Source organism: Plectropomus leopardus, chromosome 1, assembly GCF_026936395.1.
Source record: "Plectropomus leopardus strain MGB_pleo_1.0 chromosome 1, ASM2693639v1, whole genome shotgun sequence".
NCBI lineage: Eukaryota > Metazoa > Chordata > Actinopteri > Perciformes > Serranidae > Plectropomus > Plectropomus leopardus.
The window spans coordinates 12,421,875-12,526,277 of NC_142176.1; the positions used below are offsets into that span (position 1 = coordinate 12,421,875).

The 104,403-nt window shown below is 39.7% G+C and overlaps 1 long non-coding RNA gene across 1 annotated transcript; it reads right to left on the reverse strand.

Moving 5' to 3' along the window:
* Window positions 1-2,452: 2,452 nt before the first annotated feature.
* Window positions 2,453-76,589, reverse strand: LOC148190373 (uncharacterized). Its single transcript, XR_015777425.1, has 3 exons — window positions 76,516-76,589; window positions 29,702-29,810; window positions 2,453-3,178 (listed from the first exon to the last, which is right to left on the reverse strand). It is a non-coding gene; the product is annotated as an uncharacterized LOC148190373 (long non-coding RNA).
* Window positions 76,590-104,403: the final 27,814 nt, after the last annotated feature.

A 104,403-nucleotide genomic window follows, 5' to 3' on the forward strand; every position in this document is an offset into this window, starting at 1 on the left:
TAAAATAGTGTGCTGAGACACGCCATAGCATGAAAATGTGCAAAAACTGCCAAAAATACAATAATACAGCATGTCGAAAAAACGACCGGAAGAGCAAGGCTATAGTATGGCAAAATTGTCAAAATTTGACACGTCCTGAAAACAGTCAAAACACATCAAAACAGCATAAAATAGCGTGCTGAGACACGCCATGGCATTAAAACATGCAAATATGGCCAAAAATGACCAAAAAAGCAAGGCTATAGTTTGGCAAAATTGTCAAAAATTTCACACGTCCAAAAAACAGCTGAAAACATCTCAAAACAGCATTAAATAGCGTGCTGAGACATGCACTAGCATTAAAATGTGTGAAAACTCACAGAAACACCATAATATAGCATGTCGAAGAATTGACCGGAAGATGGCAAAAATATCACAATTTGACATGTCCCAAAAACAGCTGAAAATACCTAAGCCAGGATTAAATAGGGTGCTGAGACTCTTCATATTATTAAAACATGCAAAAATGGCCAAAAACACCATAATATAGCATGTCGAGAAAATGTCCGAAAGATCAAGGCTATAGTATGGCAAAATTGTCAAAATTTGACATGTCCCAAAAACAGCTGAAAGACCTCAAAACAGCATAAAATAGCATGCTGAGACACGCCATTGCATTAAAATGTGCAAAATAGGTCAAAAACACCATAATATAGCATTTCGAAAAATGACGTAAAGAGCAAGTCTGTAGCATGGCAAAAATGTTAAAATTTGACATGTCCCAAAAAAAGCTGAAAACACCTCAAAACAGAATTAAATACAGTGCTGAGCCATCGCATTGAAAAGTGCAAATACTGCTAAAAATACCATAATATAGCATGTTGCAAAAATGACCGAAAGAGCAAAGCTATAGTATGGCAAAATTGTCAAAATTTTACACGTCGCAAAAACAGTTAAAAACACCTCAAAACAGCATTAAATAGCGTGCTGAGACACGCCATTGCATTAAAACCTGCAAAAATTGCCAAAAACACCATAATATAGCACGTTGCAAAAATGGCCGAAAGAGCAAGGCTATAGTATGGCAAAATTGTCAAAATTTGACACATCCCAAAAACAGTTAAAAACCTCTAAACAGCATTAAATAGCGTGCTGAGACACGCCATAGCATTAAAACTTGCAAATATGGCCAAAAACACCATGATATAGCATGTCGAAAAAATGACCGAAAGAGCAAGGCTATAGTATGGCAAAATTGTCAAAATTTGACACGTCGCAAAAACAGTTAAAAACACCTCAAAAGAGCATTAAATAGCGTGCTGAGACACGCCATAGCATTTAAACTTGCAAATATGGCCAAAAACACCATAATATGGCATGTCGAAAAAATGACCGAAAGAGCAAGGCTATAGTATGGCAAAATTGTCAAAATTTGACACGTCCCGAAAACAGTTAAAAACACCTCAAAACAGCGTGAAATAGCGTGCTGAGACACGCCATAGCATTAAAACTTGCAAATATGGCCAAAAACACCATAATATGGCATGTCGAAAAAATGACCGAAAGAGCAAGGCTATAGTATGGCAAAATTGTCAACATTTGACACGTCGCAAAAACAGTTAAAAACACCTCAAAACAGCATTAAATAGTGTGCTGAGACACGCCATAGCATTAAAACCTGCAAAAACTGCCAAAAACACCATAATATAGCATGTCGCAAAAATGACCGAAAGAGCAAGGCTATAGTATGGCAAAACTGTCAAAATTTGAGACGTCCTGAAAATAGTTGAAAACACCTCAAAACAGCATTAAATAGCGTGCTGAGACACGCCATAGGATAGTATTTTGTAAAATTGGCTATAAACAACATAATAATGCATATTTAAAAAATGACCAAAAAGGCAAGGCTATAGTATTGATAAAAATGGCAAAATATGACATGTCCTGAAAACACCTTAAAACAGCATAAAATGGTGTGCCAAGACACACAATAGTATAGTATGTTGTAAACACCATAATAATTGATGTTAAAAAATGACCAAAAAAGCAGGGCTTTTGTATGGCTAAAAATGTCAAGACATGACATGTCCCAAAAACACCTGAAAACACCTGAAAACAGTGTGAAAAAGCATGCCAAGACACCCCATAGCATAGAATGTTGCAAAAATGGCCCAAAACACCATGATGTAGCACGAAAAGGGAAGGGTACAGTATGGCTAAACATGACTGAAAACACCTCAAAACAGCATAAGAAAGCATGACGAGACACTCCATAGCATAGTATGTTGCAAAAACGGCCAAAAGCACCATAACAATGCATGCTGAAAAAATGACCCTAAATGCCATATGTTGAATAATGTCAAAATATGACATGTCCCACAAAAAAAGTTGTAAACCGCCCACAATAGCGTGCCAAGACATTCCACTGCAAAGAATGTTGCAAAATGGGCCAAAACCACCAGAATATAGCATGTTGAAAAACGACTGAATGTGCCATATTTAAGTATGGCCAAACGTGTCAAAATATCACATTTCCAAAAAACAGCTGAAAACCACATAAAAGAGCATGTTGAGACAAGTCATAACATGGAATGTTGAAAAAACAATCAAATACGTCATTAGACAGTATGCTGAAAAATGTCAAAATATGACTGTCAAGGAGCTGCGGCTCTCCTCATGAAGAGCCTGCGTCTTCCCCCTTTCTCTGACACTCCAAATAATCAAATGCCACCTCAGTCACCTCAAGTGTAAATCAAAAACCCCGGTTACTTCACTACTTTTTACAGGAGCGATATATACTATCTAACACAAGATTTAAGCAAGTACAGAAAGTCCCGAAGATTTCCACAAAATGGTCTGCTTTTCCTCTTTATCTGGAGGTCCGTTGCATCATCACTCTCTCCACTGTCCGTCTCTCCTCATTGGCTGGCATTCGGGTTGTTCGAGAAGAAGCTTCCTCCTGTTGCTTGGGGTGTCATGATTTGATAAAAGCTTCCTCACATTTTGTTTCTTGTCACTGTTTGCTTGGACGGCCGCTGCTGCTTGTTCATAAACATGCTAAACATGCTCATAAGCCATGGCCGTTTGCCTATTCATGAAGGGGTTCATTTCCCTCGGGGGGAATGAACAGCTTGGGTTCGGATCTGGGTTGGAGTTTCCATCCATGGCCGGTCTCCCAACAATGACGTACAAAAAACAGCTGAAAAACACATAAAGTAGCATGTCAAGACATGTCATATTATAGAAAGTCGAAAAACGGCCAAAACATTGTAATATGGCATTTTGAAAAAACGACAGCAAACGCTATACTATAGTTTGCCGAAAAATGTCAAAATATGGCATGTCCAAAAAACAGCTGAAAACCATATAAAACAGCATATCAAGATACGTCATAGTATAGAATGTCGAAAAAACGTAAAAAAAACCCAACATCATAATATAGCAAGTCGAATAAACGACTGAAAACACCACAGTACAGTATGACGGAAAAAGTCAAAATATGACGTCCAAAAAACAGCTGAAAACCACATAAAATAGCATTTGGATAAACTTATTAGTGTAGAATGTCGAAAAAACTTCCAAAAACATCATAATATTGCATGTCGAACAAACGACCAAAAACGGCATACTATAGTATGGTGAAAAATGTGATAATATGACATGTCCAACAAACTGCTGAAAACCACATTAAATAGCATTTTGAGACATGTCACAGTATAGAATGTCCAAAAATGTTAAAAAACATCATAATATAGCAATTAAAAAACACGACAGAAAATACCACAGTATAGTATGGAGGAAAAATGTTAAAATACGACATGTCCAAAAAACAGCTGAAAACCACATAAAACAGCATTTTAAGACAAGTCATAGTATAGAATGCTGAAAAAAATATTCCAGAACATCATAATATAGCATGTCGAAAAAACAAACAAAAACCCCAAACAGTAGTATGGTGAAAAATGTCAAAATATGACATGGCCAAAAAAGAACTGAAAACCACACAAGTCAAGTCAAGTTGATGTTATTGATGATATCGATGTTAAGGAAAATCTCTCACAAAAAAAACCTACAAACGGGGGGGCGTCACAGACCTCAGACCTGCAATAGATGTCGTAAATAACAATTACATTAAAGTGAAAGAGAAAGAGAGGGGGGGAGATGAACAGCAATAATGGTAACAACAACATATCATATAGCAATAGTGATAGACATAAAAATAATAAATGCAATTTATGATAGCATGCAATGTTTCATGCAAATGTTGTATGTGTTGATAACAGTCCCATCTGTATAATTATATTGGAGGCATGACTAATAATAATTGCAGTAGAAGGTAGAGTCGAGCATGATCACAGCATCGGTGCAACCAATGCCCACAACACAGGCGCAGCCACAGACACAACCATAGCAACAGCACAACCAAGACCATGTTCCAGGCTGAGCTGGAGATACAGCATCAGTGCAGCCACAGCACAAGCAATGCCAAACGCAGGATCACCGCATCCGCGCAGCCATCACCACGATCCAGGCGCAGCCAAGATTGCAGCCAAGATCAGGGAAATTTACGAAACGGGAGCATAATGCTCTGAAGAAGAAGCTGATTTAGTGTAATACAGTAAAAAGACATGAACATTTGAAGATGGAGGGCGCAAGAGAAGGAAAAATGAGCTTAGTGTATCATAGAAAGTCCCCCAGCAGACTAAACATGTCAGCCTAACTAGGAGCTGGTCCAGGCAACCCAAGCCAGCCCTAATTTTAAGCTTTATCAAAGAGGAAAGTCTGAAGTCTATCCTTAAAGAGGAGACGGTGTCTGCTTTCCTGACTGAAACTGTAAGATGGTTCTATAAAAGAGGAGCATGGTAACTGAAGGCTCTGGCTCCCATACCACTTTTGGAGACTTCAGGGACCACAAGTAACCCTGTGTCTTCAGAGCACAGTGCTTTTGAGGGCTGACAGGGAACTATGAGCTGTGAAAGATAAGACAGAGCCTGAACATTCAGTGCTTTGTAGGTAAAGAGAAGGATTTTAAATTCAGTTTGGGATTTTACAGGGAGCCAGTGCAAAGAAGCTAAAACAGAAGAAGTATTCCTTGGTTCTGTTAGTATATCTGCAGCAGCATTCTGGACCACTTGGAGAAACTTCAGAGACTTGTTAGGGCAACCCGAAAATAGGGAATTGCAGTAATCCAGCCTGGAAGTAACATATACATGCACAAATTTTTCTGCGTCTGTTTTAGACAGGATATGCCTAACATTTGCAATGTAATGCAAGTGAACGAAAGCAGTCCTTGAAGTTTGTTTCATATGGGAGGTAAAAGATAAATCTTGATTGGATATACCTCAGAGGTTTCTTACAGTTTTGCTAGAGGCCAAGGTAATGCCATCTAAAGAAATGACATTCATAGAACAGGAGTTTCTGAGGTGTTTGGGGCCAAGTACAATAACTTCAGTTTTGTCTGAATTTAACATCAGGAAATTACAACTCATCCAGGCTTTTATGTTACATGCTTGTAATCTAGATAACTGATCGGTTTCATCTGGCTTTGTAGATAGATACAGTTGCATATCATCCACATAACAATGGAAATTTACAGTGATTTCTAATAATGTTGCCTAGGGGAAGCATATATAAAGTGAAAAGGATTTGTCTACGTAAAGAACCTTTTGGTTCTCCAAAGCAGACCTTAGTTTGCATGGTGGATTGATCATTAATATGAACAAACTGAGAACGATCTGATAAGTAGAATTTAAACCAGTTTAATGCAGTTCCTTTAAGGCTAATTAAGTGTTCCAGTCTGTGGAGTATGATTGGATGGTCAATGGTGTCAAATGCGGCACTGAGATCTAATAGGATTAATACAGAGACCAGTCCTCGAATGAACTATTATCTTGGAGAAAGTCACAAAGCTGATTAGCAACTACTTTCTTAAGAAATTTAGAAATAAAGGGGAGATTAGATATCTGTCTATAGTTTGCTAAAACATCTGTATCAAGAGTGGGCTTCTTTAAAAGAGGTTAGCTGACAGCTACTTTAAAGGACTGTGGAATATAGCCTGTTAATTAAAGCTGCAAGCAGCTCTGAAAGGGCCCTCACACCCCCATGTATGTCGGGGTACTGGTGAACTCTAGCTAAAGTGATCATTCATTTCTGTGAAAGTCAGATAATGAATGCAGAGAGTTTGGATCCTGGAGTGAGATATTTCACATGATGTAGTATTTCCAGCGCTCACTAGTTGGCAGTGGGGGGCACATAAATTCCACATCATCTCAGTGTCTATCATTTGTAGACCAAATCAATGCAACTTCATGTATATTAATTAATTAATCAATTATTATTAAGTTAAGTTTTACAGGCTGCTTTCCAGAGAAGAGTCTGAAGAGCAACTTTAAACAGCTGAAATGTCTGAAAGTTTAGCTCAGTAGGTTAGAGGGCTTACATGCAAATTATGAAATCATTGGTTCTAACCTTACCCAGGACAGGTGAATTCAGTTATCCAAAACAAAGAGCTATTTTCAAGGTAAGACACAGGTGAAGTGTCAGATGCATTGGCTTGGTCTGTTTAAACACCAACTCAAATACCATGAGATTGCTAGTTCAACAGAGCATCGAAAACATGCAAAGTGTCTGGAGGTTTGGCTCAGTGGGTAAATCAAGCAGTTCCTGTGCCTGAGGTTGGTGGTTTAAGTCTTATCTGGAATAAGTGACATTTGACTTTTATGGCATAAATACAATAAAATATCTGCTAATATATATGTCTAGTCTTCTGTTATAAGTCATCAATGATGTACCTTGCAACGAACACTTAAAACAGTTGTCCTCTTGTCTCCTGAATTTTCATATACTGAATACTGACTTTCCCTGCCAAGGACTTAGTTGATAATCGGTCTGACTCACATATCGATGGAGTTTTCGACAGATGTCACTGCCGATACTGAGCTAAAACAAACGCCAAAAGCATGCAAGATGTCTGAAGGTTTGGCCAAGTGGGTAAGACAGGTGGTTAGTGTACCAAAGGTTGCTGGTTAAAGTCTTGCCTGGAACATTTAACTTTTAAGGCATAAATATAATATAATACAGGGTGATATATGAGTCTTCGATGACAGGTATAAGTCACTGATGGCGTATCTTGCACAAACACTTAAAACCGTTAAAAAAACCCACACACAACTGTCTCCTGAATTTCATGTACTGAATACTGATGTTTGCTGCCAAAGACTTAGATGATTATCAGCTTGACTCACATTTCAGTGGCATTTTCAACAGATGTTACTGCCTACACTGACCTAAAGGGAATGCTGAAAGCATGGAAATTGTCTGGAGGTTTGGCTCAGTGGGTAAGTCAGGTGGTTAGTGTGCCAGAAGTTGCTGGTTCAAGTCTTACCTGGGACAGGTGATGGTTGATTATTGGCCTGACTCATTAGTGGAGTTTTGACGTCTGTTGAAAACTCAACTAATATATGAGTCAGGCCGATATTCCTTGATTTTCGACAGGCGCATCTGCAAATACTTGTTTTACCTGTTTCAGGACCACTTCACCTGATTAATCAGCCAAAATGTTATATCACTCAACTTTTTCTGCTTTAATTTGTTCTGCAGTATCACAAATATGGGCTAAACTGTATGAATCTCCAGCCAAATGTTATTTTATGGCATAAATAAAATAAAATAAAATATCTGCTGATATATCTGTCTGTTCTTTTGATATAAGGGTCATACAGGGTTGAAACGCAAAATTCAGCATCAGCAGTGACGTCTGTCGAAAACTCGACTGATATGTGAATCAGGCCGATATTCCTTTATTTCGACAGACGTCACTGCCGATACTGGTTTTACCTGTTTGGGGACCACTTCACCTGATTTAACTGCCAAAATGTTGTATCACTCAACTTTATGTGCCAAATCGTCTGCAATATCACAATTAGTGTCTAAACTGTATGAATGTACAGCCAAATGTTATTTTATGACATAAATAAAATAAAATAAAATAAAATAAAATAACAGCTGATATATCTGTCTGTTCTTTTACTATAAGGGTCATGTTGGGTTGAAATGCAAAATTCAGTATCAGCAGTGACGTCTGTCGAAAACTCGACTGATATGTGAATCAGGCCGATATTCCTTTATTTCGACAGACGTCACTGCCGATACTGGTTTTACCTGTTTGGGGACCACTTCACCTGATTTAACTGCCAAAATGTTATATCACTCAACTTTACGTGCCTTATTTGTTCTGCAATATCACAATCAGTGTCTAAACTGTATGAATGTACTACCAAATGTTATTTTCTGACATAAATAAAATAAAATAAAATAACAGCTGATATATCTGTCTGTTCTTTTACTATAAGGGTCATGTTGGGTTGAAATGCAAAATTCCGTATCAGTAGTGACGTCTGTTGAAAACTTGACTGATATATCAATCAGGCTGAAATTCCATGATTTCAACAGACGTCACTGCTGATACTGGTTTTACCTGTTTGGGGACCACTTCACCCGATTTATCGGCAAAAAAGTTATATCACTCAACTTTACGTGCCTTAATTTGTTTTGCAATATCACAATCAGTATCTAAACTGTAGGAATCTACAGCCAAATGTTATTTTATGGAATAAATAAAATAAAATATCCGCCAATATATCTGTCTGCTCTGTTGATAAAAGGGTCATTTGGTGTTGGAATGGAAAATTCAGTATCAGCGGTGACGTCAATAAAGAACTCGACTGACACAGGCTGATAATCAAATGTCACCCAGGTCAGACTTGAACCAGGAACCTCTGGCACTCTAACCACCTGATTTACTCACTGAGCCAAACCTCCACACATGTTGCATGCTTTCGGCGTTCCCTTTAGCTCAGTATCTGCAGTGACATCTGTCGAAAACTCCACTGATATTTGAGTCAAGCGAATAATTAACTAAGTCCTTGGCAGGGAAAATCAGGATTCAGTGCATGAAAATTCAGGAGACAACTGTGTATTTCTTTTAACTGTTCTAAGTATTCGTTGCAAGGTACACCATCGATGACTTATATCAGAAGAGCAGACATATATTGGCTGATATTTTATTGTATATGCCATAAAAGTCAAATTTCCAAGCAAGACTTGAACCAACAACCTCTGGCACACTAACCACCTGACTTACCCACTGAGCTAAACCTCTAGACACTGCAAGCTTTAGAGGTGCTCAGTGTCGGCAGTGACATATGTCAAAAACGCCACTGATATGTGAGTCAGAACGATAATCTACTAGGTCCTTGGCAGGGATGTCAGTATTCAGTGCATCAAAATCCAGGATACAAGGAGACAGTTGTGTGTATTTTTTAAATGTTTTAAGTGTTTGTTGCAAAGTACGCCATCAATGACTTATACCTGCAGAGCAGACACATATATCAGCCTGTATTATATCATATTTATGCCTTAAAAGTTAAATGTTCCAGGTAAGACTTGAACCAGCAACCTCTAGTACACCCACCACCTAACTTACCCACTTGGCCAAACCTTCAGACATTTTACTTGTTTTTGGCGTTCTGGGTCTTTGATGGCCTTTTTAGCCTTTTAAAAAACACTAGGATATCAAGTTTTTAACAACAGCTTCCTCCCAACACTGTCCCGTGGTGTGGGGCATTTTGTCAAGTCAAGTCAAGTCAAGTCAAGTCAAGTCAAGTCAAGTCAAGTCAAGTCAAGTCAAGTCAAGTCAAGTCAATTTTATTTGTAGAGCCCATTATCACAAAACATGGTTTGCCTCAGAGGTCTTTACAGTGCACGACATCCCTCTGCCCTTAGACCCTCACATCACCTAAGGAAAAACTCCTGAAAAAGTAACGGGGGAAAAAAAAGGAAGAAACCTCAGGAAGAGCGGCAGAGGATGATGAGGGATCCGTCATCCTCATAGCAGAATCCTCAGTCTCAATAGCTGGATCCAGTCTGCATGTAGAGCTTCTGACACAGGTTTTATGGACTATTTCGATTTGTTTTGGAACCGCTCCCCCCTTTTTAGGCCCATCGGGGTCCATCCCAACTAGCTAGGTAGCCAAATGCTAACGGCAAACAATACGTGCTGTTCAGGTTGCCTCACGTGTGCAACTGTTTACATCCCCCAACCCCTGCTCAGACTCTTCTTCCCCGCTCATGATGGCAGCTTACAGCACTGCAATAGCCCTCACCAGCTCCCCCTACAGGCATCCTTTGCCAAAGTCTGTTTACCATTATGAATTGACTATTGAGACTGTCATCTCCAACAGAGAGACCAGAGCAAGGAGGTTTTTATGAGAGAGTCTCATTTGGTTAATGTCTCTTTTAAATGTTATGAATCTGTAGAAAGGCCTAGCCATGATAAGAATTTAAATCTGGCTCTGTTAAATATCAGAGCACTTACAAGAAAATGCCTTTTCTGTAAATGATCTTATCTGTAAAGGAAAGCTAGATTTTATTTTCTTAGCAGAAACTTGCAATCATGAATTTTGGCAACACTGTCATTATAATCCCTTGTCAGGGACTGAGCCTGGGTTTACACCAGGATTACAGCTCAGGACCAATTATTACCTGAGAGACTGAAGGAGAAGCGCAATGTCAGACCTCGGATCAGCAACCCAAACGTGATGTGACAAGCATGCAGTAACTCAAGCCATAGCAGGTCAGCATATGGTCAAAATGATGGTGAGCTAGCAGTGTGTCAGGTAGTGTTAGCTGAGACTTGCTGCTTTAATAGTCAGCTCCATCACACCTGTCAACGGCTCAGACACCTGCCAATCATAATCAAGCCGTAATCCTCCCACGTTTTTATCTGTGTGTGTTTGCGCATAACGTGCACACAACAGGTGACCTTTGTGTCCCTGCTGACAGTATTATTCCTGTGTTGTGTTTGGCTTTGACACCTCATGAAACATAAATTGGATTGTAAGAAATTTCATAGAGCCACGGCTGGTGGAGAATGCAAGTAGATGTCAGTAGGAGGGAGCCTCTTTTAAATTCCAGTGTTCTGGCTGCCTCGACTCAAGGGTAATGTATGCAGAATCATGGCCAGCCTGGACACATGCAGCGAGAGGGGTCATCTCTACAGCAGCATATCCAGCAGCACATTAGGCTGTTCTTTGTCAGACAGAGACAGTATTATTCTCTAAGTGTATTCACCCTTTGTTCCCAGTGTCTCATCCTAGCAATCAGCTAATCACCACTAATCAAGTAATCAAGACTTTGCCCGTATTAATGAGGCAATTACATATCATAAAATCCAAAGAAAGCCACACAAAAACACAATTCTCAGTGTAATCTTTTCACCCACTCTGCTTTCATTTGTGAACAAGCAAAAGGTTCTCCCACTGAAAACAAAAATAAATGAATTCAAGAGTGCCAGGACTAATCTGTGCAGATCAACACACTTTCTGAAGCTGTGTCATTGACAATAAATGGCCAGGGGGATTATGTAGGGATTTCTAGTTTATACCTATTAGCCTTGAAATAAAATGACAACTGTAGTTATAGGAAAAAAATCCACAAAACCCACAGATATCACACTGTACTTGGCCTAGATTCACCTCATGTTCTAAATAACATTTAGACCTCTGAGGTCACAAATTTTTTATTCGTTTTTTTATTGTATAATAATTTGTTTAAACTGAAATCTAGATACGCTGGGCTTGACTGCACACCCTGCAGCTCACAAGAGCACCTACGATTGATGCTCAGCAATTGAGTCACTATCCTTTGGGGAAAGTGGACACACACAAAGACATTAGTTTTATTGTTTACTGGTGCTATAGATTGTTGGCAATAAGGCTTTACTAATTGCTGCTGTGTGTCGAGATGGAGTCAGGTTGTCCAGCTCTTGCGATGAGTCCTGCTTAGCTGCAAGGGCCAGAGGCAGAGACAGTGATGATTATGGAATTAGCATGGCAGAGATTGTGATGGCTATCCTAATGATTTCATGTTACTGTAATTAGCATTATGAGGAGGATTGGTGGAGTGGGGGCGAGTAGATTGGAAACTGCAGGAGGAGAGAGAGGCAGACGCAAGCAAGAGAGCCAGAGAAACAGACAAAGACAGCAGGGAAGGAGAGACAGTGAATTAGTCAGAGAGGGAGAAGGAAAGTGGAGAAGAAGAGAAATGGAAAAAGTGAGAGGTGGAGGGGGCAAGACAAAAGAGATGGAAAGTGTAGGAGGATGTTCATTAACTAAATGAGGATGAATTGTTGGCAAGTCTATGCTGGTGAGGTTCCTTAGCTTCAATTTCAGAAATGCTCGTCTCACACAGAGAAGGAAGTCAACCCCCTCTCAGGCTGTCAGCTCCATATCCAGTAGATGAACATCAGCTCATCAACATTTTTCACTCTTTAGCAACCATGGTAGTCATAAATGTTAAATAAGCCCCGTTTTGACCAAGCAGTTTGGTGAAGTTAAGTAGCATGTTTTGTGTTACCGTTATGAAAAAGTTGTGGATGCAACCGTTTCTGTTTTCCCCATTTTTTGTCACTCCTTTTGGTGTACGTATCATACTGATCTGGTACTAAAAGGTGGCGCTGTGGGCAACTGATTGGGCTGTTTGGGATGTTGGGATGTTTTGCAGCCTCTAGCAGCAGTTGTAGACTGAGAAAAAATTATTGAATTCACTGGGCTGACTGACATCAACTTTCAAGGTGGAACATTTACTTGTATTGTATGAGTTGATGATGTGAATGCATCAACACACCTTAAATTTCAATACATCAATTTTGACCAATCCATTTGTTTTTATTGTCTTTCTTAGACAATGTGCACTTTTATTTGTGATTGGACCTTCAAGCATTCTTAAATATAAATTTCAACTAGATTATGTGAACTGCATATATTATAATCCTAACTGTAGTTCCATGCTCAGGCAACACTAAACCACTGCTGTTGCATGAGATGGACCAAAAAGTGCTATTTTAAATATCATTGAGAGAAAGAGAGAGAAAGACTCACTACGGCCTGTTCTTTTTTGTACTGAAAATGTTGCTGTGCAACAGTTTTGTGGATGATAAATGAGGTACAGACTTCACTCTTTATTACCAGTGATGAGGAAGTACAGCAAAAGCTGGACAGAACACTGAAAAACAACACTTACATTTAAGAGCACTGTCGGTGCTGGAAACACTGGACAGATCTAGGTTCTAGGTACATGTTCATAGGAGTTACTTTTGGTTTCAGAGATACTACACTGTAATTTTTTGGTGGAAACACCGTGATAATGACCAAATGTACCAATAAAACAACTGGTTGATATATGAATAACTGATGATTAATAAGCATCAAAGCAGAATGTCAATCTAAAAAACAATATTTTGGCAATTTTGTGGTTTTGTTTTTATTGCTATGTACAGTTCAGTAGATTTCCAGTTTTGCAAATCTGGTCTCGTGCACAAGCTTCAACAGGTTTATTTCATGCAGACTGGTTTAACCCACATTTTTCATTAGGACATGTTCCACCAAAGTAAAAAGTAGCCTACATTAGCAGTAGAGGGGAAAAAGCAGTGTATGCTGTGTTTGCTTACGTAAAAGTTAAGTGTTTTTTGAGGTGACAAGAAGAGACTCAGTGGAATTAGTGTCAAGAAAACTAAAACCAATGACTAACTAATTAAACTAAAACCCAGTTTGGCAACATTTTGGATTTAAAGCTGATGACAGAGGTGCTGTGACTGGCTGCGAGCTGAACTTTTGTTGAACCCCTATTTCTTTTTATTCCTGTCGCTTGCTTGAAAAGCACCGCAACGGATGAAGAATTCTTGAGGGTGAAATGAAGAATAATCTACACAATACCTCCTTATTTTACACAAAAGCCTCAATAAGGTGGCGGCTTGTTGGAGGGAGACTGCCATGGAGCTAAAAGTGTCTGGCAAGGTAAATGAACATTGTGTAATAACCTAGCTTGCTTGCTCTTGACTATATTGTGTCATTTCCAGTAACTGTCACAATATAAAACGTGTGTTTTCTATTTTAAAAACTACAAACATAGGAATACAGAATGGACTAACTCATCTTTTAAGTTGTTACGTCTCCAGTCTGATCTCGAATACACAGCTGATAACTCTGTGGTTTAGTGACATGACGTAACAGAGTTGCATATTTAATGGATTCAGTATGTACAGAGAACTGATGTTGATTGATTGTAGTCCAAAATAAATCAAATTGCAGGTACGTCTCACTGAAACTGTTGGCCTGCATGTCCAATGGCTAACGCTCATGTTCATACCTGTTGCTTTCAGTCAACTGACAAAAATCCACTCTGCAAGTCAAAACATGAAAACACTCTAGATGTACACCAGAGAAACTGAGTGGAAATGGATACACCAAAAAAGTAAACAACACCTCCCTTTATATTATAACCCTCAGAATAAATCATTATATTGTAGATGGAAGATTTACAACAGTGTCAAAATATCTCAGTGTTTTCATTTATTATTCTTTAATGAGCTGTGGGCAGAAATTTGAAAGCGATGAGTTATCATTCAGTGTACTGTCGCACAGGTGCTTGTGTGTGTGTGTTTGTATCCATGATTACATGCACACACACTTTTGTCTTCCTGTTGTGTTCTAATTAGCACCTCATTGTGTGCTGCCAAAGCTGTGATAATACGAGATAATTCTTCCTCTTTTTTTCCGCTTGCTTCTGGGATAATTTCCATTGTGAAACATTCAAAGATGTGGATAAGTCATTAATTTAAGGTGGACGTACATATACAGTGAACAAGGCTGGAAAAGTTTGTATTTTTGACCTGCTACCCTTGTAAGTACAAGGAAAAGCTGGTAAAAACGCAAAATTGGTCAGTAATCAGTAAACAGAAAATATAATCAAGGTACCAACATTTCTTTTGTCTTTTTCAGCTTTTAGAGCTTAATTTTTAAAAACAGAAAGTGGGGGTATAATTAATCTCTTGGAACATACAGTATATATGTACTGGTCGTTTTGTGTAACTTAGTTTTGGATGCACCTCTTCTATCTTCTTAATGAAATCCTACCTCTCTTGATTATAAAACATAGCTGACTCCTTCACCACTTAACCACAAAGACAAAGCACCTAACATCCAAACATCAGAGCAGAGAGTTGGATTTTTAGTTCCACAAACATCTACTGTATGTGTATGTAAACATTTCTATTAGTGCATCACTCAATGTGACGTGATCTTTTTCTTAATATTCAGATTGTGACATTGATGCAGGAGATCAGCAGTTAGGTTTAGACAACAAAAATACTAGGTTGGGGTCAACACATTCTTATCTCAACTCGTTAAATATTGACGCTTGGTCAGTGGCCCTAAGCACAGGACTTTGACCCAGGAGACTGTTGTTCATACCTTGCGAAAAACTTATTTTCAATGTTGAGTTATTTTCTCACATCAGTCCTTAGTCATGTTAGTCATTAGTCAGTTATTAGTCATGTGAGTCAACCACAATATTTTCTGAACCTTAGCAATACGGTCCCACTCCCAACTCATCAAATACTGACGCGTGTTCAGTGCATCAGACACTGATTCACAGAGGCACCCTTAGTGGCGGTATAAGACGCACTGGATGGCGGCAGTTTTAGACATTCCAGGCAACTGTTGTAGTATAAAGAGCGGTAAAGAAAGGCACGCGGGATTGGTCAATCACTCTGCAGACTTTCACCCAGGAGCCCACTGTCTGTGTCAAGAGAGTTATTTTGATAACACCATAGTGTGCTAGTATGTGTCTAATGACACACATCATGTGACATTACATTACTTACTGCTATTATTATTATTTGTAACAACAGTACTTAATTTAAGACAAACTATTATGTTTTATTCTAAACCTAATCACGTAATTAGGGTGACTAACCCTCAGTAAACCAAAAGTGATTTTTCTTCTTTTGTTTATACTAGTGTTGTAAGCTTAGTTTGGAAAAGACTGTATGAATTTAATGAGCAAAAACTGTCCATTTCCTATAAAAACTGAAGGTTTCTTTTTGGACACAATGCAGATGCAATATGGTAAATTAACATGCCACCCCTGGAGATCTAGAACTGATGCAGGAGGGGTACCCAGTGTATCAAATGTTGTTGAACCAATCCATCTCATCTCCCACCCACTCCATGTAGATTTTCTCGCTCTCTATACTATATCTGTTGCTCTGAGCGTTTTGTAGCAAAATAGATGGCTTTATGTTGGAGTTGGTTAAAAGCCAGATGATAAAGAGTGCCTTGTACATCCATATCTGACACAATGGACCACTGCCCAAAATGGCATTTTTTGATGCCTCAGAAGTGAGACCAGGCTGCTCAGCCCATACTTTGGGTTTCCTCTAACTCAGTTTTTCTCTGTGGGCCACAGCAACTATTAGAAATATTTAACACCCTAATTCCTGTTGAGTCACATAAAGCATTTGTCAGATCCTCTCGCCATGTTTAGGATTAACCTAATCCCACCGTTATGAATATTAAAGTTTGAATCTTCCTGTGTCGCCCCTGAAACAAGTTTCTGCCTCTTCATTGTCATGTCAGACTGCCCTCGAAAAAAAAAAAAAAACTAGAGCCACGGCTTTTCTCTCTCCATACCAGTGAGTGAAGGGATGGTTTATTCACTTATTGAAAGAGAGAGGATATTTGCGTGAGGAAGAGAGTTGAGGCAGCCAGTTAATCCTCCTCTGTCTGTGTAAATACTGCTCTAGAGACCTCTATATGTCAGTTAGCATTATACTGTAAATACCTTCTCATAAGGCAGAGAGCTGAGCTGCGGACACTTGTGAAAATTCAGCAGCTATAATAATGACCTGCATTAATGTTGTGCTAATTTGCTGCTTATCTTTGTCTCCGCCCTGGATGAGGTTGTTAATCCACGAATTTATGAGCGACACTCAAGACAAGTAAGCCAAAAGATGCACAGTTTCTATGCCTCTTGTAGAGGATTTTTTGAAACATCGCACACTAATTACTAGCTGACATCTCGAGAGTCAGCTGCAGGTGTTGGTTGAACTCACTCATTACAGGATGTTCTTTCTCTCAGCCCTCAATATTAACAGTCACTTAGCCTCCAATGTTCCCTAACATGTTGTTACATTCACTTTTTTGCATGAAGCTCCATCTCTTTCCATAAGTAATTGGTGCACCTGGCAATTTAAACCTGTTTTTTGTCACTACATTCAATTGTAACTTCAAAGTAGGGCTGCATCTGATGATTATTTTCATTGTCGTTTATTTTTTGGATTATTTGTTCAGTTGTCAGAAAATTGTGAAAAATGTCAATCAGTGTTTCCCAAACCCCGAGATGACATCTGCAAAAGTCTTGTTTTGTCCACAACTCAAAACTAATCAGGAAAATAGGAAATATTCACATCGAAGAAGCTGGAATCTTTGTTCAATCTGCTCATTTCTTAAAGGATCACTTAAACTATGTATATATATATAGCCAACACGTACAGAGCAAAACGGGCACAAGAGGCCCATTTCAGCCACACCACATAAGCATCGGCAGCTGCATGAATGTGTAATGGGGACGAGTGTGAAGCTTGTCGGCTTAAATAGATCGTCTCATCATCTCCAACTTGCACTTGAACCCATCGCTTGAGTCTTTTATGTACACATTAGGGATCAGATGATAGCCACTGTGGTGGCATGACTGAGTGCCCTGCCTTTATTTAATGTGTGTTATTCTGATGGACCAGGACAGTCCTGTCACTTTAATGCATGGGGAGCAGATTTTTGTGAATATAAGACGCCTCATTTCTGATCTGCACATCAAAGACCTTGGCTCTACATTATTATGGTAGGCCAAGTGCCATCAGCACTGAAGCAGAATGTACACAACATCATCAGAAAAAAAATCTCCTCGCTCATAGTGACCTTTGCAGTTCAAATTCAGCTTTGATATCTTCATAAAATCAGAGGTTTATTTTCTTATTTTTCTGACGTTTGGATACAGTGAATTATGTCAACAAATATTGATTAAATGTCCTATAACAAAATAATCCAGTCCCTCCATGATTTCATGGGATTTGGGGGGATTGTTTTGGCCTAAAATGATTTCACGGCAGCTTTTCAAAAAAGATTTGCAATGCATGTTGCAATGTTTTAAGGGTATTTTTGAAATGAAATTGCAGAAGCAAGTGAAAATTTCAAGAATAGTTTCATTTTTTGTGCGTAGTTCATTAAATTTAGCAAACAACTTCTACACATTGTTCTGAGTTTGTGATTTACACTGCAATGCCGTTATCACTAACCTACATATTTAATCTAGCTTACTTTGATTCTTTCAGCACATGCAATTGATCTGGATATAACAGCCTCTGTCATGGACACACATTCTCACTTCCAAGTCCAAATACCAACACTTGTTCAATGGCCCTACAGATCAAACTCTGGTGCTCTAAAGTGCACCTCAATTTACACTTAGTACATGCATACAGTCTCTTTTCAAAATAAACTGAGAACATAAGTGAAAAAAAGAAAAGAAAAATGTTTTTAGGTTTACTTCCCAGAATAAGTATGTGGCTTTAAAAAAATACATTTGTTACTAATAATGTAATGTATTGTGTATGTATTGTAATGTAACGCATGTCACTTACATCACATGACATACATCACTCGCATATTATGCTAAACATATTTGTGCACTATCTTGCTCTTAAAATAACTCAGACATTTTTGGTTTCACACATAACACAAACACCCTATGCAGACTTTTTATTGTATGGCAGATCCTCAGAGCATCAAAAATGCCAGTAAAGGGAGCCTTGCTGCATCTGTATCTGACGCCTTGAGCACACTTGCCAAGCGTTGGTATTTGATGAGTTTTGGAGTGACACCGGGTTGGTCATGATAATTTGTCTTGTCTGTTGTCAATGCGTTTCAGTCAGTCTTCGGGCAGTTTACTCTGTGCAAAACTCTGCACCCTCACCTTGGTGCAGAACAGCAGGGAATTGCCTTGCAGTCTTTGGCAGTAACTTTTGGTGGTTAGTGTGAGACTTCTATGACAAACACATCTGCCAAAAAAAGGGACGTTAGCTTGATCATGTTATGCGGGAGACTGCCTTGAATGGCGAAACTCACAGGAAACTACAACAAATTCTCATCCCAAGTTGTCACATATTGCAGCTTTGTCCAGCTGTGTTCTCAAGTGACACTGTCTGTACAGGTATTGGGCTGACGTGTCAAGTGCCATCTGGCCGTTCACCTGCGTATAGTAACACCACACCCAGTTCAGTCGGGCTGCGTTCTAACTTAATGCTGGCCAGCAGCGTGTCTAGGGCATGTGAAAGGTGCTATTTGGCACTGTGCTCTTATGTCCAAAGCATTGACAAAGCAGCACTATTTTATGAGTTCGGATTGAGAACGGGCCAGAAACCACAACGGTTGGTCAATTTGCAGACACAAGTGACATCTATTGCACATCAATCCAAGGTCCCACCTTAGTGGCTCTCCCTGAGGTTTCTTCCATTTCCTTCAGGAGTTTTGTTCTTATCTGCTGTGAGAGTGCAAGGACAAAGGTTGTATGTTGTCCTCTGAAGCAAATTTGGATCTGTGATTTAAGACTGTATAAATAAAATTGAATTGAAAATTGAAATGATGCATAAGCAGCATTTCCTCTTTGCTGATCTTTTTCTTTTTTTAACAGGTATCTTTAGGTGTTTGTTCATGTCCGTTAAAACCTTTCAGACCAGATTGAAAAAACTGATGAGTCTGACATTTCTATTCTTTTCCCTTTATCGTTCTGCAGGATTTAAGACTCATTGTAAAGCAATAGACTCATTGCAAAGCAAGACCAACTCACACACATGCCTCAGACCAACTTTACGCTGAAAGAATTTAAAACTTTCCTTAGAGAAAAGAGGTGAGACATGGAGCAGGAATGTGATTCTCTTGCCTTTAGAAGAACAAAGTCTGACTGTGAATCCTGATAGACTAGTCAGAGGGAGATGGGTAACATTTAGTCTGCTGTGTAAATCTTTAAAAATTGAGTTTAAGATCTTTAATATTTCAGACATATGTCAAAGAAATAATCCCATTCTACAAAATCAAGTCATAGCAGATTGCTCTGGATTAATCTGTGTTGTGAGATCTAATCCACAGTCATTCCTTTACTGGTAGAGAGCTGTGATAATCCCATATCAGACCAGAGCTGTTAATCTTGTTCTAACACACGGCCATTTTCCACTGTGTGATCTCACACAATACAAACACCTAAACCCTACTTCAAGGTGACTCAATGTCATGATGCAAAAATGGATTATCTGAGGCAGGTTAAAAAACAACGGAGGTTTTATGTTCCATTCGGGATGATTTCCTTTGAGCTGTAATTTGTACAGATGTTTCAAAGAATGATAAATGGTTCTGCTAGAATTAAGTAATCCGCATTCAACAAGCATTCAACACGAGCTAACATAGAATCACCCCCACTGCTCAGCTGCACTCCTCTGGTATTTCACCACGCTCAGTATTCAAAGCATGAAAAGCTTTAAATTACCACTCTTTCTGCATGCGTGTGTGTGTGGGTGGGACCGTGGGTGTGTGTAACTGCCCTTTTCATCGGCCCTTATTGGTAATCAAGCGACATGGAGATCTTTCTGCCTGCAGAAGAGGAAAATGGCCGACTTTGCTGGGCCTCGACCCAGCCTAAGTTTCACACTGTGATTTATGTGACCTATTAGCGGGCCCCTACTGGCAGGGCCCATCATCTGAATTATAACTAAGGATTAGGCCCCAGGCTAATGACAGGACTGGGAGGGAAAATTGACCATGTGTTTGGCTGTGGCGTGCTTCCTGTAAACCAGATTACAGAGTGCATGCAGAGCCGCACAAATATGAGAGACAAGCACACATAAAAATCACGTCTATAAGCGTATGAAGATTAGACACACACACACACCAGTGTAAAACCAGCCTATAAGAGTGTGGGGGTTTCAGCTGTGCTTAGATTATGAATCTCTATTAACCTTGCCAACCCATCAACTCACTCTTAATGAGGCCAAAGATAACACTCATACACACACATGCACACAGATACACGCAGTGAACTCTCACGATTTAAATTAGTTTGCCAAAAAAATTTGTATTTATTAACCTTGGTTTATCTGATATTCAAAATGCCACACTTGGCCTACATATGCAAGGAGAACACATTTATGCAAATACGCACACAGTTTTTAAAGAGACCGTCACACTCATACACATGTATGAAAAGTCTGCGTGTCATATATGAAGTTAGGGTCAGTAGTTGAGTAGACATGGCTTTAGGCTGTTTTTCTAAATCTAACTTAAGAAACTTTACTTGCATAAATCTAACTTGCATTACTTTACATCAAGTACGTAACTCTCAGCATGTCTCATTCTGAAGTTGTCAAATATTGCAGCTTTTGCGGTGCTTTCAGTATAAGTTATGTTGCCAGACAACTGGATGGCACCTGCCATGGCAGCATGATACACTGAGAGCTGATGTCACTTGCGAACATGGCCAGACGGAACCTGTCCCGTCAGCATGATACAACGCTGGACAGCATGAGGCTGAAACGCTGCCAGTGATGTCATAATATAAGGAGCATGACGGTCCCTATAGGGTGGGCAATAGGGGCAGTGGATTTGTCCAACAAACCCTGGACTTTCATGCAGAAGTCTGGCGTTCACTTCTCGTCTGATTGCGATGTTTTTGTCTACACCTTACAATGTGCCTCTTTTGCCTAAGTCTAACCATCTGTGCCAGCATTTGCATTTGTTGATGTCCTGTTGTTGGTTGTTATGTGCTTTTGTTGCCTAAAAATAACATGTGCAGCGTGATCCCACCATAGTTTTGTTGACATCACATTATGACATCCCAGAATGTCAACAGCAAACACAGAGGGACACTCAAAGCATATGTGGACACAGAGATCCATTGCAAAGCGGCAAAATATGACAACTTGAGAGCGATGAGGACGTGTTGTAACTTTGTTATGTATTAAACGTCACAAATGCCATTTCTGTTGTGTTTATTCATTTGATATCAAACAAACTGTGCATGATGAAATGTTGCATGGCTCTGTGACAATAATAGTGTAATCCCAAAATATCAAGATGCCGATTCGCACAGTACGACTATTGTCATGCCTGCGTTTGGCAAAATGAGGCCAAAGATTACACTAACATACACACATGCACACAGTGAACAATTTAAATTAGTTTGCCAAAAAATGTATATTTATAATTCTTGATTTAGGTGAAATTCAAAATGCCACACTTGGCCTACATATGCAAGGAAAACACACAAATGCAAATATGCGCACAGTATTTAAAGAGGCCGACATGTATGAAAAGCCTGAGTGTCGCACATGAAATTAATGTTTGGGTCAGTAGTTGGGTAGAAGTGGCTCGGGGCGGTTTTCATACACTGTGCTGCTCATTTCCAGTGTTGCGGAGTAATGGCACAGTTTGATGTGGCCCCCGGCATTAAGATAACCCAATATCAGCCCACAACCTGACTGCTATTGTTTCATTTATATGAAAACATTGCGCTCTCATATCACTTCACATCTGCTCCCTCCTAGGAATTACTTTCATTCAGCTTGTGTTTGTAACTATGTGTGTATGTGTTTGTGTCTGTATGAACTAAATATTTCACACCGGAAAGAAAATAGATCACATGATTCTCTCCCTGCAGCTCACAACCCCTGACACCCAATCAGAAGAATCAATACATCTCTGGCCTGTTATGGACAATATCAGTGGATCCCCTTTTAAAGAAAAAGAATATTATAGAGGCAATTCCATGAAGCCATTACCAGTTCAAGGGCAGGTGTACTCAGATCGATAACAGTCGAGTACACGGTGTTTTGAAGATTTTGTGTCGCCTCTGTCTGTTGTGATTGTCACATAGTGGCAGAATTTGAAACTCAATCTGGATTGATTTTTTTGTCCCTCTGCAAATATGCAACAGCCACAGGGTTCTGATGCAATTCCTCTATGATATTTTCTACTATTATGTGTAAAGGATTTATTGGACTGAAAGCGGTTCTTTGATAACCAACAGGACAATTTCTTCTCTGGCTCATGTGAATACCCGCTGAACTGAGCAGCAACGTCAAATCTCCACGCATGGATCAAAGCAGTCAGACCCTCCTCCTCCTCCACCTTCTCCTCCTCCCATTCCCTCCCACTCTTGCAGTAGTCTAATGCTGCTTTGCCCTGCAATATTAACACTGCTGTAATTGGACTTGTTGTTTGTTTGTAGCTTCTCTGTTTGTTTAGATTGTGTTTGAAGCCTCGCTTAATTAAATCGCGTCCTTGGTGTCAGAGTCTCAAAGCATGTGAAAAGCACACAGCTTAATAAAATGTTGCTGGCTCGATTTTGGAAAGCATTCCTTGTAAGGGAGGGGTGGTGAGGGAAGTGCAAAAATAATGCTGAAATAGGTTAACTTGTGGGCCTTTGACTGAAAAATCATTTGTGCTTATTAAGCAGATCACATTTGTGCAGTTTGAAACCAAAAAAATCAAGTAATCTAATGTAATCTTAAGAGCTATTCACACAGGACTAGTATTACCAAGATAACCACATTTGATATAGCAAATTTTAGTTTTAGGGACATGGCAGATGAAGGATTAAAATTGCAGATGACTAATCATTGCTAGAGGTACCCAACAAACTACACCACTCTTGTGCAAAAAAGCCACAAAACTTTAAATATCTAAACTGAAAAATTAAGTGACGTAATCAAGCTCCAGCCAAAAAATTGCAGACGTTTACCACCTGATTAATTTAAATTTACTTTGGATGAACAGAAACCTCCAAAACCCATCCGGTCAGTTCAGGGTTTACCAACTTATTTCCATCCGATTGAGCAAATTGAACTATAATTGTCCACGTTTCAATTCCACCAACTATTGTGGGAGTCTGAAGTGTGTTTATGATTGAGTCTGGGGAACACAAAGGACGTTACCAGACCATGGAGACTAAATATAACCTTTAAAGGCTGCCTTTTCCTGGTAAGTGTCCCTACACTTACACTTTGCCTCTCTGAGGGGTGTAATGGCTTCCCTATGCAGTTTGTATATGCAGGCAGGAAATCTGTTGACAGGCGGGAGTGCAGCAGAGCCAAGCGTGTCCTGTGAGACAGAGGAAAGTCTGATGACTCGTTTAGAAATCTCCCAAATGGCTCCCAGAACTAATCACTGGTCTTGTTTAATGGCCATTGATGTTATTATTGTGGATGTCTATTTGATCTTGCTGTGCCACTAGAGAGAAATTAGGGAAGAGTAATTCACCAACAAACAGCGTAGGCGTGGCAACCCATCTTAAACACAGACCCCATCATCCCTTTGCTGTAACAGACACAGCCTTAGATTATTGTCGTCATGAGGTAACAATTTGGATTCTTTATTCTGTTTGCATGAATGCACACTGCAGAGCTTTGATCTCACCACTGCACACATCAGTAAGGCAAACCAGGCCACATCTTTGCTCCATGCCAGCAACTGCCGTCCCTTTCCCGCTGCCCCTCATCCTGGCCAGGCACTAACTAATGTAGATAGTCTGGCTATGATAGATTACATACTGTCAGTCAGGATGCTGCCAAACACGCAACCTAGAGCTGGAGTGTGATTTCTAGCCTGAGCTTCCTGACTGAAGCAGTCCTGCAAGATGTGATGTTTTGTGGTGCTTTATCACTGTTCTGTAGCATTATTTTTTTGCAAGACATCATGCTGAAACGTGTACGAAAAACAGTGCCAAGTGTAAGAGCCAAATATATCTCTTAGCCACACCTTATCCTAATTGGTTAAGACAGTTGACTGGCTGTTTAAGGCCAGCTGTCGAGGAAATTGTTTTGGCATGTATTTTTCCATTGCTGTGCCCTCCCTCTGTCCTGCAGCCCAATCAATAAGAGCTTCCACAAGGCCATCTGTGGGTCTGTGTGTGTGTGTGTGTGTGTGTGTGTGTGTGTGTGTGTGTGTGTGTGTGTGTGTGTGTATGTGTATGTGAGAGAGAGAAAGGGAGCGAAAGAGGGTGTGTGCATGTCTGCGAGTATGCATATGTGATGTATACATGAGTGTACATTCTGTGTGTCTGTCTATCACTGCTCTCAAATGAAAAAAAAGGAAATCTGTTTGGGTTTTTGTGGCTTCTGTAGAGGACATCTGGCCTCTTTTCTTTGAGGCTAAAATCAGGGTCACATGCCTAAAGAGATCAAAGACAGAAACAGAGGCTTCTAGGAATGGAAACTGATAAGATTTTATTGATGCCAATGCTTCTATTGATTCTTCTTATCTGCCTGATTCTTTATAGATTGCATAATGATTGCTGATCAATTTTCAGTCAGGAAAAAAGTACTTATAAACAGGTTTTCAACATCAATGTGACTGTTTCATTGTCTCAGAGACTAAATACAATGTAGAAAAACAAAACAAACTTTAAATACTAATTTTGTGACTGCACAGCGACCCTCGTTCAGCCTTTTTTGGGCATTGGTCCTAACGAGTGTGAAAGGTGAAGCTAATGGGCGAGTTAAGCTAGCTGTAACAACAACGTGTCATCATATAAAATAGATAAATATTTGTATAGCATTTGTTGTAATTTAGATGTTCTCAGTCGAAGTAAAAGTCTGCTAACCCTGTCAGTGTGGCGCTATTATAACATAAGATATTTACTCTCTGTAACAGATGTGCTGCTCAGTGAGGAAACAGCGGCACTCTTGCGTGTCAGATACATGTAATTCCTGGAATTTAAGTTGAAAAATATTTCAGCATTAATTTATGTGATCATCTTTAAGAGATTACAATAACACTGTTGTCATCTCCTTTTTTCTCCCTTTCTGCCATGACTTCTTATTGCAACTTTACAGCAGCACTGACGCAGGAGTTTGACATTAGTGCAATGCACATGGTTTTAAAAAAATGCCAAAATGGATAAAGGGAATTGATAAGCTCAGAGACAAACGATTCCAATAGATCAGACAATTTGAAACCAGTTCTGAAGTGGAACTTATCTTCTATTCCCATCCCTATTCTCACTGAATACTGTATTGATTGCCCACTACAATTTTAAATTTCAGGTTAATGAGGCAGATTATGCTTTTGGAATATCTTAAATATATTCTAATATGACCAATGTGTCATGTTTTATTATTCCAGTTGAATACTCATATTTTTTTTTAGGGTTTTTCAGAGATTTAAGACTGTGGATCCATTCTAAGGCACTCTATCATGAGCGTACCTACAATAAGAAGATCACTTTATATCTAACAGTTTGCTCTTCCTTTATCTTTGTAAGTTATTTTCTTTGTCTTAGGAGGTGACATTGGTAAGGTACATTTAAAACTTCAATTCGTTTTATTTTTGGACTGTGTTTAAGAATTGTGCTGCTGTGGTTTATGTTAGTTGGCTCCTTTCCTCAGTAAGCTAAAAAGCTAAAGAAGCCGATCTCAACTGGTCTCAGATAGTAGCAGTCTCTCTGAACAAATAAAAAGCCAGGTCCACAAAATAGGCAGATTATACAATGCTCTATGCAATGCAATGGGATCACAAGGTTTATCTATATATATAAATTAAAACAAAAATGTGAATATAACAATATAGTTCAATCTCTCGCTAGGCTACTCTTTTTAACAGAAATACTTTTTTCAGTATTTAATTAACTGATTATTATCTCAAACTTGCCTCAATTTAAAGCTGCTCTTGAAACTCAACATTTTCAGCAAAGTTTCACAATAAAAGCCTCCCAGAGAAAGGGACACATTATGCCCTGTGCAATACTCTAAGGACTCTGATGTGAATAAAATGGTTATGTGTTGTCTTTGGTCTGAACATATATATATATATATATAAAAGACCAATATGAATGTCATGTCTGCATTTCATAGGAATTGGCCCACACAACAGACAGATCATTATCGTATTTATCTGAGCTAAACATGCTACAGATGTGCATATTGTTGTCGCTAATCACTTTATGGGTGCATAGTTTGTATCAATGTGACACAGTAAATATCACAGTTGAGGATAGCCTCAAAAGCACTTTGGCATTTAAAGCAAAATGTCCTCCAAATTAAATAATGTGCTGTTTGTCCATGCTTTCTAGAAGAACGCAAAGAAGTGTTTTATGACATGACAACACTTTGGTTAGGGTTTGGGTGGCTAAGGCAAAAAAAAAATAAAACACTTTGGTTTAGGAAAGACCATGGTTTGGGTTAAAATGAGCATTAAGTTTAAGTTAAGGTTGAAGGACCATCACCATTGTCATGCTTAGAATAATAAACACACAATTAAGGATTGGGAACAATTGTGGTCATACTTTGACTAAAAAAATGTTTACTGTCAGTTTGAAAATCCCTCTGTGGATTTTGTTGCTTTATAGTAACATCAACAGCTCTCTTTCCTTGTTCCCATCATAATTTCTATGACTGTCAGAAGGTTTTGTTACTTTAGTGCTGTGTTACTGTACTACAATTCTAACTTTGATAGCATAACTTTACATATATCGATATTCCATACCATTGTTGATACCACCCGGAAAAACTAACACTGACTGCATACAACTTTAAATTTAAATTAAAAGATAAATTTAACACGACTGTAACAACAATGCCTTTCCTTTTTCAGCAAACAGCAGAAGGACAGAAGTAAAAATATTTTTTTTTTCAGTACTGCACATGTTCAAAAGTCTTTTGAGATATGTCAAAAATTCAAAATGCAACAAAAAAACAAAACCATTCCACAAAAGCAAATATGCATCTGGAGCAAATTGACTGACTGCGTCTGATGCATTGGATGGCCTGGTTGAATTTAATCACAGTTGTTGAATTGTAAATAAATGATGGTTACACCCATCTCTCTTAATGCAGATGGATGCTGGTGCAGGCTGGATGTTGCCACAGTTTGTGCCATATTAAACAACCATTTCCTGTGCATAGTTGTGGTACTGTAAAAAGGGTTTCCAGATCTTTGGATACAAGTATGAGAAAAGCAGGTTGTTGTGGCATCAGTCCTTTATATAAAGCAGCATAATTTTAGCACTGGCTGCTTTTGAGGTATTTTGCGCTTCTGCATCAATGAATCTCAATGCATGTTGTTGAACTGTTGCTCCTCTCCCCACTTTACGCAACCAAACACTCCACTAATTGTAGGTTGGATCTAAGAGAGATGTGGGATTGAAATTCCCTGTATTGTTGAGTATGCAAACAGCTCCTCCTTTGCAGAAATTTCAATCCCAGTGTGGTTTTGAAGAGGATGTAAAGAAATCCAGTCATCTCAACAGGAAGAGAGGGCCCCTTAAAAGCTCAGACTGTAGTCTAAAAGAGGTGAGGACATGAAACCATCAAAATACTTGAACCTAAAATAAGACTGATAGTTCTTTCATCTTGCACGTAACTGGATAGTAAATGTAGACACAACCGAAGTGTGTCTTAAAGGAATAATTTCGATCTTTTGAAGTGCAGTTGTCTAAGGTACTTAGAGTCAGTGTATTACAAACAGTAGATGAGAGTCAGTTTGGAGAAGCAGGCTGGAGTACCAACATGGTAGCGCTGTAGACAGGGGCAGCGACAAAAAATGTTTACATTATAGTGTTGAAAATACTCAATAAAGCATAAGCTTAAACTGATGTAGAATTTTTTTAGGTAGGACTTTTTTAAGGTGGCTTAATATCTTTTGCTAAGCCTACATTGCTTAACCTCTATGGTGGTACTCTACTCTGCTTCTTCAAACTGGGGGCACTCTGACTGACACATTGACTATGGATAAGTACCTTATACAACCCCACTTTAAACAGTCCAAAGTATCCCTTTAATAACCCTCCAACACTATACTACATGTAAGATCAGATGAGCTGTTACATAGATGGACAGCTTAGTGATGTTTGTTGTTGTTTCTGGACCTTATTTGCAGTTTACAGCAGATCCTCCTGACACATCCAGATATCAAGTGAGGAGAGGTCTGGAATTTTGTTATCAAAAGATAACTGCATCATTTGGCACTCAGCATCCCAGTTCAGCCCATTTTATTTCATTGACCTTGCAGTGACATCTTACTGGCGAGAGAAGTGATCACAAATGCCACTTGCGGTATTGAAGCAACAAGGTCAAATAGATAGCAAAAATAAGATTATGTTTTCACGCTGTGGTATGGCCCAGTAAACTCACATAAATAATTATTCTGTCATAACAAATACTGAAAACTTGCCTGTCACAGTCTCAGCTAGACATCATGAAAACCACAACAGCATTGTGGAAATGATTTTAGCTGCATTCAACTTGAGCAGGTGTTTAAAAATCAGTTAAAATTATCTGAGGCACCTGCTCTTTTCATTTCACTGTTAACTGCACTATGATAAGAAATTAGTGCCTGATTTCAACAGATTTCCTCTCATTAAAGACTTCAATTTTTTGGCACTGCAACCTAAAATTGAAATGAAACTTGTAAAATGTTGGCACTGCGTCCTTTTCTTTGAGGCAGATAGAAAAAAAAAAGAAAAATTCTACTATCAATCACTGTGACATTGGTTAAATTACTGAGTTGGACCCTTAGTTACAATTCTATCAAACAGGACGTATTTTCTGAAACTAATTTCAGCTGGTACTTTACCAGGCAATTTTATGAGCTTGATAAAATACATAGGTGTGTTCAAATAAGACTAAACCACTACATGTCAAGAGACAGCTTTTGGCATTACTTGACTGGTAATCAAAAATGCAGCTGCTCATTATAAAGTCAATACAGCATACAGGATTTATACAGTGACAGTACAACCCTTAAGCCTTTACATCAAATTTCATTTTTCATCTGTGTGCTCTCACCTCTTTCCTGAGTCAAGGTCATCTCATTGTTCTACATCCTCAAGGTCGTCTGACCACTTTACTCCCGAAGGCTTTTCTCACCGTCTGACCCGGGCAGAAATCGAAAGTCCTGTTCAGCAAGAACAAAAAAATGTCAATTTCTCTACTGATTCAATTAGGGAAAAGGAGTGTTTGAGATAAAGCTAGTGTTATTTATCATGGCTAAGGTAACACTCAATATCGAACTATGTTAATTAGAGCTCTGTAGCTAAAACCAATGACTGTGGGAAGCAGCGCTTCCACAAATAGTTTCTACCTACCAAGATCAATTGATCTGAAAGAAGCTGCACTTGGGCTTTAATAGGGGAGCGTTGTTAGATGGAGAGAATCTTCAACAAGGTAACAGCTTCATGAGTATCAGTAGTAAAATAATGACTTTTTTTCAGAGCAGGAAAGACTGGTGATCTCAACTTTAAACTTTAAAAGAATCACACATATTCTCGAGACAGCTGAACACGCATACCCTCAATTACCAGCATCTTCTCCCTGAATATAATATATATATATATATATATATACATACATACATAATGCATTCATACATACACAAACACACACACACACACAAAAATAAATAAGAAAAAGCAAAGAAAGCAAACATGCTTGCACATACAGACATAAACCAATGCATGCAAACAGGAGACAGACAATACAAGCACATGAGAATAAGTTTCACATGCCAAAAAAAAGCAGGCATGATGTCCAGTTCAAATGCAACACACATACACACACACACACACACACACACACACTCTCAAATGACTTCAGCGAAAATTTGAGTAACAGTCACATTGACCAAGAGTGATATTTTCTCAGTCCTTTATAAATGACTTAAACTCCCCCTTAGTAATCACATCAGACAATTTCAGGTCCCTCTGTAAGTTATTCCAAAAAAAAGGGGGTTGCATATTCAAATGGGGTTTTTTTTGTGTTTTTTTTTTTTTTGACAAGTTCTGTTCAAACTTTGGGTATCAGCATACAGGGAATAATATAGGAGCCCAGGCCATATTGGTTTTAACTTTATACATGTATGTACATAGATAAAAAGAAAGCAGTATTACATGTATACCATTCACTATTGCAACAGTATTAGATGTACATAGTGAGAAACATTTAAAGCATGGAGAGGAGATGTGGTGATGTATATAAATCAACCAAACATGTTGCCAATTAAAACTACCAAACAAAGCAATATGCACCAATGACTGGAAACTGTAAGATACTTTGTATCAATAGGTCATCTTACTGTGGCTCTATATAAGTGAAAAGAATGAGCTGATATGAGTGCATTGCTTTATATGCTTAAAGCATAGCTTTCTCTCTCCAATCCATGTTTTTTGTCTTTTTCTCCAGCCTGAAGGAACTGACCTTGAACCTGTGTACAGTATGCTGGGAGTTGTTGGGAATGTGTGGGAGCTAGGGATAGCAGTAAAGATGAGATTGGTTCCAGACAGGCTAACGTACTGGTGTAGAATATTGTGCATATTACAGTCCCTGAGAAAACGCAAATTGCTTATTATACCAAAAGATTATACCGGGCATATTTAAACAGACTGACCACTATGAACAATATGCATATTGCATTTTGACCTTTTCCCATGAAAAATCTTGTTTGGGGATTCAAAACACTGGCTTTCTATGTGGAAAATGCATAAAAAGACTTGGTTTGTGGCAATACATCAGTGCTCCTAAATGCAGATGTAAACAGAGATACAAGGTGAAAGGCGATTTACTTAATCCAAAGACTAAAGATAGAGCTGGAGCTCACAGGCAGGCAATCATATTGAGTAAACAAATCTAAAGAGGATGAGGCAGGATGGTGGTAGGATGTTAGCAACAAGTGATAAGACAGGAAACAGATACAGGCAAACAGGTAGCAGAGATGGCTGGAACGCTACAGAAGCTTAATTGGTAACATACACCATCTGGCTGAAAAATGACATCCATGTACCAACTGGGGCTGATGAGGAGCAGCTGGGGAGACAGGTGACTGTGTCAGGTGATCTCTGGAGGCGGAAAGTCACTGGGGGCGAACAGAGGGCGAGTAAAGCGGGACAGGGTGTGGAAAGTTCCAGAAGTGACACATTGGAAGTGGAAAAAGAAAGATGGAGCGTATGGAAAACTCAAGGACACTGACAAGATGGTCTGACCAATGAGGCTAAATGGATGTTAAGAACTTAAGGACAAACTAAGACAGGCTGGACCCTGGAGACATGATTCCTGGGATGAGTTTGCATGAACCAAGGCAGACACAGGAGACAACAAGTCTGTAAGAGCTACAGAAATGTGGGTTTCAGCCTGTGGGAGTCGGTCTCAAGAGGTGGGCTGTGGGTAAACAACCAATACTGATGCCAAAGGATGTAAGAGCCTTCTGAGGAGCAGTGTCTTTAATTGTGTGACCGTTCTTGGCACTAGAGGAGCTGATATGGTGCTCTTGAGGACATCATGGGTAACCTGGAGAGGTAAATGTGAGATGGGCAGAGCGGGACTGTTTGCAAGAGCTGTCCCAGCTGAGAATTCAGGCTTTGGGTGGATGACTTCAAGACTTCAAACATTTTCAATCCCAATTTGTCAATTACTGATGCTTGGTCAGTGGCCCTGAGGTAGTAGGTACCCCTCTAGGGTCAGTTTTTGCTTTTCTTGTCTTTATTATGTTGCATTCAGAAAGTGACAGGAAAGGGGGAGATAGTATGGGGACGACACGCCGCAAAGGGCCACAAGCTGGATTTGAACCTGGACCGCTGCTAAGGACTCAGCCTACATGGGGTGGATGCTCTACTCACTGAGCTAGAGGCCGCCCCCCCCCTCTAGTGTCAGTTTTCACACTCAGGGATTGCATATCTGTCTCCTCTTGCTACATGCATAGTATCTTTTCAAAATAAACTTCTGTGCTCATAGGACATGTAATGTCTGTTTGTGGTGCTGTAGGTTGGGGGATTTTATTTTCTGGAGGAGTGGGAGCTGTAGTATAGTTTTAGTGAAATAATAGCAAAACAGTATTGATGGAGTACCTAGAAACCTAATAAATACACATGGGATTGCAGAGTAATTGATTTGCTCAGCAACAATAAAAGCATTTCTGCCAATCTCCTGGTTGCATATTTCTACCTAATATCAGCCGATCAGCTGATTGACCATGGCATCTCTTATAACTAACATACAATAAAGTATATCTTATTGTCTTGCACCACATTAAGTAGTTGTAACTTATTATATGTCAAGTTTTAACTTGACATTGACATTTGGTTTCACATGAGACACAAATGCTGGTCTCCTGTGTGAAAGTTCTGTGTTTGTTTGACCTATGAACCACCCCTCCTTCTCACTTTACATGAACCTTCTTTATAATAGATCTGTTGCATGGAGCACCTAATAATGTGCGTCTCATACATACATCAAGGCTGCGCTGGTATCAGATGCCAAGGGCCACTGATCAAGCATCAGTATTCGATGAGTTGGGTGTAAGATCAGGTTAACAAGGCATAAGCAACAGACGAATCACCCCAGAAGGGTAAGCTGCAGCAACAGTTAACACAGAATCAAAACAATGTTGTTGGAGGAGTGGACTTAAAGGAGGGAAAACTCCAGGGCAATGACTTGTTTGGAGAACAGCGGGAGACAAACTGAGCTCAGCAAAGGCATGCTCAACATAAGCTTTGAGTCTCTGATAGAGACACAGAGCCTATATGTTCAAACTGTGACTGTTAGAGAATGCTTTGGGCTCTGACACAGAGACAATGTACTCCGAGGATCTGGCTGCTGAAGACCAAAGGAAGCTTTTGAGCTTTTTGGCATTATAAAGACCTAAATAAATCTAAAAATAAATATTTTATGGAGTACTTGTTTGCATGAGCCCAACACAGATTTTGTTTTCAGGGCAAAACTGCATGTTTTAAACGTGCAATACAAATTTAATGCCTCTGTAAAATGTATCAGGTGTGATTCCATGTTTATATAAACTGGGAATTACTCATTCTACCTTCTAAATGACCTGCCAGGCATCTTCACTGAGGCAGCTTTATAAATGTTGACTACTGCGGGCTCATCTCTGTGATGACTGCCCCTCTCTCTCCCCCTTTCTCATTATACCATGTGTTGCATTGGCTTACTCTGGACCCTTTGGGCTCCGCTGTACTTTAATATTTATCAAAACAATTTCAAGTGACATGTTCCCTCTATTTTAACCAAGACTGGATGGCCTCAGGTACATCCAGACAGATGCATCCAAATATGTTCAAAACAAGCTTACGTCAACTGGAAAGCTGCCCGTGTGGGTGCTGTCTGACTGATAAAAGAAATCTGCAGTGAAGGATACTTAAGTAACACTTTCAGGCTGATATTCTTGCAAAAAATAAATAACTGTATACTTTTGCAATATCCTACCTTCAGCACTTGATTGAATTGTTCCTCTGTGCATTAATAATTTACACTATGTATGCTGACATGTTGCAAATATCAATAACAAATTACTGTAATTATAAAGCCCGAGCCTTGGTTGTCCATTTTGCGTAGGAACCCTGACATGGATCACATGCATGTAATGGTTTTTGTGAATAATTAATCTGGTGGGCTGCGCTGTCTCCAGAATACTAAATATTAACAATCATCTAAAGTGCTATTAGGAACCAGTGGTATCTGCTGCACAGCCAAATGAATACATAATTACTCAACATTTCAAACGTTGTCCACAGAATCATCCAGGCGTACACATATTCCCCATCTGCACGTTCGGTATGAATCCATCAACAATGACACACACATATACGTGCGCAGTAGTTAACGCTGGGCGGCTGAGTGATCTGTCTTGTGTTTGTGTTGTGAGTAAATGGAGTTCTGTGCTATTCAGGCAGGCATGCTCACTCAGAACTGCCCCCGCGTCTCCCTAGGCTCTGTTTCTAACCACTGCCACAGCAACGCATCAATCATCTCTCATGGCCAGACACTTGGATGGACATTGAATATTGATATGGCTTTTAAGATGTGGGGCATGAATATGATCTCTGACACCTATCAGCCTTGCTTTGCAGCTGCTCTACATATAGCCAGTGAAGTATCAGTAGAACTGCATGCAGAGTATTTATTTAAAGGCAACTTATAGCTAGTGCACTGAAATACTAGAAGGGTAGTTTCAAGTTGGGAGAAGTATTTAAGGCAGGGGGAGCGTCTGAAGTAAAAGTTTTCACGCAGAGTGCAAATAACTCAAATGTTCGAGATATTTGCCAATTGACCGAATATTTGCTTTTGACATAATTCCTTCTTATTCTTGTCTCCCTGATAATGAAGCAAGATTCTAGATGAAGTGTTTGGTGCGTCGTTGTATATGGCTGCCATGTGTGTATTTTCATACAAATATGTGTAACTGTTCCACAATTAACTGAAGAGTGGAAACTTCTCCCAAGCAGACATCTCCTCATTACCTGCCGTGTGTACGCCGAGCTCACCCACCGTCTCCTCAACTGGAAAAAGAAGTGTCATCGTCACCATGTTATTTATGGTCCATAAATAACATCGTCTCCCCCTCCCGCCCTCATCTATTTTCACCTGGCAGTCCTAGCGTGCTTTCCGCAGCTCTCCATGCATGAAGATTTACTGCTTTATATATCATTTAAGAATCCATTTAAATAAACTCCCCTCATGTTCAGCCAGAAGAAAGATGGTTCGACAGATATATCTCTCAGTGTGTGTGTGTAGCAGGACAGAGATGTTATCATATAAATAAAATCGGACTTCTATGCACATGGATGAATATTTGTCAGGTGGCCTTTTGTTAAGGACAATCCACAAGTCTGTATGTCTAGTTGAAGTGAAAAAACAAATATGTCTTCATGCACCTTAATGTGTTAAAAATAGGATGTACAGAAAGATCACCTTTTTGCTGTTGAAGGACAAAATCCAAGGTATTGGACTTTGTCAGTGTGCCTGTCTCCATTTTATAAAGTCATATTTTAGAACACTACAAAAATATTGTACGCACACAATCCTGCAAACACACACACACACACACACACACACACACACACACACACATACATGCGAACATGAATAATAGGGGACTATCTAAGTGTACTATCCAAGAGGGAACCTTTATTAGCAGTCATTTTAAAAATACAAAACTAGAATTGAAAATTTGCACGAGGTCTTCTTTCACAATATTACTGCAAATGTGATTTTTACAATTTTTAAGAAATTGCCAAGAGGGACCTGAAGCCTTGGCGGCGATCTGCCTATCAAAGGGGGGACATCCATATACTGCAGTCAAACTGGTTTATCCTGGTTCTCTCACCTATAGAGTGCTTCTTTTTCACTAAAACTTCATTTGTATCTTTAAAAATGGGTATGTAAACTTTATTGCTTGCAATATATCAACATTTTTTGTGATAATAAATATTACAGAAATAATACTTGCCAAAGCAAAGTATATCTTTTAAAGAAGGCTCCCATAATCCTGTGAATTCAGTTTTATCTTACTATTTACTGTTAATAACTTTATTGTTGTCTTGTTTTATATGTATATATATATATATATATATATATATATATATATATATATATGTATATTTAGACCAGACCAATTGTAACTACCAATGTATCACCAAAATTCAGAAAATAAATCTATAAACGGTAACATTATACATAAAATGATCAGCAATATAATTACTTATTTTAATAAATAATATATTTATTTTAATTAATTAATCACTATAAATGATTTAACTGACAAGTCTGTGACTAGACCTTAAAAGCTGTTTGCTTCCAAAGAAAAATCAAACTGTGACATGACAGTTGAGCTCAGGTCCAGAGAAGTCAGTGGCGTTTCTGGATTTTGTTGAATCTGGCTTTCACCTAGCATAGTAGAGTCTTAAATTGCATTTATAGATGCAGTGATGAACTGTGTTCACTGTCAGTGGTTTTCAGTGTCCCCAGGCTCATTTTGTGATATCATGTTGGTATTTAATGCAGTGCAGCTTTATGGGTCAAAGGTCATGGCCATTCATTTCTCAAGGTTCTCTAAATCTTTTCATGCTATTATGGCAGATAGTTAATGGATTTGAACAGCAAATATCTTGTTTTGTAATGTATTCCTTTATTGTTCACAATAGTTTTTCAGTGATGGATGAAACACCTGTGTTTGTTAGTGTATTTTAGCATTATCTAATCTAGCCCATTCAAAGATGTTTGTTTTTAATGACTACAGTCTGTACACATACTACACACACTGGCATGCAGCATTGTCACAGTGCACAGAGAGTGTGCGTGAAGTGAAAGGCACATAATAAATGTTACGATAAGTTCTAATGACACTCAGCTTTACAGGACTTTACATTCCAGTATTGTAAACTGAAACTTTTCTTTAGCACTTAAAGTTTAACTGGTATGTTAGTGTTTTTGATGGGCATTGAAATGGTGAAGAGCCACCAACAACTCATCTCAAAACCATCACAACAGGATACACACATCTATGAATGGGCCTTCATAAGTCGACTTCTGTTTGTACTCTTTGAACTTTGCACTCTAAAAAGAAAAAAAATGTCCACACTCCATTTCCTTTTGTAAGAAAACTAAAAAAGGAGTTTTAAATTAAAATTATGTAACATCAAACTTTGACTTGACCTTTAAAATTGTTCAATTTCCAAAATACTTACCTGACCAGTTTTCACAAGTAGTGAATGTCAATCAAGTTTCAATATACTTGTGTTCTCAGTCTGTACTTAAAGAAATGCAACTTGTTTGTTGGTGCACATTACAGAAGAAGGTCCACCCTTGAGTAGGATATAATGACATGAGTCCACTGTTGGCTGGTACATAATGTCACAAGTTCCTTCTTAGATAGCAGATGGCGTTCACACTCAACCATGTAAAAGCTACAAACATATTTAATAATACTTGTGAAAAAAAATCTCATCTGAATAATGTTACATTTCTTCTTCAAATATGATTTGTTAGTATGTTTGTGTAACAGAATATAAAGGCTCAACTTTAGTGGCTGGCTTAACCTTTTATGGCTTGATACTGTATTAATGGGAAATTATGCCCATTTCTAAAATACATACATATTATTTCTATGATCTAAGGCAGTCTAAAGCATTAGTAAACATGGGCAACTCGCTCCCATATCCAAAAACTGGAGTGCTTGTGATGTCATGTGATATAAAGTGTAGAGTTGCTCCATTGATATGAAATTGTGAAGATTTTCTAGATGACACTGAGAACAGCCAGAACAATGTTATAAGTATATGAGAACATTTTTCTGTTACAGAACTGACAACACCAATATAATAAAGTTCATTTGGGTTTAAGGGATAACAAACATTCTGTTGGTCCCCAAATTAGGCTCTCGATGAGCAGAAGGAGCAGCTCCAGACTTTATACTTCATGACATTACAAGTCTGAGACTTCTTTCTCTAGTGTCTAGATCAGAGATATCACACATACTGGCTGATCCCTTGGCCATGGAAAAACATACTGGAATTCCTACTTTAGATGTTCACCTTTACAATGAAGGGTTTCCCAGAAAAGGACCAAAAGCGATATAAAGGTCAGCAACAGTATTTGCTGATTAATCATAAAATAGATTTATTATCAGACTTTTACTGGAAATTCCCATTAAGAGTTATTACAAGCACAGGATCTCTTTTACAATGTATGTCGTGCTTTCAATGTATATGCATAAGAATGCATTTTCTTTGTTGATCAACATTACAGAAAAGGGCCACACATATATAGAATAAGCGACGGTGGTCCCAAGTTGGCTGGTACATAATGACACAAGTTCCCTTTTGGATAGGACAGAGTGATATTCACACTCCACCATAGATTAATGAAAAGAAATAGAAAGGTGCATTTTGTAAGAGAAAAATATCTAATACAAAAAATGTATCTATTCAGTAAAGCTTTCTCATTGTTTAGTAAATTGGCACCAAGAAATGTTGCCATTGTAGCTATTAAAATAAAGGCTATAATGTGAACACAATTATAACTTGTCTTAGTATTCACTGTGACGTGACAGATGAGCTCAGGTCCGGGGAAGTTGGCAGTGTTTCTGGATTTTGTTGATATCTGGCTTTCACTTTTGCATAGTTAAGTCTTAATTTGCATTTATAGATACAGTGATAAACTGTGTCCACTGTCAGTGGTTTTTAGTGTCCCCGACTCATTTTGTGATATCCTTCAGTCATGTTGGTATTTAATGCAGTGCAGCTTTATGGGTCCAAAGGTCATGGCCATTCATTTTTGGTTTTAGCCTTGTCTCTTTATGTATTTCTCAGGTTCTCTGAATCTTTTCATGCTATTATGGTAGGGAATGGATTTGAATACCAAATATCTTGTTTTATAATGTATTCAATTGTGCTCACAATGAATAGTTTTTTAGTGATGGATGAAACACCTGTGTTTGTAAGTGTATATTTAGCATTATCTAATCTAGACCCCATTCAAAGATGTTTGTTTTTAATGACTACAGTCTATAACATATACTACACACTGGCATGCAGCATTGTCACAGTGCACAAAAGTGTACATGAAGTGAAAAGGCACATAATAAATAATATAATAATGTCTGATAAGTTCACAATGTCACTCAGCTTTACAGGACTTTAAATTCCAGTATTGTGAACTAAAACCTTTCTTTAGCACTTAAAAGTTTAACTGGTATGTTAGTGTTTTTTGATGGGCATTGAAATGGTGATGAGCCACCAACACCTCATCTCAAAACCATCACAGCAGGATACACATCTATGAATGGGCCTTCACTAGTTATCTTCTGTTGACCCCCATTCAAAGGGTTTGTGCAACAGAACTAAGTTTTTATTATTGTTATATCTATTTTTTGGTTGTTTTGATAACTATAGCTGGTAACACATAGAGTTGTAAATTAGTTGGCAAATACAGGGCTGGTATACAAGCATTGTCACTGCTGACAGAGAGTGTGCATGAAGGCATGTGAGATTGCTAAAATAAGTTTACATTGACACTCAGCTTTTGCAGGTCTTTACATTCAGTGTTGTCAACTGGAAACAACTCTTTAGCACTTAAAGTTTAACTAATGTTAATGTGTTTCTGATGGCCATTAGATTAAAATTCAGACAAACAGAGCCACTGAGAGCCAAGATGCCCTACTGCTTTAGAGGGCCACTTAATAAATAATTACCTTTCAATTATTTCAGTGATATTACATACATGTGGTTATTATGTCACTTCCCAGCAGATGTTTCTTCATGTGAAAAACATGTTTAACTCCTTTTTTTGAATAGCTTGTAGTCAATTGTGCAATTGACGACAAATGTGGAATTCTGCTTGTATTTCTACTCTTTACAGTTTAACATTATCTTACCCAACATCCACTTGTTTAACACAGGAAAGAGGAAAAAGCCATGTTTCAGTCAGATACAACATCTAGGATATGAAAGTAAGCAACCCTGAAGCCCAATGTGTAATGTCCTCACGACCCTGCGACCATCGTCAAGCTAGAAGAAACCATCCCCGCACTGCAGGGAATCAAGGCCTGACAGATTTTCACAGGCTGACTTGCAGAGAATCAAACCCCTCACCCACTGCAGGTCACTCACTTCTCAGTGGCAGCAGTCTCACTGTTCAACACTCAAAAGTTGGGATCTGAGAATCATATGGGTGCTGGTCACTCCACCTCTTCAGTGTAGAAGAAATTACATATTTTGGTCCACTTCATCAACTGAAGGCCAAGTAAATATAAAAATATATCTATAAAACTGTGTGTGAATGCATTAAGACAGATTGCTTTCTAAGAATGCACAAAAGCCACTGAATCAAATGTACATAGATCATACAGAGATGAATAACATTTTTCACACATATGAATACTCGGCCTCTTTTAGGGATGCATCTTACTCCATAAATGTGGTAATTTTACATGTCGGTATCATCTTTCTGAAGCTGGCAATACTGTATTATAGGCATCATTAATAACCTTGTTAACTGACTGTTAATTATACTTTGTCAATACTCCTTGATAACCAATGAAGAAATGATAACTAATTAACTTTACCCATTATAAGTAATGTTATAGATTGTTATTTTATTAGTCAAATACCAAGACTTATACAGTCTTGTATAAATACATAAACTAAGTATTAATGGTTTCCAACTAATTTGTAAACCTTTGTAAACAAAAAAAAGTAAATTATACAATATAAATATCTCTTGGATAGATAGACCAAATATTTATAACACTTTGTTAACTATTAATAGTTGGTTTGAAACTGTTTATAAACATTGTTTGGATGGTTTCTATAAAAGTTGCAACTGCTAATGGTAATAAACTGTTAAACTGTTAACAAATACCATGTAGCAGATCTTGAAATACTATTTGGAAGACCATTATAAAGTTGCAGTTGCTATTTAAATCTTTTGAGTCACTTAATAAATAATGTCTTTCTAAGCACTTTGTAAAGTATACATACACGTTTGCCCTTCATTAAATTTTAATAGGTTTCAAAAGTTGCAAAACAACAATAACCCACTACATTTATCTTTGGCTCAAAATTTGCATGTCAACATTGACTTTCTGTTCATATATGTGTTTAAAATGATAATCACACAATCAGGACACAAATATGTACTCTTTATGTAGCTCACCTATAAAACATTTAAAAGGGCCAAATTAGTTTTACTCCATACAATCAACAACCATTGACAACATTTTAACTAACTAAATAATGTTTGTAGATGCTTTACAGAGTATCTAATTCTGTAGTATTGTTTTTACCTCTTTAGTTAAAACAGAACCTTTTATTATAATTAGAATAATGAAATGTAAACTTGAGGCAATAACCTGTGCAACATCAAAATGGTATGTCATGAAATAACAGATGTAATCATTAGGTAACTGAATATGTTCAACTACATAAATATCCATAATAGTACAAGTTTTGAAAAAAAAAAAACAGTATTTAAAATGGGAATTAAAGTGGAGAATTGTATGCCTACTCCATACAATTTCAGGGTGTTCTTCCCAATAATCCAGGGATGTTGTACTAACCAAGATAAGCAGTGTGTGCTACTTATTAAACCAGGATGGGGGAATAAGCCACGTTCAGTCAGTCTAAATCAGATACAGCATCTTGGATATGAGAAGTTAGCAACCCCTTAGCTCAATGTGTCATGTGCTAACGACCATCGTCAGCTAGAAGAAACCATCCCCCCACTGCAGGGAATCAAGGCCTGACAGATTTTCACAGACTCACTTGCACAGGGTCAAACCCTCACTCACTGCAGGTCACTCACTTCTCAGTGGCAGCAGTCTCCACTGTTCAACATTCAAAGTTAGGATCTGAGAATCATATGGGTGCTGGTCACTCCACCTCTTCAGTGTAGAGGAAATTACATATTTTGTCAGCTTCATCAACTGAAGGCTCATAAATCTAACAATATATCTATAACACCATGTGATTGCTTACTTAATAATGCAGAGCACCACTGAATCAAATGTTTAACATCTTAGAGATGAACAACAATTTTCACAAACAAATGAATATTTAACCTCCTTTAGGGATGCATTTCGCTCCATAAATGTGCTGGTAATTTTACATGTCAGTGTCATCTTTCCTAAGCTGGCTGTTAACAGACTGTTAATTTCACTTTTGTCAATACTACTTGATAACTAATAAATAAGTATTGCAACTACTGATGGTATGCGCTGATACACTGATACACTACTGATGGTATATTGTTAAACTGTTAAAAAAAATACCATGTAGTGGATCTTGACATATTATTTGGGAGGCCATTTTAAAGTTGCATTTGCTGTTTTAAATCTTACAGTCACTTAAAAATGCTTTGTTTCTCAGCGCTGTGTTAAGCATGCATACGTTTGCCCCCATTAAATGTTTTATAGGTTAGAAAACTATTTATTTTCATATATAAGTTCAAACTGATTTATGACCAAACCTTTTAAATTTATATCACTGCAGCTCAAATGAAAAGGGTTCAGGAGGTGAAAAATGGACTACATAAATTCAACATTACAGATCAATAACAAAACCTATGTTACAAAACTACAATAATCCACCATGTTTTTCTTTGGCTCAATGTTGCATTCTGACATTTTATTTCTGTTTCCTGAATATGTTTAACATGATGATCAGCGATCACTCTTACTCTTTAGTTTTGTTTTACTCCTATAGTTGAAACCAAACCTTTTATTATGATTAGAACAATTAAATGTTAACTTGGCACAATAAACTATGTAACATCACAATGGTTTGCCATGAAATTCATGTAATTATTAGGTGATTAAATATGTTCAAATATTTAACTATCCAGTAAAAAGTACTACTTTGTATCAGTATTCAAGCTAGTGGGAATTTGGTGGAGAATTATATGCCCAATCTGTAAACTTTTTTGGATGTTCTTCCCAATAATCCAGAGATGTTGTACCAGCTAAAATAAGCACTGTGTGCCACTTGCTTAACCCAGGACAGGGACAGACCCATGTCTCCAGGCAGTCAGAGTTGGATGTAACATTCTAGCTAATATAAATTAGCATCTCTGAAGCTTAATGTGGAATGGCCTATTGACCATCGTCAACAACAAAGAAACCAACCCCCACACTGCAGAGAATCAAGGCCTGGCACAGAGCTGCTACGCTGACCCCTCACCCTCTCCATGTCACTCATTTCTCAGAGGCAACCTTAAAAGGCACATGGGTGCTGGACACTCCACTCAGTCAATGTGGAGGATTGTTTAATGCTTACATCATAAACTAAAAACCCTTTAGAATTTGAAATTCTTCATATAAACCAAAACTGTGTTGAATAATAATAAGTCCCTCTGGTCACTGCAGCATGCACACAGAGATGGCAAATCATTTAATCCAATACAAAATGAGTAGTCAGCCTCTGTTAAGGCCTAATCCATAAATGTGCTGGTAATTTTGCATGCCAGTACACCCATTTAAAACTCTCAGTTCCCTCTCCTACAACAGAAGACTTTAAAGGTCGTACACAGCAGACAATCCAATCCAAATCTCTCAGCGTTATTTTTATTTTACTTGAAAGTGAATCCTATTTTGATCCTAGTTCTGCAGTTTTGTATTGTTGGCTGTTTTATATTTCTTTAGTTGTTTTAGTAGTTGTAGTTGTTTGGTTTTCTTGAGATCTAGTAATGTGTATATACAATTTTATCTGTCTAATGCAGATTTAAGATTAATTTAAAACATTGGAGAAAATATAAAACAAAACAAAACAAAAACAAAACAAGAAGTGTCATTTGTACAGGCCAAGAGGGACAAAGTGTGGACTGACTTTCCTTTTTAGAATTTAAAGTTAAAAGTACAGCCAAGTACAGCCAAAAACCTATAGAATTTGAAATAGTTCATCTCAGCAGTTGAACAGAGGGTTTCAGAGGTTAATCATTCCTCTAACTGACTTATCCCTGTAACTGAGACAAACTGATTGCTCACAAAACCTCCCATATTATAAATACCATTAAAGATTGCTCTAGTCATTTATATCATGATGGGTTGTCAATATGTTTTCAACACAAAGGTAAAAAGGAGCACACTCTTAAAGCAAGCAACTCAAAAACTTATTCAGGTACCTGATTCAAAAAAGCAATATGCGAAAAACTAAAATGATATTTCTATCTCCAATTCCCTAAAAATAAATAATTTTATTATTACATTTTGTAAGATTATTTTCTTTGAACAATAATGCATCTAACTTCTTTTTTCCTATTCTTTGTCATTTATCCATGTTGAAATGGGAATGTCACTCTATACTATATATCTAAGATGGAACTTGTGTCATTATATACCAGCCAACAGTGGACTCATGTCACTTTATACAACTCAAGTGTGGACCTCTTTTCTGTAATGTGGGCGACAAATAAAATGGATTCTATAGATGGGCACACATACATTGGATTTCAACCATAACAATAAATGCCAAATTCAGCTGATTCCTGTGAATTCTGGGAGACCCTGCAATTTTGTCAAATCATTGCAACTATACAGAATTCTTAACTATTTAAACCGGTTAAAATCTGATTTTCACTGTATGTCTGCCCACAACTAATCCACTCAGTTCCTCAGTTGCCCTCTAAGTATTTCTGAGTGGCTCTGATGTTTTACAAAAGAAGACTTTGGACCAGCAAAGCTATTTTAAATTATTTGCTTCATTTTTATGCAAATATTGGCTCTGAAAGGCATCATTCAATGATGATGAAACTTTATTCCTTTTTTAAAAAAAATAACATTTTGTTTAATATTCTTTTCCCAATAGAAAAAAACTTTTAAATCCTCAAAATAAAACCTAAAACTTGCATGGCATTTTTTTTGCTTGTAAAACTGTTAAATGGAAGTTTTTGAGTAAATCCATCCATATTCTCAAGTGATGCTAGCCACGCAAGATGTATGCAGATGTGCCTCGTGCTGTCTGGCTGTCTACTGACGTATAATAACAATGCCGCTGGCTCTGTCCGGCTATGTTCTCATCTCACATCATCCTGCCATGATCCAGATTGATGCAGGTATGCCAAAAGCACTGACAGAGAATGTATTTGAAAAGTTAACAATGAGAATGGACTGGGGTAGCCCCCTTTTTAAACACAGTGTCAAGCTATAAAATGGTAAAGACATCCACAACGGCTGAGCCTTTATATTCAGTTACAAAAATACATACTTACAGATCCTTTTAGAAGCAAAAAAAATTACATGATTTAGTTTAGATATATTTACAAGTAACTTGTGTCATTATGTACCAGCCAACTGTGGACCCCTGTTGCTTTATACTACACAAGTGTGGACCTCTTTTGCCTGTAGGTAGATCAGCAAATAAAATGCATTCCTGTGATTATAGAAACAAAACATATGTACATTGTAAGATTGACAGAAATCTAGTGCTTCTAGTGCATCTAAAAACTCAAAGGGAGTTTTGGAGGATTGAGCTAATCTCAAGGTTAAGTTAAATTCTGATAATAAACTGATTTAAGCAATTCATTAAAATTAGTAAAGATCTTGCTGGTATTTTCTCTCCACATTTTCTTCCTACCATTATTATTATTATTATTATTATTATTATTATTGTTGTTGTTATTGTTATTTCTCCTTTCTTTAGATTTTAAAATATTTCCTTGCCCTCTGGGAAGCCGTATTAATAAAACAGTGTCAAGCTAGATGGTTAAGCCATCCACTAAAACTGAGCCTTTATAGTTTGTTATAAAATATTAGTAATAATTATAATAATCACAGTCATTGTAATCATAGTTGAGGAATAATTTTTGAATTATTTAGGTGAATTCTTTTTATTGTAAGTCTTATCTATCTCATTTTATTTATTCTTTACATGGTGGAGTGTGAGCGTCCTCCATGCTATCCAGAGGAACTAATTGTCATTATGTACCAGCCAACAGTGGACTCATGTTGCATTATCCTATGTTTGGACATGTTTTCTATAATGTGCACCCACAAACAAATTACATTTCTATGAGTACAGACTGAGAGTGTATATTGAAGTATATTGAAAAACGATTGACATTCAGTGCTCGTGAAAACTGGTCAGGTCAATGTATCGTCAGGGACTGAACAACTTTAAAGGTCTAGTCAAGGTCTGATGTTACATCATTTTACATAATTAAACCTAAAAAGAAAAAATCTTACTGCTGATCATTTTATGTAAAGGTTTATTCTGCTTGGATTATAGTTTTCTTGCTTTTTTTAAGGCTCTAAAATACTGATTTCTCTCCTGCCTTCTGGGGAGCCCTTTATTTTAATACAGTATAGAGCTTAAAACTTATGAAATCACCTAAAGCCAAGCCTTGAATTTTAATGCAAAGACTAATAACAAATCACGTTTCAGGAGACTGGTGTCTTTATTAACCCTATCATGCTATTTGTATCATATTTGATACATTACATTCTGTGGCCTTCATGTCACCCACATTAACATTACTAAAGCCTGTTTAACGGCCCATCTGCAGTCTGAAAGGCTGCTGGGGAGAGGAGTGTTAAAAGCGACGTGTGTGAATGGGTCGTTCAAATACCAGCTCCAACCAGGAGGGAGAGCTCTGAATATGGATATAAACACTCACACACACTTTGGTCCCCTCTTGGCAAAATCTGAAAAATTTCACCAGAGGCCATAACACATGATTTTATGATGATTTAGAGCATGTCCAAGTGGGGACTTAAAAATGTCCTATTAGTTTTTCCGTTCCCTGTTGGTGACTGTGTAACGATGAGTATGTTCCCTGTTATATATATGCGCGAGTGCACACACACACACACACACACACACACACAGTCAGGAGTGCTGAGCTCTTGGATTGGTACTGCCTCCCTCACAATGCCTTCACAATGATGAGTGTGGAACATGTCCTCTTTTGCCTGACAGCCAAAATGGATTCAGTCCAAAATGTGGTATCTTCCACCACCCTGAGCAGTGAAAAATGGAGAGTTTGCAAAGTTCAAACAATGCGCTCCGGGTGAGAGCACAGCAGTTAAACAGGCAAAAAAGTGATAGATTTTGGACACAGAGAAATCCATCATATTTCTCAGGAGGACGAGCAGGCTTTTGTCTTTTTTAGGCAATAGAACTACATCGTCTAGACTGTCTTAAGGTTCAGCTATTTTTGTAAAACACACATGTTAATGTTCCTCAGACATGTCTGGTTGTCTGTAAAGTACATAACTTACTTTGTGAGTTGTTTTAACTCCTTGGCATCAAGATGCTGCAGTGGCTGGCTGCTTTTGTGTGTTGGTGCACATTGGTGCGTTTGTGTTGCAAATTTACTTTCCTCCTGTGGTACCTGGGAGTCTTTTATCAAAGATGAGCTCATAAACATCAGGAAAATAACTCCAGGGACTTTATTTACCACTTTTCCTTCACTATCTGTGGAATTATTGAACATTCTGGTCAAAGGTGCCCCCAACTTTTAGTTAAGATTGGCCAGTTAATCTGCTATCAACTTTTTCACTTTTCCAGCTATTGTCATCCTATCAGCCTTTACTAACTCGTATCGCCAACTCGTCAAAAACAGTACATATGCTTGGTTAGCAGTCCTAAGCATTGAACTTTGATGCTCTAGGTACTCCTCCAGCTTTAGTTTTGGATGTGTCAGGGATGGCATGTCAGTTTCAGCTTGTTACATGCGTAGCGTCTTTTTAAAATAAACTTCTATGTTGACAGTAAATGTACAGTTTCCAATGTAGGTTCACTTTAAGTAGTTTTTAGGTTTACTCTATTAGGTTTACACAACAAAAATACTTTACTTACTTACTTTAAAACAACCCTAAAACCCAATGCCATGCATCGTAAGACCAACTCCAGATACTTTGCTATCTTTGATGCAGTTTGATTTCAAACTTCCCTTCAAATGGGTTTCTCTAAAATTTCAATTTGCTGTTATCTGTTGATTTTAAGGGGGGAACACTTAGTGATGTGATGTTTGTGGCATTATCTCCTTGTTGCATCAATTGTCTGCATTCATTTTGTTCATTTCAGTCAGGATGATTATTGTCAATCTAAGGAGGAAATATTTTAATTAAAGTTTTTAATTTACATGTGACGTGTTTACTATGTGTCATGTAGTGCTTAGACTTTGAGTATTTACTGCGACCATGCTGTGTAGAAAGTATAGGTTTTTCTGTTGAGCCAAGAACAGTAAATAGGGAAATGTTTCTGCTGTCGGACAGTCATGGCTGACAGAGTGAGACCATCTGTGTCCTCGCTCGCTCTGAAAAGGGGGATGATGTTGAGGAAGGAGAGATGAAAGGATGGAGACAGTAAAGGCCTGCACAACTGTTGGTGGTCACAGCTCAGTGCACACATCCCCCTGGCTGCCTTCAGGCTTGACCTGTGTATGAGCTCTGTCTATCCCTCACAGTCTGAGCACCTCTGGACAAACACACACACACACACACACACACACACACACACACACACACACACACACACACACACACACACACACAAAATGCATGCAGTCACAAGTGCACACAAACAGATCTGCCTGTCCTGCAAATGCAGACAGGTGTGCAGACTCAGTCGACAAGACTGTAACCCAGCGCTTTCATGCACACAGGCACACACCTACACACATATATATACGGTACACATGCTTGGCTGCCACCTGGGAAGCAAATCTGACAGACACATTCGGTGGGTCGCTTGTGACGCAGGTGCGTCCTGCTGCTGAAGCTGTAAAAATCCTCATCTGTTCCTACATAATCTCCTCCTATTTTTTTTCTGACAGAGTGATTCTGTGTCCAGACTACCTGTCAAACTGTTGTGTTCATATTTGTTTAGTTTTTACCACATCAATGCAGGGTTTCATTGTATCCTACTTGTGTCATTATATAAGCACAGTACCTCCCCTTCCAAAGGGCCCCATGGGACCTTAGTATGGAAAAAATGTGTATGGTAGTGAACGATAGGAGAATTTTTTGTTCCAGTTTTTATCATGCTATGAATTATATATACAATTTTTGAATTAAAAAAAGTTAAATTTGCAAGAAAAGAGAGTTTAAGTTTGGCGCAAAATTTAGTGAATTGAAGTGTAAGATTGGATAAATATAGGATTAAAAAGACTACAGAAGTCGCATAATTCCTAAATGCATTCCTAAAGCAAATGGTCTTACTCGTTCTTTTCAAGACTGTAAAAAGAGTGGACGTAACTACCGTAACTTCACCCACTGGTTTGTGGACTCCAGTTTTGAAGCCTTGGGTTCAGCAATACGGCCATTGCTATCTTGGTTTTTTGGGGCCAGAAGTGACCATATGGGCGAAAGGATGGGCGCTATGGAGGAGTGAAGGGTGGATTTAGTGAAGGTTGCCGCTTGATTATTTTGCTTCCAAGTCAGGACAGAGACAAGAAGTCACTGGAAATGCTAATGAAGGGTGTGATAAAGTGTCGTATATGACAACCTGGGAATGATGGTGCATTACATTTGTACTGGTAGGTCTGAATCTCTGCACTCCCTGTTGGAAACTTCAACTTGTATCGTAAAGTCAGATTTTCAACATACCAACCTCTAAACCTAATATGGCTTGTCTACTCATCAACAGTAGTGATAGTAACATACTGTTTAATAGCACTTTTGTCTTATGCATTCTTATAAAATGCTATTGCTAACAATGGCCAACCTGGCCATAAGTGGTTGCTGACAACATTATGGTTTTTGAACTTGTACTGAAACATGGAGGTAAATAGAAAGCAGCATGAGAAAAGGTTGTAGCAGCTATGACAGTTGTCAGTTACTGTGTGTGCCACTGTACAAGCATCATGAACCATTGTGCAGCGCATACATATTAATCTGTTGAGCACAAAATCAGCTAAATTTAAGAGTGACTGGCTGACCATCAGTCATGGCTGATCAAGCTGGACATCGTCCGATTCCAGTCACAGGCTGATCTGTCGGTGCATCTCTAGTATGAGCTACACTGTAACCATGAATAAACAGCCATTATCTCTATTATGCAAATGGTATTGGACATCAGGGAGGATGCAAGAGATGCAGCTCTGGGTCATATCCATGTCACAGAAGGAATGAGTTACAAAGATCTGCCTGCAGAATTTATTAGCACAACAATCTCTGGGCAAAAGTGAGGTTGTAATTCCAGGTTTTGTGGAGCATTAATATGAAACAGTGCATCAGCAAATCCATATGCAGATTGCTGAATTGCATAGAGAGTGGCGCAAGGTCAAAATGATTTTCTAACGGTGTCCAACAACCAGAAATAATCTGAAGATTTCTGGTGGAAAGCACTTGTACAAGCATAACTTGCTCTGCATGGTGTCTGTATGAGGGTCATTAAAAGGTCCAATATCTGACATTATGCAAACTGTGATGAATAAACATCTTCATACAAAAAAGAATGATTCTCCCATGGTAGCACTGTACATTACTGCTGATGTGTTACCAGTTGAAGTGCAAGACAGATTGGCCTAGCGAGACAATGTCTCACCACATGATCAATATCTATCTCTGTCTCCCAGTTAAATGAAAAAAAGACAATCTTCTGCTAATGTATCTCCTTTATTACTCGTATTTATCACCGAGTGAGATGAGAGAGAAAAGGAGGGCGGGAGGCAGCAGCTCGGCGTGTTGAATATGAACATAGTGAGTCACACATAACAGCCTGTCAGCTACAAACAGGGCAACCAGGCTCTCTCCCACCATATGTGGACGTGTGGTTCTGTATGAATATGGTAAAACAGACCAGATTTTCATCTCCTCTGTCTTGTATCTGCAGCATGAATCCTGCTTCAGGAGTTTCGTGTTCCCCTTACAGCCTTCCTTGACTGCAGCTTTAATTTTTGATGAATCTTGTAATAGCTTGAGCAGAATATATTGAGAAAGTGGCCTTTGTGTGCGCGGCGACAGGCGCGTTGGAGGGAGGGTGGCGGCACCATATGTTGCAAAGTGGAGCTGAAATTGGCTTTGTCTAAAATGGAGAGAAATCAAGAGAATGTGCCGGAGTCCTGGAGGGAAGATGAAGAAGAAGAGGAGAGAGAGAGAGAAAAAACCTAGCCCCTCATTTCCTCATCACCTCCAACAAAGCAAGGTATTAAAGAAACACCTGTGGTTTGAGCAATGAGAGATCCAGAGCTTCCCCCCGCCCCTCTCTTCCTCTCACCATCGACTCATCCTCCATTTCTCTTTCACCCCCCTGCTGCTGCATCCCTCTCTGGCCTGGGGCATAATCTCTTCCCCAGACAAAAAACGAAAGGAAGAGATGCTGACATGTAATAAAGCAGGACTGATTCTGTTTTGGGGCTGAGGCTGGCCGCGGTTGCCGATGTAGCCTGGCTTGTTTCCTGCTTTTCGGGAGCAGAATAGAGAGGAAGAGAGAGGCTGTGCATTTCTAGTGGAGAACGATGAGATTACTTACTAACAGATGCCTGCTAATGAAGTGTTGACAGGCAGGGTGAAGGGCCAGGCGAAGCTACTGTATGGAAAATGATTGAAAGAGGACAGGAAAAATGGATGGTGAAAAGACTGATGAGGGCAAGGGAGGAGTGTGTGTATGTGTGCGAGCCTATCTTAAGCTTCTGTTCTCCAGCCCCAGAACTTGTACTGTGCTCCGTCACCAGGGGAACAGATAGCTTTTAGCAGGCTACCCCGAGGTGGAAAAGACTGCTCAGCCTCCCTCTCCTGCTTTCTTGCTCTCTCCCCGTTTCATCTTTCTCCTTCGAAGCATTTTGTTTTCCTTTGGTACCCCTGTGTCACTTTTTTTTTTTTTTTTTTTTTCCGAGGCAGGTTTGAATTGAAATAAATTTATTTCTTCCCTCTTCTCACGCTGCTGCTGCTGCTGTGGACATAAACCTTCTCTATCCAGAGCAGTCTGTGCTGTCATTGAAACATATTACCTCTGTTTCCTGCTCTCCTCACCACACAGGTGGTGTCGTATTTTCAAGGCTGTGGATGAATAACAGGGATCATTTCACATTGACATCTTTTTTTTCCTTTTTTTTTTGCGAACTTATCAGCTTTGTTTACCATTTCTATTGTTTCCCTCTGCGAGCAGATCTGAGCCGGATGGCAAACATCGGAGACAGACCCGGTGGGTGATGAAACACAAGGACACACACGGAGTGGAGGTGGGGAGATGGGACAGCATGGGGTCTGGTAAGCTGTAATCCAACGGAGCAGGTGAAATATGTCTTTTTTTATAAAGGCGCTGGAGAGAGGTAGCTGGTAAAGAAACTAAAGGGATACTTTGCTGATATTTAATCAGCTTAGTGTCAAAACAACGTGGGTAGTATGTGTGGATGAACTGTGGTAGACTTTCCCTCCATCTAACTAGTGCCTGGATAGCCATCCTCACCGCGTGGTGAAATTCCTCCAAATAACGTTATTTATGTCATCTGGAGGAGTTTGGGGCTGTTGCTCGAAGTACAGGCTGTACTGTACATTTTCGCCTGTGATTGCCCGCCATCAGCCGCTGCCTCAAACAGTAAATAAGTAAATAAGTAAAGCTTGACTTATATAGCACTTTTTAAAGCACACAGTTAAAAAGCGCTTCAAACACACATACGCACCCACTTAAAGTAGGTGAGTGAATGAATGAATTAATCAAGTTCCAATAAATTACAATATGGAACACAGCCCAATGGAGGGCAGACAAAACCAAAACAAACAAACAAAAACAGAACACATGGAGTTGCTCTATAAAAAAAGGCTTGCCTATAAATGTGGGTTTTTCATAGACGCTTACAACAGTCCAAGGACTCAGCAAATCTGATGGACTGGGGAAGATTGATTCACTCAAGCTGAAAACAAATTCATGATCACTTTTTGTTTCGCCAACTCCAAGAATTTGAGGATCGGAGTGGTCGAGAAGTAGAGTAAGGAACAAGGACATCAGAATTGGGGGTGAGGTTGAACAAGGACATCAGAATTGGGGGCGGGGTTGTGTATTGCCTTGTCCGTGTATGTTATCGACATACAGCTGAGTATGCAGCTGATCAAGAGACCCCCTCCTTCTTAAACTGGGACCGAAATCCAATCAAATGGTAAAACTTGGCAGTGCTGATTGAATATAAATTAAGGTTACGGTACGGTATTTCATGCCCAAAATGTCTTTGGAAACTTTAATGCCCCGTTTCGCTGTCATGGCGACAGTTGGTAAACAGGTAGTGGGTGCCACACTGCTTACTGCACAGTGAAATCCCAAGTCCGAAAAACAGAGACCAGATGGTAAAACTAAGCAGCACTGATCAAATATAAACCAAGATTCTGTTATTTTTTTGCCTCAAATATTTACAGAAATGAGTTTTAACTTGTTGTTGAACTGTAATACGAGATCTGGCCAGTTGCCATGGTTTCACACGGATCATTCCACATTAGGTACCAGCAGGAGTCTAGTATACTGGTAGTTGTAGGGTACCTCTTGGGCAAAAGCACCCTTTTTCTCTGGTTATGTAGCACCAGCTTTAAAGGTATTTGCGTCTTTCTGCTGCTGAGACAGCCTAGTTTAATGAATTCCTTCTTTACATCACGCAAATATGTCTTTAAGCACAGTGGCTGGATCTGCATATTTGACAAAGAGCAGCCCCTTTTTGAACTTTTTACAGCTTCCACCTACCTGCCCACCTTCCAGTCCTACATATGCACGTCACAGGAAGCTCATGATCCCCCCTCAGAAGGTTCTTTCTAATGCTGTCTCTCTGCTCCCTTTGTTCTCTGGAAATGAGCACCTAAGATCTTCTACCTCCTTCTCTGTTAGCGAACAAATGTACCAAGCAACAGCAATTTCCTTGAGCAGGCATTGCCTCCTGCTGCTCCAGATTACAGCTCATTAGTAGCAGCGTCAGAGAGACAGCCCACACCATGCTTCCCCTCTGATTCCCACATTGTTTCCTGTGATTCTGGAGGAGCGTGCCACAGCGACAAAAATGGTGGAGGTGGTTGTTGTGAAGGTTATGGGGTTGGACGGGATACAAAGACAGCAGCAAGGCGCTTGTACGCAGTGTTGAAGTGAAAGGAAAGCTACAGGGACATTTATGTGGCTAATGATGGCAGCATGTTGTGTTGCTGGGTTGAGGTGAAAATGACCTTCAGGTAGCTGTCAAGGCTGAGATACAATTTCACTCAGAGGAAGAGCAAGGATGCGTTTCAGTGTCTCTACATTTGACTGACAATGGCAACACTTCCTGGAAGAATATCGGAGGTGATGAGCAGGTCACAGGGGTCGTGCACGAGGTCAGCAGCTAACATCCTTTTGCATGAATAGGCTTACAGTTTGTGGGTTTCTTTGGCAGTCAAGCTCTTGTACAAGTCTGTCTTTTGTCTTTTGTTTGGAAGAATAAAACACGTTGAGAGCGCTTCTCTCAAACTGTCAGCTGTGCCAGGCAGTGCGTGGTAAATTGCCATTGAACAGCTTTGTGTTTCTGCGCATTCACATTCATTATCTGTTTTTCTCTTCCTTCCCGTTCCAGAAGACCGGTGGAGCTTGAGCACATCCCTCCAAAGTTCCAGTCTTCTCGCTATCCTTGGAAAAGTTCTGGCAAAGTTGCAAAAGGAAACAGATGCCAGATGTGTGCGCTGTATGTTGAGTGTTTTAAACTAAACCCCCTTTTTGTGCTTTTGTTGTGGAGTTTCCTGGGGAACAAACACATGCACAAAGGCTTATAAATTTCCATGTGAATCGGGACACAATGATTATTGTCATGATTAGAAAGGAATTCAAATGTCTTTGGGGTTTATTTTTCCAATAGGAAGCAAAGAAAAATGATGCAGTCACTGTCTATCCTATCAGACATTAATTCTGTCAAAGAAAAACACCAAGTATTTCACAAAATTATCAGAAACAAAGTACTAAAACTGGATAGACTTCGCACTGCAGCACACTAAAGCAATACATCAGTGGTTGGAACTTCTGAGGTTCAAAACAAGATCACGAAGAGTAAAAATCGACCTCTCAGATCAGGTCAGTTTCAGTTTACATCTTCTGCCTCTCCTCAAGGGGCAGGCTTGCGTTCACATTCGGTTGGATGATTTACATCCACTCCATCCACTGGGGCCCCTTCAGACTGAATAAGCCAGGATGATAACAGTCTTGTAGGCAGTGGGGAGCAATGAAGAAAAAAAACAAAAAAACAGTCAGTATGCCCCGTCCACCGCCCACAAACACAGTTCTGAGCCATACAGCAGCACTGTATACTGCTGCCTGGAGCTGCTCTCCTTCCACCATCCATATCCCAACGTGACCTCTGACCCTACAGTCATCCTGACAGGCGGAGCCTTTGACAGCTTATCCCCTGAACTCATTCTGCTTCCATAAACACTGGAGCGTGAAGCATGCAATACGTTACAGCTGAGATGCTGAGATTCTCAATGTCAACTGACATCAAACCCAACCAAACCTTAATTACATGATACTGACTGGCTCGGAGTGCTTGAAATGTGCTGCAGTCTTTCTTTACAGTAGACTAAACTGTGCTCTGAATCCTTAAAAAGCCCAAACTCTGATTATATATCTGCTGTATACATGTAAGGGTTACTGAACGGGCTTAACAGGCAAAAGGGGCCCAAAGTGTCAGGGGAACCCCTGGCCTTCACTTACACAAAATGTTGCTCAAAAACAAATACCGACCAAACCGACTAAGTATTACCACAAAGAGATACAGAGGAACTGCAAAAAGGGTGAAAAAATACAAAAATGGACACACATCCAAAAAGGAACTTAAAACTGCTACAAAGACACACAAAACAACCACAAGGAGACACAAAATGATAACAAATCAATATAAAATAACCACAAGGATACACAAAATGACCACAAAGAGATGAAAATGAGCTCCAAAGAGACAAAAAATAACTACAAATAAGGACAAAAAAACCACAAAGAGATGCAAAATGACTATAAGGAGACACAAAATGACTACAAAGCATCAAAAAAGTCAACAAAAATACTTAATACATAATAAAATGCAAAATTACCTTAAAGAGATCCAAAAAACGTCAAAACACAAACAACCAAAAGGAGACAAAAAAAGACCACAAAGAGATGCAAAGGAACTGCTATGAGCAACTAAATAACTAAAAATGGGCAAAACAACCAGAAAAGGACACAGAATAACTACAGAGATATAAACCAGCCAAACAGCAACACAAAATGACAACAAAAAGTGACACAAAAATATAAAACAGACACAGAATTACCTCAAAGAAACCTAAAACACTACAAAGGCAGAAGACAACTACAAGGAGACACAATATGACCACAAAGAGTCACAAAAGACCAAAAAGAAATGGAAAGGAAATGCAAAAAGACACAAAATAACAAAAAATAGACAGAACAACCACAAAAGGGACACACAATGACTACAAGGAAAGATAAAACAGCCACAAGGCAACACAAACTGACTAAAAAGACACATTTACATCAATAAGACACAAAATTACCAAGAAAAGACCTAGAAGACTACAGAAGACAAAACCACAAAAAGATCACAAAGAGATGCAAAACGACTACAAAGAGACACAAAACAACCGCAGTGTCTGTCTGTGTGTCTTGCTCCCTTGTAGGAGGGGTGATGGGAGCCTTTGCATGTCTGTGCCTAGGGCCCCCCCGCAGGGGTCTCATAATATGCCTGTGACTGTATATGTTCATTTATTCAGAAACAAAGACGGGGGCTGCATGATGATTCTTGATTCTGGGGGTGGGAAACACAAACACAATTTTAGAGTGTGTGACTTTAACTTCTCTGCGTGTCCACACAGAGTTTGAGCTATGAAATATGCTGCTTGTGTCTCTGCTCTGTGGGTCACATTCAGCTGTTAGAGGATGAATTTTTCTTTTGTTCGCCTCTCCTCTCAGGCTAGGCTGACCACTCCTTCAGCACAACCTCAGCTCAGTTGACTCTGAAACAGCGGGCCTCACCTCAGACCGGCTTCTGGGTCAACCCATTTTCAACCTGAGCTGCACAGACTGCATAATGCCGCGCTCATGAAGCAAAACAATTCCACTTAATTCGTTTCTTTTATAGTTGGAAAAACTTGTGCAACTACTGCTAGTGCAAGGTCAGATAATAAAAATCTGAACTGAGGAGCGGCGTCAATCTTGAGAAGCTTTCGCTCTCTGTCAGTTTTTCATTTTCTTGACTGGTAATGTATCTGCTGTGTACCAGTGCTTGTCTCTGGTTCCATTTCCCTCCCTGCCGGTGACATCTCTTACCCCACACTATGTGTCAGCGCGCCTGGGACCGTCAGTTGGTCACAATCTTGACATCTCCCATCTAAACAATGCTGTCGTCATTTGTCAAACCCCCTCTATCTGTCTCTTCTCTCTGCAACTGCGGGAGGAGCAGAGTGGAGCTGAGGTGTGATAGGTGCTTGTCAAGGCTGCATGCATCTGAGTGCACGCGCACATACACTGCGTGCGGTTGATAGAGACGGATGCCCTGTGCGTTTGAGCATTCAGAGAGAGTGAGTGCATGTGACAGACAGTCAATCAGCCCGTGATGAGAGGTAATCGCACAGTGGACAGATCAATTAGTTATTTTCTCAGGAGACAAACAGAAGAAAAACACCACTGTTCTCCAGGTAAATGATTTGCATTTCACCACTCTTTCATCTTGTATCTCTATCTTCCTGTTTTCTTCTGAACCCCCTACCATCCCCTCCCTTCTGCGCGTCTCCCTCTCTCCTCGCTCCACTTTAAATTTGGCTGTTTGGTTGTTTATCTCTGCTCATTTCTCCTCCTGCCTCTCTCACAGGGAGGGAGGAGGAGATCCAACCGATCGGGGCTGAGTAATGGTATATGAGCGCAGCCTGTGAGCGATGAGAGCTCCGCTTGGCTGGATCATTTATACTGGGCTTTGTGGAGAACAAACATATGTGTCTCAAAACCATCAGAGACATTTCCACACACAGAGGTAAACAGCCAGCACACTTTAGGACATGATATCTATCAAGTGCAACTTTTGACCTCCCGAAGGGCAAAACTCACCCTTTCTGTTTTCCAGACGGACATGTGGAGGAAGAGCTACTAACATGTGACCTAACATGGGTTAAGAGTCATCCGCTCCAAAGATCCATTTTCTTGTTATCCCATCTTGTTTCCCTGCTGCACATTCAGCCACTGTCAGCTCACATCAGCTGCTTGAATTGGTGGATTTAGGGTTGTCGTGCATGTAGGTCATGTGTTGTTTTTTTTGTTGTTGTTGTGTTTACTAGCTGCAGCAGCGGACATTCCCTGAGGTTGCAGAAATGTGGTACAGTCTCGGCTCTCACTGGAGATCACTCTGTCCTTCACACCCACTTAGAGACGGATTCAGTCAGTGCTTGTCAGAGCAATTTTACACAGCAATCTTTATTTACTGGAAAACCACCATGCACAGACAGGCATGCACACACACACTCACGCTAAAAAAAGCTCACATTTTTCTTGGGAAGTGGATTTATGTTATCCTACTCCTAGCATGTTGTCACCATACACTATAAAGTAATGGACATAGCTACCGTGACATCAGCCATTGGTTGTGGACCCCCATTTTGAACAAGCCCCCAGGAAGTGCAGCAGGCTTTGAAGTCAATTTTCATAGTAGCAAAACAGAGAATTACATCCGTCACATGATGCCATGTGGCCCAAAAAGACATTTTCTCCTTTGACTTAGCTATAGGGTGAAAGATACTGTCTGGAAATCAGAGGATATATATTTTTTGAGAATCACAACCCTTGCAAAATAACTCGTTTTACTATCAGGATTTGATCCATTCAGTACGATAAGATTTGGGAAATCTAGAAGAGTCATAAAATTGAAAAATTTCATCCCCGTTCGCAAAGTGCTAAAGCAGAAATAGCGGGCTCAGTCAGCAGAAGTCACTAGTGCGCAAGCTCTATAGGCCACACATTACAGACGCATTGCCAGTCTTGGCATGGTATCATGTACTACTGAGTATCTTAAAAATGACTCAATAGGGGCCCTCCTACAACTCTGTCTGAATCCCATTCTCTTTATACATGGTTACCATATATACATACATGGTTTTAAAGCCTCAAGTTTGGCATTTTGTCTGTCGCTATTGTAGATTTTTGGAGCAGAAGTCATGAGAGGTGGCAGCTACTAGCTTGGTTAGCATGGTGCATTTATGGTTAACTGTGATAATGTTAACTGTGATAAAACCCTAAAAACCACAGACTCTCTCTCTCTGTCTATCTATGACAGCTCCTCCAAAGTGAGGTCAAAACATCCTGATCGCCCCCTGGTGACTGGCTGCAGTACAGGCCATAAAGCCTGCCCTCTCCATGTCAGTCAGTGGGTCATGGACCAAACTAAAAACTCAAAGTACACACCAAATAATATGTTTTCTTCTATTTAAGGTAGTTGTCATCACCCTGATGTATGTTCAAGTGATTATTTTTCTAGTAAGTTTGGCTTAAATAAATTAAACTGAGCTAAATTTTTCTACAACCAGAGGATTTTCCATCACGATTGACAGCTGTGTATGCCAATCCATGTACTCACATTAAATGGCACTGCTGATGATTCATCAGATGGGTATTTTGGCGGGAACTCCTTTACTCCAAATATCGCTACTGCGCAGACTCTGGCTCCAAATGACAAGGTTCCCACTAAAGTGTCACATGCCCACATAAATCCAGCTTATATATTCACACACATAAATATGACCATATGCTTCTCAAATACAAAAAACATGCTGCATCTCATTTTACAGTACAACCACCACACATCAGTCATCTGTCTTCCTGTGTCAGCCGATGTTGCTCAGACATCCTCAGTCCTCCAGGGCTGACCCAGCATTCTCTATTCCTGTTTTCAGTCCATCTTCTTCTTCTATGTGTTGACAGGACCACCTGGTGCTGCTACTGGTTGCCAGATTTTGGATTATCCCGCATAACAATGGGCCAAAGGACTGTTTGGACCAGTTCCACTCCTGCTGCCAGGGACCGCTCTGCCTCTTGCCCTTCAGAGACAGTGGCTCTCCTCCCCATTGTGCACACATGGACGCACGGCCACTCTGGGACGATGCTCCCCCTCACACTCATTCAAACTGTTAATTAACGTGTCCTTGTGTTTATGGCCATCCAGTGGCCCATAAGGGAGTCAGTGAGGTCTAGTCTTGTGTACTCACACAAACACACACGTTGGTAAGCTCATATGCAGGGTGCCGTTTGCACACTGAACAAGCGCACAGTGAGCAAAACAGATGGATTTTGGCGATAATAAAAAACTCATAACCCAGAACTCAAACAAGGGAAATATCTGAAAGGAATAAAGCCTAAATTCAACTTGATGTGGGCTAAATAAGTACATGTGTGTCTGTGTTTGTGCACAGAATGATGAGCTCTTGTGTAAAATGAAAAACACAGAGTTGGTGATGCTCTTTTTCCCCTCACAGGAACTATTAAGTATAATAGGCCCGTGTGTCTGCAGAGCCTCTCTTTGCATGCACTGTGACACCTCTACAGCCTGGAGCGACACAGGCATATATGGCCTTCAGGTGTCCAGACAGACTCTTACTTTACGAAAGTCTAAAACAACATTACCGAGGTGGAGTAGACGCTCAGATCGCACTGCTACTGTCAGAGTCATGACCCAACTGGAATAGACTGAAACCTGCAAAATAGAACCAGCCTCTAACCGTCTGAACTACGAACCAAATCTGTCACTCAAACTGCAAACGGAGACCACAGAGAGGTAACAGGGGAGAGTGGGAAAGGGGGAGATTCCTAGATAGAGAAATGAGGTGAGAGACAGTGAGTAAGAAAGAAGGAGGAGAGGAAGAGTGAGGAAATGTGAATTTCAGAGAGGACTGTTGCAGAAAATGAGCTATTTTGGCATCAGCAGCAGGAATTCAAAGTGTATTTCCTGAAAGCTAAGTTACACTCTGTTGCGTGTTCTTTTGCATGGGGAAACAAGGCAGCTCCACATGGTGCAGAAATGAAAAGCTGCTTTACATGCTGCCCTCACAGACAGAGCCATCCTGTATGACCATTACAAAAAGCAAAATGAGTCTCTCTTTCGTAAAACAGCCATTTGAAATTAAACATTCATGAAAAAAGTTGCCACAGTTTCGGTGGATTGAACTGGAGGTGGTGCTGCTGGTATTGATACTCAGCCCTCCCCCTTGTAATTGTAGTATCAAGAGGGAGCAGCTTGTGGCCAGATGTCATGGGAAGACAGTATTTCCCATTTGTTATTCACACACGGAATAGAAACTGCAGGAATTAGAGGTTAATTATGATGGAGAAAGTTTGAGAGGGGGGAGAGAGGTTGACGGAGGGAGAGAAAGACAGAGGAATGGAGGAGGGTGGCGGGGAAAGTTAATTTTCATCGCTGTTGTGACTGTGTTGTGCTGCAGCTGGTGATGAATGACAGACAGAGAGCTCTCAGCTGGAGGAGGATGGCTAATGGAATTGTACTGCATCAGCCCCGAGATTCACGAGGAGAACACACTAGGTTACTATTATTCTTTCTAAATGCCATGCCTTGTTAGGGACATCCTGCTTCACACAGAGCTTGCGGGAAAAAAGCCCTCTGAAAAAAAAAGATTTGCGTTTCATATTGTCTGCTCTGACTCCTTTTGTTTTGATTCTTCGTTAAACTGGCTTCAAAGAAGAGGGGATATCTGGCCTCGTGGATGGATTACTGAACGGGCCTAACAGGCACAGGCCCGGGGACCAAACGTGTGAGGGGGCCCCCCTACCCCAAAATATTTACACTATAGACTGTATATAAAGATGAACGACACATCTCCACTTCATCCCACTGTACAAAAATGAAGCAAAAATATCACAGATACTATGGCTGCCATTTTGTGGTGGTGAAGTCATTTGAAAACAGAGTCTGCGCAGTAGCGATCTCTGCGGTATCGTGTTCCCAACCACAAACCATGACATACTCCTGTCAGACCAATTGCATGTAGCGCCATTGATCACAAACACACAAACAGCTGTCCATAATAATGTTAAACCTCCTTTTTATGCCACCAAAAAAATAAAAAAACAAAACCAAACTTATCAGAAATACAAACAGTCAAATGAACATGAGCATGATGAGAACTACCTTAAATGTCAGAAATCATCTTGGAGAAAATATATATTATATATATATATAATATATAATATATAAATATTATAAATATTATTTGATGTGTACTTGGTGTGGTTCATGTACCATACACTAACATGAAGGGGCGGGGTTTATGACTTATTCTGCAGCCAGTCACCAGGAGGCAATTGAGATGTTTTGTCTTCACTTTTAGGGAGCTGTCAGGCTAAATACACAAAACACGCTAACATCTGGTTTTTGTATTTTGTGCAAAAGCTTACAACTGGAATTCACACCCATGTCAAATAGTATTTATCAGCTCCAGTTCCGATCCGCCGAGACAAAAATACAACACCCAGGTGTAATTTTAGTCTCTTTACTGCTAAGATGCAATGACACTACAACAAAATACCGTCTTTTTCCGCCCAAGTAGCACTCGAACATTGTTCCAAATTGGTCTGCACTTAGTTTTGAAGATAGAGTGAATGAGTAAACATTTTTTTAAAAAAGTACCCACCATTAAGTTTTTACTGGCCTCCATGCTGCTTTCTACTGACTATTAACCTGTTTTTAGGCCTGTCCATGACGTCGAATGTGACACACCAGGAAAAAAAACACACACACAGAAAGTCATAATCATCCATAAACATGGCTCTGGTCTACTGGCATGCCTAAAAAAACTGCGTAAACAACCTAATTTTTGTGAAAAAGGGGTAATAGTGTTTGGTACCAACCAGGACGACACTAAAAATTATCAAAAAGACCCCAAAGACATGTAAAGAAGGTGCAATTAGACACAAAAAGATGCATGATAACTATAAAGACATGCAAACAACAATAAAAAATAGGCAAAATCACCACAAAGTCTGTGTGTCATGTTTCTATGTAGCAGAGGTGGCAGGTCCTTTTGCATATCTGTGCCCAGGGGCCGGCTGTCTCTCAATCTGTCCATGTCTAGCCTGGATCATGACTCTGCTTCATTTCCAGCAAAAAAAAAACATGATTCAAAATGTCGTTTCGTCGGGCCGGCGAGTTTTCATTTAGATGGTGTAAGTCATCTACTGCAGATGAGTTTCATTCTGTTCTCCGATAATGACAAATATTGCGAGTACATAGTGGGGCAGGTGAAAAGAGGACCTGAAAAGTGTGCTGCGTGTTGATTCAGTTTGAGGTGTAATTCTACACTGATGATGTTCAGCAGACCGTGACACCGGCTCAGATGAGAACGCCTTCATATATCGCTTTCTCCTGGCTGCCTGCACTTGTATCCTTCAAGTCTCCACTGTGCGTGAGTGTACCCTTCAACTGACCACAGCACTTTCTTCAACATGCTTTATAGCCTCATTGATTCACTGTTGTATTTACTGTATTCACTGCAGGAATTATGAACTGTTAAATCAAAGCAAACAGGCGGAGTGGATGAAGTCATCAGATATAGCAGCATTGATTATTCCCATCAGATTTCTGCCTCGCTCCCTCCCTTCCTCCTACATCCTACTGTTTCTCCAGTTGAATGAGTTGTGGCCAGTGGCCGAGCAATGATAGACAGATCATTACACCGCACTGAGTATGCCAAGAGAGCTGCCTTTTTACAGGCAAGGACGGAGAAAGCAGAGAAGCAGAGTAACAGCAAGAAGAAGAAAAGGAAGACAAAGACATCAATTTATCATAAATGCTAAATTGAAGCCAGTCTCTGGATGTTTCACAGTCTGTCTAGGTATTTCCCATCCCCCCATACCACACTATATTCTTCATTCTCCAGTCTGCAGCTCTAACCTCTTTAGAGGATATTATGGTCCCTTGCCATCAGGAAAGCCCATTACTCCATCGACAAAGCTTTATCCATGGAGGTATAGCTTTACTTTTCCACTTTGTGTGTGTGTGTGTGTGTGTGTGCATGATAATGTAACCAGAACCTTTGGAGTTGTGTAGGGTAATGCCTGTAACAGCATCAGTTCTTGTTTGCCGGAAGGGAAGCACACCGTGAGATAGGATCAATGTCAAGATGAAAAGTCGATCTGTTATGGTAGAATAATTGTTGTCGCACAAATTTGCAGGCTCCCAGAAAACATTTTACTCATGCAATGTTTCATCCTTTAGGTCACGCATGTAAAAAAAAACAACTTTTTTTTGGAAGCTTGCAAATTCAGTATGCAGGCAACCTCTTCTTTTCACAAAGTGGGTCGTATTTCTCTGACTTACTTTCTTTAAAATAAAGATGGCGACTGTTTGTTGTGTCTGCTGGTTAGTTGGCTGTTTGATTTGTCCTCTTATCCAAAATTAAATCATACAAACCACACATTATGGGTACTTTTACATGCAAACTAATGTTGCACTATTATTTTGAATCTGACAATGTTATTATTTTGATATAGGTCATGCTAATACCATATTCCTTTAAGAAATGTGAATTAGGACTTACTCTGAATATAGCATTTCCTAATTAAGACATGGAATATGCTGGTAGTATTCAGGTTTTAATAGCATTCTTTGGAAATGTATAGAGCGCATTTGAGATATGTGTCTCAGTTGGGGTTTTTTCCACAGTTTATGACACATATTCTCTTGCCCATTTATGGTCACCTCTGTGTGTTGTCATGGACATCTTGTAAACAAATCAAATAGTCAACAGTTTGCAGCACTGCAGCAGAGATGCATGACAAAACTAGAACTTTTGCCTCGCAGATGTATGCCTCCGTGCACCAGTCAAGTTACACAGAAGATCTATAAAATCTATAAAATTAATACAGTTTCAAGGTGAACAGCCAAGATTAATATAATCTAAACCAAATGTATCCAGCTCTGTTTCTGAGTTATGGCATTGAGTAATGGCCAGGAAAGTGTTTTTGCAGAACATTATGACATTACAGTGAGGTTGACCTTTGACCTTTTGGATATAAAATGGCATCACTTCATTATTTTATTCTAATCAAAATTTGAGTGAAGTGTTGCCATAACTAGTGAATGAATTCCTGAGTTATGGCCAAAAACAAATGTTTTGTGAGGTCCATGTGACCTTGACCTTTGACCACCAAATTCTTAATAGTTCTTTTTTCAAGTGGACTTTTGTGCCAAATTTGAAGAAATTCCCACAAGGTGTCTTGAAATATTGCATTCACAAGAATAAGACGGATGCAAGGTCACAGTGACCTTAAATTTAAACCTTTGACCACCAAAATCTAATCAATTCTTTGTTGAGTCAAAGTGAACGTTTGCGCCAAATTTGAAGGTTTGAAGAAAACATAATTCCTTTGGCCACATATATTGCAGAGGCATAAATGAAGCCCATGTTTCTGGTCAGAAGGAGTAACTATGTCAACAGGTTTTTGGATATGTACAAATATCTTTATGTCAACCTTTTTAACCAGGTTGTGGAAGGAATTAAAGTGGGAGGCTGTCTTTGCACAATCAAACAGGTCCGGCATCGATGGAAAAATGTTGGGACAAGTGACAGCCATTCCACTTTTCCATATTATTTTGTTGTGATAAGGAACATGTTTTTTGTGGCAACAGTAGAATTAGTGAAATATAAATTTTCATTAGTCATGTGAACAGCTTAATAGGAGTATTGTCTTTTTTGGAACAAGGGCAAAAACTTGATTTTTTTGTTCATGTCTGTGATACAGTTCTTTTTCTCTCTTTTTCTTTCTTTCTCTCTCTCTGCATGAAGCCAGATTGCCCTTCACTAGAAGTAATGAAGCCACTCTATCAAAGACCTGTACCTCTGCCCGCCTGCCGCCCACCTCCCAGTTCCTCTCTAAAAAGGACAATAGAACAGAGTTGTGGTGAAGCTACACCGCACAGCTTTAAGGACGACATTCAATCTTACTGTATGTTTTTGTCTTAAACTTGTTGTTTGCACAATAGCTCACACTAGCTCATAACCAGCATTGTGAAAAATACACTCATCACCTGTCACTGACACCAAAGCTCCATCACTGAACATGTTGTATTGTTCTCCACTGCATGACCTTGAGATCCTTCAGCCTCGTAGCTCAGTCAGAACGAGAGGTCCTCTGGGGAGCCTCTCTGTCTTTCACTACACCACCTCACCAAGCAAGTCAGCCATATGGCCACGGCCCCGTAGACCAACACTCCACCACTGAGGAGCTTTATGGGCATAAACGACAGCAAGACAAATTCCTTTTCAGGGGCTGATAAAATCTCTCTAGTCATCCATTTACTATACGGCCAAAGCTGCTTGTGCTCCAACTGTCTCCCTGTCTCTCCAAATGTCGTTTTTTTTTTCCTTTCCAGAAGTGTGCTGAGTGGGGTCGTGGCATTGTCGGTGGCAGCATCTGCCAGCGAGAAAGGGGCCAAGGAGAGTGAGTGCCTCCTGTTTGTCCCCACTGTCTCCAGGCCCCCAACCATATTCTTCCTGCTAATTAACCTGCTGATGCCTCCTTACTGTTTACATTTCGGGGAGAAGGTGCAAGGGGGTTGTGTGGGAAGTGGGGAAAGAAGGACAGCTGACAACTGGAAACTTGAGCTCTGAAGCTTGAGGATTAATTATGCTCGGCCTCATTTTTTGGCCACAAGGATGCACACACCTGCTCGGCAATATATTCTGCATTTTTACAGATTTTTAACCTAATTGTATTTTTCTGCAGTTAGAAGATTATAGGTGAGTTTTTTTTCTGTCTGATCCAACAACAACTTGGAACAGGAAGGTTTGATAATTCACAAAGCTTCCTAGTACTTAAAGTTGCTAAAAGTGACAAAATTAAAAATACAATCTTAGAATTTTGACATTTTCTTTTTTCCCCTTGAAGTTAAGACTAGGTCCTCATAAAGATGAAAGTCAAGCATAGCCCTTATGAGAGCTCCTAAAGTGAAAATCTGTTAGGAGAGGAGAGGAGAACTTTTAAAGTGCTCAAGAGTTTTCTTAAGCAGAGGAGAAAATGGTGGAAAGACTAAGAGGTTTGAGAAATATTCTCCAAACACTGGATGACAGTGACTGAATGTAATGCCACAGATTAGATCGTGCAGGAATAATACTTTTGGTTGATCTCATCAGATATGCACTCACATCGCTCACCCAGTGCAGTAATGATATAACGCCAAAAATAAAGGGATCACAACACTAAGAAATTTGGCAACTGGGAAAATGCACAAGTGCAGCAGTGTGACCATACAAACTGATCTTTCCAAGTCTTATATTGTGATACAGTTCATTTCAACTCCTCTCGGTGTCCACACCTTGCAGGTTCACAAAAGGGTGTTTCTGTGACAACCAATCACATCATTTCAAAGAATGTATCATACCTAGTAGGGCTGGGCGATTTGGCCTAAAAAGACAAGATACAAAATATAATACATAGTCCTAAAGATACAGTGTACTTTGCCGTCCTACGCGAACCTCGCTAATCTTTAGGCCTGGCGGAGGATCTGTAGTCTTGTTAACATTGTAGGGAAACACTGCAAATTTGCAGCGGGTCGCTGTCCTGTCTTACAGGGACACAGCGGGAAAATGCTTCTGCTAATGCCGGTTGCTTTTTACCGTCTGTTTGTGGGCTGACGCGGTGTTGTGCATCTCAGAGTCAGACACATGTTGAAACAAAGTGGTCGCGTTGCTGCCTTTAGTTGCAACAGCCTTTGAAGAAACTTTGCAGGACTGTGGTTTGTTCAAGATCTGACGCCGCAAAACCGAAACCAGTCCCAAATGAATGACAAGACTGTCTTTTTTGGGAAGGTATGGTGGAGGCGAAAATCGCGATTTTCATTTTTAAAAATGCCCCTGAACCACAAATTCAAATTAATCGATAAAATCGATTTATCGCCCAGCCCTAATATCTAGCAATGGAATAGACCATACCTCCTTACTAAGGCCTTTCCTAAATCCTAAGTTATAAGTCCTTGCTGAAAATTTTGGGCTAAATTAGGAGCTATTCTTAGCGGCCTTGTGAATATGGCCCTAGAAGAGGAAGCAAAACCGACTCAATTCCCTCAATTAAAAGTGATCATATCACTCTACACATGATCAAGCAAGATGGAGGTAAAATGGCACTGATGCTGGCGTAAAGGAGGGAGGTGTAAACCTGCCTGCTGACACACACCGCGAGGTTAGAGATGCAGATGGCAAAACTGGCTGTGACTCCCTCGGCTTCAGGTTGCCAGCTTGGAGGCTGGAGAGCAGCAAATGTTCCACAGTCCAAGTGCTAGCCTCTTTAGCATGGAAGTTCAATTTCCTATCATTTTTTGCCAGGGGGCCCATTAGCATCCATTCTGACTTTTCCACTTTGTGATGAGAGCGAGTACTTTTGTTCATCCTTATGAAAATGAGTTCCTGAAGGTAATTGCATCCGTGTTGCATTCAGCGTGTTGTTCATTAGGAGAAGGAGTTATAAATGGGAGCTCTCACAGCGTATGTTCACGTCAGGCTCTGCTGCTCCCTCTGCCACCACGGGCGACATGCACATCGCTCACTCTCTCGCAGGAACGGGCGAATATGTGGCTGCACCCTGCCAGTGGGAACGAAAATGGGAAGGAGGGAGATGGAGGGGGGTGGAGGAAGAACGAGGAAACAGGAAGGCCACAGAGAGACAGGAATAAGAGCAGGATCAGAGATGACGACTCGGACGATGAATCAAGAAAAAGTTTTTTGACTGGAAATGGGGATGTAGTGGAATAAGGAGAAGGAGGGGGAGGTGTAGCAGAGTAGGCAGACGGGCAGGAGAAGTTTCCAGCCCTCCACCCATCAGAGAGTTCGGCTGTTCAGATGTTTGGTTGGCGGTAAAGGCAGACAGACAGATTGTAGCCAATGATATGTGTTGGGAACATCTCAGAGATGGGCTAATGACAGGAGGGGAGAAGCAGGCAGATGGCTCCCGTCAGGGAGATGCGCTTGCAGTACCGTCCCAGTAGTCTGGGCTGAGACTGCATGAACATTTGGGATTGAAGGGAATAAGTAATGGTTAGTGTAAAGAGAGAAATTGATTAGGGAAGGTGGGGACAGGCTGTCCTCTGTTAGACCTCTTACAAAAAAAAAGAAGGAGGCTGAGTTTATGATGCTTATACTGTGCATGTTTGTGAAGCCGCAGAGACGTAGAGATCGGCTGGTTCTCCTGGGGGAGTCCGTGGGTGACATTTTCGGTATGGACGAATAACTTAGAAAATGCAATGTAATACTCATTATTTACAAAAAGTAATCACATTACCGTCCTGTTTATTTGATAGTAGAAGGACTAAGTCATTTTACTCATCACAACATTACCCTCAATCAGTCCAGCTGTCAGAGGTGCCTTCCCACAACTCTGGAGTCTCATTCTCACAATGACGTTGCAGCTTCACGCACCCTCCCAACTCAGAAAAAATCAGCTAGCCAGAGGACACAACATGTAAATACAACAACTTAAGAGTCACTACAGGTTGTATTTCTTCTCTCGTGGCAGAGACTGCCGACGTTCCCCAGTATCTAGCAGGGATGTATAACCGTATGTTGCACAGCATGTCTTTTAAACGTGTATATTTTTGTTCCAAAGTGACACGTACAAAGCCAGTGAAAAACTTGGGGATAATGGTCCCAGTATTTCAAAATCATTAATGGGTTGTATACGAGAAAAGTGATGGAAATAGTTGTGTGAAGAAAAAAGTGACCTTGATAGAGACGTTTAAATCTTGTATTCTTCCCACATCTGACAAATCCCTGCTTTAAGTGGGCGTGCTTGTTGGATTATCAGTTTCAGAAAGTTACAAAAATGGTCTGACCTCTCTACTCTAAAATAAGGACAATGTTGGGAGAGGGCGTTTCAGATGCTCTTCAACCACCAAACAACTACTCTGGTTGAAGCATACTGACATATTAACACGTGCCTCACCGATCTTTCCACTGAAAGCACACAGCTCAAAACTTACGTGTGTTCTGCATTTAACTCCTGATAAGACACCAATCTCAAAATGTGGAAGTAACTTATTTGTTACTGGAATTAGTAACTATAATGCCGTTATTGAATTTGCACACGGAAATTCTGAAGTTATGGGCTAGACAGGTTCACTTCAGTGGTGTGTTCAGAGTACAGTTATCAGAGCAATAAACGACTGTTAGAATTGAGAGCAGCGTTGTTAGGTTTTACTTTCACTTTCATTAGGTTAAGGTGTCTAAACATGTCAAGGTTTATAAAAAAACACCATGGTTTGGCTTAAAATAAGACGTTACATGGTGCATGTCATGTCATATGTATTGGCAAGAATCTGGTGATATGATATGAATCACGACACAGTTTACAGTTCAATATATTGCAATATATCAGGATATTGCAACTAAGACAATATATTGTGATATTTGTTAAAAATCCAACTTTAGGAGCTGGTAGACTCTTTATGACTCTGCCTATGTTGAAATGAACTGCCCATTTTTGTAAAAATAGCGCCTCTTTATTTCATGTGCACATGGAATACCGCTGGACAGTTGAGAACGAGGACGGACTGAATTGGTCGTGGTGTTGTTATTATATGCCAGTGGACGGCCGGACGATACCTGACGTGTCTGCCTGATACAGGCACGGGTAGTGTCACCGGACAATGCAGCCGGACGGAACCTGTTGGCGTGCATGAAAACTGGCAGGACAGCGTCAGGTTGAAATGCTGTAGGAAATGACATGATACAAGGTGCGCAAAGGCACCCATAGGCTGGGCGGGAGGGGAGGTGGATTGGTTGAAAAAACCCAAATTTCACAGCAAGTTGATGAAAAAAAAGAGAAAAGATCATTAAATTACTGCCAAACAACACTGGTAGCTAACACTTTCTTTCTCTTAACAGTCTCCATCTTTGTCTTCTTTGCTTCTCAGTCCTTGCCTCGCATGTCAGCGAGTGAAGGGGTGTGAGTGGCAGCTTCTGTCAATCTTTTCTTAGTATTCCAGGATGTGTCATCTCCTTGTGTAGGCTTGCCTGTATTCCCCCGAGTAGCAGCTAAACAGATCAGAATGGACTAATCTGTTTCCGGCTTCTCATGTCTGCTCCTCTAGCTCAGACAATCTGCGTCGCTTCAGTTGCATGTTTTGTGACTGTCCACGTCTGTGCTGCTCGCTCTGTTAAAGGACTCTGGATGAGAGGGCTTCAGATCAGCTGTCAATATGGCAAGGAAACTGAGAGACCGGTGACTGACTGACAGTGACAGTGTCTCATGGGCGGATCAGATACAGTCCATGAATCACAGACAGCACTAACGCTGAAACTAAATCTATTGTTTATTTACACTGTGATGTATCACAACATCACACAGGACTTGTCAGTATCTGCCAGCTCGCCACTGTGTTATGTGGAGAAATAACTTGTACATTATGTGAATAAACAAAAAGGGTTTACACATAGAAACAGAATGAGAGTAGAACAGACAATGAACTGTTTGCTGTGGTCCTTTGACGAGACCAAAAGAAAATGGCGAATGTTGTTAGTTGTTGTGGTGACACCACATGTCGGTGGTGATGTAAAGTGTGTCACAATCATTAGTTTGAGAGGTCTGTTCTGGCCTATTTTTACATGCTTTCTTTATTAAACAGAAAAATATAACTGCACAACAATCCAAGTTTCTCTTTTTTACTGTACTAAAGCCACTTTTCAAGACGGGATAATTGCGCCCTTATGCCGCAGGAGATTTTAAAAAGCAGCTAGAAGCAGTTAGCAGCTAACTCAAAGAAGAACATGTCTGAACATTGGGAAACAATTACATTAGGGTGCTTCTTACCCTCTGAGCAGAGGACAAGATCAGTCGCTATATAGCAGGGACATGATTGTTGTTCTCATGCTATGCCATTGTTATTGTTTAGAAAGGACTGCCTATGCATATGTCATATGTCATACTACAGGCCAGCGCTGCTGTGGACATCATGTCTCTTCTGCTTCTGCGATGCCAGCATGCTACCTAAAATTACACACTGGAATGGCATGATGCCACTGCTGTTTGGTTCTGTGTAAAAATGCAGTAGGAGTGGGTACCAAACCCTGTATTAAACAGGCTCCGGTGCTGAATTATTTAAGACCGGAGTATTGATGAGCTCTGACGTTAATGGTTCTGCTATCAGTATTGGGGATTTTATGAAAACATATTTCTTGTTTATTAAGGTTACATAAACGTCTTTTACAGTTTTTATCCTACCAACTCTTTTTATATTTCCAAGAACATCGTCTGGGATATATTTTCACTCTTCAGTCCAGAGGACAGCTGTGCGTGTCGGAGCCTGCAGCCTGCTGCATGTCCGAGGGACAGGGTGGGGTCAGCTCTGCCACTCTGTCTCTCACACACACACACACACACACACACACACGGGAGCCCTGCTCTCAGTGACACGCTCCAAAGTCTGGTCAGACTTCTCAAGAGTTGATGCCGATACTGTTCATTGTCACAAGTGCAACAACTATTTTGCATGAGTGAAAACATGAGCAATATCACAAAACATCTCATGAAAATACCTCACATACAGGCTGCAAAATGCACACATTAGCATAGCCATTATGTTATGTTATAGTCTGTAATAGTGTTGTTTTCTTATGCTTTTGCAGAATGTTAATTTAAATACTTTTATAGGGGTATATATAGAAAATAAAGCAATGTTAATTATGTTCTTAATTTTTAACATTTTTTTAACTCTCAACCCCCCCAACAGTACACTTAAAACTATCCTGCTAGGTTGATTTGAATGAGAACGTCTATTCTGCTCTCATTCTATTTTTATGGATTTGCATTCAATCTCGTAATAAGTGCTGGTTGAGTTCTCTCGTTCTTTGGAGTTAGCATGCTACACAGAAGAAAGAAAAAGAGACAAGAGACATCTTTCCTCCAGCTATCATCCTTTAATCCTCTCAGTCTCTTTCTAGTCTTTGTGTTCACTCTGTATCAGAAACATAAAGTGTTTTTTGGCCCAAGACGAGAAGTCTGCAGAGCAGGATATACGGTAAGATGGGAGAGTGGCTAATCCGCGTTCATTACATTTAAAATGATCTGGAGTGAGTCACTCCTAGTGGCTCTCTTACTACGCCCTGCCGGGCTGTGTGGGTGGATGACTCTGACTGTGTCAGACAACTGCTGCTGGCTTATGTGTTTAGCCGACGCCACTGCACCACAATGAGAGGAAGTACTTTCTAATGCAATAGGGAAATGGTCATTAGTTTTCCAGCTTCATCATCATTAAGGGGCTTAAATAGGTCAGCCACTGGCTTCAGGAGAACTAAGAAGCTCTTGTGTCTGGGAAGAGGTGGGAGATTGTTGTGGGGATTTACGATTATTCATTTCCAATCATATGAAAGTAAATTGGTCAATTAAACTTTGATCAGTTTAACAACTGGACACATTTTAGATTCACAGTTATTAGCAGTTGTGTTGCAGCTTGTGAGTCTGTGTTTGTGGATTGCAGCTTTCTCGCTGAGATGACAAAGGACCGTAACAGAACTAAGATATGATAAAAGTCCATTTATATGCAACCACAACCGCATATCCATACAAACTATTCCCCACCGGCAAAACACAGCCCGGGATATGGTATGCTCTCTGAGACAGTAAAGGTGCTGAGGGAGCAAACGTAAATTTCATTTCACACACCAATCACAGCTTTATTTGACTCCACCTGTTTGATAATGCTCACACTGTGGCTTATTTTCTGGGCTGAATAGCGTTCTTTATGGCCTAAACAATAATAGAGACAAAATATGGATTAGATATAAATTCATCTTACACTGTGAATGAGTGTACGGGAATGTGCATATAAATATGTATTTCCCTCAGCCATGGGGATAAACAGGCCTGTATATTTAGAAAAATGTGCTTATTATTATTCAAGCATGAGATTCATCTCAGAGTGCTTCACCCTGATAGAAAGCAGTGTTCTTTGATGTCAGAGTCAAGATAAAAGAGTCATTGTTTTATGTTTGTGCCCATCAAAAAATATCTGTAATTCACTGTCTGCCAATTATGCTTTGTTATTTGTTTAGTTTTGTGTTTTTCACACTAAAGGTGAATGTTTAAGAGGCTTTTCTGCATGTGCAACGAAAGTATGTGGAGCAGAAGAAAGAAGCAGCCAGCGAAATCTCTGTTTTCTTTCGTTGAATGTGAGAACTGTGACTTTGCTCGAAGAAATCCACATATTCAGACACCACTTGGCTCTTTCAACATTTTGAGTAAAGCAATACAGTAATACTCTGTAGCTTTCCCCAGCATGTCTTCCAGACACAGCATAATTTCTGGACTATTTTTAGTCATTTTTTCATTTTAGTGAACTATATTTTTAGTTCTCATGGTAAATTAATGTCAGCTTGTCTTTGCTTTCAAGTGTCTTCTGAATGAGTTTGTTTACTTAAGAAATAAAAGTCAGTATATGACCAGTTTAAATATATACGGTAATTGACAATAAAGTATAATTATTTATACAAAAGAGTCATGTGGCCTTCGAAATAGTGGCACACAAAAAGGCAAAGGAGACAAGTGTGTATCAGAGAGCAAGAGAGGTGGAAAGGCTATTTCATACTTATGAGTCTATTCACACACATGCACTCTGTCACATGCTTTATCGATGGCACGCACTGACTGGAAGGGATATTTTGCTGACTTTCAACCAGCTTTTTATCATAACAATGTGGGCAGTATGTTTAAATGAACTACTGTAAATTTCCATTCATCTTGCCAGCACCCGGACCTCCTTGCTCATTTTACTGAGGACAAAAAAACAGTTATCCAGCAGATTTTTGTTGGCTGTAGGGCTGTTGTTCAAACTATACATGGGTGAATAAAGACAATTGGATGAAGTTTTGGAGGCAGGCCCCCGTTTATTCCTATGCAGGTAGCTCAGTGCTGCAGGAAGCCAAAAAAAACTACATCTTCCATTTCAGAGCTTCAACATCTTGTGGCCCATCGAGCAAGCGCATTGGAGATTTACTGCAGCCGTGCGCTGCTGAGCATGGGTGAGCGTAGCAGCACGGCTAACTTTCACCAGCCGAGAGGCTAACTTCAGCTTTAGCCCTCCATAAACTTGAAAGGGGTTACAAATGATTGAATTAATTATTCAATCATAAGTATCGAATCCCGAAACGAGTGAAACTAGTCAATTCGCGGGGTTGTGATGCTCAAAATAATTATCCACTCATATACTTACACCTCTGTCGCAATGTTAGTCTATCATCAGTCTTTTGGGCTCATGGATGGACCCGGACATTGTAATTCCATGTTTGGCCACTATGTAAAATTGGTTCCTGGGGGCCTGGAAGTACAGATTGTACCACTTCACACAAAGAGTATAGATTGGTAAAGAGATAGAGAGTGATCGTCCTCTCTCCAAACTCAGATCCAAATGTACAACTAAGAGTGCTGATCAAATACAAACCAACATTCAACTGTATTGCCTTTTTCTCGTATGAAGTTTCTTTAGCAACATGTTTTACTGCACCGCTTTTCTGTAAAATGAGAATTTGCGAACAAGACGCGAGAGCCATCCTGCTTCCTGTATTGTGAAAAACTGAGGCTGACAAAAATGAGGTCAAACTGTGAAACTAAGCAGAATATGAACCAAGAGTCTGTTATCGTGATAGCTGTTTCTCCCCTAAAATGTTTTCAGAAACATTTTTTAGCTTACTGTTCAACTGCAATTCTTAATGGTTATTACTTGCCGGCCATTGAATTCGCATTACGTCATTCACCAGCAGGATTGTAGTCCAGTGTGGTGCAGTGCATTCTGGTAGTCATTCTGCCGCAGCCCTTTCCTCAGTTTTCTCTGGTCTTTTAGCAACAATTTAAAAAGTATTTGTGTCTTTCTACTGCACAGACATCCTAGTTCTATGAAAAGACAATCTTTCCAGCTGGGAAATACTTCTGTGTGTATGCAATTATATATATACACATGACTGTCAATTACTGCACATTAGTGCTACGCGATATGGTCCTAAAATAATACCAGGATATTTCAGGGTATTTTTGTTGAACAAATGATCTCAAATTTGTGTAGTTTACAAACAGCAGAAACTCAGATCCTTTATAAAATATAAATAGCACAACAAAATAAAATCAAAAATAAATTGCATATCTAAACAGCTGCCAAATCCCTTAAAATATACCTAAAAAGTACCTTTGAAGTAGTAATCTCACTTTTAGTCATGCTTGTTGTTGCCGTGTGCAACGGTCTGACATCATCATGTCAACAAGTTGAAATATTACCATCATCACGATATGATTTTTTCTTATTACATTAAAAATGATACCAGTATTATTGTGAACTATATGATATGGCACACCCCTACTGCCTATTGTGTACATGTACAAACATCCCAGAGGCAGAGATAGGAAAAGATGGGGAACGCTGACCTTGAGGTTTTAGTTCCAAGGACACAACCATCGATCTTCCGGTGGAGGCGGTCTGTCTGCAGGTGTATTAGTCTGAAAGGGATGGGAGAGACAGCATCAGAGAGTGTGTGTTTGTGTGTACTTGTGTACTGTACATACAGCAGCTGTTTATTTGTTCCTGCACGCGTCTTTGTCTCTGATATGGAACAGACAAAAGGACAATGAGAGAGCCTACTGCATTCATGACACAATCGTGCACACTTGTGGTTCACAGACCCACTTCTGCACAAATTACCTCGTGGAGATTAAAATGCAGAAGTCTTGTACTGCACTATCTACTTTTTGATATTAGTGTTGCCTTCGGGCTGATGAGAATTCCCCTTTGTTCTGGCAATGGGACATTTCCTCATGTAATATGCAGCAGAGCAGAATATTTAACAGCAGTATGACTACTGTCAGGAAATAAGGAGTTGAACAGTAAGCATTGATTACACGTTATTTCCACCGATGATTTATGAAGGCAAACGGCTGCAGTGCAGGGTGTGGCATCCTACCTCATTTTGTCATCTAACTGAATAAAGTGTGGTGCCGAGTGTCATTTTGGCCCTCTGTCTCCTGAGCTGCAAAGTAGCGCCTTGGGGCAGACTCTCTGAAATATCTCCCTGTGACAGTGCAAGCCTTCACCTCGGCTCAGATCTGCCTAAATGATTTTAGCTGTAGGTGAGAAATCCCAGCCTTTGATTTAGAAAGGGGGCACGCAGGTACAGATTTCCCAGAGGAGGGTGAGTTCACAGATATATATCAAGAGAGGTAAATGTCTAGCTCATTTCCAATTATGGTTTAACGAGACGGATTGAGGTCAGGGCCAGAGAGCGCGGCCGCAGGAACCAGCCATCAGACACACTTGTGGGAACGCCAGCAGAGAGAAGGGGGCACTAGAGGTGGCAGGAACTTTGGAAGTCTTAGCACGCCACCCTGAGTGAGAGGAATGATTTTCCCTCCGCCGCCCACCCTTTCTCTCCCTCACACACACACACAGTCAGGGAGCCATCGGAGGCAGGGGGCTGAGACGGTGCCAGCCGCCCATAAAGGCTCCAGTGATTCTGTGTGGAGGACTAACCTAGCAACCGCTGAGAGAAAGTGAAGCAGCCAGCTCCTTTCTCTCAAGTCCACTAGAAGACTGTGTTTCAGGAGAATATTGTCCTCTATGATAACTCCTACAGCACAATGCGTCATTTGAGAGGGGCTTGGCAAAAGTGCGTTGAAGTCAGCGGCAAGTCAATGATATGGAGAGGGGGGAGGTGACAGCCTAGTTGGGACTGACAGCTCGGAGACTAGCTGAGAGAGGTGTCACTGCCACTCTGTCTGAAAGGCCGGCTGTTGTCTCGGCCTGTTTGTTCACTTGGTCTTTTCACTGTGGCTTCCTGTAGTCAGGACACAGTAAAGCCTCATTCTCAACACAAATCCCTGTTTAAACATCTCGTATTTGGTCCTTTTTTAATTTTACCTGGAAACAAACATCTATTTTTCTCTTAACAGATGTAATCCCCGAGGTGGAGTTCTAATTGAAAAACACATAAAAGATTAAACACCGACAAGTTGAAAGGATTTACCAACTATATGCTCACACGCAAAGGCACAGCCATGCACTCACGCATAATGTGAACCGTGTGAAAGTTTAAGCAGCTGTTTTGCCAAACTTTTGTTGAACATGACTTTAAATCTGTCACCTAATATACACACACACACACACACACACACACACACACACACACAGACTTAGATTTATTCCTTTAAGATAAGCAGATATGCTTATCTCCAGATCTGATACTAACACGATTCTTGGGTGTTGATTCGATACACATTAAAGTATTATGATTCTATATTGGGATTTATTGCGATTTTTGTTTGTTTGGTTAACACTAGACCACGGGAAAAAGTTAAATTATACACTTCTAGAGACTGTATTTCATGAGACATATTACCAAAAACAATGCATATCTTATGTCACTCCGCCGCTGACTTTTGTTTCAGCAGCATCATAAACAAAGAAAAATGGTACAGGAATTATTATTTTTCATTTTTTATGGTTTCAACATGCACAGTTTTATTCCAATTGAACATTTATGACCTTGCTCTGTGAAAGGTGCTATATTGAATAAATTTCACTCACTTTGTTACAAAAATGTACACCAAATATACAACGGGATGAAAAAAAAAAAATACTAAAATATACTTTTCGAAACACACTTAAACTGCTACATTTAGCTGTCCCTGCTCATCATGCTTACAGTGTTTTTCCTACATTAATCTATTTGTGGCAGCTGCTACTTTATCTATATCGAACGCAATTTTAAAAATAATTTAAAAAAAACAAACAAACCAGAGCTCAAGGTAGCGACTGAAGTGACTTGAATTTAGCTGGTGGAAACCCTTGTGTTGGTGTTGGTGGGTCGAACGCTGAATGTTATGGGTAAGGAGTAATATGTAGCACTGCACCAATTTTTTGTAATGTCTGTTTTAATTTGCAGCATTTGTTGTTTGATTGTTGTTTTGTGTTTTTGTATTTCTGTGAAAGAGTAAAATCAAACTAATAAACCTCTGCATTTGAATTCTATTGTTTCAGGCATTATAAAATCGATTAAAAACTGGAAGAAGAAAAATCTCAATACGAAAGTGAATACATATTTTTCCAGCCCCTATGCATTATATCGCCTCTTTTCAATCGTACTGAAAAATAAAAGATATCATTTGGTCTATGTAGTTGCTGATCTTGCAGCAGGTGTTTGTCTGGTGACCTCATTATCCATATAGAAACGCTGTGACTCGATCGACCAACCAAATGGAAAGCAACTCCTGGATTCCACTTCAAATTTCCCTTTACTGTATTTTTTTTTCATTCTGCCAAATGGAATGGAAAATGGAGAAGAAACAAAAGCGCTTTGAGGAAAATAGATGAATCTTTCCAAAGGTCAGAGCGTTTGGTCCTCCAGGATACTGCTCATGTTGATGCTTGCAGTTGTGTGTGGCTAAATCATGTGTATGTATGAGCAATTGTGCATGTGTGTGTGTGTGTGCGTGTGTGTGTGTGTGTGCGTGCGTGTGAGAGAGAGAAAAGGAGTATGTGTGCACACGAATGGTGTTCTTCAAGATTGTGTTCATGTTTAAGGGCTGCTGCTTGTATCAGTTTACGACAGCCCCGGAGCTAATGCGATTCAGAGCAGAAAATAAGGCTGTGCATTTTAACAGCTTGGCCAGTGGCGCACGGCGGCCAGCAGTGCACGGAGGAGCGACAGTAGCCGAGCTATATGTCTGTGCCAGATAGTCCACCAGGGCTGCTTAGGAAGGGACTACAGTTCCAGCTCGTCTCTCTGAGGACCGGGCCAGGCTGAGAGATGAGGAAACAATCTGAGAGGGAACAGAAAATCATTCACCTGTTTATATCTTAGTATTTCACAGGTTGCCTTCTGCTCCAATCTCCTTTGCTTTCCGTCCTCCCTCCATTCCCAGGCTTCCTTTCTAGCTCACCCATCTCTCCAACTGTCAGTGTGTACGTGTGTGTGTCCGTGTGTCCATGCATGCATGCTCATAAATCTCTATGAAAGCTGCTATCTGGAGTAAAACCATTTTATCCATCAGGGGAGTAGAAACAATCTTGCTTGACGTGCATGTGCACAGCCATGAACGTGCACATACGCACAAATGCAAAGGGATACACTATGATAGATGCCTCACACACAGCATAAGATCATACAGACAGTCAGAATAATTAATATGGACAAAAGTACTGAAATTTTCAGACTGGACATATCACAGCAGAGAGGGAAGTCATACATCATGTCTAAACGCTTCACTTACTTTGTCAGAGTGACGGACACCATCGTAAGCGAACACAAACGCAGTCAGGACAAACATTTTCACAACATAAAACAAGGGCTGGTTTGACTGACTGTGATACAAAGTGATATACAGTGACAAATACTTACGTATTACATCTACAGTAGTAGAAAAAGACATTTCTGATCTTTTACTATAGTGAAAGTAGATGCAGCAATAACTTCACATTTTTAAGCAATGTACAACGATGTTAGCATCAAATGTATTTTGTATTAGAGTCAGTAATCATTGTAAAGAATAAAACAACTAAAAGTCAATGGCAGGATTATGTGTATTTGAACATTGTCTTCAATGTTGTATAATCTGACTGCTTTGTTGTGTAGTTATATAAATATATGTGTTAATTACTCACCCTTTGTTACACTTAATTTGGAAACTTTGGCATTCCTCCGCGGTGAACAAAGAATCCAAAAACTGAGAATGTTTTTGATGATTTGAGCTAAAAAAGATCAGCAGATCAGCAGATAGCAGATTCCTTGTTTAGCAAGGTAAAATTATATTTTTTTGTCAGTGGGGCATTTGTCAGCATAGATAAGTTTCAGTTTTATTTGGGTCTGAAGGGGTTGTCAGTTTGCAAATACTAAACGCTGGATAAATGAGATTGTACAAGAGTTTGGAAACAGATGTTCTGACTATATTTGCTGTTGTTAAACACAGTTGCTTTTGACTCATCAACAATCTGTTTTTGGATTCTTTGTTCACCGCGGAGGCATGCAAGGAAGCAATGTTTTCAACGTAACGAGTTGTTGATGTAAAAATATACCTTTAAAGTATAGAACTAAAAAAAAATACTATCAGCACACCATGGATGGCAAATGATGAAATGCTGAGTCGTTTCATTGGTGAGAATTCAGATATCTGAAGAGTCGCATATTAACCTGAAAGTTGTGCTGTGACTTGCTCTGAATCTTGAGTTGGACTTGTCTCAAATGCCTTTTCTTTTGTCTGCAAAACATCAGGTAACTAAAAAGAAATCCAGCAAGGTAAAAGTACAAAATTGACCAAGGTGACATAAGTAGAAAGTTTCACGAAATTGAAGCGAACCACCAGTAAGCTGTACAAAAAGTATGTGCAAAGGATGAATGGTACTGCTAAGCGACTACCATAGAAGAGGACTCTACCAAACAGCAGAGGGAACTTAAAGGAAATGTTACAATAGCTGCAAAAACAGAAAAGGCTGTATAAAATATAAAAAGAAATGAAAAAAAGTAAAGCCTGAAGAAGAAATAGAGAAAAGGATGGGGAAGCGTGAGGGAAGATTGCATTATAAAGGAACGATTAAGCGCCGCAGATCAGGAAAAGAGACGAGAGAGTAAAATGCAGCAGGGAGACAGAAAATAGAGCCGGTGCGGCTGGAGTACAGCAAGGAGCGAAAGCTTAGAGCGAGAGATGGAGAAGGGTGTATTAGCAACGTAGATTAGCGCGACAGCAAAGGGGATTGTTGACAGCATCTTTCATCACAGAAGAGGGCGGTGGCAGTGTGACGGTTCGCTCCCACGCAGGTCCTGACCCGTGTTATTACAGAGCAGCTCTCGGCAGACCGGCAGGCTAAATGAAGCCATTGTGCTGGATGGTGCACGGCCTGATGTTGTTCTAATGAAGACAAAGCCGCATGTCACATGCCAACCTGCAACTATTAACTACATGCTCATGTGCACCCGCACACTCGCACTCAGGCAAGGTCACATCAGCATTTCATAAACACCATATTTGCAGCATCTCAGACAGATGCAAGCCGTTACTTGTATTAAAATTCTGAGGCCGTGCATTTATTTTCATACACTACTGTGGTGTTATCTGTAAATTTAGCCGACAGAGCCTGATATTAGGGTTTAAAAACAGGGATAGGAAAGTCGTTCATGCTGTATTTCAATATTTCAAGGTCCTTCTTACTTACACACAACCCCCACACTCCACTTCCTTCAACACAAACACACACACACACACACACAAACACACATAGGGATGTTTAAGAAAGGTCTGCTGGGTTACTGTGGTCATGTTGACTCATCCTGTGTGAAGCAGAGACCAAACATTTGCTCTGCATGGCTTCAGTTCCTCAGCACACCTGCTGCCTCTGACCCCCGAAGCCATCAGTACTGCAATAATCAGCACATTCATTAGATTTCTGCTCAGCATCTGGACAGAGAGAACACCTGAGCCGGGGAGGTGCAGAACGGGTTCATCCGTGACGACACTTTTAGAACTCAAAACGACTGAGGAATTATTGAAGTGATCCATAGTTTTTAAAATATATGGTATATTTCTGGCCTTTAACACTTTGAAACCTGGATCAACATCAGTTTTCTTGTGCTGGGTTCAGATGCCTTTCTCAAGTGTTCAAAATTGAAAAGTGGTTTGATTTGAAAACAAAAAGGATAATTATCATAATTGTGTATTTAAAAATTGTTACAGAAATATTTAGATTTTCTAAGCGCCTTTTCAGGTTGTTTCCTCTGCTTTTTTTTTTTTTACTTTCCTTGTTTTTTTTGTTTTTTGTTGAGTTTTAGGTAATTTTCTTTCTTTTCAAAACTTAATTCTTTTTTGACTAATTTTCAGGTGATCTTTTTTTAATTATTTTGTGATATTTTAAATAATTTCTTGTTAAGTTGCTAAATCCCTTCTTTGCATGTTTTTGAAAGAAATCAAAACAATATTTTTCTCAGGTTTAAAAGGGTTCATTAGCAGTGAGATTTTATTTTTCAAATCCAACCCGCGGTAAGGTTATCTGAAGGCTCTCTGAGAGAACTCAACTCAGTATCAGTGATAAACTGTTGAACTGCATCTCTAAATTATTAAGTAATACATTGAGACATACATAAGAGATTATCAACATAGTTAACATCAAACAATACTGGGAAAGAAATCTAGAACTACAAATAAGCAATGAGGAAATATCTTTGTTCTTCACAAAATTAATCAAATATTCCAAATGAAGGATACTGACAAATATTGGATGAATTAAATATCTGAATTAAACATACAATCAAATAAAAATGTAAATTTGCACAACCTTTTTATAAACTCCAGAGGATGAATCCTACTGACTTCAGTGATTCCTTTTTATTCCTTTGCTGCTAGCAGAGCAACATTTTTTGGCTGCGAGTAAAATATCTCGAATGATTGACTGATTGCCATGAAATCTTGTATCGACTTTTGTGGCCCCCACTGGATTACTTGTAATGACTTTGGTGTTTTGTTAGGTTTTATCTGCCAGGTCAAAAACTCAATTTACCCAATACTTTGACATTCACATTGACTATATGCAGTACTTGGTGCCAACTAGCACTTAGCATTAACATCAGAACATAATTGTGAAAGGCCTCAGTGCAAATATTTTTCTTGGGCGCTCTTTTCACCCCAAATATAAGCGCATCCTTGTGTACGTACACACACGAACACACACACACACACACACACACACACACACACACACACACACACAGACAATCACATGGGCCCCAGACAGCCTGACAGCTTCTGGGCCCTGGTGTGCTGCACCAGTTACATCGTCGACCTTTATGCCATTACTGACATGCAAAACTATCGCGGTGAACATTACTCACTTAACATCACTATGTTAAAATTGTGATTATCAGCGTGTTACGGTAACATGCCAATGTTTACGTTTAACTCAAAACACTGTTGAGCCGTACAGCCTCACAGTTCCCCGTCAGACAGGGCTGCAGTTTTAGAAATAGTGAGCATATTGGATAAACGATACTTGGATTACACAGCACAAGTTGTGAGAGTTTGTAAGTGGATGTTTTGGTATTGTTTTACTGTTGTTCAACACAGACCCATATGACTTAAATCCATCAAGAATTTCTCTGTTCTTGGATTCTTTGTTCATCAAAAGGAATGAGAGAAAAACAATGTTTTCCTACCAAATCTAACTGAACACGGGGTGACTAACCGATATATAAATGGTCATTTGGGGGGCTTAAGTATTTCTTAAAACTGCAGAATTGTACAAACTTCATTACCATGTTGACCAGGTAGACAACAACAAACAAAGGACCCTTGGGCAGCACTGAGTGTAACCTGTGCAATGGCAGCAACAGAACAATTCCTGATCCAGCAGTGAGTCAGGCTGTCGGAGAACACACCCACCCCCCTGGGATTTGCGCTGGCTGAATTTGAGTTGCTAAAGCCGTGGTCTGTGAGCTGCCACCTGCTCACCTACTGGCAAAGTAAGGCCAAAGTACACTCCTACAAAACAATACGTGTCAAAACAACCACCCCGATTATAAAAGGTGTCACTCCCATCTTCCAAACCAGCCTTTGATCAGCATACAGCTGATACAGCAGCCTAAAACAAAAAAATTATCAACACTAATCTAACAGCCTGCCAGGACTCAAACCACCACAGTCCTTCTTACATGGCCCCTGACAGCTTGTCGGCCGTGGTGTGCTGCACTGGTTGCATTGTTGATGTATATGCCATTACTTAGTATGTTTACATATCAAACTAAGGTGGCGAACATTACTCTTTAAATAACAGTGTGTTAAAATTGTAATTATCAGCATGTTACCAGCGTGCTGGCATTAGCTCTAAGCCTATGAACAGCCTCACAAAGCCACAACTGTGCCTGTAGCTTCAGACTTGTTTGTGCGACTGCATGTGCCTGTAAGTGTATCTGCGCCTGCAGTAGGATGTGTGTCGTTAAGTGATCCAGCCGTGATACGAGGGGGCTCAGCGAGGCTGTCAGACACCCTCTGCATGGCGGCAAAGCTCCCAGGTCAAACTGAGGGCATCTTAGCCTGTCACTGTTCCTCTGGAGTGTGTGTATGCATGTGTGCGTGCACGTCAGCTGTGTGTAATCTAAGGTAGCTTTACTCATGAACCACTGAGACTAACCTTAGGGAAATAGTATCAGCTGAACTGTTTCTCCTCCAAAAACCACAAGGCAGGAGTTAAGACAGATGCAGTCAGGAGAGGTGACCTCAGCCAGACCTTATGCTAAAAAAACAGACTTATTTTCCTTTAGCAGACAAAATGACACACAGGCTAAACATAAACTCCAATATATGCATACATTTTTTTAATCTCACAGCACTTCTCCCTTGCTTGTGAGAACACTCTTATGTATACACATCAGTTGTGTAAATGATTCTAGTATGATTAAAGTGAATTACAGGAGCCGGCATACACAACATGATGTAGTATTACGGCTGAGGCGGCGCGTGTGACATGCGGAATAAACAACAACATTGTTTTTCTTCACTGGGTTGATATAAAAGTTTAATCACGCTTCCGTGGGAGTTTTTTTAATAATGAATCATTTTCGATCAGAAAATGTGAGATGCTTGTTTGAAAATGGTGCAAATTATTTATGAGAAAATTAAAGCTTGCTCCGAGGTTAAATGAATAACCCTGTATGAGCTCACGCTGTTCGCTTTGGTACGAAAAACGACCAGGAGTCATATTATAAAATTCTTCCTGTTATGCTCATTAGACCTGATTTTATAAGTGCATAAGAGACACAGAACAGGAGTGTGCCAGTCAGAACCACACATGCACTCTTTTCCTGTAATGATACTCTGTGATAGCCTCTCTCCTCTGTGCTCCATCTCGGCTGTGTTAGATCCTTGAATCCCGGACTTAATGGACGATAACTGAAGCCATGCAGCCTCTCACAGCCACTATGGAAACACTGTAAGAGACTTCAAGATTCTCATCGGACCCATTGAGTTGAGGCGGCACATTCTTCCTGGATTCAATGTTCTTAGATGTGCGGCAGCCTCACCAAAATAAACTTGCTCGTTAGAGCTTGTGATGAAAAGAAGTGCCGCATACACCTGATGTTACGATATTGAAAGAGAGACTCGAAGATTGTTTTTCAGAGCAGCTGCTACGGGCAAACACATAAGAAATGCTATTTGTTCTTTTCAGTCCTCCAGGCTACTCAGTTCACAAACAGTGGGTATCATAAAGGTGGCTTTTTTGTCTGTCAGTGTGCATGTTTATGTGTTTCTACAAAGCACCAATCCTGTTATTTCTTCCCTGCAGGACGCACATTTCTTCAGTTCCTCAGAGAACTCTTTGCTATGATATTTTGCAGAATTAGGGAGCCCCCTCCTATCTGCTGACACACAAACTTCCATCTGCTGACCTAGTCTCCCGCTCCTCCTCATTTGCTTCAGATGGAAGCAGTGATGCAAATGTTGTAGCTGACAAGAAGCTGGCTTGGCGACATTTCATGGTTTTTTGTACCTGAGGGCCAAACTGTGCACTCATCAACTGTTCCTCAGCATCAGTGTGCAGCTTGACTGAGCCGGACTGTGTGTAAATTCAATATGCGACTCCCTGCTTGTAAATTCAGAGTGTCATTCTTCCAGTATAAGCACCCCCGATCGCCGAGCAGCTGCAGTAGAGCCTTTAAAAGTTTGCAGCAGTGTCTGAAGGGTTTCACACTAACAATATCAGCTGTCTGGCAACTGGCTGCCGCTCTGGAGGAGAAAACAACTTCTTTGCAGACCATAACTTCTGTCTTCTTTTTTATGGAAGCGAGCATGGATGAATGAACGTGCGTATGGATGGATGTGTAGATGGGGGGCATAAACAGGAGAAGCAGGAGGCTGTTTGGCTGCAGCAGATGGAGGAGCAGCAGGTGTCGGGGTGGGGAGGGACCGAGGTTCCCATCGTCAGCGTTCCACTATGATGCTCCTTGACAGCGCAGGGAATGGATGTGTGGGAGAATGTACTCTCTCCCCATTAGCACATCTTCAGCCCAAAGCCGCCTCCACTCCAGGCTCTTCTCGCACTCCTGCTTCCATCTCAAGCAGGGGGAAATAGAAACAGGTGGGGAAGGTGTCTCTCCCTTGGAGTCGGTGGCAGGAGCACGTCATGGAGGTGATGGATAGATGCGTGGTCACACTGGTGATGTGTCACAGGGGTCATGGGCTGTGCCAGCGCTCTTCTTAATGCAACATTTATCATCTGATCACACCAGGGTGCATTAAGTGACAGCTGGGAAAATTGGATTTTGCTCACATTTCTATCAGGTTTTCAAGAAACAGATGGTGGTCTGTTTTTTATTTCAAATATTGTGATACAGATGCAAATAAGGCTCAACCCCAAATTTTAAATTCATATCATCTTTGAATGCCCCTTTGCCCCTCAGAGGTATATGGACAACCTTTTAAGACCCTGAAACTTCATCAGTGGTTGTAGCTGACGTTTAGATAAGCAGTAACAGATATGACAATTACAGTATTATCACAATGACAATTACCATTTATCTGATGGAGATGAGAAGCGTGTACTCTTGCAGTTAGCAGATCAACTGCAGTGCTCTGTGGGTTAACGTTAACAATCCATGCTCTTACCCTGCCAGTCTGCACTGATATTAGTGGTAACAAGTGCAGCAACCCATGCAGATGCACTGCAGGGTTAGAAAATTAAGCCAAGAACTGCAGTTCTTTGAATGGCCACCAGAGGCTGGCTCCAGAAGTTAGTTAATCCCCCAAAAGAACCCCATGTTAAAATGCCCAACTTTAAAGCAGAAACAAACACAATTACAGCCGAAGCAAAAACAACAACAAAAAAAAAACGGTTTTGTTTTCTATAGCTAATTTCATCATTTATATCAACTGTGCAGGGGTAAACTTTTGCCACCATATACAAGGCCACTTTTAGCTCCCAAAACCAAAATTGTGTTGGCCAAAATGCCAAACCAGTGGATGAGGAGGTTTTTTATACAGTCTATGGAGTGTGCCATCAATAAGGGGCAGTACATAATATAATAATAACATAATGATGCAATGTTAGCAAGTAGCCAGCTGGTTAGCAACTGAAATATCAGCATACTACTAGCATTGTTTGCTGTTTTTTTTTGTTATGCTTGTTATAAAGAAAAGGACCCTAATGCATTAAAACAACATTAAGATAACAATGGCTATTCATCATTTTTAAATCCTTACTAACTAAGAAAATACATCTGTGGGTTTCTTTGGTTGGTTATGTAGTTGTAGTTGACGAGGTGGGTGCACTACTATGTAAATGAGTAGGTTACCGAGGTGGAAGTGGACATACTATAAACAGCAAAAAAAATTGGTAGGTATACCCTCAACAATGCTTGTACAGCCATCGTGTCAGTGATTTCTTTTAACACTCGGTTTAGAGTATGCCTCTGAGAAACCTTTGTGTAGGGGGCCCTGAAGTTCTAATATTTCACCCTACCCCTCTCATTCAAAATAATTAGGACACCCAACACCTAAACACAGACGTGCAAAACAGAGGGTTAACAAGTAAGTAGTGAGGGCATTAGTGTATTGGATTGAGCCTTAAAGACCCTGTAAGCAATAAAAAGACAAGCATAGCTATCAACAACAACACTAAACTTTCAAAAATGATGCATCAACAGGCAATGAGGAATAGCAACAACGTGTAAAATCAGATATCAGGACCATGTCAAAATAAAAAGCAGAGTGACCAAGTGAGTCCAGAAATGATGAGCTTGTCATTATCAGCGTGTGGCTTTGTGTGAAGAGAATAATTTTGTGGACAGCATGGAAATCACAAGCCGTGGTAAAGACAGTGCAGAAAGCGCAGTGAAACTGCTTCAAATGAGGCTAGGAACCTTTGCTCCGGGGAACCAATAAACACCCAGGCTGGTGCCTCAGCAGGACACACATAAACACACACACAACTCAACACATGCACACAAACCCGCTTGCCACGGGGAAAATCAGGGCTGATGAATAGTGTTGTGCGGCACATTACTGGAGACAAACAAATAAGCAGCATGTGTCATGACTGATAACACATATCCCTTGGTGTGGTGTAGTGTGTGTGTGTGTGTGTGTGTGTGTGTGTGTGTGTGTGTGTGTGTGTGTGTGTGTGTCTGAGGACATCTTGTGTATATGAAGTAGAAACTGTCTTTCATTAATCCCAAACTACTTCACACATTTATTTAAAGAGTCACCAGCAACATGACTCATGCATTCTCCTCAAATAGCGTGGCTTTTCTTCACCGTGACAAGGCACTCTGGAAAAAATGTAAATTGACAGCATTTTCTTTTGAACTGTGTAGTTTCACATGTACTTATAAATGTCTACCCAGTATGTTCTGAATTATATGTGCTCAATAAATACAAAAAGCAACACCTGACATCAAGATTTCTCTCAATATGCTTTCACTGGGCCTCAGCAAAATTGCTTTATATTCCATTTTATCAAGGCCTTTCCTGGGGCATGCCCACAGTTTTTCTTGTTTCTGTAACTGAATTCTTTTTTTTATTTAACTGCATCTCACTGAGGCATTTCAACCCAAAAGAAAACGCAGTGAAAAATTCAGATCTTTGGCTGCAAAGAGATCAGACATTACCTGATCCCACTGGCACAACTACACTGTTCGAAGCGAATACATGTGTGTAGAGCTATCTCCTGAAAATCGAAGATTCAAGTCATCAATCCGAGAACTCTCAGTTGAATGAGATTCTTGAAGGTGAGGAGTTATTTATTTATTTTTGTTTGTTTGCTTGTTGTGGTCAGTCAGTGTATTGTGTACTTCTGGCACAGGCAGCTACAGACCCAGACCCAGGGTGAGTTTGAGGCCCCTTTTACACTAGCCTGTTCAAGGTGGGAATATTGTGCTGTTATGCTGCTTCGCTATTCTGTATATAAGATACGATTGCAGAAGTGGGAGATAGACATGTCTCACCTTTAGGCCGACATGGGAGGTAGTAACAGCACCAAAATGGTGTCTGTACGAACAGGACACCTGGCAGGATGGGACCATAGAAAGGAGGGTTGTGACATTTTGACTATGTGTTATATGTCGCCTCACTGCAAGAGATTTAAAAACAAGGTAGTAGCAGTTAATGGCTAACTCAAAGGGGAGAATCAGTCATAAATGTCTGGGAATATAGACACATAAATACATACCCATGGGTACCCACAGAACCCATTTTCATTCAGATATCTTGATAGCTTGGACTCTTTAGATGCCGTTTCATATGATACCAGCATCATCACTCTAGCTGTAAAATTCAGCTCGGTACAGTCTTTTAAAGACAGGAATTCTGGCCATTGATTAACATAATAAAATAAAAACAAAAAAAAAACAACAGGTTAATTGTGCACCTTAATTGCATTGTGATTAACTCGTTAACAATGACAGCCCTAGTAAAAATGTAAAGGAAATATAAAAAGGGACTCTGTATCGGCCCTATAGTGCTATCTCTGTTTCAAAAGGGCTTGAGTGAGACGGAGGAAGCGGCCCAAGAGGAAGAGAGTTTTGGCCCATTCAGACTCCAAAACAACATTATCTTCTGCCTTCTGCTCAGAAGTGGTGAAGTTACAGCCCACAGCTACTTAAAATGATACAGTCTCTGGCTTTTGTTTGATATCTTGTGTCCGTAAAAACATGTTGCAGGTTTCCGTCGTTAGTTAGCACACATTCCATCATCGCTGTCACCCTGAAAATCCAGCAAAACCCTGTTCAAACCCTAAAATTCTATATGGAAAAAAGGAAATAGTTGAAAATTCGAAGATACAGTCCCACACGTGTTATCTTAACACTATTTATTTGTTTGTCTCTTTGGATTCTGCTCTGACCAGCGAGACTTCTGTGCAAGTAGAATTTAATCAAATCAATTAGTAACTATTCAAAACATAAATGCAGGGAAATACTTGAGGAACAGCTGCTTCAGTGACTGACAAAAATTATACAAGCTGTGAGCGGTTTAATGCCATGAAATAATTGTTGATTTGTAATATACTTAAATTTCAGAAGGTGTGTAAGAGGGTGCCTATTTAGGGTCAAAATATATGCATGAAAACACTGGGTATGACAAGGATGATTTGTTGGACCATGAAACGTTTACTCTGACGACTGTGAGATGTTTCTAAAAACAGAATGCTTCACTAATCATGGCATGAATATATTAGCAGTAAATGGATGATCTGTTAAAGGTATGCTGTCATTGCTCTCTCTCTATATTTCCTTCTGTCGGTGTTTCTCTCTCAATTGCCCCCATATTTCCACACAGATATTCCAGTGTTTGCATTCATATCTCATACTATATTCATGAGATATTACTGAACCAAAGCATGAGATCCAAATGAATGGACAATTTATTCAATATTCAGAGAGACCGGGCGTCATTAATGAATATTACCATTCTAACTGATGAATGACTATCTTTCTGTAATGAAATTATGGGGTGAAAAGCTAAAGAGTTATTTTAGGAGAGGAGGATAAGGTGCTTTTGTGGTAATACCCTCTTTTTTTATCATAAAAGATAATAGGCGAGCTCTAATTGGAGTGTTGATGAGGACACTACAATAGGTCCTCCCTCGAGAAGGGATTTCTGCGGGTCTATCGTTTAAAGATAGGCCCACCATTTTGCACAGCTTTTAATTGAAATCCTGTGAAAAAAATAGAAAGGAATACTTAATAGCTTTCGCCTGAGCACTCAACCAAACACAGAGATAGTGGCACCCATTGACTTGGGTAATTATTTCTGAGTTTAACTCTTGTGGGCAGTGAGCGATTGTACTTAGGAGCCAATGCTAAATAGTGGAACACGTCCTGTTTGGAGGCTCGAGGCAAGCCAAAGTGCCGTTTGGAATTTTTTTTAATGCATGCTAATTTGTGTTGATATCTGAGCTGATTTGATTGGAGAGTTTCTACCACACTGGAGCATGAGAATACCAGAAGCTGCACAGTGAGGCTAGCTCTCCTCTGACAGGCTCTCACTAAGATGGATGACAGTGATCTATGTCTGGATGTGTAATTTAATCACAGGTCTTCTCTAGCTGGGGGAGTACAGTATAACCATTATGAGGATATTAATGTATGCAGATTATTGGCTGGATGTCAGCAGCTGGTTGCCTTGACGAAAGCCACCAGGGATTCTCAGCTGTGGCTTTGTGAGCCTACTGGAGCCCACTGTGATCCACGCAGGAGCTTTTAGGCACCGTGTCAGTGAGTGACAGGTGAAGTGGGGGTGGATAGGTGTTATTTGTGTATCCTGACAGTACCTGACTGTACCATAGACTTGACACCTGTTAAATCAAGCAAGCAGCAAACTAAACCATCTGCACCATCTGAATCGGTATGTATCGTCACAAGTTCAAACATAGCTTCACTCAGAGCTGTCACATGGACACTATAAAGTAAATATACAATCAGAAAAGGTAAAAATCTAAAAGGTAACTCTGAGAGTGCAGACCAGAGGTTGCATTAAACCTATTTTTTTGTCATTGGCTGATTTTTTTTTAAATGATGATGCAAAAAATCTGAAGACAGTTCATTATTCTGACAGATTCGAAAACTGTGGTCAATCTATTGTAACTTTAAGTAATTTAAAACCCTAGTATGTAAAGGATAGCAGTGCTGGTCTGTAGGTAAATCGGTTGCTCCAGCACTTTGGTCCAGATTGAAATATCTCTGGAACTTTTGGATAGATGCCGTATTAAATGATCACTTAGCTTTATTACAGCCTAAAATAACTGCTAGTTTGATTGTTGACTTCAAGTCTTGTTTCGAAATGTGATTTCATCCCACACAGCTGAATTGTGACATAACTCATAAATGGCATATCATTTAGATCCGTTTTCAGCTTTTGTCTGCTAAAAAGGCATTTGGTACGGCAATTAGTGTTTAAAATCTACAGTTGTACATCCTGAAAATGACAACTCTTCAATTATGCTCCATGTAATGAAGACTTTCACAACAATGTACCCTAAAATTGATATAAAAGCTTAAAAAAAAAATCATGTCTTCATCATTATTTTCCATGGAACAAATCCCCCCTATAACCAGCTGCTCCACCCACCACCATCCCCTCTCCTCAACCGCTCATACTTGCTCTCTGAGTACTTATTAGAAGAACAATCACAGTTATATTTAGCCTGCTGTTGAGAATATTCTTAGGGAGCGTCATTCTCCAGTGAATTTGAGAAGAACCTTAATATAGGACAGGAGGTGAAGGCTATTCATTTCTAACTCAGCAGAGTCTTCACGGCCTCTGATGGCTAACAGACTGTAGAAATGCAAGTATGGGATAAGAGAAACAGGTAGAGTCTGACAGACAATAATTATTCATTTTTTGTTAGGCAACTCCCTGCAGTGAGAAGGTCTAAAATACAACACATCAAACAGAGGAAAGAGCAAAGCAGATTTTCAAAATCTCCAGAGGCTGCCAACAACATTGCAATTGATTTAGTGTTAAATAAAAAAAAAAGATACTGTGTGCTGTTTCTGGTTAATTTCAATGTAAAAGCATTTTGGTGTGTTTTTAAATAGCTATGTGATGTTGTTTCCCTCAGTAGGCGTTCGTGTAGAAAAGGGGGACAGTGAAATGTCAAATTCTTATTCTAATCTTCTTTCCATTTCCACATTTCCACACACCTGGGAATACCAGTGCAGAGCTCACCTCTTCGTCATCTCAGCTCTCTGTTCTCTCTCTCCCGCTCTCAACGGTTTCATCCCATTTTCAGACTCCCTTTTTTCTCTAATCAGAAAATGTGTGTTGTGTTTGTGTTACACAGACAGCGATTGTGTGAGTGTGGGTTTTTTAAAAGGCAGGCGATCCCTCTGGGTAGCTCCCCGTCTCCAAGCCAGGCGATGAGGCTGCACTGGCCTTCCAACTGATAGAAGTGGATCCCTCACAAACACACATTAAAACGGCACCTGCTTCACGCACACGAGCGTGCACAAAGCTACAACCACACGTGCAGACAAACATGACACACACAAACATCACACACACACTATTTGAACCCAAGCATACCCCAGTACATTTCATGCATAGCAAAAATATAGACTTCAACTATACACAAGGACAGCAAGAGAATCAGTGCATGATATTAAACGGAAGATTGGTGCTTTTCTTATTCATAAAATGCCTCACACATAGAGTGTATATCATTACTCTCTCTCTCACACACACACACACACACACAAACACACACACACACACACACACACACACACACACACACACACACACACACACACACACACACACACACACACACACACACAAACACACACGCAAAGAATTTATGTAAACATGCAGAAATAAAATAAACAACATTACATATGCATTGGACGTTGTGTGCAGTCTAATATAAGTGCTTTTCCCATCAAACCTGCACCGGAGTCAGGTCACCTAACAAGGGTGACCAATTACAGATGCCGCTGTGCAAAGTTGTCATAGAAACTGTTTTTGATCCAAATAAAGACTAGTGAGAAAATTTGCGGTCTTTCAGATAAACTGATCCCTTAATGGTTCAATCCCCGAGATCAGCCAACGTACACTATAATTAGGCACAGCTGAGCACAGTGGTTTTAATGTCACTTTATTTGTCATGTTTGCTGTGTAAAGTGTGACATTTTTTTTGCATTGCAAAAAAAGCACACAGTATAGTGCAGAGAGACAGCTCGAGCTGATATCAGCCACTCTAGACTATTCTTATACCTTCAGCAGATGCACCACAGTGTTACAGAAGCATCCCAGAAGCTAATAAAAATACATGCCTCCTCTTTTTTTTGATGGAGCAGTGCATTGCACAGAGCAGATCAAGTTTCCTGTTTAACAGGTACTATACTGCATGTGACTGTATGCGAAATAGATACACTTGTAATAATAAGGATGAATGCATTTTTTAAAACTAAAATACAGCCACAAATCCTTGATCTGTGTATTAACTGGACTGTAAAGTGTATTAACTTTGTCTGTAGGCTACAGCAAAACAAAGAAGAAAATAACAATGCACTCAATTAACATAAACCCAAACAGGAGCAATTTAACTACAAACTGCTTATTTACTTATGGAATAAGCACAAATATCTAGGAAAAAATCTGCAAGTCTAAAACACTGAGCAGAAACAAACACCTCTGAAACACTCTCAGTTTGGTATGACATTGTGTGCAAGTTGAAACAAAATCATATTGGTCACAGCCAATACCGCATCCTGTGGAGCTGTCCCTCCCCACTTTCCAACTCAAAATAAGACTTTTCAACAGCAGGTTTTCAGCAACAAAGGCCAAAATATGGCAACAAAAGATGGTAAGTCTTGTAAGTGTTTACAGCCCGGCTGATTACAAGGAAACTTCTGGTCTTTACCGGCCACTTAAGAGAAGTGAGCAGTCAGCAAGTAATGATGGTGTAAAATGGTCCATAAAACAGGTTTTTCAGCAATTGTGACTCACTGCAACCATGAGATCCTGAAACACACAGTCATAGATGTGCACACAAACTATGAGGCTGACTGGTTCAGTAGTTTGCGAGATTAGCTACGGACAGACATTTACACCCGCATTAAGCTCTTTTCCCCATTAATTGATTGGAAAAGGTATAGTGAAGAATGTCAGGAGTTAACAGTTTGTTCAGTTTGACAGTGGTTTGTTGGGTTTCGGTTTTACTGATGTTGCCTTATAAGGTTGGTGTTTTAAGGTTGCTATTGGATGTATGGTTTTTGTCTTGGCTGCATGCTGTAAATCAGTATATTTTATACCATACTTTTGCTTTAACTGTTCGGAGTTAAGTCAAGTGTTGTTTTCAAAAATGATATGTCGATTTTTTTACACCCTATTCCTTCCATTTAGGGCAAGCCATGGGATTTTTGTTAACAAGAAAATCTGGGACAATTCACATCTTTTAAAATGCCTTGTTTTAGAGTGGCTTAGTGGGTGTGCAGAGTGGCACATCAGTGCCTGCCTGCTGCACACATCTTGATTTCTCTGTCCTCCAAAGATGCCAGGTTAGAGACATCTCGTCTCCGTCTCTGAGGGGCTAATCAAGCCTTCATGTGTCTCTACCCTCTTGTCTTTTGCCTCACTCCATGATGTTTGTATTTGCTCCCTCCTCTCTCCTCTTCACATGTATTCTTTTTTAATGCAGTGCCCAGTTGTTTACTTGCTTCTGACTGAAGGTAGAAATTTACCTTTCTCCACAACATTCTGCCTGTCAGGGGGTTGTTGTCTCAACTGGGCATCTCGCCTCAGACAGACAAAACACAATAATTCTCTCAGAGGAAGCAGCCTCCTTGCCAAAGGCATTTGGACAGTCCCATTGTCCTGCTTCCCTTTATGTCTGTTACACTGAAGGACTATCATTTTCTGTCATTTTGAAGGTGTAATCATATTTATTTCCACACAAAAAAGACAAAAAGGTGGTTATATTAATTTGTCAAGTGTTAGAGACAGTGGAGGCATCAAAAGATTTGAAGTAGTGAACTATTCTCCTGTTGCTCCTTTTTCTTACCTTTGTGTACTCTCTGACCGCACACTTTGACTATACACACTTTGACTCATCCTGTAATGCAGAAAGCCATTATGTGACTGTATTGATCATGCTAATGAAGTAAAAGAGCAACGTATGCAAGCAGACGTGGAGGTCAAGCAATGACACGATTGACAGCAATGTGACAAGGACAGAAGGGATTGTGTGTGTCTGTGTGTGTGTGGGATGCATGCTTGCATATGTTAAAGAGGGTATCAAAGGGATAAAGAACCCACTGATTGGTGTGATAAGCCAAAGTCAGTGCAATTATGCACCCACACATACACACTCTAAAAGTTTCCGATCTAATTCGTGGAAATGAATGTGACTTTTATTTAAGACTCCTCGTTCTGAGACAGCAGTCAGCAGATGATATGTGATGGTTGATGGGTGATGGATGTTGTCACCTTGTGGTGTCCCTGCTGGGATGGAGGGGAGGTGGTAGGGAAAGAGAGCGAGAATTATCTCCACAGAGTTCCGAAAATGCGAAACAGCGGAAACAAAATGTCAGAGCTGGGAATTGCGAACAGACGGCGGAGCGTGCACGCAGCGTTGTGCATGCTTTGTACGAGTGTGGTGGGTGTGAATGTCAGAGGGGAGAAGTGTTCTTCCCCCATGCTACAGATAAATCACATCTATCAGGCAGATCGCCGTATAAGACATGAGATACGACGGAGGAGCTCCACACATCTGCTGTTGCTTCCCAGCGCTAGGGAACATTACCCTCCTAGAGCTACAAGGCTGTAATTAGAATCATAAAACTTACTGCAAGTCCGTTAGCATGACCCCCCTGGTGATAAGATCTGTAATCAGCATTTATATGCCTGACTTTATATGCCCAACTGTATTACTGCTGGCAAACACTGAAGTGAGACTTTGTTCTATATATGGAGCAGTTCAAAGTGTGACAACGAGGCTTGACATAGTTATAAAACAAGCGCTGCATTATCATAAGACCATGACACTGATTTACCCGCTGTGTGCGGCTGTACATTACTTTGCAGTGCAACTTTTGTCATCTAATCATAACATCGTGTACTGAGTTGTTTGATGTCAAACCTGGGTTGGCCAGAGTGGGCAGACAGTAGTTTCTTTTTTTTTTGTTATCTGGTGGTTTTTTGATAGTTCCTTATGCAGATTTTTTGTGCCCTCAATGAATAATTTGCATGCACAAATTAGCCAACTGAATAAATAATTCACATCTAATTACTTCATTTTTCCCCTTGAATTAATAATTGTACCCTTGAACTATACTTAAAATTAGATAAACCTGTGATTGCTGTTTTTTTTTCTTGTTTTTTTTTTGAGGGCAGAATGAATGAGCTGTAAACAGAACACTAACTTTTTAAGCTTATATTGCAAACTTGTCTGTAAATAATTGTGTGTTCACGCACTCAGCAGATTGAGAACAACATCAGCATTCATATGGAGTCATGTTTGTGCCCACCTGATGAATTCATATCCACTATTCACTTTGTTTTATCTCTGTTTTGCTCTTCACCTACTCCCGAGGGAAATATATGTCTCTTAGCTCAGCAGCTAAATGCTGCACTGTGCAAGCTAGTCTCTAATTTTGTCCATCACTTGAGCATCACTCTTCTTATGCAGGAAGATCACAACGCAGCTGCCTGCTGCTGCTAATGCGAGCAGTCAGAGTAACATAAATCCATAAAGTTACCAACCAAAACAATGAGCTGAAAGATGCTAAAAAGTTTTATGGAAGTGAAAGAAACTGCAGAATCAAGTCTTATTCTCTGTGGTTTCATGACTATGAGCGAGCCCTTTCACATTCAGTTCATACGTGTTCATATGAAATATTGACCACAGCTTCTACAATTCATTACCTTCGGAAAAGCTTTCATTGTTTCTTGCAGCATCAGAACTTTTCGGTTGTTGCTGCATGTCAAATGTCCTGCCAATGGAGCCTTTTGAACTGAACTGAAATAAAGAGAGATTTAATGTTATTTAATGTAATGTAGTGCTTGCTTATTTATTTTATGAACTTTTTTTCTGGTCTTAATTATTGACATCTGTAATTAACTAATTGCACATTATTTTATCTTATTTAGATATTATTGTGTTTTGTTCATGTTGCATGCAATGCTTTGACAATACTATTTTTTGCAATTGTCATGCGAGTAAAGCAACTCTGAAATAAATTAAAAGGATCTTATGAAGGATCTGACATTATGACTGATGGCGGCGTGAGCCAATCTGTTTTTTTGCATTTAATGGCGCTGCTCGTGATTGGTTGGACAGGTGTATGGGCGGGAACTTGAGAGCATGGAAGTCATTACGGTGCAGATACTGGTTTCAAATAACTTCATCAAGGAGGTGGCCACAGTATCCTAGATATTATGGCTTCATTTTTAAACAGTGGGTATACGATCACTGGTTATTACACAGGGCTAAAAAGCAGAAAAAGTGGTCCTGTCCGGGTAAATTCGAGTCCGGGAGAATCTGAACGAACAACTTTCATTTTTATGTGACTTATGTGTGGTTTAAATTGTCTGACTGAGATACATAAATATATACATCATAAACTATTTTTTCATAATAACAGACTTCTGCTAATTTGTGCTTTAAAATAATCAAAATGTCTAACTGATTAGTTTAACATGGTCAGGTGAATCAAACGATTGCACAGTGACTGCGATATTCAGCAGCTGACAGCTCTGATCTAGTTGTGGTCCCTACATGTCCACACAGTATGAACGAGAGAGGGCAGAAGCTCAGTGAGAGAGGAGGGAGCTGGTGGTGGATTCCTGCTGACTCGCAGCAACATGAACAATAAAGGGCTCACTGCTGTCAACAACGCACACACACTGCGCCGTGTTCACACCTATAGTTTGGATCCTTCGGGTCAGAGCAGAGGGGGAAACCAGACTAATTGTTGCCTTTCACTTGTAGTTTGTTTACTCTTCACATTGACTTGTGACAAATGACCAACTGCTGTAAACATGAGGTCACCTGGACGGAAACACGTTTTGTTGATCTATTCTGTCCCATCAGCAGCACACAGATCTGCACACAGTGGAGAGCCGGTAGAATTTATCATGTCAGCCATTTGGTCATAGCATAACTTCAATAAAGTGGTGCAAATTAATCCCGCAACCGAGTGATGTTTACTGACATGGACACGAAAAATCCACCATAGAAAAGTTTAAAATTTCTGTGATCAGATCATTTACACAGGGAATCCAACGCGGGCGGCTGCCCTCTTTTATGTGAGCGTGATTGGCGTTGGTGGAGTTGGGGAGGCTGAACTGTGAGGCCCGCTCCGTATTAAAGCAAAGACGGGAGGCTCTGCGAGATTTCATCAGATCCTTTGGATGAAAGAGCCCGTTTGACAGAGAGATTTAAGAAGCCTCCCTAATTTAACACAACCGGCAAAACTAAAGTGAAACTTGATAGCTATTTACCCATTCTGTTTAGTCATAACATTCCCATAAAAATCCTTGCTGCCCTGGATTGGAGCGCAATAATTTAATGTTCAAAGGATTAAATGTTTAGTAGATTAACTTTTTGCTCAGTAATTTTTAGTTTCCAGTGACAACACTTAAAATTCCCACAGATAAAGTACCTAAATGCACTGTGACTGATCTTGGAAGTAAATAAAGCTATTGATTAGTGTGACAGTTAAATCCCTCCCCACAGCATATTTTGGCTTTCTAGTTAAATCTCAGCCTGGAATTATTTTGTTGTAGAGCTGCCTTGCAGAAATGAGCATGAAATTTAAATGCAGTGACTTCACTACAACTTTCTCTGAATGCTGAAACTGACTGATTTTTGCTGATTGGTATTTGATGTCATAACAAAAGATCAGTTCTATATGATGGAGAAATGAACATGTCTTTCACTAGATATGTTGATCTTGTGCATAGAAATGCTACTTAAAACTAATAATGTACTTTACATTCTTAAAAAAACATGAAAAGGGGACCTATTATGCTTTTCTACATTTTGTGTCTAATATATCGAATATATACTGTAATGTTTTGATGAAGGATGTTGATATTAAAATGTGACCAAAAGTTTCAAATAATGAGGTAAACGTATGTAAAAGTAATCCACGTGAGCAAAAACCTCATGTTTCCTATTGCTTTTTGAATATTTTTCAAGGCAGAAAGTGCAGCTATTCTGTGGCTGCAATGACGGTGCATAGACCACGCCCCCCAGAGGTGCGCCAGGCTTTGAAGCCAGATTTCGTTCTGGCCAAGCACTAAAACTCCTGAGCCTGTCCCGTGACCTCAATACACTTACATTAGAAAACAGACGTCCGTAAATCATTGGCGCTTAAAGACACTGATGCTGAAATGGTATAGGTAAAAGTAATAGAGGTATTCCACACAGACAGTATGAGGTATATGACAGTATTTTTAAAAAGTGTTTTTTGAATTTTAAAGCAAGTAAAAAATATTCTGGTAGAAATTCAAAATACAAGTATGAACCTGAAAATAAGCAGCCCTCGTTATATGGTTTTATATGATTATGTGATTACACTTCAACCAATGATAATTGTTAGTTCCTTTAGTGGCTGGGTACTTTAAAACATTAGCGCATTTAGATAATGTAATTGGCTCTTGATTTTGACTCGTGGATTAACAGTAGCATTAGTGGCACTATAATTACTATTACGGTATGTTTTAGTAAGATCTAATATGCTGACTTTGCCTTGCCAATAATAATCCAGTGCAGTCAAAACTGAATTTAAATTGAGAGAAAGGTGGGAGAGGAGGGGCTGAGGGAGGACTCAGAGAGTCTGAAGGAAAGCCTGACAGTGTGTGGCACCCTGAGGGACTCCAAGCTATCTTTTATTCATACTAATTAGCTTCTAACTAAATTAACTTCCTCCTCCATAATTTGCAGAGAAAGACATTTCTAATGTGCACCCTCCCTGACTGCACACACAAGTATACACACACACACACACACACACACACACACACACAAGTGGAAGAAATCTAATTTATGTGTATACATGCGTGCATATGGGGAAAAAACACTGATTATGTATAACAGCAGTCCATTGTTGTTCTGCCATTCCCAGTTTGCACTGATTTACAAACACAATCGTGTAGATGAGCAATATTTACACAAATGCATTTGCATCTTATAGCTTCCTGATGATTTAGCTAATTTCCTACCTTGCTGTGGATGGGATGTTGAACATTATTGTATGGAAATACATTACTTAATAGATATAACAAGTATATGCTTATGATTGCACTTTTTTATTCTATTGTTAATTAAGCAGTACTTTTGTTCGTACTGTAAAAGAGTCTACATTTAATTTCTTATGTTGCTGCAGAACCAAAGAAATGTCTCAAACAATGTAAATCAAAATATCTAGATCTTGTGTTTATTACTATGCATAATGTTTGAAAAAAATAGGCTATTAAACACAATTTGAAAAAGAACTAATTTGTTAATTTGGTCACATTTAAACAAAACCTATGTACAGTCAGTGATCAAAGACATAATTAAATCATTTCAATACTATAGTCTAAAAATATTCTATTACAAGTAAAGGTCCTAAATTCAAAATTTTTCTTTAGTAAAAGTACAAAGGTTTTATCAGTAATATGTGCCCATAGTATAATCAGAAAAGAAAAATACTTATTTGACAGTGCTATTCAATTATACAGTATTATATTATTCAGTTTTTATCATTAACAAATGCATGTCAGAGCATTTCAGTGCTGTAGTATACTTTGTATACTAAATAGTAGAGTACTGTATCATATGACATGTTTTTATGTCCAAAGTGACTAGTACAATAAGTGTCAAATAAATGTAGTAGCGTAAAGTAGCATGAAATAGAAATACTCAGTTAAAGCACAAGCATGTCAAAACTGTACTAATAAACAGTACTTGAGTAAATGTACCAATTTACATCCCAGCACTATCTGCAGCAGTGAGGTTTGTTTGCATTTGGGGTGTCAAGGACAAAAATCAAATAAAATATCAGAATCTGAATCCGGTCTCAGAAAAAAAGTCATGAGGGAGCTGAAAGACAGTAAAAAATAAATAAATAAGAAACTGGCAAATTAAAGTAAGTGTATGTAGAAAACGTTGCACTTACAGCAGCAAGGACACTTGCCAGGAATCGAGACCAGGAAGAAGGCTGAGAAGATCAGAGAGAATGAAGAGGAAATCCAGTCCCTATGGTGGGGAGCTTTCTGGAAGGAAGACACAGTCTGGGTCTCACCTGTCTGCAGGACAAAAGCAGGATCTGAGTTGCCCTCAAGAGTGATTTAAAAAAGTGAAAAGACTCTGTGGGACAGGAAGTGAGCCAGCTGGTGGAGCAGCTCATGGAAAAAGGACAATGTGATCCCCAGCAGAGTGTGTGGAATAAAGAAAAAAAAATTCTGACCAAGTAAAAGACTAAATTGAACAAAAGAGAGTGTGGCCATGAAAATAAAGTACTATGGATGAGTGCTAGGAGAAGAGAGTACATGAGTTAAATATCACAGAAGAAAAAATGATGGAAAAGGCAAGCATGGCTGAAAAGAAGCTGTTTTTTTTCCCAAACCATCCAACTTGAAGTACACTTGTTCTGTTCTGTGTAGCATCCTAACCTCACAGAATAAAGAAGAACAAAGCAGAATAAAGGTCCTGGCCTTCAACCCAGTCAGCTGTGTTCTGTATGTGTTTAAATGTTCTCCCAGTGTTCCCAATTCCTCTTGCCACCCAAAGACTTGCAGGTCAAGTGAGCTGCAAATGCTAACTTGCCCCTGGTTTCTTGTGCATACTGTAAATAGTTCATTGAATTTCAAATACAGAAATGTCCCTGTGAATATATTGTGGATACTGTACAACTACATTAAAATGTATTATTATGTCTGTATAAAATTATACAGCAGCAGCTGTTATGAATTATTAGTAGTATTTCTTGTCTTGCTGGCAGGAACAGACCATAGTGTAACACTGCTAACACTGCTGGGACTCTATACGGCAATTTAACCACCTAAACAAGACATCTAAAAATGTCAAGGTTCAACTTTAACCCTTTGAAGCCTGAGAAAATTTGTTTGTTTTCAAAAACAAGAGGAGAAGGCGATGAGCATATTAACAAGATAAAGCCGAAAAAATTTGCAAAAATATATTTTTTTAAAAAACCCACCTGAAAACAAGCAAAAAAAAAAATTGAAATGAAGAAAATGAACTAAAAAAAAACTGAAAATAAGAAAATTATCTGAGTTCATTTTAGATATTTTATTTAAAAACATTATGTTGCATAATTCCAAATATAAAATAAGTATAATTATAAATATAGTTTTCTGGACATTGTTCCCTATTTTTGTATAATTTTCTAATGATACTCCCCTCTTTTTAATATATTTAAAAGTATTTGTTTCAGTAATTTTTTGTGACCTTTTATTCTTGCAAATTGTGGAATATTTCTTACCAAGTTGCTCTTTTTTTCCCAAAAGTTTCAATGACTGTGAAAGGCATCTGAAAGCAACACAAGGAAAGTGATGTGGCCCCAGATTTTAAAGGGTTAAGGGAATACTTCACGCCCCTCTTAACAAACTCTTACACAGCTCCTGTAGAATAATCCAAGTCTCATTTATCGAGTCACATGCTCAGAACGTCCCAAAGATTTTTGCTAAAATGTTAATATTTAAAAATGAACTTAAAGTGAAACGTATCCTTGCGGTAAAACTGTAATTATACCTCGCTGAACACAGGAGCTGCTGCTCTGCTGCTGCCTCAACCAGTTAGTTTCTGTAATTGTGTGACTTTGGTGAATCTGAACTAACTTT